General features: G+C 49.8%; 7 protein-coding genes and 1 long non-coding RNA gene across 27 annotated transcripts; 2 read left to right on the top strand and 6 right to left on the bottom strand.

Annotated features, from left to right (window-relative positions):
- The first annotated feature begins 688 nt into the window (after positions 1–688).
- On the top strand, positions 689–1,845 carry LOC122176054. Its single transcript, XR_006177617.1, has 2 exons — positions 689–1,404; positions 1,587–1,845. It is a non-coding gene; the product is annotated as an uncharacterized LOC122176054 (long non-coding RNA).
- Positions 1,846–21,200: 19,355 nt separating this feature from the next.
- On the bottom strand, positions 21,201–24,336 carry MRPL28 (mitochondrial ribosomal protein L28). The gene is made up of 5 exons (XM_042864148.1): positions 24,025–24,336; positions 23,787–23,939; positions 23,451–23,585; positions 22,705–22,791; positions 21,201–21,619 (listed from the first exon to the last, which is right to left on the bottom strand). Exons 1-5 carry the CDS (start codon positions 24,310–24,312, stop codon positions 21,527–21,529), a joined length of 756 nt encoding a protein of 251 aa, XP_042720082.1. The 5' UTR covers positions 24,313–24,336; the 3' UTR covers positions 21,201–21,526.
- A 183-nt stretch (positions 24,337–24,519) lies between these two features.
- On the bottom strand, positions 24,520–42,405 carry PGAP6 (post-glycosylphosphatidylinositol attachment to proteins 6). 4 transcript variants are annotated; one of them, XM_042864144.1, is made up of 14 exons: positions 39,799–42,182; positions 38,591–38,714; positions 37,298–37,479; positions 36,087–36,294; positions 35,863–35,996; positions 35,216–35,481; positions 33,949–34,247; positions 33,083–33,176; positions 32,062–32,185; positions 31,149–31,285; positions 29,498–29,676; positions 28,887–29,033; positions 28,309–28,425; positions 24,520–27,895 (listed from the first exon to the last, which is right to left on the bottom strand). In XM_042864144.1, the coding sequence occupies exons 2-14, from the start codon at positions 38,609–38,611 to the stop codon at positions 27,599–27,601; spliced, it is 2,205 nt and encodes a 734-aa protein (XP_042720078.1). In that variant the 5' UTR covers positions 38,612–38,714; positions 39,799–42,182; the 3' UTR covers positions 24,520–27,598. The 4 variants fall into 4 exon arrangements, with proteins under 4 accessions (XP_042720078.1, XP_042720081.1, XP_042720077.1 ...); XM_042864147.1 differs by lacking the exons at positions 38,591–38,714; positions 39,799–42,182 and adding an exon at positions 42,259–42,405; XM_042864143.1 differs by having other exon boundaries at positions 38,591–42,182.
- A 7,017-nt stretch (positions 42,406–49,422) lies between these two features.
- On the bottom strand, positions 49,423–50,267 carry LOC122176127 (hemoglobin subunit alpha-A). The gene is made up of 3 exons (XM_042864431.1): positions 50,115–50,267; positions 49,761–49,965; positions 49,423–49,649 (listed from the first exon to the last, which is right to left on the bottom strand). The coding sequence occupies exons 1-3, from the start codon at positions 50,207–50,209 to the stop codon at positions 49,521–49,523; spliced, it is 429 nt and encodes a 142-aa protein (XP_042720365.1). The 5' UTR covers positions 50,210–50,267; the 3' UTR covers positions 49,423–49,520.
- Positions 50,268–52,326: 2,059 nt separating this feature from the next.
- On the bottom strand, positions 52,327–53,299 carry LOC122176181 (hemoglobin subunit alpha-D). Its single transcript, XM_042864502.1, has 3 exons — positions 53,147–53,299; positions 52,803–53,007; positions 52,327–52,502 (listed from the first exon to the last, which is right to left on the bottom strand). Exons 1-3 carry the CDS (start codon positions 53,236–53,238, stop codon positions 52,374–52,376), a joined length of 426 nt encoding a protein of 141 aa, XP_042720436.1. The 5' UTR covers positions 53,239–53,299; the 3' UTR covers positions 52,327–52,373.
- A 1,982-nt stretch (positions 53,300–55,281) lies between these two features.
- Positions 55,282–56,870, bottom strand: LOC122175998 (hemoglobin subunit pi). The gene is made up of 3 exons (XM_042864106.1): positions 56,688–56,870; positions 55,853–56,057; positions 55,282–55,536 (listed from the first exon to the last, which is right to left on the bottom strand). Exons 1-3 carry the CDS (start codon positions 56,780–56,782, stop codon positions 55,408–55,410), a joined length of 429 nt encoding a protein of 142 aa, XP_042720040.1. The 5' UTR covers positions 56,783–56,870; the 3' UTR covers positions 55,282–55,407.
- Positions 56,871–61,414: 4,544 nt separating this feature from the next.
- On the top strand, positions 61,415–100,759 carry NPRL3 (NPR3 like, GATOR1 complex subunit). 10 transcript variants are annotated; one of them, XR_006177606.1, is made up of 15 exons: positions 61,416–61,567; positions 62,899–62,968; positions 67,475–67,513; positions 70,786–70,915; positions 73,933–74,007; positions 77,584–77,737; positions 78,543–78,624; positions 83,943–84,080; positions 84,496–84,652; positions 86,309–86,415; positions 87,290–87,419; positions 94,713–94,902; positions 96,033–96,225; positions 99,845–99,938; positions 100,038–100,123. XR_006177606.1 is itself a non-coding variant. In XM_042864169.1 (15 exons), the coding sequence occupies exons 1-14, from the start codon at positions 61,450–61,452 to the stop codon at positions 100,201–100,203; spliced, it is 1,749 nt and encodes a 582-aa protein (XP_042720103.1). In that variant the 5' UTR covers positions 61,417–61,449; the 3' UTR covers positions 100,204–100,216; positions 100,311–100,759. The 10 variants fall into 10 exon arrangements, 9 of the variants coding, with proteins under 9 accessions (XP_042720106.1, XP_042720103.1, XP_042720102.1 ...); XM_042864169.1 differs by lacking the exon at positions 99,845–99,938 and adding an exon at positions 100,311–100,759 and having other exon boundaries at positions 61,417–61,567; positions 100,038–100,216; XM_042864168.1 differs by lacking the exon at positions 99,845–99,938 and having other exon boundaries at positions 61,417–61,567; positions 100,038–100,759.
- Positions 100,760–102,891: 2,132 nt separating this feature from the next.
- Positions 102,892–116,038, bottom strand: MPG (N-methylpurine DNA glycosylase). 8 transcript variants are annotated; one of them, XM_042864178.1, is made up of 6 exons: positions 115,144–115,924; positions 113,562–113,681; positions 112,176–112,409; positions 110,285–110,510; positions 107,237–107,441; positions 102,892–103,412 (listed from the first exon to the last, which is right to left on the bottom strand). In XM_042864178.1, exons 4-6 carry the CDS (start codon positions 110,504–110,506, stop codon positions 103,018–103,020), a joined length of 822 nt encoding a protein of 273 aa, XP_042720112.1. In that variant the 5' UTR covers positions 110,507–110,510; positions 112,176–112,409; positions 113,562–113,681; positions 115,144–115,924; the 3' UTR covers positions 102,892–103,017. The 8 variants fall into 8 exon arrangements, with proteins under 8 accessions (XP_042720112.1, XP_042720116.1, XP_042720113.1 ...); XM_042864182.1 differs by lacking the exon at positions 112,176–112,409 and having other exon boundaries at positions 115,144–115,925; XM_042864179.1 differs by lacking the exon at positions 115,144–115,924 and having other exon boundaries at positions 113,562–115,135.
- Between the last annotated feature and the right edge of the window lie 2,596 nt (positions 116,039–118,634).

The following is a 118,634-nucleotide window of genomic DNA, read 5'->3' as shown; positions in this document are numbered from 1 at the left end:
GGGGCGGCGGGCGGGGCGGCACAAAGCGGGCGGCCCGGGATGCCCATGGCCGCGGTCGCTGGCTCTGGCGGCGACACGGAGAGCAGCGAGCCCCGCACCGCTCCGCCTGCGCCGCTGCCTCGCAGCGCCGGGGAGAGCGGCTCAGCCGCGCCCCCCGCGCCCCCGCCCGGTACTGCGGGCCCCGCCGCGCCGCCAGCCCGCGCCGAGCGGCCTCGGGGGCGGAGCGGTACCGGGCCCGGCCCGTGGGAGGCGCCGCGAGGGGCTCGTCCGGCGCCCGCTCTCGAGAGCCGTCGGGGGAGGCGGCCAGGGCCCGGCCGCTCGCCCGCCCGGACGCATGCCGGCTGCCCGGAACCCCTCCGCTCGCACGGGGCCGCCCCGGGCCCGGCCCCACCTCCTCGGGACCCGGCGCCATACCCCCGGCCCTGCCGGCCCTCCGTCTCCGCAGGGCGGGCCTGGCGGCGCACAAGTGCTTCGCGCACAACGCGGGCTGCGGCCCCGCGCAGCTCAGGGCGCGGCATCGGGCGGCCCGCGGCACCGGCGGGGACGAAGCGCGGCGCTCACGGAGCCCGGCCGGGCCTCTGGCGCTGCGCAGCTCGTGCCCCGTCAGGCGCGGTGCCGGGGGCTTCGCGGGGAGCGAGGCAGGAACGGAGACCTCAGGAGAGCCCCGCTGAGCGCTGCTTTGTTCAGAGCGGTTCCGGAGGTCGGAGAAGAGCGGAGAGCTGCCTCTTTTTTTTTTTTTTTCCCCTGCTCTATCTGGGCCAAATAAGCCCTAAGAGCTTCGCGGACATCCTGGGCAGGATGCAGCCCGGGAGATGCTCGCGCAGTGGAGAATTCCAGCGGTGTGGCACAAGGGGTGGCACGCAGCTCTGCTGAGAAAGGGCAGTGACCTCCGTGCTGGCTCCGTGGTGCTGCAGGCCCCGCTGCTCGGCCGTGGCAGTTATCTGAGCGCTGCCCCACAAATGTGGGGCAAGGGATGGAGGAGCTCGGATATAGCTGCTCAAACAGCGGCTCCGGCCTTGGCAAATAGCCGGTTTCAAAGAGCGGCTGCCTCCTGCTTCTCTGAGCTAAGCGGTTCTGCAGCAGAGAGAAATAAGGGAGCTCGCCAAGAGGTGGCGCTGCACGGGCTGAAATGGGGAAACAACATGGAGACCTGAGAGAGGGTCGGAGGCAGCGCGTCCTGCCCAGAGGCATCCGGATGGCTGCAGGAAGCTTCTGGCCAGGAGTGACGACCCGGTGACAGAGAGCGCAGTGCTGCCTGCGAGAGCTGGGTGACTGCAAAGAGATGAAGGGGATTAATGCACAAAGAGGCCAAGCAAGAGTAGTCCTACAAAGAAACACACAGCGAGCTTCTCCCATGGAAAGTGTGCACGATGAGAGCCCTGGACCAAGCATGCAGAGCCCTAGGTAGGACCCCAGAAGCTAAGCAGCAAACGAGTCGTAAGGCAGTCCTCTAGAAATCAGAAGTGACTCAGAAAAAATCACTAGTAGGGATTGGTTTCTGGTTTTTGACAGAACTAGCCTTTTATTGCATGTACCTGCGTGCTCAACATTTTCTGACATTTGTGCTTTGTTTTCGTGTGTTTCAGGGATCACTCTCAGAAAAGTACAGCATTTTTTAGCCTTCTGGAACGCACAGAAGTTCATCCCAGGCAGCGGCGCTCCCTTTCTGGCTCCAGCACAGAGCCGGCAGGATGGTGCGGGTCCTCGGGCTCTTTCATGCTAGTGATGCTGGAAGCTGATTTACATGTAACAGTGCAACACTGATCTCGGGCATAATAATAGAAAAGCTGATGTGGGATTCAGCTGGTAAAGAATTAAAGGATGGGAATATAATTAATGCAATCAGCTTGGCTTCTGGAAAATAGCTCTTGTCAAACTCTGATGTCATCCTTTGAGGAGATTACAAGTTTGGCTGATAAAGGTTATGGCATAGAAATAACAGACCTGGACTCTGTTCAGGCATGTGACTTAATCCATACAGTATTCTGATTAAAAATTAGCACAATACAACATCAAGAGGGACACCTTAAAGGGACTGGGAGCTGGCAAACCGACAGGCATCAATGGGGAATCCTTGCAGAATGGGAGCACGCTCAGTGGGTGTCCACAGGGTTTGATGTGAAGCCCAGTGCTATTCAGCATTTTCATCAATGGTCTAGAAATAGATTAAAAAGCCCTGCTGAGAAAAATGCAAGGGCTGTGGAAATGAGGGGGGCAGGAGACACGGACGAGGTCAAGACAGCTGCAGAAAACTTTATAAGCTGAATCCAGGCAAATAAAATGCGGTTGGATGTGAGCAGCTGCAAAGTGACACCTCCAAGGAGCAGAGAATACATACAGAGTGCTGCATCTCACGGCAACCTGCATCCTGCAGAGGATTGACTGGAAAGGAGCTTAGCTTGAGAGGAAGGAAAGCAGAGCAGGAGCAGCAGGGCCCTGGGAGTGCCATCTGGGAGCTGCAGCGAAGGGGTCGGGCCCTTGGCTGTGGGAACGGGGCAATGGAAGTAGCTGAGTGTTGTAGGTATGTAGCATGGCAAGCAAAAGCAGACACGTGCAGGATACCTGAGTGCAGCATCCACGTTTGGAAAAGGATGGTGAAAACTTACAAGAGTCAAAGCTGACGCCAGCTCTAGAGAAATTGCTTTGCCTGAGAAATGCAGCCTCCTCAGCTAGTTCAAAGGAGCCTGAGGGATGCCCTGATTATAGTGCTTAAGCAGCTTCGTGGGTGAGAGACTATCAGGTATTAGAGAGCTTTTCATCTCTCATAGAAAGGCCCAGAAAGAATTTGTGGCCCGAACGGAGTTAACATGAGAAACTGAAGCAACATCCCTCTGTGACATTGTTAGAAGAGATTCCCAGAGGCAAGGAGTGGGGAGAAGGGCTGGGATAACAGTTTGGGGTACAGTGGGATGCGCAGAGCTGAAGTGCATGGGCTCATGCATGTGCCAGGCCAGCACCCTCCTACCTGCAGCTCCTGCAGCAATGCCAGCCTTGCTAAGCACAGCCCAGCCACGGATGGCTCTGGCTCCTGAGGCTGCCCGAGGCACCGGCAGAAGCCACAGGAGCTTTCAATTGCAGCTTGGAGAAGAGGGGCCAGCCAGGCCCTTGGAGGCTGTGGCTGTGTGGCAGTTTGTCCAGCTTATAGCTGGGGAGGAGTGGCTCTCCCACTTGCTACCAAATGTTTAGCCATGGGCTCCTTTTCAGAAGTTCTACCCTGCTTCAGCACAAGCACGCAGTCTCCAATACAGACAGCAAACATTCTCCTCCCCATGTTTTCCTCAAATGCTCTCTTCCACTGCACCTAGATTCTTGCTACAGCCTTTGCAGCTGCTGTGCCTTTGGGAGAAAGTCTGCATGCTGCTGTCTGCGTGCACTACAGCATGATGATGAAGGCTTGATGGCACTCCAGCAGCCCAACAGGCAGAGAATTCCTCTCACTACAGGAACCCTGCTCCCTGTTACCAAGGGCAGACAGCAGGCAGTGCCTCTCACTGCTGGTCACAGTGCTGTGGTCATGCTATGGTGCAATCACAGCAAAGTCCTAATCCGGTTTCTTTCCTAATATCCTCCTCCCCAGGTCTCCTGGCTCGGCGGAGCTGTCTGGCTGTGCTGGCATTGTGCAGAGGGCTCATCGCAGGGAGACTCTGCTGAGGGAAGGGCTCTGCAGCCAGTCAAGGTGTTGCTTTTCTGAGAAATTCAGGAAGGAAATCTCTGCCCCCAGCTATTCATTGCTTCTCATCCACAGCAGGATCAGATCCTCAGTCTGCCTACAAGGCAGGTAAGATGTAGCCAGGCAGCCACCTCTCTTGCAAGCTGTAGAGGTGAATACCCTCCGGGCTCATGCCAAGCTCTCCCTCTTTCATTTCCTGTTTCTCAGAATAGTGAGAGCCATGGGCTCCCTCTGGAGTCACCTTGCTGCTTTTCACACATTGCTTCGCCCACACGAAGGAGCCCAGTCCCTAAGTTTTGCCTAAGGCCAACGTTACCAACTTCAGATTCACTTGTGGATATCAAATGAGCGAAAATCCAAACCGAGCGTCCCTGGCTACACAAGGGAGGAATCAGACTGCAGGATCTTCCAGAGCTTCCTTTGCTTCCCCTGTGTCTGAAAGGTAAAGGCCAACAAACCCAGGCAGATCATTTTCCCCTTCAGTCAGTTTTATAGCATTGTTCCTGCCTTATATTTCTGAAAAGTTACACCAGCTGAGGGGCTGCCTGTGTTCTGGTGTGTTGCTCAGCCTGAACAGACCTGGTTTAAGCCTGTAGGCAGCCCATGTCAAACGAGAGCGATGTCATGTGTTCCTCAGCTCCTGGTGTATATGTTAATTTCTACCTCAGAGAGCCACCAAATGCTAGACAATGTTGAAAGCTTTGCTGAAATCCCAGTAGAGGACATCTACTGGCTCCCCTTGCTCAGTGAGGCAGGTAAACTTGTCGTAAATGGACCTGAAGTTAAGTAAGCAGGACTTTTGCCTTGTGAACCCATGTTGGCTATGGCCAACAACTTCACTGTCTTTCACTCAGGGATCTGGGAATCCCAGGGTCTGTCATCAGAGTTAAAGACAGAAAAAAAGAAGGCATTCACTCTGTTTTATCAACATCCCTATTTGTGAGGTTGCTCATCAAGTAACAGACCAACATTTTCTCTGACCTCTTGCTGTTAACATACTTAAAACAGCTCCTTTTTGTGTCCCTCACTCTACTATCCAGCTCCAACTGTAATTCAGCTTTACCTGCACAAATTTTCTCCTCACAGCGGTAAACAGCACCTCTGTAGCCCTCCCACATCTGACCTTGCTTCCAGTGGCCTTGCACTTCCCTTTTCCATCTAAGCTCTACAAGATCCCTGCTCAGCCACGCCGTCTGCCCCACATACTTGACCTCCAAAATCCCTTCGTGCCTGTGCCAGGACGTGAGCTTCAGGGGGTTTGGGGAATCCCCTGGATGTTTGTATCAGCTGTGTGGTATTCCCAGTTAATGTCTGGGACCAGCTCCTGTGCCAATAAACCTGTGCTTGTGGAGCTTGGTTTAAATCTCACCTGCTGCCTGGCTTGCCCGAAGCATGGTGGGTCAGTAATGCTGATATTTGATGGTTGATGGCATGATAACATCCCATGTGCACTTCTAATAGCAGAGCCCTGCCACGGGTGGTGCAAGTGTGTGAGGGATGGTGTTCCTCCAGCGCTGGCATTTTTTGGGACAGAGTGCACTAGATGGTGCTGTTCAACCTTTGGCTGTAATTTAAAACGACCCTCGCAGGTCATTGCTGGTCCCAAATTTAGGTTTTATAGAAAGGCTTTTTCAGAACTGGGAACAAATAGAAATACCCTGAAACCGCTTGACAGACATCTAAGCCTAACAGCACTCTTCAAACAGCCTTCCTCCCCACCTGGGTCTGCCTCCCACCAACGTGCTAGCTGTGGAAATCTCAGGGAGCAGCTGCCCAGAGATGTGCTCAATATGGGAAACAGAATCAGCCACCACCGCTGTGCAAAGGGCTAACAGCCTCCTGGGGCTTCTCAGCCCTGTTTGGCTGTGTTGCAGTGGATGCCTGTGAGATGTGGTCAGGGCTGCTTGATGGAAAGGGCTGGGGGAGCCCTGGGCTCCCAGTAGAGATCCTTAAGGTTAGGGCTGAAAGCCCTGAGGGCCTTTTAGGTGACTGGAAAGCTTGAGAGACTGGGACACAGAGATCTTAAACGATCCCTACTGAAGGTGAGGAGCAGCTCTCCTGTGCTTACCTCACCCTCTACACACCTGAAGTCCATTCATTTAAGAGGCAGGAAACTGTTTGGCTACATAAACAGCAATGGAAAAGAGGGCTGCTGAGAAACAGGGTAAAAGGATGCAATAAATGGATGGGAGAGGACACTTTTGGCTCCTGGACCACTGACAAAGTGATACCTGCAGAGCAGGAGAGGGAAAACATGCTGGCAGTCAAGAAAGAAGTGTCAGCGTCATGGCACAGGGCATTGGAAGCGCTTGGCTGCTGGGCACTGCAGGCAGCTGGGTCACCTCAGAATGGGGGCCAGGCACAATGAAGACCCCAGCTGACAGAGAGGCATCTATAGCCCAGTGGTACTGCTGTGGTGTGGAAGACACCCAGAGCCACAGACACAGCTGGTGTGAGAGCAAAGGGTGAGGAGTGGGCCTGAGTACAACTGGGATGGGGTCTGGGAGGCAGCTCCTGCCCACTGGCACAGTGGGGATACCCAAGGCAGCTGTGCCAGGGTGGATGTGGGCTGTGAGCCCATCCCTAACAATGTCAGTTCCCCAAAGGCATCTGCAGTGCAGCAGGAACTGCTCTCTGTTTCTCACACCATGGCTTGCAGTGCAGGTTCTGCGGGGTGCCAGCGCATCCCACCTCGTTTCAATTCACTGCCCTGGGAGAGATGAACACACCCAAATTCCTCAGCTTGAATTTGCCTCCAGTGCTGGGCAAAAGGGGTGAAGCAGAGAAACACTTGTTCCAGCCCAGTCTGGCTCCCAGTTACAGAACTGGAGGCAAACCACTGACCGAATGAAATTCAAGACCGTATGCAGCAGCCACCTTTTCACAGACAGGGCTGGCACTCCCCAGACACAGCTTGTGTTGAGCTCTGCCTCCTTGTGATGCACTGGGTGAATGTTAGGGCCACCTCCATGCTGCCCTGGGATTGTCCCCTCTCTACCACCAGTCTGTCCTTCTGGATACTGCCTCCAAACAGCTTATGCCTTTTTGCTCCAATACTGCTTTATTATTATTGTTGTTTTATAAAGACCACACGTGAATCCACAGTCCCTAGCATTGGCTAAATAAGCTGCACAGAGGATCGGGAATCCAGAACTTCTCCTATCTGACCAGGGAGAGCACAGCAGCTCACTGGCAGCTGTCTCCTGCTTGCTCCTGCACCTCTGTAGTGAGAGCAATAACTAGTAACAGTAATGGCTAATAGCAGCTTTCCACCCATTTGGCATGGCCTGCCTGCCTATGGTTCCTTTGCCCTTGGCTGCACCAACACCCATTGGTTTGGATGTTTTTCTCCATGCCTCCCTGGACTAACTGCCTCAAGTAACTCCTGGGCTTTCCTTCTCATCTTTCTGCCCCAAAATCTCCCAGTTTCTGATCAGGTCTGACCACCTAGTCCATGTAAAGCAGGACATGGTATGTATTGGAAGTCGTTGTCTACAACAGTGACCATTACATCCCCTCAGCCTGCACTGGAAGGGGGTTGAGGGCAGCCATCAATAGGCTGACAGCTATTTCCGTCTCGCAGTGACAGTGCCCTGGGATAAGTGCACTTTCTTTTAGCAAAGTCATCTGTGGCTGATGAACTGTCCAACGGTGCCTTAGGCAAGCATAAAACCTGCAGCAGAAGCTATGGAATTGAAGCTACAAGTCAAAATTCAAGTCCTTGAATTGCAAACCTGAAAATTCAGCTAGAGACTCCCCCATTCTGATCTACACTGCCTCCTCACCTCTGGACAACGCAGCCACCCTTGGAGTCATTCTGCCATCTGGGTGCTGAGCCCTGCATGCCCAGAGTCCCCTGTGATGCCCATACAGGCAGGCAAGTGCAGGTGAAACCCAGCACCTCCAGATCTCACAGGGACGTTGCCTTGCTGTGGGATGGGGTGGGCACTAGGCTCCCAGGGTGCTGGACATTTGGGTACCAGTAGCCTCCTGTCTGTTGGGTTCTGCCAGGCTGGCTGGCAGCACTGCACTCAAACTCTGAGTCCTGAGCACACCAACAGGCATGGTCCGTGCAACACAGCTGGGACAAAGAAGAAAGTAACCGCCAGGATCTTGCAGCAGCAGTAGGACTGCTCCTAGGGGACTGAGGCTTATGGGGTGTGGGTGAGCCTCCCTTCAGGCATGTGCCATGCCACCAGCAAGGCCACACTCGGTAGTGCTTTTCATCACTGGTCAGTAAAGGGGGGCACCCCCAGGTGACATCCCAGTCTGACACAGCTTCCCACACCCACCTGTGGGATCCGTCTTGGGTCTGTGTCCCCAGGCCTGCCGCTCCATGCTCTGTGCTGCTGGGCTCTCTGCTCCTCTCGGGTGGCCGTGGATGGGATGCAGTCTCCATGTGTCCCAGCAGTGCTGCTCTGCAGAGAGAAAAGATGTCAGCTCGTCCCCTGCAGGTGCTGGGGCTACACAAGGTGATGGTCAGCAGGGAAGGATATTGAAATGGCAGCCTGGTGACTTGGCAGCACTGCTGTGCTGTGAGGGATACAAAAAAGCTGTGGCGCAGAGCCTGCTCGTAGGCAGCCTCAAGGCCAAGGATGCCAGGAGTGCCCCAGGGCTGGCCAGGAGGTTGGGATCCAGGAATGGTGTGGGATCTGTGCGCCCAGACTCCCCATCTGCTGTGAGCCGTGCTGTGATGGTCCTGTCTGTGCACAGGGACTCTGGTCGTGGTACGGTGGCACTACTGGTCACACAGAGCCAGAGAAGGGAGTGGTGGCTGTGGGGCACTCCTGTCCTTGATCCCCACACCCTGCTGTGCACCTGGGGCTCACCCACTTGCTGCAAGGCATTGCCTGCTGTCCCTTTGTGGCTGCTGCCTGCCTCCACAGCATGATGGGATGTGAGTGCACAGCAGTCACCATCCTCAGACAGGAGCGCAGAGCTCAGCTGACAGCTCCGTGATGCTGCACTGGGACAGGTGAGCCCTGCTGCCTACCCCTGCCAATTCAAGGTGTTTGAACCTGACACTCCTGTATCAGGTGTATCTTTTATCCATCCATCAATAATCCCAATCAGCTGGTCGGTGGTAAGGAAAAGCTGATGTCAAGAGCACTGCTGGAAATATTGGTTGCTCCACTCTTGTGGATGTGTTTCGCAATATTGTGAAAGATCTTAGGCTTAGATGTGGTCACTAGCCCAGCTGGCAAAAGCAAGCTCAGCACTCGGCGACGCCTTGATGTCTGTCCTACAGCCTGTGCCGACGTTCAGCCGGAATGCTTTCATACGATCCCGATCAGCAGCTCAGCCTGCAGTGTGAGTGCTTGAGCTCCTGGCTCACCCATCATGGAGGGTCAGCTCTCCTGCTCTTCTGAGCGAGCCAGCAAAAAGCTTTCAATGAGCAATGCTTACTGACCGTGTTTCAGCCCACATCTGGCCTGCGGTCGGTGATGCAAGTAGGATGCATACAATGTTTTTTTTTTAGTTTTTGCCTCCAGGATGGGGCCATCCAATGCATCTGCTTTGAGGAGGCTCTTCCCAGAGATAGAGAAGATGGTCAGTGAGCTCCTGATCATGAGTCCTGTAGCGGCCCACGGGTTTCTGTTCAGCTTTGAGAGGCACAGTGAGCTTTGTGAGGAAATCTCAGAATCACTCGTGCGCTCAGGACAGCTCTGGGAATCATTTCACCTGCACGCGCTCTGTGTGTTCATGACACAATCCAGATCTCAGTTTGGCATTGTCCTCTTCCAGGAAAGCTTCCAACCCATGAAGTTCCATTGGCAGTTGATGCTGGGGCTGGTTTACTCAGGTCCAAAGCAGCCAAACCTGGGCTGAGACAAGGAATCACATGGGGTGCTGCTGATGGAAACGCATTTTCTCCAGAGATAAGCGTGTCAGTCAAGGCTGACCCAAGCCCAATGGGGCAGGAAGGCTCAGCCCATTCTGTGGATGCTCCCTGTTATCCTCTTCTCAAGTGTTTATTAATGTTAATGCTGCAGCCCAGGAGCTCCTGCTCACGTGTTCAGGTAAGGGCATCTTTCTAGGAACACCACAGCAGCCAGCTGCAAATCTTGGGGTGCACCGGGTTGCCTCACCTCTCACAACATGCTTTTTAGTGGAGAGGAATCCAAAGAGCAGCGAACTGAGACCCCTGAGTGGAGAAACCATGCATGGAGGAAGCCAGGTCCTGCTGTAGGGGGTCTGCCAAAATCCACAGCACGTTTCCTTGCTGGCTGGCACAGGGTTGCTAGTTTTTGAGCACCAAACTCATTCTGCTCTCGGAAGAAGCAAGGAAAACTTGATCCTCACATCCACACCTCCCTCATTCAGGAGAGGATCATTCAGAATTTTATCACACTTTCTTAAGAAAATATATAGGCTTCTTCAGCCCCAGAGCAGCACCTGAGGTGGGATCTCCAGCACAGCAGCTTGGCAGAGGTAAAGCATGGCAGTCCTCACACAGCTGCTGAGATGAGCATCCATGGAGAGGCCCCAGCACCCTGTTCATCATCTCCCAACATAGCTCCCTGGAACAAGTGCTGATTCCCTCTGAAACAGATCCTGTATGCTGAGACCCCACAACCATGTCCATGCTGCCCCTTAATGCAAGAAGCACTGAGTTTTCAGCTGAGCTCCCAGGTTTCTGATCTAATGAGCTCTGCTCGTTAGGCTTCCCTACTAAGGGCCAGGTGGTGAAACCTCCTAGTCTCCTATCCTGCAGCCTGGAAAGCCTGGGTCAAAGGGCTACAGTGATCAACAGCAGCGTGAAGCTGCAAAGACGAGTGGCTGCTCCTTATTTCTCCCTCAGAGTGGTTTTGCTCACTGCTTCACACCTTTCAGACAGGGCAGAGTGAGTTCTGATTTGTATGGGATGTATTATGGGGGACAGGAGTTGATGGAGAAGGTGTTGGTTGCTCTGGCTCCTGTGATGGGTGCTGGCAGGGCTGTGCTGCAGAGGGTGGCATAGGGAACCTTGGGACCTTCATCAGATGCCACAGACGCTTCTTTGGCAGCAGGAAATCACAGCTTACATCAGAGGCTGGGAGTAGTGATAGAGCACTTCCTCCCTCCTCCTACATCCATGCTGGCCAATTTTAGGACTTCACATCAGCATGGGGCCTCTGAACCTCAAAAGCCACATTGGATGGGCTGTGGAGACCCCCAGGGACCCAGCACTGAGCTGGGACACTTCTGAATGCCATCATCCTCATGCTGCTGGAAGGTCCCCAAGACTGGCACCAGGAGAGGCTTTGTGCTGGCGGGCACCAGCTGAGGCCACTCCTCATGGATGGGATTCCATGCAGCAGGGGGAAGGTCGAGGTGCAGTGTGTGTCCAGGTGTCTCCGAGTGAACAAATGTGGAATGTCTCAGAGTCGTCGTGATACAGAGGTGGAAAAAATGCTCAGAAAGTAGTTCACTGGGAAAGGAAACACAGAGTGGTGGGGGGTTTCTGTCTCTGGAGGAGTTCAGGATCTGCTCTGAGGCCTAAGCTGAGCTGCTCCAGCACTGGATGTTGGTATGGGCTGCCCAGGCCCCTTCTGTCAGCATTTCTGTGTCAATCAGAGGTATCCAGTATCTTCTATCCTGTGCAGAACCCCATCCTGTTTTATTGCTACAGTTCCCTCCCCAAGCCTCAGCAGGCAGGTGAACTGTCTGACTGCTGCTGGAAACAGGTTTGTGATGCCTCTGCCACCCCACAAACCGTGCCCACCCCATGACAAAGGAGGACCAGAGCAGAGCAATCGAGGGCTGGGAGCAGTGGAGGAAGCAGAGCCTGAGCCCAGGGCGTCTGGGGGCAGGGAGGGCTGTGCAGCAGCGGCTGTGAACACACTGCAGCCTGCTGTGTCCCCTGCTGTGCACAGATGGAAGCATCAGGGCAAGTGCCCCATGGCTGTCAGTGACCTTTCTGCAGCACTGGGACTCGGGCTGACCTCATGACGCGGTGCTGCCTCCCAGCCCTGGGGCTCCTGTCCCCATCGGGACACTGCGGAAGCTGCTGTCCCTCCTGCTCTGCAGGGCTGGAGCCACCTTCCAGGTTCTGCCCCTCTGCAGCCATCTCACACCATCTGTGCTCGTGCCAACCATGTCCTCGACCTCACGCAGCCCTTCTGCTATGGTGGGAGCAGGCAGCAGCCTGATGGCCCACAGCCTTTGTGAGGTGCACTCCCCATCTTCTGGCAGAGGACACGTTCCCTGCTCTGGCTGTCCTGGGGCTGCTCTTACCAATATATCTCCTCTGCCACGGGTCCTGCAATGGAGACAAGCATTGTCTGGTGTGGAGACAGCTTCACACGCTGCAGGAGACAGGAGAGCCCAGGGCAGGCAAACGTGAGTGAATCAGGCCTCAGATTATGTTTCATCCTGACTCTTACAGTTACAATTGGCTGAAGCATGATGAAACGTGGTGGTGGGTACACAACACCAAACTTTGCAGACCTTGGGCTATGCATCTTCATGTGGCAGCAGCTTCCCCAGTGTGTGAGGACATAGTCTGTCTCTGTGCTTCACTCCACGTCCCTTCCTGGCAGCCCTGCACACCTTCCAGCCTTCCCGTGCTCAGTGCTTGCCATCAGCAGTGCTATGGTATTACTGATATCCCCAGTCCTGCAGGAAGGTGAGCTCTCCGCTCCCAAAGTGATGACACCTTCCAAGCAAAGCCCACATAGATCCCAGGGGACCAGGATTGCTGTTCTGGGGACAGTTGGCAGTGCCCAGCCAACACCTCCTGATGGCTCCTCTGCTCCCACAGCCTGTCCCCATGGGGACAGCACTCCACAGTCTGTCCTGGGGCACCGCTCCAGCTCTCTCTGTCCCCAGCACGTGGCAGAGGGGCTGGATGGGATATATGGGATTACAGACCTGCCTGCGTCACTGAAGTCCTGCATCCTCCCAGAAGGCACGGTGCTCCCCGTCCCATCCGCCTCCATCCCGGCACTCCGGGCACCTCAGGGTCCCATGCTCCCTGCCTGGTGCCTGGATGCATTTCCTCAGGCCCGGCCATTCCGTGCCCCTGTGCTGCCCAGGACACAGAGGGAGATGAAGGGTGCAGATCCCAGCAGGTCCGGGCTGTGGGGCTGCCTGGAGCCAGGAATGTCCCTGCCCTCTTTGTGCCTCGCCTGGTAAGCAATGCAGTGAAAATATCGGTCGGGTTCTTTGAAATGAAAATAAAACTGATAAAAGTCGGGCAAATCCTCTGCTCCGGCCCCTGCTGTGGGCCCGAGGAGTGTCTCTTTCTGGGAGCTGCCCAGCCAGCTCCCGGAGTTATAAATACATTATGTATGCCGGTGTTCGTCGGCCAGAGCCTTTTGTTGATGCTGAATATGTCCTAGCCAACAAAAGTGGACTGGATTAGCCACAGTGGATTAAAAGATTTTCTTCTTAGAGTTTACCTAATAATATAACAATTGACATAGAAGGTCTCTTTGAAACATACACGACTCTGTTATTTTACCATCTGTGAGTTTGCTTTCCATGAATATGATGGGGCGCCTGCCTGCTGGTGGTGCTGGTGCTGGGAATGCTGCCCAGAGCTGAATGTGTCACCGACAACAGAAATCAGCCCTTATCTGAGGGGAGGCAGCGGGAAGAGAAAGTCGTGCAACTTCTGTCCACCTCCCTTTGTCCTCGGCCCTTCTGCCCACGGCCAACAAGGCAGCGAGATGCCGCAACTTTGGGAGAAAAAGAGACCCAACGGAGAAGACCCGAGGCCAGGACGGCCCCACGGAGCCAGCGCCCTGAGCCGCGAGCTGATCTGCAATTCGAGGTGTCCCGAGAGGTTCCGACTGGAATAAGCTCATTTATTACTACGAAATTTTGGAAGGGGGCTGCTTGAGTTTAGGGACTCTCTCTCCATCCCCGGTGCTGCGGGTGGTGGAGTTCGCCCATCTCCATTCCAGTCGCTGGGAGCCGGGGCGGCGTTCGGCTCTGCCCGACATCACGCTTGCAGCATCCATTGCAAGATGGGTCACGCAGCGGCAGCAGCGACACTGGAAACATGGAGGGCAGCAGCAGCAGGGGAGGAAGGCTCCCCCAGCATCCTGCAGCTCCGCTCGCCCCTCCGCCACCGCCACAACAGCCACCGCACGCCCTGCGCCCGGCCCTTGGGCTTTGATCTTATAAAGGGGCTCCATTTACAAGTCTTTAATAGCAGCCTTTGGAAATATCCGTCCTCAGAAGTCTCGAGTAATGAGATTTGGAGACTATGATCAATTTAGGCACCGCTCTTTCTCGCTCTCGCTTTTTCTCTTTTTTTCCCCCCTTTTCTTGCAAACACTCTTCTCGAGCCGCGCTGACTTTGTGTGCGATTGTCGCACCATCCAAGACCTGGGGGGGCCGTGTGGGAGGCAGGAATATGGGGCTTGCGTCTCCCAGCTGGGGGCCTTTGATGAAGCTGCTTTGCGAAATTTGATTTGAAAGGCCTACGATCACAATTTGGGGAGAATGGTGGAGCGTTTTTCCGCACGGATCTCTTTGTCTCTCGCCCGAAGGGGGTTTCATTGTGGGTTTTGGGGCTGGGGCGAGGGGGTCGGTGGTGGCCGCGGGTGGGGTGGGGCGGCGGGGGCCGTGGCGAAGGAGAACAATGAGCGGGGAGATGGGGAGCGTTGGGATTTCTCACCTGCCTGCCCCGCTGCGTCGCGCGCCGCCTGGGTTTTCGCAGTCCGCCATGACAGGAGCAGCCGCCCTGCTTGCTGTCCGGAGCACTTTCCAACACTCTTGAACCTATTTCCCTTTCTTGGCAACTGTGTGGCTGGAAGATGGGAATCTTTACTTTATATTGCAGCTTTGGCTTCTCAGCCTGATTGGCTGCGGCCAGGACCAAATGATGGTCCTTCCAATCCTATTGTAACTATGGCAACCAGCCCCTTTAGGCACCACCGATTTACTTATAATTGCTGGGTAAATAGTCAAGACAGGCCGCTTTCATCCTGCATGGAAAGATTTATCTTCTTTCTCTCTCCCCTCTTTTTTTTCCTTTTTCTTTTTTTTTTTTTTTCCTTTTTTTCTGGAGGAAGCCCTGAAGAGCAGCAACACTTAAGCAAAACTCTTTGAACGCTGTTGCAGACAGCGCTGCCTCCCCCGGGCCAGCCGCTCCCCACCAGCTGCACAATGACTCCACGCGGGGCCGCCCGGCACCATGCTGCAGCCCTCATCATCATCATCATCGTTGTCCTCCTCAGTGCTGGGTTCTCCCAGGCACAGCCAACCTTCAGACGGCTCTGTCCAGGTGGGGAAGCAATGGGGAGTGCTGGGAATGGGGACATGGCTGGGAACAGGGCTGCACTGAGCCGAAGTGCTGCCAACCTTGTACTGGGCTGCTTGAAGTTCTGCCCTTGGCCCGGCCGTGCTATCAGTGCCAGGCGCTGAGGCCAAGTATGGAATCATTCAGGTTGGAAAAGACCACTAAGGTCACCAAATCCAACCCCAACCCACCCCCCTATGCCCGCTGCCCTCATCTTTCCGTGCCACATCCCCACAGTTCAGGAACGCCTCCATGGACGATGACCCCATCACTCCTGTGCAGCAGTGCCACTGCAGCACTGCTCTTTCTGAGCAGGAACATTTCCTAACACCCAACCTGAACTGCCCAGGCACAGCTTGAAGCCAACACCTCTCGTCCTATCACTGTTACCCAGAAGCAGAGGCTGACTCTCACCTCGCCACAGCCTCTTTTCAGTTGTGGAGGGCAATGAGGTCTCCCTGAGCCTCCTCTTCTCCAGACTGAAGAGCCCCAGCTCACCCATCTGCTCCCCATTAGACTTGTGTTTCAGACCCCTCACAGCTCCAGGGCCCCTCTCTGGACACACACTCAGAGTCTTTCTTGCAGTGAGGGAAACTGAACCACACTCGACACTTGAGGTGTGGCCTCACCAGCACCAAGTACACAGGGACCATCACCTCGCTGTCCTGCTGGCTGCACTGTTTCTAGCACAGAAACCCTTTTTGCTCCTGGAGGGTGTTTGATGGTGATAGGCAGAGCAATACACAATGCAATCAGCTGCAGAGGTGCCTTGCTGCCAGCCCCACGCATGTGGCCGACCAGGCCCATGGGAGCAGGATTGGTGCTCGTGGCTGTTGGGTCCCGCAGGCAGCGTCCAATGAGCCACCAGCACCAATCCTGCTCCCAGGAACTGGAACACAGCCACAGGCCTGTCCCTGCCACCCAGGGATACGTGCTTCAGCCAAAGGACAGCAAGCCAGCACCTGGCATAGCACCAGGATGCCTGCACAGACCTCACAGTGTCATCCTGCCTGCAGTGCTCAGCACTGGCAGCTGCACAGAGCTCCATGAAAACAGAAGAAAAAGGGGGGTAGGGAGAATGTGACAGCTGGGTGGACTGCGGGCACAAAGGGAGCTGCAGGGAGAGAAACCACACCTCATGGCACCCTCTGTGGAGAGGAGCAGTGCAGTGGGATTGCAGCCGTGGGGCCATGCCGATCTGCAGGGATGGTCTGGCACTGCAGAACTGTACAAAACACCGCTCCCTTGCTCTTCCATGTGTCCTCCAGGCCTTGTAGGCACATGGGATGATGCCGGCATATGGGATGCAGGGAAGAAGAGAGAATCGGCTCACTGAGAATCAAAAAGGAAAGCTACATGGTCAGATGGGGAGAGTGTTTGTAGCGGTGGGTCATCCCCCTCGTCCTGCTCAGCCCCACTGCAGGGCCAGGCAGGTGGCCCTGAGCTGCCCCATGGTGTGGCCCCACTCCCTTCCCAACTCTGTGCTGCTGCAAGGACACAGAGTGTGACATCGACACACAGTGACAAACGAGGGTGAAAGGACGTGGGGCAAAGAGTGAGAGCTCAAAGCTCCCCAGCCCTGTGCACCCGCTGCCCAGAACCGCCTGGTGGACACAGCATCCCTTTTCCCTTTTATCTCCTGCAGGGAGATCTCGGAAACAGCAGGGCACTGTGTCAGACACCTGTCCCTGCAGGTGAGAAGAAATGCTACTGGGAACAGAATCTGTGGACACCTGTGTAAATATTATCAAAGCATTATCCTTGTGGGGAAGGCCAGATGATGTGTAAAGGGAAGTCTGCCTCCTGGAGCAGCCAGCCTGGAAGGTGTCAGCAGCGAGGGAGGAAAGCGTGGTGCATGAGGTACAGCTGTGCTGGCTGGAGACAGCGTTGTCACCAAAAGCTTTGAGGGGCATGGAATGGGGTTTTGGTTGTACCGCTGTGTGGCTGGAGGCAGCACACAGGGAGCACACAGGACGCTTCATAGGACCATCCTGAAGAATCAGGAGACTGTGGGCTCATTTTTGGAACGTGAATGCACAGGCTCATCAGCAGACTCAGGACAGACACTGCTGTGCCCTCGTCTCCAGCTGTTCTGAGTACCACCAGGGCTCAGGCAGAGGCTGTGGCTGCCACATGGTGCCAGGGGGACCCCCCCCAGGTTCCAGATCTGTCCCTGTGCCATATCACACCTCTCAGCATTGCTGCATGGGCTCAGGATGACACCAGCAGAGCGCACACCACTCTGGTGCCTGGGCATTACAGGGTGCTTGGCAGAAGGGCACAGAGCCCTCAGAGATGTGGGACTGAGCAGCAGCACCGACCTGGAGATGGGCTCTCCCTGCCTCCCCCCAGCCCAACCGAGAGCCATCCCAGATCTGCTACAAGCACACAGAGTGAGCAAGAGGTGCTTTCGAGGAGCACAACCCAAAGGATGAACAACACTGATGACCAACATGGTCTATTTCTAAACTGCCCCCAAGCCGTGGGCAGCCTCACCGAGAACAGATCCCTGGAGAAGAACCCTAAAGGGAAGACCAGCAGCCGAGCAGCCCTGCAGCGCTGGCCACAGACCGGCAAGGAGAGCACTCATGCCACCACTACTTCTGGCCCCGTCTGCAGCTGCAGCGTGGAGCAGGCACTGCTGCACAGCTCAGCTGGTGCCGGTGAGTCGGGCACACCGTCCTGCTGCTCGCGGGGAGCCCAGCCGTGCGGGGGAGATGAAAGGCAGGCATTGACGTCAGGGCTCTCACCACCCACACGCGGACAAACAGGAGGCTGTTGGTACAGCCAGGCAGGCTCTGCTTACACAAACACGCCGGCCAGCTGCACGCAGGATGCTGCTGGCCCCAGTTCAGCGTGCAGCTCAGCTCCAGCAGGGCCAAGGGGAGCCGCTCAGAGCAACGAGCAGCACGCAGATCCCACTGCTGCAGCCCCAGCTCAGTGCCTGCTCGCTGCATGGCCACAGGTGGCTTAGAGCAAAGCGTGGGCACCAGCTGAAGGCTGGATGCCATGCATGGCTGCAGGTACCAATACCATGCACCTCTGCTCTGCACACGATGAGCATCCTCGGTCGGTTCCCATGGTAACTCCTGGCTCAGAGCCGCCAGAGCTCCGCCTGCACGCAGCCACCACCAGCCCCGCTGCGCCTCCTCATGCTGCTGTGCTCCCCAGCAGGGTCTTACCACACTCTGCCCCTTCTCTCCCCCCATCCCCAGCTGCTAGCACTGCTGCCATGGGAGGCACCTCCCAGCCCCCCGGACATCCCTATGAGGACCCACCGCTTCTCCTCATCACGTAGAGCTGCTTCAGGAAACAAAGCACAGAAGCAGCCCAGCACAAGCTGGAGGTAACGAGGGCAGGGCCAGGAGTGCTCAGCCCCAGTGCCTGGTGCATGCTGCTGCGCTGGATGCTTTCCTCTGCTGCTCTGAACATTAGGCAGCCTTTGGAAAATGGCTTATGCCTCAAAATGTGATACATTAAAGACAGGAGGCAGATGCTCTACCTGCCTGTCTGTGCATTTGTATGCTCTCAGGGGTTGTATCCAACAGCTCAGGTTGGGGTTCAGAAGCTCCAGCAAACAGAGCCAGGAGAGCAATGGAGGTACTGCTGTCTTTCAAGAGCTGAAGCTTGCGCTGATGAACAGTGCAGGGCAAGGAAGAGAGTGCTGGTGAGGAGGAGCTGCCACAGGAGCCGTCAGGATGGGCAGGAGTTCATCAAAGCAGAGTAATGCATATGAGGAACAATCCACACAGCAGAGCTGCTCTCTCAGGAGGGACAGAGCGCTGCTTTGCAGCCCAGCACAGCCATAGCCACGTAGCAGAGCAGCACCAGCTCTACTATGGGGTGAGGATGCGCTGTCACAAAATGGCTGCCAGCCCCTCACACTGACCACAGGCCTCTCACTGACACACTGGGCTCTGCCAACCCTGGCCCTGTCAGCAGCACTGCGGGAAGAGCCCAGGGTGCAGGAGCTGCATCTTCCTGGTGCTTTCCATCCCTCTGCTGCCTCTGCCTGGGACCACCAGCCCCAGGGCAATGGGTCCCACAGGGCCCACAGTGAGGGGACACCTCAAGGCACCCTGCGGGCCAAGCACGAGCTCCCTAAAGCCATCTTCTGTGCTTTAACTGGACTGAAACAGCACCACCTTAAGTGTTGCCATGGCAATGGCTGCCTAGAGAAGACATGTGATGGAGGTGCACATAGAATGGCAGAGCACGCTGAAGTGAAAGGACTCACGGCCAGGTCCCAGGGCTGCCCCACAGCCCTCCTGTCCCACCTCATGCCCTCCACACAGCAGCCACAAGTGGAGGCAGCCATCCCTCACCTCGAGTCCTGGGCCGGGGCAGCCAGGAGCCAGCAGGAAGCTGCTCTGTGATGGAGAGCTGCAGGGTCCAGTACTGGGCACAGCCTGGCCCCACAGCCTGCAGCTGCAGCACTGGAGCACTGCTCGCACTGGCCCAGCTGTCACCACTGCCCCTGGTGACCTAAAACACGGTTGGCAGTTCCATTGTGCCAACCTGCAGCTGATCCCCGCGAGGCGGCGGTTTTGCATGTTGAGCTACTTCCATGCACATATGGGAGGAAGAGGGAGCATAGAAGGAGCTTTGAGCAGGGTGGTGGCTTTCCATGCCCCAGAGGAGCAGAGCTATCAGACTCCTTCTCCCCCTGCCCTAAGTGGGCTTTCCCCCTCCATCCAGCACAGCAGCTGGCCTTTGTGCTTCATTTCTGACTCCTCCTCAAGCTCGTGGCTGCTTTACAGGGAGCTTCACAAGGTGGATTAACTCCTAGGAGTGGAATCACGGAAAAAATGAGGCTGGAGGGACCTCTGGAGGTCTTCAGCCCATCCTCCTGCTCCAAGCAGAGCTGGCTGCAGCACTAGAACAGGTTTCTCAGGGCCTGGCGCTGTTGTTCTGAACATCTCAGACTTGGAGATGCTGCTGTCTCTCCACCTCTGTCCCACCAACACAAAACTGCTGCTTTTGTTAGAGCTCCCAAAGCATTACTTACCGTTTGAGCACAGATGGGTCTGTTGAGAATTTACAAGTAAAATACTCATTAATTTAAATGGCTCAGCTGGTGGAGGAATGCAGCCTTAACCTCAAGCAAGTTCTCAGATCAGTGGCTATGATTTGCTAGGAACCACAAGTGAGAGAGACAAAAATTCAAACGTGGTTTCAAAGCACCAGCCCTTGCTTGGGAAGGCAAAAGTGCAAAGCCTGGGCTCCTTGCTAGCTGAAGAATGCAGAATCCATTCAGCCATCACAACTGAGGCAGGATGATGCATGCCTCCAATCTCTCACCCACAGAACAGCTCCTAATGCATTTGTGCAGAGCTGGCGTTAGTCCTGCCCCAGTGGGACAGGAGCTCTCTCCTACATCTGGCTGAAAGCTCCCATTACACCTGCTTCCTTCCTCCTTCCTAAGATGGCAAATCCTGCAGAACATGCATGCCTGATGAGAGGTGCTGAGGAACAGTCACCTCCAACGACAGTGCTGGCAGCACTGCAGCTGGGGACACCATGCGGCCAAAGCTCTCCTTTAAGGAATATGGGCGCCACAGGACTGCAAGATCACTTTTTGTACCTAAAACCCAGGCTCAGGTAAGAAAGAGCTGATATCTGCCCCGCCAGCCATCCCAAACACCCCCCCACCAACACAGAGCAGGGCTGAGACGCCAGGATGCAGCAGAGCCAACTACACGGCCACGGAACCAGCATGTTCCAGGGACAGAGCCACTGGCAGCAGCTTTGCTCACAGCTGCATTAAAATGCATGAGCTGCGCAGCCCTAATGATGAGCAGAGCTGTCAACGAAGAACTTGTCCCAGCTAATTATCTCTAATGAGGGCAGAGTGTCAGGGTCCCTGGAGGAGCTGGGCAGCAGCTTCCCGCTCGGCTCAGTTGCAAGAGAGGGAGAAGTTAAGCAAATGTCATTGTGTTGGCCTAGCTAAGAAATCATTAATTAGGCAAATGTGACCTTCTGTGCAAGTTTGTTCTTGGGAACCTGGACTTGCCAGAGCTGGGACGTGCAAGCAGGCTGGAAACACCCCAGCTTCTGCCACCCAAGCTGTCCCCTGCAGTGCTGAGCCTCCTGCTCAAACGCAGTGCAGCCAGGGCCTGCATAGCCATGCCACACTCATCTGTTGGTTTGGATACAGGCTGAGATGGATCCAACTCAATTCCAGGTCGTCCTTTCAGGGCACAATCTTCTCTCCTCTGCAGAACAGAACTGGGGACTGATCTAAGATGCACCACAGCTACATCCTGCAGTCCCTGCCACACACTAATGACCAGTGAATATCAGAGAAAAGTTTACTGATATTCTCAAGACGCATAACATTTCATTTTATACCAGGATCAAACTAAACAGCAATCAACTACTTGCACAGGCAGAACCACCACATCAAGTCAGTCTTACAAAAATGCTTTTAGAGACCAGAGGACAGAAAACCTTCCCTCAGCCAACAAGGACAACTCCTCAGTGGAATTCAGGCTGCTGTAATCAGATGTTGATAACTGCAACATGCTCCCTGGCATGCTCATTGCATTGCCTCTTCCACACGTGTGGCTCACACAGAAGGCTCTTAGAACCCTGCAGCTTCATCTGTAGCAGGGAGTTCTGCTCTATGCATTTCTTTCCTTCTCCTTCTCAAGTGCCTGTTCTTTCAGTTGGTTGACGAGCTCCTCAGCATATACCTTGAAGAGTGGGACGGGGTCCTGCAACAAAGAGGAGATTAAGCTACTCTGAAAGCCTGAGAAGCAGCTGGTCTAAGATGAATGCCAGGAAGGTGCCCAACTGCACCAACCCTACTTTCACACATGTGCTAGCAAACTGTGCATTGCTTATCCAGTCTGCAGCCTGACAAGGGCAACAGAAAGGGAAGTACCATTTATAGGAGCAGGAAGAAAGAACACCCACAGTACTTCATCTGCGATCTCTGATGTTGGTGAGATTCATGAATGCCTCATTCAAGACAAGGCCTTTTTCCCTGCATGCAGTTGGGTCCAGGGAGCCAGTGCTGTAGGAGTGCTGATGGTTACAACCAGTGCAAGATGGGCTGGGTTTGTTCAGTACATGAACAAAGCAACTCGCTATGCTACTCCTCTACCTACAACAGCTGTTCAGCTCTGTAAAGTGGCCTCAAAGATCACAGGCACCTGTGTGGGACATTCCTCAGCTTTTCTAGTTTTGCCCATCCATGCGAATCAGCAGCAGCTCCCAGGGGCCCCTTTCCTTCTCAAACCACCTGCCTCCCTTCTGTTACCCCAGGTCAGGGCTGCTCTGAAGCATGTCAAAAGAACACGCTCTTTGAAGAAGCTGGAGCCCTACACATTGCAGGGCCCAGCACCCTCAGCAGGAGCAAACAGGTCTTGGGGAAATGTCACCAAGAGACCCCAGCCCAGGGAGGCCCACAGCCTCAGCAGCAATCTGGTGTGCTCTCCTTGACATGTTGCTTCTAACAGAGCTGCTGTCACCAAAGGTCACAAAACCGAGTCAGCCCTGAACATGCATCCAAGCTGTATTACGGAATAGAGCCAAAGGCAAAGATGTTTGCGTTGACAGGAAGAGAATCATCCCCACTAAACATCCATCCCCTGACTGGAGGATAAGATCTTGCAAAGGATTTGAACACCATCTTTTGAGCTCCCAGATTTAACTGGGCTCAAACAGCTGCTCAGGAATTTTGGAGTGCTACTTCTTTGACAAGAAGCTCTCAGGATGCTCAGATCAACTGCATGTGCAGCCCAATGCAGCTAAGATACCTCTGTGCTTGCAGAACAGCACTGCCTCAGAAACTCACCTTTTTTTCTAGCAGCCTCTGCTTTTCTATTGCTTCTTCTAAACTCAAGCCAACCCATTCAGCTTCCTCTTCTGGAATCACAAATTCCTGCAATAAAAACGAATGGTAGAGTGTCTTCCAGGTGAGTAACATGCAAATCCCCTCCAGGCCCACTCACACAAATGACCCAGTAGGAACGTTACCACAGATAAGCCTGAAACACTGTTCCCCTGCTCATTCCACTTCCTGCAGCCAAAGCCCTCTTCCCTTTTCTTCTTTTCCCTTTGCAAGCAAATACATCATCATGTGAACTGCTCTGCTTCTCTTCTGAACAGTTCTGTAACTGCTTCTCAGCACAATCCTACAGACTGTGGAAACCAGTGCTGTTTCTATGCCAGTGCCCATCATCATACAAAGTGAAACAATGGCACCCAGGCAGACAGGGATCCCTGCCAAATTCCTGCCTGCTGTAGGCAGTGTGTGCTCCTACCAGCGCTTAGTGCTGGTTCACACCAAAAAGAGATGTTTGTCTTGCTAACTGGTCAGTAAGAAGACTACAACAACCCACAGCGAGATAAGAAACAGATGGCAAAGATGTTTAGATCTTCTGCAGCCATGCTTATCACCCTGAACAGAGAAGAATGAGCTCGTTTGCACTGCAACACAGTGAACAACACAGCACCAGTGGGGATAAGCAGGAGACATCGCTGCAGCACCAGAACAGGGACTGCAAGCTGCAGAGCCAGGACCACAGGCCCAATACACACCCGGTACTTGTCATAAATCGCCTCCCTCTTGGCCGGGTCATCAGGATGCAGCTTGGGATCCCTCCGTGCCAGTCGCAGCAGCATCGTTCGCTTCAAATCCATCCCCAACTTCGAGCACATATCTGCTTTTGGGGTCTGGGGAGAGAAAATAAATTACACTGACAGGCACAGCACAGGAGCTACAGAACACACAAGCGTGTCAGAGCCGGCTGTGTGCCTGCAGGTCCCCAGGACAGACACACGGGAGAGGAGTCCCTCAGCCACCCCCAGAGCCCAGCAGGTGCAGCTCTCGGTCCAGGGGCACAGAGGGCAGTCAGGGCCGACACGGGGTCTTGCCTTCAGGATGTAGAAGTCGAAGCCGTAGGCCTGGTCGATGAGGTCCAGCGTGCGCATGGTGACGGTGATGGTGAGCTTGGCGTCCAGGATCTCGCTGTAAAACTGCCGCTCGAACAGCTGCGGCTTCCAGATCTTCGGCACCCGCGCGGAGAGCTGCGGACAGGCAGGCAAGTGGTCAGAGCCGAGCCGAGCCGAGCCCAGCGGGCAGCCCGAGGGCGGGGAGGAAGGGCGGCCTCACCTTATCATTGTTCGCGTAGCGGAAGCCGCGGATCCAGCCCTCGCCGCCCCACAGCCCCTCGTCAGCGGCGCGCGGCAGGAACACGGGCACCGGCACGTCCTGCACGCGCTCCCGCTCCCCGGTGCGCGGGTTCCTCCGGTACCGCACGCCCAGCGGCCGCCAGTGCACGGGCGTGGGCTGCGTGTCGTCGTTCAGCTGCGCCAGGTAGTGCGCGGGCAGCCGCGCGCAGATCCCTTCCTGCAGCCGCAGCTTCGGCCACAGCCGCGGCGGGACCTTGTGCAGCGGCATCGCCGCTACCTTCCGCTTCCGGTCCCAGCGGCACTCGCGATCGGAAGTGGAGGGTGGGGCGGCTTTCCATTGGCTGGCGGGACGGCGCTGAGAGGGACGGGCCGACGGTGGCTGGCGAGGGTCGATCCGCGACCGCGTTCGTACGCCGTTCCTCCCACCCCCTCCAGTACTCAGACGCCCCGCACACAGTAAGAGCGGGATTCCAGCTTGCCCTCAAATACCATTACGTTTATTAAATTATAAAATCAGAAGCTTTAAAATTTACCGTATAAAATAATCACAAGTATGAACAGCGAAGGAAGAAAAAAAACCCCAAAAAACAAAAACCACAAAACCAACAACCCAAAAAAACCGACATCGGATTTCCTCCGACTTGACCCGAAATAAAGAAGGTAAAAGCCCTCCCGGCCAACGCGGCTCCAGCTCCGCACGCAGCGCGGTGCCGCACCACGGGCTGGAGGATTATTGCTTCAGTCGGGCGGCGCAGCACGGCCGGGCGCGAGGCTGCGGGCACCCGGTGCGCACGGGGCGTGGACGGAACGCGCAGGGAAGGGGACCGGAGCCTTGTGTGTGTTCGTGAAACACAGTGGGATGGGGGGTGGCCCTGAGCACCTGCAGGCAGGCGCTGCGGAAGGCTGCATCGCCGCAGTCGCCGCACGGCTGAGGTTGGAGGCACCGCGGGGTCGCTCTGGCACAGCGCTGCCCCAGCAGAGCCGCCCAGAGCAGGGCGCAGCTCCAAGGAGGAGACCCCGCAGCCTCTGGGCAGCCTGCGCCAGGGCTCCGGCACCGCACGGCGCGGCAGCGCTGCCCGCTGGGCGGGGATAACTGCTGTGCTCCGGGTTGTGCCCAGAGCCGTCGCTGAGAGGAGCCCGGCTGCGTCCTCTTTGTGCCCCCTCTTCGGGTAGTTATGGGCAGGGATGAGATCCCCTGAGCCTGCCCCAGCTGCACAGCCCAGCTCTCATCCTCTCCTCCTAGGAGAGGTGCTGCAGTCCTTTCGGCCTCTTGGTGGCTTGTCACTGGACTCTCTCCAGTACACCCAGAGCTCTGTTGCACTGGGAGACCCAGAACTGGATGCCACACTCCAGGCACAACCTCATCAATGCTGAGCAGAGGGCAATGATCGTTTCTCTGCACCTGCTGGTGCTACTCGCCTGATGAAGCCAAGAACTGTCAGCTTTCTTAGTGGCATGGACGCACTGCTGACTGCTGTTCAACCCCCTGTCCACCAGGACCCCCAGGGGCCTTTCCAGCTGGGCACCCCCAGCATGTGCTGGTGCCTGGGGCTGTTCCTTCCCTGGTGCAAAGGCAGAGGCTGGATTAACAGGCAGATTAATTAGGCGAAGACTGGATTAATTGCAAGAAGTTAAAGTGCAGAGCTGAGCAGAATGCTGGCTGCTATTGAAAGCAAAGAAATAAATGTTTCCTATGAACTTGGGAGTGTTATCCTTTGTTACTAGCTCTTTCCTTCCCAAAGGATAGCTGGCTTTGCAGATCAGTTCTGAGCAGTACGCACACCAGACAGGAGCAATGCAGTGTGAACCTTCACCTTCCCCAATTAGAAAGATTAAATACCACACATGTGGTGTTTGATCCCAGAGTGGGAGGATATGCACCAATTACTGGGGCCACAGGTGTCTGGAAATTAGTCAGCTTGCAGAGAGCCAGACCACAGGCTGCAACAAAAACACACAGCATCTTCACTATCTTAACTCTAGCATAGAAAGGAGTCCTAATGTGCAGTCCTAAGCTGTTCTCCCTCAGCCATCCTCCATGGCTGGAATAAACAGGCAGGGAACCATGTATTTGAGCCCTTATCTATGTAATAAGGATGGGCAAAGACTACTTTCCTAATTGCCAATTCTGTTTCTGGTCTTGCTTTCTTACATCTGAGTGCCCTCCAGTAAGGCTAAGGTGAGACAGATGAACCCAAAGTGACTAAAGCTACCTTGGGAGTTCATGGAGGTGGCCCTTGGAAGGACTGAGACACTGCCAATGGCCTGAGAGCACCTGTGGCTGCAGCACTCTCAGCCTCTCAGCCCAACTGGCTGAGCTCAGGGGTGGCACAGCTCCAACGTGATGCTGTGTGCGAGCACAGGAAAGGTTCTGAGTGCAGCCCACATTCAAAGCACATGTTAACAAACCTGCCATAAGACCATACTGTGCTCAGATGACTGCAGGACTGAAGCATGCTTTCAAACTGGAGCTGCTCTAGACCCTGAGTTCCAGCTCAGCACAGTTTGACCCCAACACAGATACAGAGTGAACTCTTGCTGTCCAAAGGTGCAGGAACTGGGAGTAGTGTAACTATTTTAACTTGCAAGTGAAGTGCCACAGCCCACCACCAACCACGCTGAGTCCTGAGAGACACTGCCACCTCTGTTAGCTGGGCAGAGCTGCTGCACCCACAAAAGAAAGGAAGACAGTAAATGCCTGAACATGAAGAGAGGAAGGGGAACTGTAGTGTAGCCTAGCTCCTTCCAGATGTACTAAAAGGGACAAAAAAACCCTCAGACTAAACTTGCACTGCTATGTGTTTCACAGTTCTGAGGCAGACGCTTCTGATGCTCTTGCATATGCCCACAATTTTTTCACATTTTTGGCAAGTCTGATCCTGAAGTTAGGGCCCAAGTTCAGGTCTTGTTCATCCCCTCCAGAATCAGGACTAGGTAAGAGCAGCATCACCTGAGGGGCACCATCTAGAGAGGGGCTCTAGACTCACATAGCATACAGCAACCAAGGACCCAGGGCATGCTGAGATCAGCTCCCTCCCTTTTAGCACCAAGAGCACTCAAAAGCATCTACCTCTAGGTCAGGGGCAGAAGAATTCTGTTCTTCTCTTGACAAAGCAAATTTTGATTGCAGGATAGCAGGGGAAATCTCTGTCCCACAGACCTCTGCTAAGAGAGTGAATGCAGGGAAGAGTCCTGCAGCCTCTGGCTCCAGGGCAGCACGGGCTGAACCCAAGCCTTATTGATACAGTAGAGAGGGAAGATGGGTTGGCAATTTCCCCCAGGGCCATGGGGGAGGTGGTGGGCAGGCTACTCCTTGATTTGGAACCACGAAGAGCCTGCCCCATCCCAGCAGAAAAGCGGAGGGGGCCTCAAACCTGCCTTCACAAGACAAGCCCACCGTCTTCATCTTTAAATCCAGTCTAGATATCTGTGCTGCCCCAGACAGTGAACGAGCACGTAAGATAGGCCAGTGCGCTACAGAGGGGCAGCCCAGGCTGGCCTGGCAAAGAGCAACCTTACCAGCCCTTCACCTCTGGGACATGGAGCCAAGCAGTTCAGGTGACAGCATAGAGCTCCTCACGGTCATTCTGGCAGATCTGGTAGCGACATGTGAGCTTCTGTGACCAGGCCCAGGGCTTCTTATGCTTGTCCCGAGGTGGAAGCAGGAAAGCAACACTGCCAGCCACCAGCACGTGCCAGATGCTGTGAGTGTAGTAATAGTTCTCATTGGTTTCCATGAACGCATATACTGAGATGGCGATGAAAGCCAAGGTGATCCCTGGGAGGAGGTAGAAAACCCATCGCTTCCACGAGGAGGGGTAGCAGTGCCTGCGCTTCACTCCGTGGTAAACCTGGAGGTGTGAAAGCACAGAAGGGTTTCATAGCAAGAGATACAGCTCTGGAAAAATTCAGTCTCCCTCCATCTTGGGCTCATGTGCAAGACCCCACATCCAGATGTGGCACCAAAACCCAGCAGGCAGAGGGCAATGCTGATACCACAGTTCCTATCCAGGGCATAGGCAACAACCAACCATTCTGACATGACACTCTGGCCACCAGTGCAATCTGAAGTGGAGCTGTAGCTGCAGGGACCCATAAGCAGGGGATACTGGAAGGATGGGAGGTAAATTCCTTGTCCTGCACTCTGTTCATTAGGGTGTTTCAAGAAAATCAGGTCTGTGTTTGATGGGTTGGCATTTTCTCTGCCACCGTTTTCTCTGGAGGGGATCAAAGGGCAGCAGGTTATCTGGCTGTCATTACTTACCCATGCTGAGATCATGATGATGAGGGCAAACAGGCAGGGACCCATCATGTTCCACACCCCTCTGCGATCCAGCTGCAGGGACATGGCGATTAGCAGTGACCCCAGGACAAAAAGAACCTATGAATGAGAGAACACCACTAACATCAGCAGCTTATCCTCTGCCGCTGCACGGCTGGCCATGCCAAAGCCCTAAGACAGGGAGAATTTTACTGCCTGGTTGGCCCAGTCCTGCGTGCATGCACGATTCAGGAGCACTGCCTTTAGAAGGAGAAACTAGAGGATCCACAAATCTTTCACCTCAGCCCCTTCAGGGCCCAGTACCTACAAACAAGCATTCAGGTTCACAACACAAGGTCCTAGGATAAAACAACACTGGGTTAAAAATTAGAGTGGCATTGGATCACAGTCTTGTTACCTAGACGGGCTACCTAGGGAACCTAGCAAGCAGCAGAGGAGCTGCAGGAGCTGCTGCAGTGCTGTGTTACCGAAGTGCTGCCACAAGAGGGCACAGCATGGCCACCTGCGGCCGCGCCTGGCCCTGCAGCGCAAGAGTACCCACAATGAAATCCTGCACTCACGTATTTCAGAATTTTCTTCACCCGGGACATGCACAGAATCGTCACCCAGATGGACACCACAGAGCCCAAGAAGTCACAGTACTGCAGTGTGTCGTAGTCCATAATGCACATCACTGCGATGCCTGGCTGGTCACACGCATGGTAGAACTGGAAGAAAAGCAAAGGCTAACATGAATCCAGCACCACCACACGGCTTTATGTAAAGAAGCAGAAGAATGGTAGCCAGGATCCCACCTGGCAGCATCCCCAGGAAGCTCCACTAAACCAGCACAGCATTGCAGAAGGCAGCTGGAGAGCAGCCATCAATCCGTACCCTCCCAGCGTTGTGCTGGGTTCCCACTTCAGTTCCCTGGAGTCTACTCCTACATGGGAGCACCTGCAGCGTGGGTGGAACAACCCAGTGCCAATAACTCTTCATCCAAGCTCTGAAGGGGCGGGACACGACCATGGAGGTGCATGTCCAACGATCCTAGAAGGATCTTGTGGAGCTCCAGGATGGACTGCTCCACCAAAGCCTTCAGTCCGACGCAGCAAGCATTAGACTCAATGCTCCCCAAATTCCTGATGCTAAGGGGGAACTGGCAGAGGGCCTGAGACAAGTTAATCCCTACCGTGGAGAAGAACATGGTGTAGGTGTAGACAGAGGCCTCCACCAGGTAGTACCGATAAACAGCAACCGCTATGGCTGGCAGGAACATGAGGTTACTCAGCGTGAGCAGGAGGGTGGCCAGGTTCTGTGCACCAACAGACTGGGCCTTGGTATCGTCTGTGCAGCTCCACCCGCTCCAACCTGCAGAGCAGAGAGGCCTGTGTGGATCTTGGATCTCATGCCCCACCCCGTACTCCTGCAGAATGCAGCAGGAGCCTGGAAGACCTCAAAAGAAGGTGTTCTCACCCCAGAAATACCCCGAGCCTTGTCTCCACTACCCTAGAAGGCGATACATCAGGAGGAGGAAGGACAAACAGCTGTGCCCCTCTGGGAGCCCATCAGACACCCAGCATCTGGGGCAGCTCGCAGACAGACTGCTGTTTCACTGAGGACCCCAACAGTGTTTACACTAAGCAGCTGACTTGTTTGGATGTTTGCAATTGCTGTCTACCGTGCTCTGCTGCAGCAGCCCTGCTTGCTAATATGCTCAGTTAGCCACTTTAATTTTTTTAATTTTCTTTTTATTCAAGATTAGGATGCCCATGCCCTCCTTTTGGAGAAAGGTCACTCACAGGGCAACCTGGGCACATGCAGGCACTCCGCAGTCATCAAGAAGAGCGAAGAGTAGAATCCATCCCATCACAGTGCCACGAGAAACAAACCCAGCAGCTCTGTCCCCTTCCCCCTGCTGTCCCTGCAGAGCCCACAGGAGGCTGCTCTCTTTCAGTTTATTTCTGGGTCATGAAAATTCAGCTGGGGCATTTTGCTCCAAGTGATTCAGCAGAAAGCTGTCCTCAGCCTGATTCCTCACTTCCCCTGGGGTGCTGTATGCTTCCCAGAACATGGCACGCTTTGAGGAAATTAGGATGTCATTCTCTGTCACAATCCAAGCCTAGCAGCAGAACTGCAGAAGACAGCAAGGGCGTCCTGGATCACGTCCAAAGCAACAGTGAACCACGTTTCACCTTGCCCTTCTGCTAAGAACAGATACAAGGATCCATCCAGGCACAGAACAGCTATCATCTTCCCTTAGCTAGTGACTCCTGCCCAGTTCTCTCATCTCATTATAATTAGCAGCTGACACAAATGTGCCTCCTCCAGGGGCACCTCTGAGCATAAGGGTTGGCTTGCATCGTGGCTCTTGGCATGAGACAGAGCACCACAGCAAATCACAGAGATTGCCAGCCTGTCTCATCACATCCTGTACCAGGACACTACGTAATAAACTGCCCTGAGAGACGTAGGCTCTGATGCTGACACTTTCAGGCAGCCCTGCCAGCATCCTGATCTCTTTGGGGATGCTCAGAAGCACCTCTCAAGGCCATTGGGGACTCAAAGCTGGAAGTAAAACTATCATTCAGCTGAAAGTTGTCTTCAGCCTGATTTACTGTTCCCCATGTGGTGCTTCCCAGAATCTGACACTCCTCAGGGAAATCAGGACACTGCCCATAGAGGGCATCACTGGTTCAGAGGGCACTTTGGGCAGGCACTGTGATTCCACGTTGTTTGTGACAGCTGTGACAGTCCTGGCTCTGCTATTTAAACAACAACATGGAAGAATGTGGCCTTCCCTTGGGGGAAGATAGCAAGGCCTCATAGGAAAGTGCACTCACCAGCTTTACAGCTGCAGCCAGCATAGAGGTAGCCGTGTCTTCTCAGGAGGCTGCACTGTCCATACGGCCCACAGTCATTGAAGCAGGGGGTGAGGTATGCTATCACAGTCACTTTGGCTTCTGCGGTGTTACATTCACTGCAATGAAAACAGGCTGTTGGTACCCTGGCCATTCTGGGCACCCTTGTGCCACAGGAATACTCTGCTTGAGGGGTTCTGAAAGTTCCTGGTCTCACTGTGCCCTGCCATCAGGCTGCTCCAACTCACATGAGCTCTCTCTTATTTCAGCAGAGGGACCCTCACACCACAGCCAGCTGTGGATCTGCTTCATCGCTCCCAAGAGGAGAGGCTCCTTCTCTACTCAGACTGCCAACCCATGTACAGGCAGGCCTCAACTCTTCCACAGACTGCTATAACAGTCTCAGATTCTCATGACCGGCCCTCAGACCCATCAATTTCCAGCATCATTGTACAGAGCATGCTTGGCTTCTTACACAGATGAATCACAGGAACACAAAATGCTTGACTATGAGAGCAACTGCATGCATTTCAAAGACCCCTTGAGGAAGTAACAGCATTCTGATTTACAACACTGCTCTCTCCAACTTATCACCTCAACACGCATCTGGGAAAGCTCATCCAAGCAGACTCTGCCACCCACATGCAGTCAGCGTGAGACACAGCAGGTCACACCAGACAAGCTGCTTGAGGGCTTATCAGAGAGCAGCACTGTCACTTACCTCTCTCCTTCCTCTCTGTAGCCACTGCTTTACTGCTACCACATGTATTGAGCCTGCAGCAGAAGGCAGGACAGTGGGAGGCATTTCGTTTTGTTTATGTGAGACAAGGGCAGCAAGACCAGGAGGTACAGTGCTTTGCCTCAGCCTCAAGGCTGGATAACACACCAGACTCACCTCTGGCCCTTCGGGCAGATGAGCTGTAAGGAAAGGAACCAGTCATCTGTCTGTGGGTACAGGACAATCAGCATTGCTTCCGCAGAGGACGTGCTCAGACTCAGAGGGTAGCCCTGGAAGAAAGCTTGAAGAGAAGAGAGTGCTGTGATATGCCAGAACTTGGGGAGAAGGGCCAGCAGCAATCCTCAGCTGAGACCAGCTGCACAGAAATCTGATATTCCTACTGCTCCTTACTCCCATCCTCCCAGGACACTGGGGTGTTGAAAGAACCTGCCTGGACAGCACAAGGCACATGGAACAGCCTGTTTGCTTTCCTCTGGGGAGGCCTCATTGTGGCCTTCCAATATTTGAAAGGAGCATATGAACAGGAGGGAGAATGGCTGCTTACATGGGTGGACAGTGATAGGACAAGGGGAAATGGTTTTAAACCGAGACAGGGGAGGTTTAGGGTAGATATTAGGAGGAAGTTTTCCACATGGAGGGTGGTGACACACTGGAACAGGTTGCCCAAGGAGGCTGTGGATGCCCCATCCCTGGAGGCATTCAAGGCCAGGCTGGATGTGGCTTTGGGCAGCCTGGTCTGCTGGTTGGCGACCTGCACACAGCAGGGGGTTGGAGTTGGATGAGCATTGTGGTTCTTTCCAACACAGGGCATTCTATGATATGATTCTATGATTCTAGTTCTCCAATGCAGTGTTCAGCTTCTCTGCATACCAGCAAGGTCCTGACTAGCCCCAAACCTGCTAAGAAGGCTGCAAGAGACTCAGTTGCTAACCACAGTTATGGTATAATTGATGAAGCCTGGCTCCTGGTTCCAGACTAGCATCTGCACCCTTATACTTCAGGGCATTTGCCAGAACTGAGTGATGACGGCCTTAGGAGGGCTTGGACCAAAATAATCTGCCTCAAAACATCACACAAAGGATTTGAGTCAGTTAGCACCTCCTAAAAGCAAAGGTCTTAAAGCTTAGTCCTGAGATTCTGTAGCTGAGCTCGTGGTGATTGTCAGTGGCTCTCATACCTGTGCTGCAGTTCTGCGTGGTATTGAGAGACAGCACCGGCGAAGCAGCACTCACACATGCAACCACAGTGGCATTGGCCTGGCTCAGCGACGTCTGTGCAAACAGAAAAATACCCCAATCAGAGCACCTCAGTGCCACCCCCACAACCTATTGATCTCTCATGCTGCTCACAATCTATGGGAGCAGCAGATGATAGTAAAACCTGCTGATCAAAGCCATCCGTCAATTCCCCAGCTCTTTCTGGGCCAACCTGCGTTCACCTCTCCCTGCCCTGTCACTGCATTGTATTTTTTTGCTGAAAGGTACAGAGAAAATGTTTCCCAGGGAGACTGCATGGCTGGAAATGCCTCCCAGATGGAATATTTACACCAGCACATCACTTCAGCACAAATTCACGGTGGTAGAAATAGGAGGCAGATGGACATCAGGGCTGAGCTGTGCTCCAGCTCTCAGGAGGGCATTAACTAGCCTTTGCAACAAGCTTCCTGCACACGCTTTCAGAGAACTAATTTCTAAGTGCCAACAAAGGAGTCTGTGAATCAGTGACTCAGATAGGAAATCCCTGGGTTTCCCTATCAGTCTGCTCTCCTGGCAGCAACACTCAAGGCTTCCACGGAGGAGATGAAAAGCAGCTGCATCTCCATTTCCTCCACCACCACGTTCCAGTGAGGTGGGGTATTTGAATTGGAACTGGCAAGCAGTAAACAATGTAAATATCAAAAACAGGACAAGAGTGCTTTGCAACATCAAGAAAGAAAGGAAAATAGTCTCTCTGGTACCTACAACCTCTCGAATTTACCCAGGAGCTGGAAGAGGGACAAGGACTGCAAAAGAGAAGACAATCACACGAAGAAGCCTACTGCACCTTGTTAAGCAGGAGATTCACCACAAGGGAACCCCCGCTATCCATGCCACTGTTCAAGTTGAGAAGGAGGAGGGTTGGGGAGATGGAGTACACGGCTACGCTGGGACCATTCAACAGCCTGTACCGCACAGACACCACGTCCAGGTCCTCACGAACAACAGGCTGACTTTGGAGGCAGAAGCCCCTCTGCTCAGAAGTGTTGCGCAAAGCCATTCCTGTAGATGCAGTGGGACTCCCAGCCTGGCTCTGGTTTAGGCTGCTGAAGTTAAGGAATGAACTGGTACTTCCCGGTCTACAATCTGTTAAGCAGAAAAAGGAAGAGGAATCAGCACAGTCAGGACTAGCACCTCAATAGGGCCCCAGTAACTTCAGACCTTCATGTTATAGCACACACTGTGGGGTATTTCAGCTGGTTCAAGCACTTCAGAATTTGCTACAGACCCAGAAAGGCACCATCTTTGCCAGGGAGACCCTAGAATCCAAATGTGGGACACTGACAAAAGCCAGACAAACGGTACAGCGGGTGACAATATTCTGGAGCTGCTGAGAAACAGCTGGGAAGCAGAGGAACTAGAGAAGGGATAATAGATGCCATCATAACACATCAGTGTACCCAGCAGACAGGGAATATTCACTAGGCATTGACTGAGCACAGCATTTCACTGTCCCAAAACCAGAGGCTGCAAAAAAGGCTCTAGTTGTTTCTCAGCCCTGGGCACGCAAGGCTAGGCGAAAGAGATAAGCTAACTCAATACCAGCTACAGGCACAAAACACCAAGTTACAGTGACTGGAGCCAAACACGACAATTAGATTTCACTGCTGGAGCCTACCCGTAGTTCCCAGAGACTCTAATGCCCCTCTCACACCTCAGCTGCCAGTGCCAGGCCCTAGTCAAAGAATTCTTTAAAAAATGCATCTAGCTGCTGAGCTCCAAGGTTCCAACCCTCAAACTGGGATCACTGTCATGTTACAGGACAACACAAAGGTGCCTATGACAGCCACAGGACCTTGTGACCTCCAGAGGCACGTGGAATTGTGACATGCCATTACAACCCAAATTACCCTAAGTAAACCTCCATGAGATGGATTTCTGTCTGAAGCCTGTTTGTGGCCAATAAACAGTCAACACACCAATGGAGGCTAGTGTAATTTCGAGCAGATGCACTCCCTGCCAGATTTTAAACTAGACACTGCTTTCTCAAGCATAACAGACACAAAATTCTCTCTAGTCTCTCCCCCACGTAGCTAGAGGAAATGGAAGCTCACCTGTGAAAGAAGCCAGCATCTCCAGTGACACACTGGCATTGGCAGTACCAAGACTCTCCACCATGATCTGCAACCACTTCTCCCAAGGGAGTGAATCCAGGCTTACACTGCAGTTCACATTCCCTGTGCAAGTGATGATCCTCTGGAAGGACTGTGGCAGTGTGATGGAGCCCAGCACTACCCGCACAGCGCATGCTTTCCGCTCACTTGTCACGCAGCTTCGAAGCTCAAACCACATTCTGGCAGTGTACTTGGGAACAAAAACCCTGCAGGAAGAGGAACCAGCAACTTGCACAATTTGTACTCTGAACAAAGGGCAGCCACAGCCCACCACAGAGTCCCAGTGGCTTTGTGACTAGAACTAGAATGCCCTGATTTGCACTGAATATCATTCTGAGGACAGGGGTCTCTAGGAGCTAACAAATTCCCATAGCCAAATCTTTAAGTCCACCTGCAAAGAGTCAGAGAAGGGCCCCCACGTGCGGTGCCCATATGGACCTCATCACCCTGCCACATGGAGCTGGTTAAAGGGCCTCGAGTTCCAATCCAGAATGGAAACAACAGTGGCTTACCCTAAGCAGCACCAGTGAGAAATCTGATCCTCCCACCTACAGCCCCAAGTGTTTCCAGCCGCTGCTCTCACTCACTTGACATGCAGTGGCTTAGCAGGTGAGACGATGGTTTGTGGCATGGCAACACCAGGCTCCAGAACAGGCATATCAGTGAGTCTAAGCACAAACATATCTGCCTGAAACATATAGGTGCATGGAGTGGAGAAACCCTGCAGGAGGGGAGAGCAGACCAGTCAGATGTGGCAAGACACACTGGACAGAGTATGCTGGCTGTATAAGATGTTCATCAGAGCCCTTACCTTCACTTCAATTCTGCCAGCGGCCTCAGGGAGATGTGCAGCAATGAACCAGTCTCCTGCAGCAGGGGTAGTGATGTTCACAAAGGTGGTGTTTTGCACAGTGCTGCTCAGAGTGATGCTGATGTTATAGGAGGGACGGACGGTTGCGTTTGCAGGAAAATGAGTGCCCAGTGGATTAATGACAGGAGGGGCTCCATAGCGAAAGTGCCTTCAAGAGAAACCAGAATCCAAATAAATGAAGGGATGTAAATACACACGCAAGATACACTGGAATACGAACTCATGAATAGACACCCAGGTTGGCCTGAGATCAGAGAGGGTGCAGGCTAGAAATAGCCCACATTTTAAGTGGAGCACAGAGCCATCATCTTCATTCAGTGAGGACTGGCTGGCATTACCTTATCTTGGACTTATTCAGAGATTGATTTAACTCGGCTGCTTATTAAGATAAGGATTTACATCATTCCATCAAGCCTGAAAGCACATTTCCGTAACACTTACTTAGGTTAAGCCCCCATACAAAACTGCTTTTTCTTTTTTTTTTTTTTTTTAAATAACCATCAGCAAATTCCCTGTATAGCCAGCTAGGCTAAACCGTCAATTAAGAGCTTTCTTTTTATAGCTAAGATCTGCATCTTCCCTATTTCCTCTCCTAAGGAGGGCAGACAGATTAAAACACACTCACCAAGGAAGATCTTTGTGACTGACTTCAGAACACAAGTGCTTTTGCTTTCAAGATAAGTATCTCAAAATTGGAAATACCAGAAAAGTAGGCAGCTATGTAATACAGGAGGCTTTTATTTAACCTTTCTGGGATGCACAAAGCACAACTGCTTTGGATCCTCTCAAGCCCTCTGCAGTTCTGCCACATCCTCTGGTAACATGCACAGGATCCAACAGGTACAGAAAGGTCCAGGAACACCTTTGTTTCTGAAGAGCAACAACAGCCTCACTGTGAAGCTCTCTCCAGTGTTTCTAAGGGCTCTCTAAGACACTGCATTTGATAGCTCCTTGATCCACTGGTAACATGAAATGCTCCAACAGGTTAAAAACCACAGATGCAGTGCTAGTATAACATTAAGAAATGATGCTTGCTCCAACTGGTGAACGAATTCACAGCCTCCTGCGAACAAACAACTCTAATCGTGAGTGACAAGGACAAAGGAAAGATAAGAAAGACTGCATGTGCACACACTGGTGAGGGGACATACATACACTGTGACCTCCATGCTGGTGCACTCAGGTTCTTTCCCCCTGGATGCCTGCAGGAGCCAGCGAAGCAGCACGGTATCTTCTGGCACGTGGAAGTGGAAGACCTTGGCGTTCCCATACCAGCTGTAGAAGGACAGCCTCTGTGCACTCTGTGAGAAATACTCAGAGACGAACAGGGAGCCTGAAAGGGAGAGAGCACAGCAGCTGCTGGGGTGGCTGGGAGCGGGCTGCACTGCTACAGACACCCATGGGAGCACACAAGAATTCTAAGGCCACTGGAGAGGAGCCCTTGTGTCCTTGATTTCTCAGCTCAGTTCCAATAGACATTCACTTGGTGATTTACTGAGGTCCCAAGGAATGAGATGTGACCGAGTAGCAACAGCTGCACAGATCCACTGCAAAACTGTCACTTACAGCCAGAGAGCACTAGAAGAGCCTTAGCCAGCTCCACAAAACATGGTGTAAAGATGACAGCAAGAGCTGTGTCTGGATCTGTTTCTGCTGAGCACTTGCGCTCACTGGCTAAGACATGTTCTGTACAACACACTGTCTCCCTGTACCACGCACTACAATGAAAATCCACTCACTGCAAACACAACTTTGCTCTCAAAGATAAACCTTACAGACATTCCTACCTAGAAACAAGGCTGCCGGAATAGCGACAGCAGCCCCAGCGTAAGGACTGTTGGGCTTGTTCAGCCTGGAGAAGAGAAGGCTGCAGGGTGACCTCATTGCAGCCTATCAATACCTGAAGGGAACCTACACCCAGGAGGGGAGTAAACTCTTCAAAAGGGCTGACAACAGCAGGACTAGGGGAAATGGATCCAAGTTGAAGGAGGGAAGATTTAGGTTGGATGTTAGGGGGAAGTTCTTTACTAGGAGAGTGGTTAGGCCCTGGAACGGGCTGCCCAGGGAGGTTGTGGATGCCCCGTCCTTGGACGTGTTTAAGGCCAGGTTGGACGGGGTCCTGGGCAACCTGATCTGAATGTGTATGTTTGGTGGCCCTGCTAGGCAGGGGGGTTGGAACTACATGATCCTTGGGGTCCCTTCCAACCTGGGTGATTCTGTGATTCTGTGACTGTGCAAAAGGACAACAGTGAAAAGCGCCGTAGGACTAACTAGAGCCTTCATCCATCCCTCTGCCCAGGTATGCCTACAGATCGCTCCCAGGCTGCAGATCACTCCACACACAGAACTACACTGCTGTCACTGTCAGCAAGAAATCAACCAGACCACAATCAGGGATAGAGAAGAAACGTAATATCAGGATTGGGTACAGGGCAAAACCGTACTAGGAATGGAGCCAAGGTCATTTTGTCCGCCAGCAAATGAGGTTCTTCCCAGTCAGCAAGGTGAAGAATTTGCCTTCATATCTCTACCCAGCCCTCCCCGATGCTCCTTGTCTACTCTGGAATTCTGTGAAATGGAGAGAAACTGTGGTAGCTCTCAGACTCAGAAGAACCATTTGATCAGAAAATAAAGCAGCAAGTGTTGTGTAGCTTGTCTTCAGCTCATGCTGCTCAGGGTCATGTGGAAACACGCAGGACACAGCTGAGTTTCAGTGAAGTGCCAGAAAAAGTGGAAAAAAGCACTCCTCAGGCAAGAGCAGAACCTTGGGTTGTACTTCGTGCCAAGAGGAAACTAATCCAAGCAGGAAATACGATTCATGCCCCAGAGCAGGATGCATGCTGACCTGAACACACGGCACTGCAAAGAGACAGGAATAGTCATAATGGGTTTAATTTCTTGGCAAATTACCAAGCTAAAGCCTCCAGGCACATTGCAATCCCAACTGAGAAAGGAGGAAACAGGAAAGCAAGAAATACCAGCCACACAGCTTTCACTGCTGTCAAAGAATAAGTCAACAGGAGGATTTACTCTCCAAGGAAAAGGGTGCTAGCAGAACACCACAGCCACTGGCTGCCCCAGCTGATGTCCTGCATCAGAGCCCACCCAGGGCCACACGAGGGTACCTGAGTGAGCTGCACCCCAGCACAGGGCAGCACAAACTCCTCACAGAGCAAAGCACAGCACACGGGCAGTCCTTGCAGGGTTAGGTCACTCTCTGGGCCAGTAAAGAGCAGATATCACTGAAGGGACCCTTCAAGCAAATGCAGATGTGATGCCAGTGCAGTGTATGGGCTCCTACAGACAAGAAGGAGGCAGGAAATCAGCTGTGCTCTCCTACAAACCCTGTCTTATTTCATGCATAGGAACTACAGAAGAGAGAAGCCTTTAATCAGCAGCTTTTTTGCACCCAGTGGCACTCTGCATACACACAGCATATTCATTTCTGGATGTCCATGGTGACATTTGGGTGCCAGCACAAGCCAAGGGTAGACAAAGAGAGCAGTAAAGCCTGGACAGCCGTGGTCCTGCCCAAAGGTCACACTGGACAGCCTGATCGGGGATGAACTGTTCTGCCAGCACCCAATAAAACCTGCTTCAGCTCTCCAGACACGCTCTGCATGGCCAACAGCACCCATCAGCAGCTCCTCACCTTCAAAGGGCCATAGAAGCAGAAGAATAACTTATGAGGCTTTTTAGAGAGGAGTAGAGGGCTGGCAGGCTGCAAAATGAAGAAGTCAAACGTGGGTCATATTAAGGATGGGTCAGTTATACTCACTGAGGTGAGCAGCAGTTACAGCCCAAGGGAATGGCACAGACCCAGGCACAGCATGTGACAGCTGACAAGGTGAACACCTGAGCCTGCAGCGTGGGCAAAGTTCAAAGGCACAGCTCTGCTTGGAGAGAACCTACCAGTGCTCCACTCACAGGCTTTGCTATGCTGGGCATCCAGGAAACAAGATGAATTGATTCCCGCTTCACCCTCAGCCTGGGTTGAGAAGGAAATGCTACACGCAGATAAAACAGATTATTAGTAGAGAAAAGCCAGAAAGACAGGTCATGTGCAAGTGAGGCATGTGCTCCCGCTCCCTGTTTGCATTGAGCATGCATTCGAATATTGCTGTGCTCTGTATGTGCCTGTTTCTGCCCTGTTCTGCACACTCTTCAGAAGCACAGCAACACCTGGGGAGTCAGACCTGACGGTCCAGAAATGCTCGCAGCTCTTTGAACTGAACAAGGCAGTTGTGAAACCCCTGTGGGAAAGGATGGAAACAACATAATCTGACACTGAACAACAGCTTCCTTCTAAAAGTTTCAAACAGATGATGCAAAAAGCAGAAAAGATTTTAAGAAAACAAACAAAACATGAGGAGAATCACAGATGCACAGAAATTCTTTGAATTTCTGAATAAAGAACCACCTGCGACAGCTTGGATTTGTTCATCCAAAGATTATCTCACTCTACTTCCAGACATGTTAACTGCTGGTTTCAGAGCTCCCCATGAAAAGGACAAGGTCCCAGTTTCAGAGCAGATGCAAGCATCTCTGGGGCTTTAGAAGAGCCAGCACTTCACAAGCCAGCAGGCTCAACCCTGCGCAGAGCTTAGGTCAAGCAGCAGTTCTAAAGGGACATAGAGTGCAAGAAAACCCTCAGTACAGCGACACAAACTGTACTCAGCTACATCAATCTGCCTCAAGACAAGAGATGGCTGTGGCAGGTTTTTTCATGCTGTTTATAACGTAACCCATGTCAAAACCCCATCTTTATCTATCCCAGGACTCTTTACTCCTCTCAGGAGGACCAGATCCTTAACAGCTCTCAGACCCAATGTGGCATTCCCCTGATCTGGCAGGATGACGCGGAGAAGAACCCAATATCACACCTTGAAGACAGGGGAGGTTCCTGAGGGCAGGGAACCCACCGAGCAGGATGCCAGAGCAGGGCTGGCCTGGGGCAAAGCAACATCTCACCCTGGCGCCAGCAGCTCCCCGAGCAGGCTATTTGAAGCACAGCATGATAACCACTCTCAGCAGCTGATAACCACAGTTACATACACCTACCTCCACATCAGGGTGAAGAGAGCAAACAACCACACTTCTCCAGCACCACAATCAGCTGCTGGCTCTCCACAGGACAAGGCACAGCCCTTGAGAAGCACAGGTACCCAGCAGAGCCCCTGCCATGCACACAGCGGGAGCCCCGGGCTCACTGCCCCGAAGAGCAGCCCTTGCACCTCCAAAACCACTGCACCTGCTTCCAGCCCACTCGGAGCACGCTTCTGCCCATCCACCCCAACACATCACCTGTGAAACAGAATAACCACCACACACAGAGGGGAAAAAAGAGTCATAGGATGGCTTGGGTTGGAGAGGACCTTGAAGGATCATCTAGTTCCAACCCCCGTGCTATGGGCTGGCTGCCCCTCACCAGAGCAGGCTGTGCAGGGACCAGTGCCTGGTCCTCCGTGCATCCCAGATGGTGCACCCACAGCTGTCTGGACAGCAGTGCCAGGGCCTCAGCACCTCTGAGTGAAGAATTTCTTCCTAAAATCTCACCTAAATCTCTGCTCTTTCAGTTTAAAGCCATTCTCCTATCACTATCAAGCCACGTAAAGTCAGTCCCTCTCTTGCTTACAAGCTCTCCTCAAGCACTGGGAGGCCACACTGAGGTTTCCCTGCAGCCTTCTCACCTCTGGGCAGAACAAACCCAGCTCTCAGCCTGCCTCCATAGGAGAGATGCTGCAGCCCTTCGATCCACCCAGGCTTGATCCCCAGTGTCTCCAGGAGGAACCAGCCTGGCCCAGAAGGTGCACAGCACTGCTCTGCTGAGCACAGACGACAGTTCATAGAGCATAAAGCTCAGCAGCTCCCAGCAGCTCCCGGCTCCGAGCTCAGGGATCTCAGCAGCCCTCACACTGTACTCCACACAGCTTTCTGCCCACTGTGAAGTAAGGCTCGGCCCTGCCGGACCTTCAGCGTGCCTCCGAGGCCCATCCATCACACACATCCCAGCCCTGTCCCGCTGCCGTGCACAGCCCGGGCTTCATCCTGCCCCAAGTGCCACACGCAGACCGCGTCCCGGAGCACCAGCGGGGCTCCCGGACCTCCTTGCCGCGGTGCCCCAATTAAACTTCGCCCCCTCCTCGTGCCACGATGCGGCCGCAGAGGGATGCGAGGCTCCATGGCCGGCGGCCTCGGGCTGGAGGCAGCGCGGCGGGGACCCAAACCGACCTTCGTGGCCGCGATCCGGGACAGGCATCGCCGACCCCGCGTCTCCCGGACGGACGGCTCCGGCCGGCCCCCCCAGCCCGCACTTACCGGCGCCGGTGCGGTTGCCGCGCCCCGCGGGCAGCGCCAGGAGCTGCAGCAGCGGCAGCAGCAGGCGCAGCGCCGGGCCGGCTCCCCGCGCCATGGCCGCCCGCCGCCCGCCCCACAGCGCCATCGCCGCCGCCGCCGCCGCCGCCGCCTCCCGCTTCCGCTGCCGCCGCCCCGCCCCGCTCCGCCCCCGGGACGGCCGGAGCTCAGCCGGTGCGCGATGTTTCGCCGGCGGCTGGGAGGTCCGGGCCGTCAGGGAGCGCCGGGATGAATCAGGGAGCGGCCCTCGTGGTGGGACGGCGCTCGGGATGATGAGCTTTGGGGAGTCCTGGAGCCCTGACTGCGCGCCAGGGCCCGCGGATAACCCGGGGAACCCACGGACGCAGAGCTCACGCGGTCCTGGCGCGTCCCCCCGGCACCCTGGCGGCTCCCGAGACCCCAGGAGGGTGACGTGGGACGGGCTCACAGCCTCGGCATTGCTCCGAGCCTCTCCCGGAGTCCTCGAATGCTGCCCGCTCCCTGGTGCGGCCGCACGCGGGCCCGATGCTGGCTCACCTCCGGCCGCCCTCCCTGCGCTGCCCGGGGCTCGCAGCGGCTGCTCGCTGACCCTGCCCTGCTTCTCTGCACCGGGAACGGCAAAGCTGGGCAAACAAAGGACTCGCAGCTCGCCAACATCTTCGGGTGCTGGGACGTGGCAAACGGCCCCCCCACCCTGTGACAGCTCTGCCTCTGTACCTCAGAGCCCCTGCAGTGACACCGGGAGGTACACACCACTCACAGTAATTGTTGCCCCAGCCGCTGTGTGCGCAGGGAACGGGCTGCTGACCTCTTGCCAGTAACCTGTGTGTACCAAGGCTGAAAAAATCCCCTTTCCCCACAGGCTCACCCTGGCTCAATCGCACCTCAGAGCCTGTGTGCTCCTGAGGTCAGCGGCATCTTTTGTAGCCCATCCTGCATAGAGGAATTGTCCTATTGTCACAAGTAGGGTTGGCCTTCAAAGCAAGGACACGATCTCACTTTTGTTCTGCCTCAAAGAGAACGTCAAGAATTCCAAGAATGTTTTTTTTGTTTAATGAACCAACAGAAATTCTTTATCTTCCTTGTTTACCATTAAAACCCCTGCAAATCTCATGCATGGGCTACATCTGCAGTTTGCTAATTGGTGTGGGTAAGAGTCTACTGGGGGTTTCACTGGAGTTTGTGATGATTTTTGCCGTGTTTTTCCCAGGCAGATAACCCAGCAGCAGTGATACCTGTGCTGCAAACATCCCTGTCTGAAGGTATGATCTGGAAAAATAAGTAATGGTGACCTGTCCAAATTCAATCCATGGAGCTTTAACAATGCTGACCCATGAATTTTGGTAAATACACTTCTACTATTAAAAAAAAGACACTCAGCTGTTGAAGGAGGCATAAAATCTTCCTGACTAAGCAGCTGCACATTTTGTTGTAGTGCTTTCCATAAATCCATTGCTGGGCTCCTCCTGGCCATAAGCAGAGAGCACAGAGCTGGCACAGCCTGCTCCCGTAGCCCTGTTTGTCTGGTTCTGGTACAAACAGTCAAAAAAGCAGAGCTGGGTGGGAAACCCTATTCTCCATCCCCCTCCAGCTACAGCCTGGCTGTGTTATGTCTGCCTTGCAGCTCGTTGCCTAAGTGAAATCACAGTGACACAGGATCTAGAAAGGAAGATTATAATGAAGAGCTGCATCTCAGGAACACGGATCAAAAACCTGAGAGCTGTATACTTCAACTCAGGATGGAAATATCAGACTTTGTTCCTTCATTACAGGAGAGTGGTGAAAGGCTTTCCATTGTAGTGTATGGTTAATGTGATCCAGCAGTGTCTCAGGTCTTTCTTCATTCACCAAATTCATTGCAGGTTTGCCTTTCTTGTTCTGCCCTGGGAGCCCCACCTGTGGCTGGCCAGGCACTGGTTGGCTCCTCGCATGGCTGTGCAGTTCTGGCCTCTAAATCTATGGACACAGTGCATGCAGGGAGAGTCCTAAGGTCAACTGAGAGTCTGAGAGCAAGTGAGATGGACACGGGGCGGCTGCAGTATGATGATGGTCTGGGAAGACCGAGGTTTGTCAGGAGAGGGCACAGAAAGGGCCTACTTTACTCAGTCATAAGGGCAATGTGGATCTGGTGCTCACTGGATTCTGCAGTACTGGAATTAGAGGCCATCGATGAGTCCAGTAGATTGGTTTGAAACAGATAAAAGGGACTTCATGTGAGGCAGGGAGGGAGAATGAACTTCTGGAACCTGCTGCCACAGGAGGCTGTAGAAACAAATGGGGTCAGCAGGTTTATAAAGGGATGAGCAAATTCATGAACAACAGGTCAACAAACAGATGCTGAAGGCAACGTGCAGGAACTTATTCTCTGAAATCATTTACTACTGCTGCAGGTGTTGGAGGAGCACAACCTAAAATGGCGAGGCTTCTGTGCTCTCCCCAGTGCCATCTCCTATTGCTGAGCACAGCACTGAGTGAGATGATCCAACCATCAGATCCAGCAGAGCTTATGTTCTCTGTGTCAACATCCCTAAGCACATTCAGATCATCTCAGGTGGCTGGTGTGTGGTAGGAAGATAGGCGACTGGCAGGAAGAAGTGTCTGCATTTCCATTCCATATTGAGAATCGGATCAATCCTTAGTGGACAACGTCCAGCAGGCCTGACACAAAAGGTTTCTTCATTGAAAAGGGTTACTGGTGGTACAGTCACAGTGGAAACCTGGCTGGATCTGATGACCAAAACACACATGGTCAGCCACACAAACAAAGTGGGGAAAAACTGTGAGGGAGCTGTGGTAAACTTCTGCTGTTCGGTTGATGAATGGCTCCCATGCAGCAGTGACAGCCTGGAGAAGGAATTTGTGGCCAATGTCAAACTACTGCAGGTCTGCTCTACCTCCTGTCAGCTGTAAAACGCAAGGCCTGGGTTCTGCCATGGGTATCTCCAGCAGCAAGGGGTTCAGCATGCTTCATGCCTTCTTGGTCAAAGGGAACTCACGGAATGGGATTTGGACAGGTCAGCTTGGAGGGTGATGAGCAAAAAGTTTTCCTAAGATATTGTTTATGGCATTAAACTTTTTGTGATGGCAACAAAGCACAGACAGTGTTTAAGTTCTGATAAGGCTTATTTTTATCATCCCTGTTCTCTCTACAGACTCATGCAGCTGATGCTTGATGTGGCTGCTCCACTGGGAGCAGTCTCTGCTTTCAGGAAAGGAAGGAGAGAAAATACTTTAAGTCCTCCATCAAAACTGACATTATGGTGAAGGAATACTGAGCACACAGGGACATGACAAAAGACCAAGACGAAAAATCACAAGGGTCTTAAAGCCCAAAAAGAAAATATCCCCTGAGGAAGGTGTTGACGCAGCAGGGACAGGAAAAGTACTCACAGAAGAGAGAAAATAGAGTCAGCCTTCACTAAAATGTCATTTTTTATAAGGGACTTAACACTTAAGGAAGGTAGATAGGTCCTGAAAAGAGTGGATTAAAGTATAGTGCAATCATTTCAGTGTTTCCAGACTGCCTGAAAAAAATTCCCCTTTACCTCAGCGACTGATTGAAGCCATTTCACTCCATCAGAATCTTTGAGAAATGGTGGAGGGTGATGGCGTTGCAGAATAAGACAATAAGGTCTATTCTTATTAGCAGGGCAAAAAGTGGAAACCAGGGAACTATAAGGCAGTCAACTTCAATTCACAACTAACAGTGGGACATTTAATCGAAGTAAGAGATGAGTAATAAGCGTTGCTACTGCCAAGAATGAATCATTTCAGATGAGTCTGTTTTCCTTCTGTGACAGATTCCAGTTCTTGGTTCAACATCATTATTCACTGTTCCTTCATCAATAACTTATGTGTTGTAATAGAGAATACACTTATTAAAATCTCGGATGGGTCTGAGCTGGAAGGGCTGTGAGCAACCCAAAGCATTGGGTTAAAAATGGTTTGGATGTATCAGTGAGAGCAGTTGAATATGGAAAGGCTGACATTTAGGAAGGAAAAACTGTCCAAACCTAAGGCAAACAAGCTGCTTAGACAGGATTTTTTCAGCAAAAGACCTATAGGTTGCTATTTTTTTTTGCTATCGGCCTGCTGAATGCCAGTGTCAGATGAAAACACAGAAGAACCTTTCGTAAACATGTGATGTTCTCCCTCATCTCTCTAGCAAGAAGATCTCTCAACTGGTATATTGCAGTTGGCTTTCAGGAAGAAAATTCTGTGTTTTCCCACTGCTTCTTTGCTAACTGAGGAAGTACATTTTGAATGGGAAATTCTTGCTAAACTCCTCTAAGATGCTTGCCTTCTTCCACAAGTACATATCACTGTGTCCCTTTCCAGGAAGCACTCTCTCCATTGCCAGCTGTATCCTGGGCTGCATCAGGGGGGTGGGGGTGGCAGCAGGACGGGGAGGGGACTGTCCCCTTCTCCTCTGCCCTCTGAGCCCCCACTGCAGTGCTGCATCCTCGGGCCCAGCGCAGGAAGGATATGGAGATGTTGGAGTGTGACCAGAGGAGACCATGAGGATGGGGCTGGAGCACCTCTGCTGTGAAGAAGGGTTGACAGAGCTGACTTGTTCACCCTGGAGAAGGGTCCAGCGAGATCTCATTGCTGCCTTCCAGTACATAAAGGGAGCAGATGAACAGAAGAGAGATCGACTTTTTACACAGGTAGATAGTGATAGGACAAGAGGGAATGGTTTTAAACTAAACGAGGAGAGATTTAGGTGAGATGTGAGGAGGAAATCTTTCACTTAGAGGGCGGTGAGGCTCTGGCACTGCTGCTCGGAGCTGTGAGTGCCTGATCCCTGGATGTGCCCAAGGCCATGGAGGGTCCCTGGGCAGCCTGAGCTAGTGGGGGCAGCCAGCCCACAGCAGGGTGGAGCTGGGGGCTCTAAGGTTCCTTCCAACCCAACCATTCTGTGATTCTATGATTCTGTGATTTCTGACTGTAGGAAGAGGGTGAGGAGCCTGTTCCTACACCATGCCCAGACTGCACACCTGCCAGCTGGCAGTGCAGACCCTCCTGCTCCTTAGTCAACATGGGGTTCCATGCACCCCTCCAAGCCAGCATCAGCACCCCAAGGAGCTTGGGACCCGATGAAAGCCCATCCTGGCCAAGGCTGGGGGCTCCAATTCAAAGCTGAGCTGTCTGGCTGGCTCTGATAAAGGCAACACGGCTTGAGGCCTCCATCTTGTGGCAGCAGGGACAAGTAGCTGGGACAAAACACACAGCTGTTTGCAGCACAGTGTTTTTTAGCCAGACAGCCAAGACGCTGCTCGCTGCCTCCTCCAAAATACTGCCCCTGCTGAGTCCTACCTGAGGTCACAACAAGGTGTGAGAGCAACTGGAGGCAGAGGTCTGGCAGAGGCAGCAGGGACAACAGCCAAACCTGGCACACATCATCCGCCTGCACTGCTCCTGACACTTTTCTATTAATGCACACACACATGGATATGCTCCATGTGTGCTTCCCACTGCTTGCTCCAGCTCCAGGCTGGAGAACATGCATTCCTTTACATGCAGCTTTGCCCCACTTGTGCAAGCACTGCCTTTGCCACGCTCCAGACTGCAAGGATCCCCTGCAGCAGGGTTTGAAGCAGCCAGATCAATGCAGGATTTGGCACTGGCTCTTACCAGTGCTTGACAAACCAGTTCCCAGTGCCATGTATGCCCTGCCTGCACTGTGCCTCTGCTCCCTGTTCTCCCTGTTCTCCCCAGGAGCAGAGGCTCTCTGCTGTGGAGGGCAATGCCCATAGATGTGTCTGGATGGTGTGAGGTAGAAGGGAAAATTGGAGCATGGCCTTGTGGAGTTGTGGCACCTGAAGCTGTTGCTTTGTAGGAGGAATCTTTGAGGGCTGGAGGCTCTCTGAAGTCACCTGTGGTCCCTGATGGTCACTGGAGACTGTAGAACTGGGGCAAGTGTCCATCCTTCCATCTAGACCCATTTGTGTGGTACGTGTGACAAGGAATGAGGGGACCTGTGGTAACCCCAGTCTGGCTTCATGCTGTGTTTTGCTGTGCTTGCCACCCTGGGGCTTTCTCAAACCTCCATCTCTGCACTGAGATCCCTGGCAGGGACAAGCTGCAGTTACTCAGCACCTGGCAGGTTTTACCCCCCCGAGGCTATCTTCTGTCCATGTCCCTCACCACACCCGTGGGCTGGAGGAGAGCCCATGCAGCTCTTTATCAGCCACCTGCAGACCCCACTGGCTATGGCCGTCCCCAGCCCTGCTGCTGGCTGTGATAAGAGCCAGGGCCCGCACACAGCACCCAGCACCGCTTCACCACCTGCCCTGATGAGGCTCACAGCCCAAAGAGCAGGAACTGAGCCCCAGGTACTGATGGTTCTTGTTGGAGTCTTCCCCAGCCTGTCTGCCTACTCGGTGCGCCCTGGGACCCCCACAAGTGGCATGTAGCAAGGTGTTAGGAGATGGAAGCAGAGAAGTCCTATGAGGGCCACAGTCCGTAGGCACACACAGAAAGCTGCCCCAGTGCAGAAGGTCCTCGGCATGTCCTTTCTATGTCACCACACAGACAGTGACAGATGCAGGGAACTGTTCCCCACCACCTCCTGCAAGCCCTTGGAGAATGAGATCTGTTTCCCTACGGTTTGGGCTTTGTGGGGTAAGGAGTGCATGGGATCCCAGCGTGGGTATGTGGCTTAGCTGGGGAGCTCAGGATGGGCTGGAGACCTCAAGAATCACTCTCCATAAAGCTTCCCCATCCACTTGCACCTGTAAGAGCTCTACTCATGCCTACAGACAGCAGAAACACATCTGTCTTCTGGGCACACCACTCAAACACCACCAAACACCACCACCTGAGCCCATATTCTCTGCACATCCACCTGGCCCGGGGGCTCCCAATTCAGCTGCATGGAGTCCCAGAGCAGATCCCTCCCGCTCCCTCCCCACAGGCAGCAACGAGAGCAGGACACCAGGGCTGGAGCACAAATGCAACAGATTTTATTTCATCTCATTTGGCTGCTCGCTGTTGGAAGGCTGGCGATGGGTTGGCCCCAGCTCTAGCTGCCACGCTGTCTTAACGGTACTTGGCAGTCAGCACGCTGCCCACAGCGCACAAGAACTTGTCCAGGGAAGCATGGACCTCTGGGGTCAGGGCAGCAGGGTGGTGGATGGCCACCACCACCAGGAAGCATTGTCCCAGGAGCTGCAAGGCAAAAGGAGAAGGTGAGCGAGAGGGTGAGGCAAAGGGTGGCTGCATGGCCCAAGAGAGGGCTGGGGTGGGGGCAGGGTGGGTCAGCCCTTCCCAGATACTTACTTTGAAGTTGACAGGGTCCACGCGCAGCTTCTGGGCATGGAGGTCGCTGAGCTTGGAGAGAGTGCCTGCGATGTCATCAATATGGTTGGCAGCCTCGATCAGGGCACCCACTACCTTCTTGCCGTGCCCCTTGATCTGAGCAGAGCCGTGTGACAGATCAAAGTGGGGGAAGTAGGTCTTGGTCGGGGGGTAGGTGGTGAACATCCTGTGGAGCACAGTGAGTCAGGGCCAGCAGGGCAGAAAGGGAGGGGGACAGGTTAGACAGGGAGGGATAGGACACGGACAAATGAGGACAGGAAGAGGATCAGCGACAGATGGGAGAGAGGCAGCCGGAGGACAGAGAAGTACACCTACCTCTCCAGGGTCTCGGCGCCATACTCATCAGCATGGCTGCCGATTTTGGAGAAGATGCCCTTGACGTTGTTCTTGTCAGCAGCGGACAGCACCATGGTTGCACCTCCGCGTTGGCAGCCCCCAGCACGGGTGCTCCTCCAGTCTGCTGTCAGCCTTATATGCTGTGTTGGTCACTGCCCGCCCCCCAGCCCGCCCCATAGATTCTGGACCCCAGCCAGGCAGGGCTGCTGCCCTGCCCCACCCACGATACTGCACAGGCTGGGGGGGGGTTGGATCCTGGCACGAACTTGGGCTCGGTGTTAGGGTTGGGGCAATGTGATGTTGGCATGATCTGGATTTAGGGTTAGGATTAGGGTTAGTGTCTGCATCAGCATGGGTTGAGGTTAGGGTCTGCCATGGAGCGGGTGGAGCAGTCGGTCTCCAGTACCCTGGCATGGAGTTAGGGCTGAGGTGCCTACGAGGGGTCCCTGAGGAGGCCAGAAAGGATGTGTTCTGCTCAGGAGGAGCAGGCAGAGTGAAGGGGACAGAAATATGGGGGCTGCAGGCTCAGGAGCACTGTGGAAGTCTGTGCCTCAAGGAGCTGCTCCTGTGATGCAGACTGACCTCTCCAGCACAGCCCTTGCATGCATGCAAACTGCCCCAGTACATGCACTGTCCCTACACACACCACTCTGCAATGTAGCCCCTACACACACACCACCACTCTTTCTCACTGCACCTTCTGCTCATTTCTCCTGCACTCCTCACACCAGTGCACCCCAATGCATCCTCATGTCTTTCTCCCTGACCGCAGTTTGCATCCCTTTGCAAACAGACCCCAGAGCTCCCTTTGTCCCAGCCCTTGCTGCTATGGGGGCTTGGGGTGACCCTGACTGCTGGAAATGGGGCACTCAGAAGAGCTACAGGGTCAGATCCTGATGCAGGCACTGTCCTGCAGCCACAGGAGCTCGCAACAGGGGAAGAGGGGAATGTATGGCCATAACGACCCCCGGTGAGCTCTGCATGTCGCAAATGATGAAGATGAGGAGGAAGGTGAGGAGGGTGAGGAAGATAAGGAGGGCTGGGAAGGTGAAAAAGGTTGCAGCGGTTCCAATAGGTTTGAGAGCTGGCATGGGGGGGGGACAGTTTACACCCGTTTCCTCTATTTCCAGCGGTTCTTATCATTTGTGTTTGGGGGAGATTAGCTTGGCCTGGCACCATATCAGAGCACAGGAGGAGGGGAAGAGTGGAGGAGGGGGACTGCTCTTCTGGGAAGCAGAAGGAGGGGAGGCTGTGTGTTTGCTGCCCATGCACACGTCAGTGGGGCAAACTGCAAAGGCAGAAGAGCTCCTCCAACTGAGGGCACAGGAATAACTGGGTGGAAGTGAACACAGATGTGCTGAGATGTAGGTAGTGCTTTGAAGTATGGAGGAAAAGCACTGCATTTGGAAGTGTGCTCACAGGAACGGGGTATAGCTTTGGTACTCCCTATCAAAGCAGGTGCTGATTTCCTGGTGCAGCTTCCCTTAATCCTCACAAACCCCAATTTTCTCCACTGGTCACAATGCAGAGCAAACCCAGGGCTAGTTTACTATCTTATGACCCACCATCTCCTTCAGGTCTAAAGCCAGTGATGTAAAAGCAGCAGCCTTGTATTGGACTACAGCTCTGCCTGTGACATTTCCAGCCTCTCCAGATGGCACGGGAAAAGCAGGCACCCAGGGCACAAGTGGAGGGGCTCTTCCCAGGCAATTGCTAGAGAGTTGTGGCTTAGGGGCTATGAATTGTGTTTGTACTTCATAGTTCACAGTAGATTTTTTTCACTCAGTGAACTCGTCTAGTTGCCCACAAAATTCATGCAGGCATTAAGCTCCCACAGCATTCCCAGTGAAGTCCTGAACAGCCATGGTGATAGAGCCAGGAGAGGTCAATCCTTCCCCTATGGAAAATTGTTCAAGGTGTTCAAAGAAACAAATTTGGCTTCACCCACCCCAAGCAGGTTTGCAGACATGGGAAGGTGCAGGCTGAGCTCCGTCCACAGAGTCCTGCTACCAGCTTCAGGATCACGTTTAACCAAGCAGGCCCCATGCCAGACCTGGAGGAAGGAGCTTCCTTCCTCCCTCCCTCCCTCCCTCCCTCCCTCCCTCAGGGTGCAGGGAAGCACTGAGTGTACCCCAGCCCACCCTGGACCCCTATGCCCTTTCCCCAGCCCCAGCACACATGGACACAGTGCTGCAGCAATGGTGTCTTTATTGAAGACTTGAAGTTGCAGACGATGGTTCATCTGTACTTCTCAGCCAGCACAGCAGACACGGCAGACAGGAACTTGTCGAAGGCAGCATGCACCTCTGGGGTGTAGTCTTTGCCCAAGTGTGCAGCCAGCACCACCTGGATGCACTGCGACAACAACTGCAAGGCAAACAGAGGCTCAGTACCCTTGCTCTGGATGGAGGGCTCTCAGCCCCAGTCTGTCTCCCATCCTGGCCCTGCCACCACCCCTGGCCTCCAGCTCCTGGCTCCCAGGATCCCAGCTCCCAGGAAACTCATCACACTCAGACCTCAAGACCCCAAGGCTCCAGGACTCCTGACTCAAGGACTGCCTGATCGCAGGACCCCTTTACCCCAGGACCTCCTGGTCCCAAGACCTCCAAGATCCCAAGACCCCTGACCGCAGCACCCCAGGACCCCCAGACCCAAGCCTCTGCTCACCTTGAAGTTGACGGGGTCAACACGCAGGTTGTAGGCATGCAGATTGCTAAGCTCAGACATGGCCTGGCTGAGGTTGTCCATGTTCTTCACGGCGTTGCCCAGGGCACCCAAAACCTTCTTGCCATGGCCACGGATCTGGTCAGAGCCGGACGAAAGGTCGAAGTGAGGGAAGTAGGTCTTGGTCTGGGGATAGGCGGTGAACATCCTGCCGGAACGAGGCTGGTCATTCTGCTGCCCCGCAGCTCCCCCTGGCCCAGCCCGCACACCCCAGGATCTGGTCCGCACCCCTTGGCTCCCCCTCCCCCATTCCCACCCCACCAGGTGCTCCTGGGCCTGGCTCGCACCTAAGTAGAGCCTCAGCTCCGAATTCCTCCTGGTGAGAAGCGGCCTTCTCCCAGGCCTGCTGGATGAGCTTCTTGTCCTCGGCAGTCAGCATGGTGGCAGCTGGTGGGGTGGGCTGGTGGCTGATGGCAGTGCGTGGTGGAGGAGTCTGAGGGCCGACCTCTTATAGCTCCCTGCACACCCGCCCCAGCCTTATCTTATCCACACGGCGGGGCCGGGGCTGTGCAGCGCTGGGAGCAGGGAGCGGCGGTGCTTCGGGGGGCCCTGACGCCCACAGAGGGGGCCCTGAGGGGGCCCTGCTGCCCTGCCCTGTCCTACCCTGCCCTGCCCTGCTCTGCCAGCTGGGTTGGCCCTCTGCACTTCATGCAGAGGGGATCCCAGGCAGCCCCTCGCCAGGCTGGGGGAAGGCATGCATCAGGGCTGCACCCTGTAGTTGGCAGCTACTGTCCTGTGGATGCTGCAACCTCGGCCTTGTGCTGCTTGGCGCTCCTGTCAGCATGCACCCTTCTTCCCTCGCCCAGAGCCTGCGTGGCTTCTTGTTCCCCAGGCCATGCTATCCTCCAGCCTCTGACATCCAGCCCTCTCCACAGAGCCCCAGGGCCTGTTCCCCTCCCATGCCACCTTTGTGCTCCCATCATCTGTCTGCAGCAGCCTAGAGAAACCTGGGTGAGGAAGAACCTCCTTTCTTGGCACCTGGTCTTTCCAAAGTCCGTACCTGCTTGCTCATCATCCTTGCCTTGTTCCCATCCCACTGTGTGCTCCTGCCGCTCTCCCACAGGACATCCCATAGGGCATGCAGCGGTTGGGGACTGTCATATCCTTCATTGAGCCTCTGCATGAAATCACTGATACAAATCTGGGCTTAGGGATGTACCCCACGCTGACCTACAATGTAAATTGTTGATCTAAACGTTCAGGTTACCCAGAGACACACAAAGATAGGATGCTTTAAAAACTTACTGCTCACAGAAGGTGCCCTGGTCAACATCAGCAGATTTAGAGCAGCTCAGTGGTTTAAAAGTTCTGCATCTTATCTCTGTTCTCCTTGCCCAAATACAGTGCTTATGTTTGGTGAACAAGATGAGCACTGCAGCTTGTAGTGCCAGTTCATGCTCATTTGCTTAGGGCTTTGCGCACATCTTTTCATGTCAAAAATCTTCTGAGACCTGCATGAGCAGTGAGTGAACTGAGCAGGGAGCTCAGTAAATGAAGCTGGAATCACTCTGCCCTTAGACACAGACCCATCCAGGTGCACTGGGTGATATCACAGTTATTCACCTGCCCACAACACATGGATCACTCAGGTGGAGAACACACCAACAAACAAAGGAGGGGCTTCTGAATTTCAAGCTGCTCTAACACTCCAGGTGTTTTTTGTGTGTGTGAAGAGGTGACGTGTACCACTGTAAAGTCTTGGAAATACTTTGGAAGAGAAAGCAAGGATGAAAACAAAGAAATTCACATAGGTTTTATCAGCTGGGAGCTGGGGTATTGGCCGAGAGGCATGGAAGGTCCATGCATTCCCGTGAGGGGAATGCCAAACACTGGGAATTTTGGTCCCTCAGATATCATCATTGATCTCCAGGGGCCATCAGTCTTCCCAAATTTCAACAGCAAGCAAAGTTCCCGATACAAATATAGGAAATGTCAAGCTGAGGGGAAGGTGTCTTTACCAAACAGGTGGGACTAAGCAGGTGTGATTGCCTAAGGTGTTCACCTTGCCCAGACCCATTGGAGAAGAGCACGCACAGTCAATAAGCAGCACTGCCCTGTGCAAATCATGCCATTTGGCAATGCAGCTGTTGTTCAGAACAGGCTGTGCTGGATTTTGGAGAGTCTAAACAAGAAGCCTGGGTCCATTCATTATTCTAGCAAGGTAAAAGAATATTTCCTGATCAGCTTTACATTTGGTTGACATAGCTTCTGAATTGTGGGCAGTAATAGTCACAGGGCTCTATCCTGTTCTGGGCTTCTGCTCAGCAGTATGTTATTCTCATTATGTACATGAACTTACACAGCTTAGTATTTTTCCCTCTGTATTATGTAGTGATTTCCAAACACGGTGCCAAGACACTAAGGTGGGGGTGGAACATGAAAGATGAAAGCACAGAGACCAAAGATCACAGTTGAATTATTTATTGTAGTCTGCAGATGGCTGAGCCCCTGCATAGGGCAGTTGAGGGGACTGCATAGGAAGAATACCCAGAACTTGGCAGCTGCTGTGTGCCATCGGTGCACGTCCCTAACACAGTGTGGAAGCCATTTATCTGTACTTCTCAGTCAGAACAGAGGAAACGCTGGACAGGAACTTGTCCCATGCAGCATGAACTTCTGGGGTGAAATCACTGGGATAGCGGGCAGCCACAGAGCACAGGATACAGTGGGAAAGCAGCTGAAAGGGAAAAAAAAAAGGTGAAATCCATTGTAATCAGTAACAGATGCCAACCTAAGAGTCTGCAGCGTGCTCTGGAATGAAAAAAATACCCAACCAGGGTAATGTCCCAACGATGTCCCAGCCAGGTAACAGATTAAACTGGACCAGATGGTTTGCTAGAAAATCCAGTCTCAGGTTAAAAATCAGCTGGGGAACCAGCAGCAACATAAGGCTGTACCACATAGTCAGGGATCAAGCTCCCATTAGTTTAAATGACCAGTGGCCTCTAGTTCTGTGGCTGGTAATTTTCATCCCTGAAGGTGTGCCTGCTCACCTTGAAGTTCACTGGGTCCACCCTAAGGATGTAAGCATGCAGCTCGCTCAGTTTGGCCAAAGCACCTCTAATGTCATCGATGTTCTTCACAGCTTCCCCAATGGCATTCAGGACCTTGGAGCCATGACCACGAAGCTGAACTGAGCCTTGGCTGAGATCAAAGTGAGGGAAGTAGGTTTTTGTCTGAGGGTAGCTGGCAAAAAGCCTGGAGGAGAACGAGACAACAAAGTTCAGCAGTGGAAAAGGCATGTCTGATCTGGCAAAGCCTCAGGACAAGTGCACTGCAAAGCTGCAGAAGTACACTCCTTCAAACTGCAGTAAGCTGAATGAATGGTTGGTGTGAGTGGTGCTGGAGTCCCAGCAGGAATCTCACAATATTTCAGGCTGACTGTAAATAGCATTTAAATAACTTTGAACAACAACATCTAATAAATGTGGACAGCTGTTCTCTTAATGTCCATTACATGGCAACTTAGGTGATAAATCAGTTTAAGTTCATTTCCTAGTAGTGATAACCCTATTTCAGGACACCGAGTATGAATGACTTTGAATTCCTCTTTAGGGCTCCTAGCTATGAATTCTCAATTACTATAATAGGAAGCAAGCCCATAGATGGTAAAAATATATTTTTTTTGCTGTAAAATTTTGAAGCCATCAGAATTTAGTAGCACAGGTGTGATTCCAGAAAAAAAAATCATATTAAATAACATACAGCTCATCAAGCAATTCTCATCAATCCTAACACGACTGCATGAATCTCACTCATGCAGCACTGAAGCAAGATGCATCCTAACAGCAAAGTCCGAGGAAGCACCCTGTGCTGCAGGTGACTTACCTCTCCAGTGATTCTGCCCCAATGGCATCAATCTGGGCAGCCACCTTTGCCCAGATGGTGGTCACGGCAGCCTTCTCAGCTTGGGTCAGCGTCATTTTGCAGGAGAGTGCTGGTTCAGGCTCCCTTCAGTGAACACCCAGAGCAGGTTGTACTAAGTGCCCTCGCAGCCCTGGTTATAAAGAGGAAGAGAAGAGCAGGCCTTGGCGTCTGTCCGCACTCATTGGTCACTCCAAAGGCCCACCCATGGAGGTGGGAGACCCTTATCTCCCCCTGAAACAAAGCCCATTTCGGTAAGGGTCAGTGCACTGGCCTCCTGGTTTGCTGGTGTTATCAGCTTCTTGCTTCTTAGCACGTACTGGCCGCGTGGCATGAAAAAGTTGACTGGGCGCATATGAACAGAGAGATAGAGGTGGAACATTCTAGTGATGGAGGATCAGGACGTGCCTTTAAGTGGATTTTGAGCAAACTAAAAAGCTTGGATAGTAATTTGTATTTGTCACCTTGCTTCAAACAGATGTGCACACAAGACTGGGTCTTTCTGGGCCATACCTCCAATACACACGGCCACTACATGGCCCAGTATTGCACATTCAGTACTTCTAGCACTAGGTAGTGCTAAGGACAGCTGGGATGTGTGCAGTATGGCTCGGGGGGGAGTGAGACCCTGATTCTAAGGAAAACAGTGGAGATTTTGGCACATGTTCCAGCACTGTCAGGCATTTACCGGCCTCTTGTGAAGAGTTAGGGACTGACTCCACTACTGGCATTGCTGATTACAGCACCATTAGTCATGATTCACATGGATACAGGGAGAGACAGCTTATGAAATCAAGCATAGTACTGAAAAGAAGCATGTTTATGGGAGAAAGCCCAGTCAGATGTGCACAGTTCCTCACCATCCACAGATCTCAAGTTGCTGAGTGCTTCCTGAGACAGTTGATATTGATATTTCCCAGCAGTTTGTTTCCTTAATCTGTAATTCCCTCTGATACAGATCTGAGCTGCATCAGTAAACACCCCATACTGCATCTCTTTGATTTGCAGCTGTGTGATTCTTACAGCCAGTTATCCCTTGTGCCTTGAAATAGCCCTCAGCACATCAGACAGTGCTGGTGTGCACTGTGCTGCATGCTGGGCATGCACACAAAGCCCAGTCCTGTGCTAGAAGGTTTGTGTCTTCAGTGCATGGACACATGTGATGGGTGAAGGGACAAATGAGTAAAGGAAAGGCCAGCATGGCTCTGTAATCACAGCTAAGTGGGCAAAGTATCCAGGAAATACCCAGCTGGAGATGGTTGCTACCAATGCTTGGGGAATGTTGTGTCAGCACACGAAGCAGAAGTGAGTCCACCCCACTGAACCTCAGAAGCAGTGCACGGCAAGCTGGTGGCATGGGCAGGTGTCAGATTTTGTTCTTTGCCCAACCAGCTCTGCATCTTGTGCTGAGCAGGTTGACGTGTATAAGCCAGATTCCTTCTCCAGATGTGTTTGTGTTTCACAGCACTACCAGCGGCTGCATGCAATGTGCTCCAGATGTGGCTGCCCTGCTGACAGGACAGGCACTAAGCTCTTTATACAGGAAAATGCTGTATTCAGTTTACATAGCTTAAATGGATGGAGGTATTGAGAGAAGCTGTATTCATCATCTCTAATTGCATGCATTTAAAAGACATGTGCAGTGTTCCAAATAGGAAAATACTTTGAAAATAATGCTGTTGTTGTCTTCTTCTGAAAGCGCTACCTCCGACATCGCCCACTGCATGGCTGTGCTCCAAGCTCTGCTGACAGTGCTTGAGGGAAGTCCCCGTGACTCAGATATAGCCAGGCAGATGCCAGCAATACTACTTGCTATTTTGCTGCCAGCTGTTTAACCTGAACAGCGATCCTCCACGACTGGAGGATTAATGTCAAAGTAGGCATGAAGATCAGAGTGATGCCTGCACCGGAGGCTTGTTGGTTGTACATGAACTACAAGCACTGAAATCTTTATTGAATTTGGATTCTTTTTCCAAGAGTTGCTCCTCACTATCACAAAAGTCAGAGCAGCCCAAAGGTGACAGTGGTTTGCTAGGAGGGGCTCACTGCTTGCCTAGGGTCAGAGTTGTGCTGGGGACAGCTTCAGGGGCTCTTCAGAAAGGAGCCTGGTGGGAGTAGAGTGATTTGCAGCCATGTGCAGCAATGTGACATGGAGAGTGATGAGTTGTCCTCTCTCAGCCAAGTTCCTTGCCCCACTGTTCCAGCTGCCCACAGGGTGCTGAGCCTTGGAGCTCCTGGCCCACGCAACTCAAGGAATTGGACAACACAGCCACTGTTGTTCCTCTGGTTGCAGGATTGATACATCCTCTGGGAAGCTGCTTCAAATGTGTATCTCCCTCTCTTTCTGTTGCTTTTCATATTTAGGCTTCATAAACCTACAGCATGAGTACAGGCTATATATCTTTGTTATGAAGCTGTGAAATGTCTCCAGAGCCTTGGGAAGGAGCAGCAGGCTGAGCTGGCATGTAGTCCTGCTGCACAGCAGCCTGGCTTTGGGGCTGCCTGTCCTGCCACGTCCTGCTCCTGCAGGAACAAAGCATGGAGCAAACACGAAAAGTGTTTTTTTGCACTAATGTAGGTCTTCTTTTCATCCTACTCCCAAAGCAGGGTGTCAATTAAAGTCAACAACAGACCTGTTTGATCACTATAAGTGGGGTTATAATTTCCAGCTCATTAAATAAGCGGTTGTACCTCTATGAGATGGGGTAACTCCCCATGGGCGTCTGTTCTGCACCGTCGCCTCTCTCTCAAGGGAATTTCAGCAGGTAACAGTGGCACACACATCTGCTCTACTGAAGAATTTGGGTGCATTAGGCTTTGGAAATCTTAAAAGCAGAATCTTTATCCTGGCTTTATTCTTTCATTTCCTACTAGCACTCAAAGAGCTTGCAGCTTTCTAGAGCTTTGCTTTAACTCATCTCCAAGAGCTGGAAGTGCCAAATATGCCTGCACTTTTTTTATTGAAGAATATAAAGTTATGCTTGGAAGCAGACACACTGGGAAATTCTAACGTAGCTGCCCAGCACTGGAGCACAATGAATGCTCTGCTGTGATAACGTGACTGCTCTTTAATCGCTCACCAACAACTCTCTCCCCTCAATGACAGCTTCTCTTGCTTCAATTGTTATCACCTGCCTGGCAGAGAATGGCTGTGCAGATTAAGCCCTCGCTGCGGGTGCTCATCTCCCTTTCAGTCCCCAACCACCCATCTCTGCCTGAAGTCCAAGGGAAGAATCTCGCAGAGAAAAACCCAGAGTGGGGATATCTCAGAGCATTCAAATATCTAAATATTGCTATCAAATATGGACGAACTTATGTGAAAAACCTGGGCCATCCTCTGACATAATTGCTGATAGTTTTCTGATCTTAGCTGGACACACAATAAGACAAATGAGCCAAAAGAGCTGCCAGGGGAATACAGTTTGTGGCACTTGCAGCTGGCCAGCAGCTTGTAGTTCTGGAGCTGTAATAATTGAACGATTCAAAGTGACCAAAGGAGATCTCAAGACATGAAAATAGTGAAGGGGTGTGTGGGCACATGGGAAGAGGTGGGAATGAACCTTGAGGCACCATGGGCACTGGAGAGGTGTGAGGTGCCAGGAGCACTGTGCATATGTGAGGTGCTGGAAGGCACTGGTGGTGCCAGGCTGATCTGGCGCACTGTGCATGGGCATGTGAGGTATTGATCCGAACACTGGGCTGATGGAGGGAGCACTGCTGGGTAGCGTGAGGTGCTGGGCCGAGCTGTAAGCCCTTGGCTGAAGTGGGAGTGCTGAGTGGGGTGTGAGAGGTGCCGGGCTGAACAGGGGGCACAAGGGCTCAGACATCTTCTGACTCTAAGGATTCTATGATTCTATATTGGCTGTCTGGAGGCACTGGGCTCCAACTTGGCATGCTGGGGGTCTGAATGTGAGATGCTGTGCTGCGCTGGGGGCACAAGGGCTCCAGTGTGATGTGCTGGGCTGAATGGGGGGACACAGGGAAGAGAGCCTACAAACAGGAGGGGAATCAACTCTTAGAAAGGGTAGATAACAGCAGGACCAGGGGTTGAGGGAGGGAGGATTTAGGTTGAATGTCTTTACAGAGAGAGTGGTGAGGTGCTGGAACAGCTGCCCAGAGAGGCTGTGGATGCCCCGTCCATCCCTGGAGGTGTTCAGGGCCAGGTTGGATGGGGCCCTGGGCAGCCTGGGCTGGTAATGAATGTGGAGGTTGGTGGCCCTGCGTGTGGCAGGGGGTTGGAGATTCATGATCCTTGAGGTCCCTTCCAACCCTGGCCATTCTGTGATTGTGTGAAACGTGAGACGCTGAGCTGTTGTGAGGACAAGAGGCTCCAACTTGACGCGCTGTGCCGCACTGGGAGCTCGGGGCTCAGCTGTGAGGTGCCGGGCTGCACTTCAGGCACACGTCTGCACTGCGAGGTGCCGGGAGGGACAAAGGGCACAAGGCCGAGGGCAGCCGCCGGGCACCCCGAGGCCGTGCGGGCCGCGCTGCGGGCACGGCGCCGAGCTGCGAGGCACGGGGCCGCACCGAGGGCGCCGTAGCGGCGGCCCGGGCCCTGAGCGCGGGCCGCCCGGGAACTCCGCGCCTGCAGCTCCGCCCCGCCGATCAGCCGCGGCTCGGGGGAACCGGCGGCGGCGGAGGCGCGGAAGCGGAAGTCGCGCGGGCCGGGCCGCTTTCCTGCCGAGCCGCGTCGTTGCCCGCCCGGTGCTCGCTGCGGCGCGGCGGCATGGGCGAGAGCACCAGCCCCATCAGCGTTATCCTTGTGAGCTCGGGCAGCCGCGGCAACAAGCTGCTCTTCCGCTTCCCCTTCCAGCGCGGCGCCGAGCACCCCGCCGCCCAGGCCAGTAAGTGCGCGCCGGGCCCGGGGCCGCTCCGTGCCGCGGGGCCGCGATCCGGCCCGGTGCCGGCGGCCCCTCCACGGCCTCCCTCGGCTGGCGTGGCACCCCGCTGTCAGGCGCAGGGTTTGTGCTTGGATGGTCCGAGGGTCGGACCGCATCCGTGACGGTCCCCTCCTACTCGAGTTGCTCTATGAGTTCTGTCCGTTCCGCACAGCCCTGCCTTGGGTCAGCAGTGACGGATGTGGAGCTGTGCCCACGTGTGCGGCCAGCCCTGGCGTTGGTGTCCTGCGCTTTGCAGTGTGCTGCTGAAAAGCCAGAGTGGGTTTGGGAGGGCTTAGCGTGGTCAGTGCTGTGGGATTACAGCATCACGGCTTGCAAACCTAACCTGTCGCCGGGCAGCGTTACAATCAGGTTTCGGTTTCAGTGTGAGTGTGGTGCCTAGGAACATTTAACAGTTCGGGAGAACACACCAAAGTGAGCACGTGTTGGGTGAGCCCTGTGTGTGATCTGGGGCTATTAACCAGGGATGAGGTTGTTTCCCATGTTTTCCAGCTGCCATATGTCACAGAATCACAGTCATAGAATCATCTGAATTGGGATGGACTTTTAAAGGCCTTACGGTCCGACTCCCCCAAAATGAACAGGGACACCCACAGCTCCATCAGTGCTCAGCGTTCACCCAGCCTGACACTGTCTCCAGGAGCAGGGCACCCACCACCTCTCTGGGCAATCTGTGCCAGTGCTTCTCCGCCCTTATTGCAAAGAACTTCCTCGCATCCAATCTGAATCTGCCCTCTTTTAGTTTGAAACCATTTTCCCTTGTCCTGTCACACCAGTCCCTGTATCTCGTGTGAGATTTAATGCCCCTTTTTAGATTGTGAGTCATCTTTCACTGAGGAATAATTATTTTTTAACCCCATTTTGTCCTTATAAGTAAAATCCAAAAAGATTATTGCTATTTACTGTCTGCTTCCCTCCTGCCGCTCCCCAGCTTTTTGTTGGTAAGATTTGGATATGTGTCACTGCAGAGGAGGCTTCTGGAACATCACTACTGTCCTGAAACATGAGCAAGAATGTGGATAATTAATGAGATGAATTTTTGATTTTCGCTTCCTTGAATTGCAAAATGGCTCTGCTAACATGAATTGTTCCCTGGTACTTGGCAGGAAAGTTGTTTCTTTGAATGCTTTTGTTTTCTCTATGTCCCTTGAAAATGTAAGCTTCTTGCTTCCGTTTGTTAATGTGTCTGAGTGGGAGCTGCAAAAACAAAACCAAGACCTTACTGTACGCTTCAGGAGATTGCTCCCTGAGAAAGCTGTCTTTATTCTTTGCCTCAGATAAACCACGGAGTCGATATGCGGTGAATAGCTCTGGTGATACCTCAGAGGACCAAGATGGGGACTCCAGGTAGGGAGAAAACAATTCTCCTCGTCTGACTTTAAAGCTGAGGAGGAGCTGGCCTCCTTTTTTCTTACTGCTAGTTCAGCAGGCAAACACTTGTAGTGCACAGATGACCTGCAGAGGGATATTGTAATGCTGAGTTAGGAGAAAATCAGTGTTTGATAGTAAGAAATGTCTAATGCTGGTGAGTCTGCTGTATTCCGGGCAAAGTGTAGCTCGGGTCAGCTGTGCTTGTTAGAAAGCCTGTGGTACTCTTTCAGAGCCAGGAGCATTGATCCTTTGGCTAAATTCCACTTTTCTCCACCTACCTACCTGTAACTGACTCTCTTACACAGTTGCCTCATGTTCTTCCTCAGCTTAACAGTGATACAGAATTGCTGTGCACTGCTGAGTAACTAACTTTGTTTCCGGGGATGTAGCTGCTTGTGTATTCATGAAGTGAAATAGTGGCTCAGGAGGGCTCTGAGACTTAGAAACTGAGTTTTTCAGCTGCAGGAAATTAGAGAGTAACAAAAGCACCGAGCAGAGGTGGTGCGTTGTTCAGCATGCACATACATAGACGTGGACCCTCTAACTGGTGTTGGGAGAAAACCTGAAATCTGCTGTGTTCTGAATCTATCATTATCAGATAGGAGACAAACTTGGGCCACAGTTCAGTTGTAGACTTTTTTTTTTTTTTTTTTTTTTTTTTTTTGTGGCATGTCTTTTAATTTCAGGTATTAATGCTGGAGTAGTTGCTGCTGTTCTCTGATATAAGAATGAAGAAGTTGTCTTTTAAGCAAAAGGCAGTTTAGATGCCAACCTTGCAAAATGTAAGCTGGTTCTTAAGTGTGACTAAGAATAGTTTCACTAAAGTTACAGCCATCCCTGGCAGTAAGTTCATTAAGTTCGTACATTTTTCCAGGACTGGCACCTTAGGAAAACAGTATAACAGAGGTATACAGTATAACACATCTTGCTTGAGGTCATTTGTGTCTATTACATCTGGTATTTTTGAAACCTTCCATTGCAGCGTTCTGTCTTGTCTCCATGGAACACAGTGTGGTACAGTGCAGAACTGAAGCAAGACCAAAATGTGTTTCTTAAGTTTGATATCTTTGAATGGCAGTTCAGACTGTCCACAGGACAGTGCCAGGTGTGCAGCCTGGGAGCACTCAGTGAGTGTTTGGTGGTTGTGATAATTTGACAAATTGTGGTCAGATGAGACAACTGCTCGTAGTCCAGTATTTTACTGAAAGTAGTTTCAAGTACTGAATGGTTGAGTGTCCTGACGTGCAGTCTGCCTTAAACAAGGAGATGGTTTTATTGTAGCAGTGTGCAGGAATCAGGGGCCGAGGGCCAGCACTCAGGTCTCTTGGGTCAGGTATTAGCTATTAAGCTTCTAGGGAGCTGAGTTCCCTCAGCACAAAGTATCAGTTTTGTGGCACACCACCGAGTGGATGTGGGCCGTTCTGAAGCACCGAGTGAAAGAATACCAAGACAGAAATCCCCCTCTGCAGTGATGGCCTTCAGAAAAAGCAGTTTCTGTTTGTGCAGTCTTACACAGCAGTACACACACCGATCCATCCTGCACTGTCTGCACCTGATGGTTATTGAGGTTACTGGAGCTTTTAAGCTCTATATTTGTGTACCTGATGTTGAGGTGTTTGCCAACACAGGTCTGTTATCAGGACGTGCCTTGGTATCATCCCCTATGGATGCAGGTACGGGGGTGGTGGGAGCAGCATCTTGTTGCTCTGAAGTATTAGTGCTGCTCACACAGCTGTGTGTCTGCACTCAGAAATTCAAAGCGTCTTTCAAAACTGCATTTGTTTCAGTTTTGTTTATGAAAAAACCTCTATCCCGTATTCCCAGTGCTGTGAATGCACTGAAAAAGCTATCTTCTCTCACAGGAATGTAGAAGGGAAGCTTGCAGGTGCATTTAATGCAACAGCTAAATATCCTTCTCTTCAGCAGTACCTGCTAGTAGAAGAAATTACCAGTGCTCATTATAAGTACTGATAAGTCACATCAGGCAAGAAGAAGTTTATCTTTTCAGTAGACTTAATGACATAGGTAGAAATAATATTCCAGCACTAGGTGCACAAGTGCACCTTCCATCAGGAAGCTATAAAGTCTCTTCAGGGCTGTGCACAGCAGGTGGCTCAGGTATGCATGAGACAAGTGGAGGTGTAACAGAGTTGGGACTGTGCAGAAGAACAGATCCTGGGAGTGAGCAGAGGCAGAGGGGCAATGGCTGGGGAGAGAGGGAGATACCTGTGGCTTGTAGTCATTGTGAGTGGACAAGGAAAAGAAGGAGCTTAAATATTATATGCCATAAAACCAGTGTTGTCAGTGAGCCAGTGGGATTCTGGCTGAGAAGCTGTATGATTTTTTTTCCCCTGGGCTCCAGGTTATTTTATGTTTCTATTGAAGGCAGGGGAGTGACCAGGTTTGTGAGAGCCCCTCCTGTCTCCCCATAGCAGTTCTGTCCTGGTGCAGCACAGAGCTGCAGCAGCACTCTCCTTGGAGCAGCAGTCCTCAGATTCATCAGCATGAAGTCCCATCCACGTGCTGCTGGTTTCGATTATCTGATTGGAGTTGTCCCACGTGAAAGTCATTTGTAAATCACTGTGTTATTTCTGGAAGGCTGCTTCAAAGAATGGTTGGCAAAAAGATGCCTTTAAATCACCACGTATCGGTAGTAGCTATGAATGTTTTTTGGCAGCATGAATCGGGGTTTTGGAGAGGGCAGATGCTAAGCTGAGCGGATGGTGTGTGGCAAGTTTGATAATGTTCTCATGTTTAGTAACAAAGGCTATTTCAGATCTATCTAGTCACTGCAATAGTTTGTGTGAAGGTTGGACCCATCCTGCTTTATACTGGATGACTGCCTTCAATTCACTGGCAATCTAGGATCAAATATGTCCTAGAGAACATTCAATATCACTTTTTTTCTAAGCTGTTAGAAGCCAGAATGGTTACTTTTGAGCTGATCTCTTGTGGAGCAGTTGAGCTGTAAGTATTTCTTTGTGGCTCCAGAAAATTACGTCAGTTTAGGTGCCGTAATTCTCCATTTCCATCTTTGCATGCGTAACTGGATTTCTTGAATCCTTCAGACATGAATTTCCTGCTGTTCATTATGCTTTCTGTTACTTAAAGAGAATTGCAGCCTGTTCATGAAGTCCTACCTCCAAGTGACTGGTGTATATTGGCAATATGATTTCTGTTCCACAGAGTTGTAACTGCAGGTCTTTTGAATATAGATCTTTTATTCCTCTCAAAAACAAGTCAAGCAGCACAAGTGGTCGAGGTGTGTTGGGGGTGGCCATGCAACAGAGAGGTGCTCAGAACAATCTGTCACTGCTGAAACGAATGACCTGTCAGTGACTCTCCATGCTGGCCTCTTCTCATACTTCCCTAATTTACTGTCTTCAAAAACATCCTTCAGATTTGAGTGCTATCCCAATAATATACACCCTTCAGAGCTATTGGAGATGCTTGCTATTCTCTTTTTTTCCTCCCAAAAATGTGAAGTTGTGCATTAGCTCTGTTGAAGCCAGAAGATAAAGCTTTGTTAAATTGGTTTTAAATGTCTTTGTTTTGGTGTTTTTTTTGAGGGGATACAGTAGCACAAATTCTAATGCAGATGCACATAAAGAAACCTGTTGCACCGGACGTTGCATTTTTCAGTAGCATAACTGACTTAACCAAAGAGATGTAGTAAGCTTTGCAGCACTGATGTCATCAATTGGCTAAATACTTTTGTTACAGAAACCCAAGCTACTGAAACAAAGGATGTCCCTTTCTAACAAACAGTCGTTCTCCTGTGGTAATGTTTCTATATCCTCTGTTCCCCTTTCACTGGAACCTCAGTGTTCTCCTTGTTATTTGTTCTGAAAGCTTTCCTTTCTGTAAGCCTCTTCCTTTCCGGTCACCCATCCATCCCTTTCTGTAATATCACCCTCTTTGTATAGTTTGTCCTCTAGGGTTGTTCTACCTTCTCAACATGACCAGTGGAAATCAGCTCTCTCCTGCATTAAATAATTGTTGGAGGTTTCCATCTGATCTCCCCTTTCTACAGTGGGCAGCGTGAAGCTTTTAAAGCCTTTTAAACCACCGGCGAAGCTCTAGGAAACAAACCGACTTTTGGAGTCTGCTCTAAGTCAGAGTGGAACCTCTGCTGTTATTCTGTTATTGTTTATGTGTTTGTTTGTCTGTTTTAAGGTAAGCTTGAGTTTAATGAGTGCAGTTCTGTAAGTGCAGCAGGTTGTGGGAACACATTGCCATAGCACTGCTGAGAGAATTGAAATGGCACCAAGCTCAGCCTGCACCACATCCCAGCACCTCACCTACCATTCACTTGTGCCTCTTCTCAATACTTACCGTTTTCTTTACAGGAGTTTAACTCTTAATAGATCCCCCTGGTTTTTAACATTCTCTTTTTCTCTTTTTCTTTTTGTATTTTATGTACCTGCGTCGTTTATTTTGTTTATGTTTTTGTTTGTGTTTATGGCCATGTTCCCATTTCAGAGACCAATGTCCTCTAACCGATGAACAATTGGTTTCAGGGTAAGACCAAATGTTCTCAACAACCACCTCTGTCTAGAATGACTTTCTTTTCTCACCATCCTGTCAATGTGCTTTGTTTCTGGTTTCTACTTTACACCAAATGATGAGGCAATTATGTGCTAAATCACAGTGTCTATAGGAAACTATTGCTAACAGTTAATGCTAGGATAATTACAGAGGTCCTACTAACACTTCTGTGCTTTCTGCAGGGCAACCAGAATGAGTGTGTACTGTCCCTAATGTGAACTGAGGAAAGTTGTGATCCTCCAAGAGTGCAAAAGAATAGCCTTAGCTTTGTAGTTATTCCAGCAAGGAGCCCTGAAGCAAATTGCCTTCTGACAAGCAGTGACCGAAAAGTGCAGATGAGTGACTGAACTATTTATAATCTCACAGTAATTATGCAGAGCTCGTTGCAGAGCTGTTTTTGAGCAGCTGCTCCTTCCTGATGCCCTTCTAAGCTGAACTGACAAGTGCATTACAGCCCTTCCTGAACGTGCAGAGGGAAAATGGCTTGTCTCTGCCAAGGGCCCACAAGTATTAAAATACATTTCTAGTCCTTGTGTAGCATAAAGATGGTCACCTAGATAGTCAGCTCTCCCCCTGCCCTACCTCCAATACAAATTCTTTGTAATTTGAAAATTTTAAAGAATTTTTGGATTTCTGTGGCACCTTAAAAATAGTTATCCACCCCTGGGGAAACACTGAAGTTCTGTTTGAGATCCTTTCCCCCTCTTGTCTGCATGCTAAGGCAAAGGCGCTGTTGTTTCAGCTGTGTCAGTTCCAGAGGAGGTGCTGGTGGCAGCAGGCAGCCTGCATTGGCTGCTTTATTGTCTGAGATCAAGTGATGGCAGTGACATATCTGCTGTCCCTCAATCTCCCTGTCATCCAGTGGCCTGAGAAATGAGTAAATCACGTGCAGTGGTTTTGGGGGGTGAGAGGTAGGATCAAACAACCAAACCAATGAATCCAGGCTGTCAGACCAGGAAAACGTATGGAGTCCAGGTTGCTCTGGAGGTGCCATCAGGTGGAACCCCTGCAAGCCATCCAGAGGGTTGTACATATCCTGAGCATGTCACCTGGCTGCTGTTGGAGCATTCTCCCAGAAGGAGGTTCCAGCCAGCAAGAAGATAGGAAAAGGTTTACAAAATTAACCTTTCAATCTGCTGCTCCCTACCGAGCCAAATGCAAAGTCATGCTGATGGTGAATGTCAGTGTCATGAGCTCTCCTGTGGAAATGCTGAAGTTTTTGGCACCACAGTTCTGCATGAAAGCAACTGTTGCTGTAATTCCATGTTGAAGTTAAATCTTAACAGTGGTGTAAGTCATCACAATGAAGTTTGGTTTTCCAGCTCCCAAGATGTCCTTTGCTGAGGGAAGGAAGTGACTCATTTCTTACCAGCAAGCAGGCACTTCCCAGTTTGCCCTCCTGCTTCCACTTAACAAAGCAGACGGTCACTTTGATCTCTTGCTTTACAGTCTGCCTGGCTCCACGAAGAGCCTGTTGACTGACACAGCTGAGCAGGACAGAAAGAACAGGGGAAGCTCACTGCTGTCTCTGTGACTTTCCTATTTCAAATGTGATCACCAGGGACTGCCAAGCCAGGCCCAGTCTGAAGAAGCATTACCTTCTCTTTACAAACTCCATGTGTTGTTCAACCCACCCCAGTGCTGCGGCTGAGGGGCATTGGCTCAGTGCCCCAGCAGCCTGTGGCCAGTCTCCCCTTGTCTCTGCTAGCCCTCAGCAGTGCTGGGCATCCTGTTTGGAGCAGAGCGGCCAGAGGTTTGGAAGTTTGTATGGAGCTGCCCCTTCCACTAGCCAACCATGGTCGGGATGACTTTATTGTGCAAGCATCAGAGGCTTTCACATCTCAAAGGGCCCTGTGTTATCCTACACCTTCAGTGTGTGTAGGTCTAGTGAAGAAATAGCCCCTGAATCATATGCAGGTGGATACCCCAAAAGACTTTTGTGTATATTTGTCCCTGTAATGCACTGTAACTCACTCAGAGAAAACCAGGAATGTGGTACATTGACTGCTTCTGTGGGCACTGAGGGCCTGCTTGTGGCCGGGAGATAAGGTGGCTGTGGAACACACCCGTGTCTGCCCTTTTCTCTGAGTGATACTGTGTTATCTGGGGTACCTGCGTGGTGGAGGGGGTGGTCAGACAGGGGAACACATCGTGAATGTAAATAAAGAAACTGAAATAAATATTGCCATGATTAAAATAGCTGGTCTCTTCAAAAGCTGGCTCGATATCCATTTGGTAAAATGGGAGTCTCAGAGACATCAGACAAGGAAAGAACATTGCTAATATCAAACCTCTCACCGCTCCCATCCTGCAATCATGAGCTGCCCCTGGCAGCTCAAGGAGGTCCCCTTTCCTAGGGATTTGAGCTCTGCTGTCTCAGGGGATGCCCTGAGGAAAAGGAGCATTTTGAAAGACCGGGCCAATATTGTAAAGTCATCAGAAAGTGGCTGCAGAATCCTTCCCTGTCACATAGCAGTTCTGACCCAGTTTTGCACCTGTGGATGTATTTCATTTGGCAGACTCCTTGTAGATACTTGCCTTCCTATTTCGTGGCTGTGTTCTTCCCACCACAATTCTGGAGCAGCGCAGTCCCACTGCAGCGAGGTGGGCACCAATGAGGACTCACTGCCATGACTTTGTCTTGGTTCAGTGCAGCACATGAGCCTGGGTGATGCCATGCAGCTCTCAGAAGGGTGCTGCTGGGCGTTTGGCTGCAGCCTGAGATCTGCTAAGTGAAGTAACTTTCATGAGGTTAGATTTGAATAGGAGGGACAAGCGTAGAATATTTATTTCTCTTATTTGAATCAGCTCTGTCTTGCCTTCCCCTCTGTCACAGTGGGTGGCTTAAAGGTCTTTGTGGTGCTTGAGTGACAGGCTGTTTTGGTATGTAGTTGCTTAGTAAGTTCATTAACCTGCAGCTAAATCCAGGCAATGGCTAACTCAAGCTGTTTTTTATATTTAAACAAACTGCATCTAATCTTTCCAATGTATTTTGCTGAGCATGTACTTAAATAAGCATGACCCTGCAGCCTTTGTCTTGAATGCTTCCTGTTTGATAATTGCGATGATCTGAGAGATATAATTAAGGGATTCTTAATTTTCCATAATTGGGGTTTGCAGGTACAGTAATTTGGACACAATTTACAATATTAAAAAAACTCACGAATTAAATGAATCTGCTTGGAGGAACATTCCAGTGGTGTGCTTGTTGAAAACTGTAGTAACTTCTCTTTCTGCTCTTCAAGGTTTTCAGATGTCATCCTGGCAACAATTTTGGCTACAAAGTCAGATATGTGTGGCAAGAAGTTTGAACTGAAGATTGATAATGTTCGCTTTGTTGGCCACCCTACGTTGCTTCAGCATGCCCTTGGGCAGGTATGGTAAGAGAGCTGCTTGCAGGCATGCTTTTTTTTCCAGTTGTGTATCTTAGTTAGGGGACTTAAAATTCAGAACGGATATGTTTTCTTTTGATCCTGCTTCTTCCTGATTTCTGATTCTTCACAGTGCTTGGAGCTGTCTGTATGTATTTCCAGGTAACCACAGCGAGTGGCAAACTGAGGAAGCTGTGTCAGTAGTTCCCAGAAAAGCCCATCTGGTTACTTAAGAAAAGCAGTGTGGATAAAGAGAAGTAGTAATGAACAGTCCACCCCAAAATCCATGTTTCTTATGATGCCAGTTGTTGCACGGTAGGGTTTTTGCACCTCCAATTAGCATGGCAGTAAGAAAAAAACAACCGAACAAAACAAAACCCTCACAGATGTTAGAAAGAGGTCTAAAATTTTCACATGGACAAATTTAGGCTGCTGTTTGTATTGAGACCTTGATCTGTGGCCTGTGTTTTATCCGATTGGAATGAAAGCAATTGCCACCCAGCTTATGGAAAAGGCCCTGCTTAACTCTAGGAAAGAATTTGCGTGGTTCTATATAGAAAATAATCCCTTTCCCATTCTTTCATCCTGACAGACCATGAAAATGAAGTAGGCCTGGTAATTTCTGAATACAACACTAATCTGTATCACTGAACTGCTTTCATCTCATTTTTCATCAAATTTACAAAACTGTTTGGTTTTTCAGGCAAAGATCTGCTTGCCAATTCTGTCATCCTTTCTATCTATAATTAGAGGTGCAAACAGATTGTTGGCAACTGCTGCTTGATATTTAGAGGATCGGATTGCTGTAGGACTGCTTTCATCCAAGTAAGAAGCTGGCATCAAGCATCAAAAGCTGCTGGTGTTCCACTTCCGAAACTCATTCGTGAGCCTACAGGAAATGTGACTGAATATCACTGAGGCTCAACCCTCAAATGTTTAAGATGCTTTGGAAGACAAAATTCAAGTGCCCCCAAGCTGTGCAAGTACTTCAGAAAGCCTAGTCTGTGCTTAGAACAACAGTGCCCACTTACCCTAGGGCACCAAAAGTGCTGGTGGGAGAAAGCTAGTTGGTCAGGTGTTGGGAAGCTGAAGCAGGTTTGCAAGGTAATTCGTGTTTTGCCATTCATGGTTCTAGCTCAGACACATACAGCAAATAGCAACAGAGAGACAAGGTGTTACCTTGTGTTATTGTCAAAGAAACTCCCATCTCAGTGTGTATGAGGCTTTGTGAAATGATGGAGGAAAGGACTAAGGAAGGGAGGAGAGAAGAGGGGGATGCTCTGGATCTTTTGCATTGCTGTCTGGGCAATCCCGCACAGGCAGCACCCCCCCCAAGATGGGACACAGAGGTGTGGATCTGACTGCTGTGGTCAGGGTCTGTCACCAACCCCACAGGAGGCGAGAGATGAACCAGGCCCAGGGCCTGGAGCCAGGAGCAAGGGGAGATGGAGCCGGAGGCAGGGCTGGAGGATGGGGCTGGTGGGGTCTTGGTGGGGTCCATCCAGGAAACAAGCTACCCACAGCACAGCTCCAATCCTTGGACAATCCCTTGGACAGGGATCGAAGGCCCCAGACTGAGCCTTAGCATGGCTCCTGGGCCATAGGCTGAAGTGGGGACCCAAGTGGTGCTGGTCAATGATGCTGAGACCTTTTGGTGCCCTCGGGGCCCTGACAGCAATGGCCTGCTCTCTCACAGTACTAGATTCATTTATTTTGCCAGTGTTGTCCGAAAGGCACAGCTTTCTAAATGTGGTGTGGTGAATCTGAATGAAAGTGAAAAGTCCTATTTGCAGTTGTTCACCACATGTTACACATTCTCTCTGCTTTGTAGCCACTTTTATCATAATTGCATGAAATTTCACTTCATTTTCAGTTTGTCTAAATGAAATTGCATCTGGGTAAATAAACAACATGACAGCGTGCAGGAAACACCTTCTTGTTGCTTCTAGTAGAATCTTTTTCTTGGGTGTGTTCTTATCACCCTAGCAGGCACTTTCTAGTTTCCAGAATGTTCTGAACGTGGCAGCCATCTTTGCTGCTTCACTTGGGATAAATCAGGGACCCTTTGGCAATTGGCAACGCTGGATTGTTTCTTTCTTTTCCCATGGTGCAGAAGCAGTGGCTGGAGTAACCTGACAGTCTCTGGTTTGAATTCCTTTGGTGTTCATACCACAGTCAGTTACTGCACAGGACAGCTCAGCAAATTCTTCCTCAGATGAGATTCAGAAACTACAAAAGCACCAGTATTTAATTATAGGTGTCAGACTGCCTTTTATGTAGTGATGTTCTGAATTCTTCAAATTCTTTCACCATTTTCTATTCCATTTTAGTATTTGATTCTTTTTTTCTTGCACAAGAGGTGAGGTGAAAATTAGCTCAATTCCAGCTGATGTTAATTGTGATGGTTTCTTTGATTTTAAGGAAGAATCAGACCCTGCACATAAATGCTTCTAAATCTTTATTGAAGTTCACAAGACATCCTAGAACCTGTAGCTTGAGAACAAATGGACACAGCAAGGTGATTTGGAATTGGGGCAGTTCTAGAGCATAGTTGTTCGGGTGAAAGCAGTAGCTTTAATCATGATGCAGTCCAAATGGGGGCTTTGGGGGATTTTTAGAAAGAGAGAAATAGATGTGGATGGGGCTGAGGAGTTTTCTGTGCTAACAGTATATGACAATTGTGCTGAGGAAAGTTGCTGGGTAGGTCCCCAGTGGTACTAAGATGCAATACAGGACACCTGTAAGACTGCTGCACACTCCTATTGTTCTGACCAAAACGCTTTATCAGCTTCTTGGAAAATGTAGAACAACTGTGACACTTCAAAAAATGACATGGTTTTATTTTTTGCAAGTCATTTCTGATGTTCTAATTCAATTTGTCTGTCCTCTCAGCAAACTGTTACTTGACTGATTTAGGCTTTTCTTTTCTTTTTTTTTCTTTTTTATTTTTTTTTTCTCTCTTATTTCTCCCTTCATTACTGGTTCCAAAGCACACAAGCCTATGGAATTCTTCTTTTTCAGGTATCCAAAACAGATCCTTCACCAAAGAGGGAGATGCCCACTATGATCCTCTTCAATGTCGTGTTTGCCCTAAGGGTAAGGACTGTCCCTTGTCACTGGGGAGTGGGATGCACCTCAGCTGTGTAACAGAGTGCAGCAGGCTCGTGTTCCACTGGTCTCTTTTGAAATATTTGGTGTCTGATTTCACTTGGAGATTTTCACTTCAAACAACAAAACTAAACAGTATAGAATATCACACTGAGAAGTGGGAAACTTTTTCAGCCCGGTGCTCTATATAGCTCAAGCACAGTTATTCTCTTCAGGACATACTGTAGAGCTGTTTTTTTCTTTGTTTTATTTTAAATAGCCACAGGGTAGAGGCTTGCAAGATATCACTTTGCAAATTATATATGGCCTCTGTTGCAAATCTTGCTCGTGTCTTGTCATTTGTGATTTGTGAAATGGTGACCTGCTGTGATTTTTCTAACAGTGCCATTGAATCCTGTCCAAGCTAGCTGTGTGGAAAGGCAGCCTGTGTCTTCCTGTGCTGTGTGCCAGATGCTGTTTTCTGTTTTCCTTCTGCCCAGAATAAGCCCAGATCCATTGTAGTGCACTAGCATTTTGCTGGGCCTTTGTGGCTCCGTGCAACTTTGACCTTGGTGTCCAATTCTGCTCCAGAATCAGAGCAGCAGCACGCACAGACAGTGGCACTTGTGGCCAGCCTTGTGAGTGACGGCCTTGCCATGGCTTTGGTTAGCTGAAGCTTGCTCAGTGCAGAGCCATTAGAAATCTGCTCTGTGCACTCTAGAGCCATCACACCTTACTGGAAAGGTTTACTAGCTTGGATTCAGAGCTGGATGGGGGGCAGCTCCATGTGCTGTGCAGTGCTCTGGGTTCTGGGAAGGTGTATCGCTTGGGCCGGGAGTTATGTGGGCTGGATCAGAAGGAATGGGTTTAAGTCCTTGGACCTGTTTTGCCAGTTGGTTTTTTTTTCCCATTATGTGGAGCATTCCACATATTAGGATTATGTGGAATTAATTAGGCTCTTGACTTTGTCAAACGATGTAAATTATGTAGTTGCATCCTGTGTCCCCCCCCCCCTTTTTCCCTCTTTCTTCTCATAGTGCTTTGAGTGAGGCCACGTTCCTGCTGTAGTGGTCTTGCAGTTTCACCTAAAACTGGTCTGTGGATGAAGGTGCTCTTGATTTGATGCCTGAAGAATTTTCTTGGCAGTCCTTGTGTGTTTGGACAAAAGCTGTTCCTTTTTATAACCCTGATGCTTTTCTTGAAATGATATGTCAGAACAATCCTGTTTTGTGCCCATAGTCATGCTGTGTGATGCACTGTGCGTTGCCTCCAGGCCTCTTTTACAATTCAGTGGGAGGTGTTTGGAAGCTGCCACTTCTTAGGCATGAGATCTCTGTAAAAGAAGGAACATGCCAGGGAGCAGCTGGCTGTAGCATTCTGATTGAAGTGAAGGAACATGTGAGGAATAAATGAATTTTAATGCTAAACAAAAAGCTGGAGAAGTTATGTTTTCGTTTTTTCTCCTCAGATCTAATCTATTGATAAGAAGTTAGGATCCGTGTCAAGAGATCCTGACTTGGCTAATTTGATAGCATAAAACTACAGAAATTTCATTATGTTCACGCATTGTTTGATTTCTGAGCTCTGGCTCTTTGCAGCCCACATATTACATCATGGAGCCATCATACTATTTCTGTGCCTTGTATACGTGTGAAGGAACATTTTTTAAATGAGAGCTGGAATAACTGTCTTTCTAGAGATGGTTGATTTTGGCTTGACCACGACTTTGGATACGGTGTCATGATTTAAAAGCCTCCAATTACCTGGCTGTGAAGTACTTGTAGTACTTTTCTTACCGCTGGCTTTCCAGTGGTGACTAACATATGCATACCCACAGTCCAAGTGGCTTTTCCTCAGTGAAAGAACAAGGCTTCACAAGTGACAGTTATGCCAGCAAGTTATGCCAGTCTGAATCAAGCAAGAAGTTGTTCCTCAAGTTCTGCTGAGGATCCAGTGTTGTGCCGTGGGATATTGTTAGGTTTAGGAGGTGCTAAGTTTGAATAGAAGCTGATTTCGTATTTCACACACTGACAGACATTGGCTTCAAAAGTCTTGATCTTCTAGTAAAGCATCCTGCTTTGATTGTAAGTAGGTAACTGGGCATGCAGACACTTTTGCATGTTGAGGAAGCAGGAGTGCTGCAAACAATGCTGCTTCACTCACAGCATTGCCAGGGCTTGGTGAGGTGTTTATTTAGAATCTGGTTTAGTGATTCTAGGGAAAACTTGCTTTTTTGTTGGCAGAGTGAGGATACTGATGTAGTTTAATGCGGCAGTGAATGGTATTTGCCAAATAAGACACTCATACTTCGTAGAGAACTGTCAAGTTTTTGGAAAGTGCTGTGCGTAAAGCAAGTGGAAATTTGTGCACTGCAAAGTGTGGGTGGAGGTATTCTGAGATAAAGAGGAGAGTCCATCTGCAGCAGGCAGACAGCAGGCAAAGTCCCAGAAGCTATAATCAGCACCCGTCCTGCTGTGTTAAGCTTCAGGGCTACAACGTGTCGTGACTCAGCAACAACAGCAGAATTCAGAAGTGTTGACTCATGGTTTGCTAGTTTACGTGCCAAGTTATCACTTGCTAGAACTGTAAATTCCTCTGAATATCTTAACAAACATGAGGCAGCTGTGTGCTGTGCACTCCCTGACTAGAGCCACCAAGTCCTCCCTTGTCAGCTGCCCTTATGTGATAGATTTTTCCAGCACAAAGGGGACTGGCACAAATGTAATGTTTGTAACGAGCCGTATTCGTGAAACGCTTTGGAATGTAAACCCACATTCATTCTGGTTCGGATCAAAGTGTTGATCATGCGTTGGTGCTTCTAATAAAATTAGCATTTGTCTTGTGAGGAGTAAGAGAGTCGCAGTATAAATGGTGTTGAAGGCACTGCTGTCCCTGCGCTCCCAGTGAGCTGAATGTCATGATGTTTAGGACAAGGGGGGAGGGTTTTAAACTATGGGAGATTTAGATTGGATGTCAGGGGGAAACTGTTCACCAAGAGAGTGATGAAGTGCTGGAACAGGCTGCCCAGAGGGGCCCTGGAGATAGCCCTGGAGGTGTTCAGGCCAGGTTGAGCGGGGCCCTGGGCAGCCTGTTGTAGCACATGGTTTAGAGGTTAGCAGACCTGCCTGTGGCGCAGGGATTGAAACTTGATCATCCTTGAGGTCCCTTTCCAACCCATTCTGTGATTCCTCCTTTTCAATTCCGTTTGTGTTCCTCCTTTTCAAACAACTTGATATTTTCTTCCCAGATGTGTACAATTGAGTTCTTTGCTTTCTCTGATAGCAAAAGGCCCAGAAACAACTGGAAAAAATAAAACAGCTTTGAGTCACATACTCCAAGCGCTGCGTTAATTTGTTGTGTAAGGAAAAGCTTAGAAATCCCTCATCCTGCTCTTCCTTACCTGTGGATATCTCTGACAGCTTTTTTGCTCTCGGAGAAAATTCCTTTTTTTGCCTGTTGCCAAAGGCTGACCGTGGTATCTGCTGAAGATGATTACTTTGATTGCTTCTGATTACTTACCCATCACTTTAGTTCCATAAATGTGATTGTGGCTGACTGACCGACCAGTTTCTGTGTTGCCTGCAGGCCAATGCAGATCCATCAGTGATAAACTGCCTACACAACCTTTCCCGCCGGATCGCCATCGTCCTGCAGCACGAGGAGCGCCGCTGCCAATACCTGACCAGGGAGGCCAAACTCATCTTAGCTATTCAGGATGAAGTGTCTGCCATGTCAGAAAGTGAGTACTGAGCTTAGATTGGACAGGAATATGTTTGTCAGGAGTACTTTTTCAGAAAAGTGCTGATGGAGCCTTTTGTGGCTGGGATCAGGATGTGCTCGTTTTGGTGCTCCTTAGCATTCTGACAGCTTTTGATTGCATTTTGCCCCATCCAAGATCACAATTCCTGTGCAGAGATGTCAGCTTTAAAAGTGAAGTAGTTTGGCTGCTTTCTCTGCTATCTGAGTTCAGAGCAATCACTGGAGAGTGTGCACTGAATGTTTGAATTTGCCTGTCAGACTGAGATGGAAGAACTCGTGTGGTGCAGCTTTATTCAACCTAGAGCAAGCCTGGCACGTGCTAATGCTGTGTCCCAGGTCACCAGACGTCTTGTGTAGAAATTTTACCTGTTCACACGGCCAACAGATTGTGTTACAGCATTTTTATTGACCATGCTTTATAGCAATTAACTAAAATAATAAGCACAGTCAGGGTGAACTGACTGCCCCGTCTGATGCACCGTCTTGCTGCAAGTGTTGAAAACTAGAGTTAGTATGTATAAAACCAAAACCATTTAATATCGTTGCTTGTCAAGTTCACAAATATGTGTGTTTAACTGAGTTGAGCATCAGAAGAAGCTGACATTAATTCACTTTATTATCTTGACATTTAACTTGGATTATCATAAAAGCTTTGAAATAGAAGTGTAAATCAAGAAGGTAGGGATTCCGTGCCTATGGTGCTGGTTTGTGCCTAGAGGGGGAAGGGGAAATTCTCTCTACTTTTAAGTTAGTTATTTGCTTTCTTGTTTTGAAATGTTCCATAGCTACAGAAGGGCCACAGTCACCTTTTCATCACATCCTGCCCAAGTGCAAACTGGCCAGAGATCTCAAAGAGACTTATGACAGGTAAGTAGCATTTTCTTCGTAGCTTGTAGCACACTGCTTCTCACTGAAACCTCCTGGCCCTGTTCCTTGGGCAGTTATCCATCTCCTCATGTTGCTGATTCACTGAAATCTGTTTTCAGACCAGGCAGAATGGTGTGAAGGCTTGCTGTCAGGTGAAATGGTTGCAGAATTGCTCTCCTAATCATCACCATGGTGTCTCTTTGGGTATTTTATGTTTCTTAACAGTTGGTGGTCTGTTGCAGCTTTAAGAATTATTTTCCTCTTCAGAATAGAGGCACGTAATGACAAACAAATTGTAGAATTGGAAAGTGTCAAATTATGAATATCTTATCTCTGTAGAAGTGCTCAAAACCAACAGGTAAGGGAAAAACGCTACATCAGGCACTGATGGCAGTGCCAGATACTGCCTTGCCTGCATTTGTCTGCACTGTGCATGTCTAGACATAGAATTTGGATTAGACTGTGAGACTTTCAGCAGAATGGAAAGTACAACATGCTGCTTCTTGACTGGATTAAAGGCTCTGGCGAGGATTTCAAAGAAGTGTGGATGAAAGGTTGGATTTCAGCAGGAGCTGGGCACCTAGCTCCTCCAGCGTCCTCCTCCAGCAGCATGTCAGTGCTGACTCCTCATGCTGAGCAGACAGTTTCATTCAGGAAATGCACCTGGGGAAATAAGGACAGAGAACAGAAGGGTTTGGTGGGCAGAGAGATGTGCCCCTTGATGTGGGTGTTTGTCTGGGCTGAGGCAAACTGCTGTTAAGTTCCTTCTTTGACTTTAGAGCACTGATCTCAGAGCAACTCTTCCCTGGGATGCAGTTTCCCTTATACAGAGGGAAGACACTGAGAACCTAAATAATTAAATGATAATAAAGCTTTTAATAAGATGTTTTTACACTGTGTTCAAGAACTCTGACTTTCAGTGTGTTTGTTTACTGTTCAGTGCAACTCTCCCAACATCTGTACTAAATGTTAGCATAGGGCACTCTTTGTGTAGCCTGTTGTTCTTACCTGAAATTTTTCACCTACTTCTTACTTTGTTCTGTTCCTCTCAGGCTGTGTGCTGGTGACTAGGCAATTCCTTATCTTGTTTCCAAACATTTTAGTGACACAGTGACATCTTGTGGCACGTAGCTGTGACTGTAGGAGCACACAGGCCCAAGCTCGTGGGGTGTATTACTGCTGCCCTTCCACAAAACAAGGAGCATGGCAAAGCACACATTGGTGCTGGCTCCCAGAGGTAATATAAAGCAATCTCTCTCATGTAGACAGTGTGGGAGGGAGAGAGAGGATGTGCAGCATATTTTGACTCTGCTTTGCACAGCATTGTCATGAGCAAACCTAAGAAATAAGCTGTTAGTAAAAGTAAGAAATGACTTTGCATTTGAGTGCAAAGCTCTGTTTAAGAGCAGTCAGCGGTGTTGCTGGATGGTGTTCTTGGAATTCCAGACAAAGGGCCACTTGAATTACCCCAGTTGCTCCAGAAATGCTGCCTAGCCCTTGCTTTCCTGTAGATGGTGCTGAGGTAATTCAGGCAAGATCCAACACATCTCTTAGTAAGGTGGTTTATGCAGAACCACAAGTGTGTGAATCTTTTTGTAATTCAGCATGTCCTCTGCATTTGGAATGAAACACCCATAGTTTGTAAGGCAGCAAGCAATTCCAGGTCATCTGGACTGTAGCACTACTGCTGTAGGAACCGAGTGTTATTAAAGTGGGAATTTAGAGGTAGTCAGCATGACTTCCTGGGACCTTTTGACTCCTAAGGGCTAAAACCAGAATGTTTCTCTTCAGTCAGTTCAGAAAACTGATTTGGGGATCTTTTTTCATTTTCCTCCTCCCACACTCCAGCACTGCAATAGAGCAAGGAGCAATGGCTCCAGACCAACAGTTGCCATTGCTAGCACCTCCAGTGACCTCTTGTATAGTGTGAGCTTCTTTCAGGCCAGTGTTCATTTTAAGGAATAAAGACTGCTTTCACTAAGTTTATCTACAGGTGCAGATAATTTAGTTGGTTAGCTGATGATAGCTAACTGCTCATCTGGTTTCAGCAAATTTCTACTAGCTTTATATCAGAAAAAAAGTGAAAAGGGAGGATTGGCTTTTTTTGTTTTATTTCTTTGTTCTTAATACACAAAGTGCCTTCATACATTTTTAGCTAGTGGGATTAGAACTGCTCAGTGGATCTAGTCCATCCTACCTTGAGAAGGGGAATAATAAATTATGATATGGGGATGTGTATGGATGTATGTAAGATATGAATGAGCTGCAGTTAGTTGACCAAAGGACAGTGAGTGCATCCTTTACACCGAAGTGTAAAACCATTTCAGAGCTCCAAACAGTCACAACTTCTAGCAAAAACAAACTCAGATGTGAGTTCACTGCAACTAGCAGAAGTGTTATTAAATTCTGATGTAAATGGGATAAACATAAAATACTCTGTGTGTCTGTAGGAATTCATAAATGTGAGGTGAAATATTCTGTTGGTAGTTGTGCAGAGAAGGCTGGAATCATGCAGAATACTGGGAAACTTTGGATTCCCACTTTGGGGCGGTGGCTTCTGGGCAGAGCATAAGAATAGGGCAAAGGAGCATCCAATATTGCCCAGCTTCCTGCAGCTGGCAGCTCTGGAGGTGCTTTCTGTATATTCCAGAGCCTTCAGCTGATCTCACTTCCCGAATTCAGTCCTCTCTCCTGCGAGCCAAAGTAAATATTTAATGACCGCAGCATCCTCTGATAAGGGGCTCCATGGCTGCTCTGGTTCTTTCTGTTTCTTTCTGAACTTTGCTCCTCCTGCTCTCATTAGCCATCTCCCAGGGCTCGCTGTTACTGCTGAATGCTGGTAAACTGCTGGATAAAACAGCAGATGAAGTTCAGGAGGGACAGATGTACAGTAATGCACGTGAGGCAAACAGCCTTCAGGTATTTATGGCACTGCTGGGATCCCCTGAGGCTCCTCCAGCAGAGCAGCCCCAGCTCTCAGGACTCAACGCCAGTCTGCTTGCTGTGACTGTATTTCGTGCTTCACAAATCCTTGCATATACTGTGGTGTAACTGCTTGCCTGTGACTGGCCGGGTGCAGTCCCATCCGTTGTTGCTGGGGGTCACTGCTTATTCTCAGCCAGATTATTAGAGTTAAATTGTTTTCTGCTCAAGGGGGGAGGAGTGGAGGAGAAACCATTATAGAAAGCTATAATGAGGGCTTGGGATTGAATGCAAATGTGGAAAAATGAAATTAAATTCGAGATCAGAACTCAAAATCTGTTTTTCTCCTTGTCTTTAATTTTAAACTATTGTTGTATAATGCACTGCAGACAAAATTATGCTGTGGAGAGGGTAATTATATAATTAAAGCTTCTGAAATCGTGCACATGGGCCAGAGGATGAAAGGAGCCAACTGCACTTTTTTTCTGTTTTCTGAACATTCAACTTCGCTGTGAAAATATCCCTGCAAGTGCTTCATGCTGTCGCTGTTTGGTCGCCCACTTTAACAGCCCTGTTTGCTTTCATGTCCTCTCTTAATCACTCATGGATTTTTTGTCACGTTTTCTCTTGTGAGTGCCTGGTGTGAATGGGTGAATTCTGCTTCAGGTTGCCCTTTCTGTGCATGTATTTAAGATAATCCATCTTTCCCTGTCAGCTATGTACATCTGGTGGGATAAGCAGCGCTAATGGACTTGCAGCATTTAATGCAAGAGAAAGAGAAGTGAAAGAAGAGAAAGGGAAGTGTTTGCCCAAGCTTTGCCTCAGGGCCCGGAGCTCTGAGCAGGTGGGAGATGGCAGCACCAGGAGAGCAGGCTCATCTCTTCAGTGCATTCTTAAGAAGAGGAAGACATGTGCAGTGCTTATTCTTTTTGCACCTTGACAAATAAATACCTCTCAGCGTTCAGTGCAGGATTTGAGAACAAAACCACAGCCACTGCTTTGCAGAGCATTGTCTACAGTGAGGTTTTACCTCATGAAAGGGCAGGATGGGATCATATTGATGCTCTCACACTGGTGTGCTTTGGTGGCCGGTTCTGCTAGCAGCATGAGCTGCTGATGCTTTTGTTTCAAAGCTGAATTTCCATCTCTCTTTGAGCTCTATCTACAACCAGATGAGGTTAAAAAGGAGCATGTTAGTTTGTGTCTGGAAGCTGAGCAGTAGGTAGAAGTGTTTAAGCCACCTCATAGGGAGTGTCCAGGACGTGTATTCACACTGCCTGTTCCTGGAGTGTTTTGTGCAGAGAGGAAATTCTCATGTTTTCTTGACACAGAAGTCCTATTGCTAATCTCAACACAATTTTGCTTCAAATTTAGTTGGGAATTTTCAGAGTGCAAACTTCAAAATATTGTCTTGTTTAGAAAAAAAACAAACATCTTTTACAACAAACTCTAAAACCAGAGGATGTTTGGAAGGAGCCAGATGTTTCTGTCTGAGAACACGGCCTGTTAAGTTCTACATGTATGACAGACCTACATGCACACTCCTTGTGACTGACCCCAGGCTGTGTGTCCTTAGGGGCTGATGCTGGGCTGGCTGGCCTTGCTTCTCAGGATGAGGTGTGAGTTCATACAGTTTTCCCTGAGCTCTGATACACATCTTGGAGGACAGCAGCCTGGAAGCACGCTGAGAAATTCAGCTCTCCAGCACAAAGTTGGCTGTTGTTTAGGATTGATTTGCAAGTTCATGTTTGTTCCTCACTCCCCACAGAAGGAATGATGCTCAGCTTTGCCTCCTCTCCCTTGCTCAGTCCTCTACCAAAGCTGACCCCGGGCATGTTCTCATGTTGGCAGGCTGGGAGCATTATAAAGATTTGTAAGATGTTGCTAGCTTAGTGACTTGTCCTCTTCCCCACCTGTGCTCATTTTCCAATAGCTGTAGGTACCTATCTGGGTGTGCTTCATTTCTTGCTTAGATTCAGAGACTTCTGTTTCCATTCCTCTGAAATGCTTCTGACTCAATTCCATTCATCACTGAAGTATCTGGAACTGTCACAACCCAAAGTGAGCCCTGTGTGTGTGTGTTCTATTGTAAGGGTCTCACATAGACCTTCAAGAAACTGTTCTCTCGTGAGATACTGCTGCAGTGTTAATAGCAGGGGCAGCTGCAGATCAGTGGGAAGAAGGTTGCCCCAAAGCCTCGTAGGGCGCAGTGCTCTGCGAGTACAAGGCAGGGGAGGCCTCACAGCTAGAAGCCAGCTTGGCCTCAGCCAGCCTGGGGGTGGACACTCACTCCTTTCTTGTCCTGATGTGACTCATGTGCAGAAGTGAATCTGGACCACTGTTTTAATTTGCAATACACTATAAATGCTGTATGTGGTTTTTTCTTCCTATTGTAGCCTCTGTACAACAGGAGTGGTCCGGTTACATATCAACAACTGGCTGGAAGTGAGCTTCTGCCTGCCTCATAAAATCCATTATGTTGCAACAAATTTTATTCCCCCTGAGGCGATTGAGAGAAGCCTGAAATCTATCAGGTAAGAGCAAGTCCTCCAGACTGTCCATTTCAATCTGTTGACTCAGGACTAATCTTTCTTGTATAGGAGAGAGAGCCTGGGCCCCTTGATATCTAATTTTTTGCTCTCTGTGTTTACAGCTTTATATCTGCAAAAGTAACCAGCTCCTGCTTTTTTTTTCTCTTCTATTTCATTCTATATTTCAGTAAGTTCAGCCTGCATTAAATCCAGTTATATGGCTCTCTCTCCCCTCTTAATGGGGAACATCTTATCTTGTAAAATAAAAATAGGCTTACTCTAAATCTGCTTACAGCAGAAGGACGTTAAGAGGTTCATTTTGCCAGTAGATTGACGGGGTATCCCAATCTGGGAATAACTACACCTTCAGGAAAAGTTGCAGTTTACTCTACAAATGTATTCCCTTCTTTTTCTGCAGGCCTTACCATGCCTTATTGCTTCTAAATGATGAGAAGTCATTGCTTAATGAGCTCCCCTTGGACTGCTCTCCTGCCCTGGTGAGAGTAATTAAAACTACCTCTGCTGTGAAGAATTTGCAGCAGCTGGCTCAGGATGCTGACTTGGCATTGCTGCAGGTATGGGGAACTGTAAGCAGTAGTTGAGATTCTTTTAATTCATGAGACTTTTCTTTCTGGTGCCAGTGTGTTTCTGTGGTATATGAGATGCCAGTTTTTTTCCGTGTGAACAGAACTCTTGAGCCTTAGAGTGTGAGGCAGACCGGAGAGACAAAGGTCAGTGGTGCAGTAACTGTGCGTCCACGTCTGAATCACTAATTGCTGTGGGGTGGTGGGGCAGCCTGGAGGTCCCTAACCCACACCATGGCTCAGAGCAAGTCTGTGAAAGCAGGCTGCTTGGGAGTATGTCTGAATTCTGAATAGTTCCAGTGATGGAGATCCCACACCCCCTCTGGGCCCTGGTCCAGCATTGCACCAGCATTTGAGTGAAAAACTTTTCTTCATATCCAATGGGAATTTCCTGTGTTCCACCTTGTGACTGATACTTCTTGTCCAGTCTTTGTGCTCCACTGATAAGAACATCTCTGCCTTTTCTGTGCCTTCCCATTAGGTAGCTAAGAGCAAAACAAACCTGGAACAAATAGCACTGCTGACTTATTCCACAGTGGTCTGTCATGGCTCTAACATGCTGTTGTTGTCTGTGTGCAAATGAAGGCATCCAAAGTGCTTACAGTTGCCGTGGCCAAATAGGTGGCTGGACCTGCTTGGCCAAAGTGCATCTCTGCAGTTCTCTGCCCAAGGGCAGAAGATAGCCAAGGTGCAGCTTCTTACCTGATGGCTGCCTTAAGCATGTGTAAGGTCACTTGGCCACTTAGCACTGGAGCAGCACAGTTATGTGGCCCTTTGCTTGTCAGGCCTGGTGCTTGTGCTGGGACTGCAGTGGGGAGAGCTATTCAGCCTTGCTAAGGACAGGTTCAGACCCAGGCATGTGTCTTGTGCTCAGTGTGACAAAGGAGAGCATGGCTTGTCATCTCAGGTGTTCTGGGTCACGAGTCCAGGCCCTCTCTTGTCCTGTTTTGTAATAAGATGTGCAGGTTTACTTACGGTGGTTGTGGTTTTACTTGGCATTCTACAGTTGTGGGATGAACTTTGGAAATTCCCTGCTCATCTGTGGTTCTGTTCTCCACAAAAAAGCAAAGTTAAATACATCTAATGATATGGGCTGGATTTTACGTCTCCTAGATGCCACTTATGTGGCTCCTCCAGAGCCTGTAACAACCACTGACCTTTTAAAACGTATTAAAATGCGTTGTGTAACTCATTACTGAAATATCTCCAAGCGTTTAAAAGACCGTTTTGTTTCCTTTATGTTTGTGTCATGGTGGAGGCCAATTCACTTTATTTTTCATACATAAACTGAAGTGCATTCTGTGCATAAACAAAAATAGGTTGTCGGTGCATAAAATGCAACTAAACGTCTGTTAATACAGTTTGAAGGAATTCCTTAAAAACAGGAAATACTGAGTTCCTCAGAAATGTGATGCAAATCTCTGGAAATTAATAACCTTGTCAAAGCTTTTTGAAGTGCCATGTGTTATATTAAAGCCCAAACGCTCTCTGAAGGCAGCGTGAGAGGACGGAATGTTGCGCTTTCATTTCAGTTCCAGCAAGACTTTGCAGCCATCTGATGTGATGTTTCTGTCACCGTATGTAAGTGTTGCCAAGGGTCTGAGGTTTTTTTTGCTCTCCTGATTTTTCCATGTTCCCTCAATGCAGGTTTTCCAGCTTGCTGCACATCTCGTTTACTGGGGAAAAGCAATTATTATTTATCCGCTGTGTGAGAACAATGTCTACATGCTTTCACCAAATGCCAGTGTCTGCCTGTAAGTAGAAGGAAGATGAATGGCAGTGAGAAGTGCAGAGACCCCTTCCTTCCCTGTGTTACTGGATGCAGCACGGGGCAGCTCTGTGTGCACCAAGTTGTTGCAGTTGTGCAGAGTGCAAACCATTCCCTGTGCTTGAAATTACAAAGCCATGTAGGAGCTTGGTGCAGGGAGCAACATCAAAGCATCAATATGCTTCTGCAGCAACGTGGACTTGGAAACAATATTTACACTGTGATGCTCCTTCTATTGAGATGTTTATAGAATTTGTGTTGGAACTCTGCTGTAGGAAAATAATTTTAGGTCAAAACTTATGGGGTGGAGGTATAAAAATAGGGCTGAAACAGACCTGGAGGTCACTCAGGAGCAGCTGTGCCTCTCATATATGGGAGTGCTGTTCTTGAAGACAGTTTTCCTAATATTTAACTTGCTTCTCCCACACTTGTAATCAATCATCAGTACTGCTTTTCTTGTTCTGCTCAGGCAGGGAGAGCAGTCCCATCTGCAGCTGCATGTTGTGTGTTTGAAGGTGTGCTGACATGCTGCCCATCCCCACTCTGGTAGTCTCTCAGCTGTACAGTCCCTGCTCTTTGATCACAGACAGCTCAGGTTTACAATTTTGTAGTTTTTATTTGTGTCTTTTGGATTTCCTCAACACCTTGAATAATACAGTGAAGCTGAATGCAGTGCCAGGATGAAAATGCATACACTGCTTGGTTACTTAAAGCAAGAAGCAACATGCCATGAATTACCCTTAATGTGTTTCTAGATGTTTCATTTGGGAATTCCCACTTCTGTAATACTGAAGTGGATAAATATTATCCTGACCAGCAATATCAAACTAACTGATTCCTGCTCTACCTCTCTTTTGCAGTTACTCTCCATTGGCAGATGCATTTTCCTGTCAGTTCCGGGGCCACAATCTGCCATCAATGCTCTCCAAGTTCTCCCTCCCAGTGTCACTCTCAGAGTTCAAGAACCCCCTCGTGCCTCCCGTGCAGGAGGTGAGATGGGGGAGAGTGCAGGAGCCGTTGGGCACTGGGTCACTGCCCTGCCAATGAGGACTGGGTTTGCTTCTGGTTAGGAACTTGCTCTTGTAGAATTCACCTCTTAATACATTTCCAAACGTAATTTGTTGTTTCATATTCACGTACCAAAAGGCTGTGGGGACTGTCATGGGGAAGCCATGTGGATGATTTGTGTTAGGAAAGCACATTCCTGAAAGAAAAATCAGAATTCTTCTTTTCTTGGAGTGATGCAGTAGGGACTGCTGTAGTCTGCCACCGTTAGTAGGGCAGAAGCTCATGGTTTGATGAAGATCATGGTTTGCAGCCTTTCTGGGAACCAGTGAAATGTAAGAAAGGGCTCAGGAACATAACAAACATAACGCCTTCTGATGCTGCTACATTCCCAGGTGAAGAAAATGAGACCCCTGAGCACAGCTTACTGTGGCAAAGGGAGCCTGGGTAGATTTCGCTGGGGTGCCTCCAAATGCTGCTAGCCTTTGTGCTTTGATGACTTGCTGTGTTTATATGAAATTAGTCACAATTCAAACACCTAGAAGATTAACATCAATTAAGCACACAGACACAATTACGAGAGAAGAATTTGTTGTAATTACAGGCTGGCAGAGATTATGATCAGAGATAATTATTTATGAAGCTTCTAATCCCAGTAGTATGTACTGGTCAGCTGCCATCTTTGGAGGTGGGGGAGAGCAGTGCCTGCTGTTCTGGCAGCATTTTGCTGTATTACAGACAAATCTGTGTCTGGAAAATGGAAGCATTAATTCTGTTGTAGCTGCAGTAGATTTGGGAGGCATTCTTACTCTCAGTAGCCCATTTAAGATTAATGACTTGCTCTAGTATTTTTCCATTGACACTTCTGGTTGTTCTCAGTTGTCTTTGTTTAAAACACATAACAAACGTCTGCCACATGCTGCTGCAGCCATGGGGAAAGCCCTGAAACAGCAAGGTGTGCCTACGTTTGCCAGAGCTGTTGGAGTGCTGAAATGGCTCTTTTGGAATGAGTGTCTTCAGGTTGGTGCTCACCTGCCTGGTGGGGCTCTGAAGGTCAACAGCACGAGAGGTTTTCCTCAGCCCTGTGGTGTGAGTCCACACACTGAGGATGAGGATGGTGCTGAGAAAAGGGGAAGTGAGTCTCTGTGCTTGCAGAACACTTGGGACTGCTGTGGCAAGGTGTGGAGACCATCACGTGCCTTGGGCTGCTGTGAGACATGGTTAGTTTCTTTCCCATGAAGGCAAGCATGCTGGTTCTTGGAGGAATACGGTCTGGAAAGAGCTTTTAGGTGGTTTTATATCATACATTCATGCAAAAAAAGTACCTTCCTCTGCTTTGATTTACCTATGCAGTATTGTTTTATTATGAAACAGCCTTTTTTAAAGGCTGGTTCCTAATGAGATGAATCTAACCCCTGTGCAGGAGTGGTCAGGCTCCAATTGTAGTTAACTGTAATTAACAGAGATCTAGTCGATAGAGTGATTAATCTGATGAAATGTGGGTGTTTTGTTTTTTGTTTTTTTTCTGCTGTGCAGCAATAAAATGTGCTGCACTCTGAACTGTAAATACTGTCAAATTATGTTTGCTTTGCCTTTGAAAAAAATGAACAAAGTTTGGATCTTTCACTGTAATTTTACTCTCTGTACGTAGGAGTGGATGTTTTTTGTTTTCTTTTGTCCTGTTTTTCAAAAAAGCTTTGAAGAATTTGACTGGTGGCCATGCCTTGTGCCACTCATGGTGCTGACTGCTGCCTGTGGTTCTGAAGGTCAGTGCAGTGGGAAGGGCTGTATTGTCTGCAGAAGCTGTTGAGGTCTCATGGCACCCATCCCATTGGATTGTTGTCTTTAGATTGGCTTCCTTCCTTCTGCAGTGCCCTTCTGGATGAGCATCTGTCTGTCAGGTAGGGGAGGTGTCCAGGCAGTGGCCTCCATTAGCACTGCCTGTGCTCTCAGCCATGTCCTGAGCACGAGACAGTAGCTTTCTTGGAGCCAGTCTTCTCGATCTCTTTTCTTGCCTGGGATGACAAGCTGTACATTGCAGTTGAGCTCTGCCATGGTTTTATGTCTGTCATCCGTGGTCTTGTGCTCATATTTGCGAAGTTGTTGGTCTTCGTGTAGAGATCTCTAAGCCAGCTTCCCTTTTTCTGTTACATCTGCCCTGCTTGGATAGCAGCATTGCACCAAGCCTGTGACTGCAGCTTAGCTGGTCTAATGAAAGCTTGGTGCTGCTGAGAGGGGGAAGGGGCCCTCTTTTCCCTTTCCACTCAGTATGTGCACATGCCTTCCTCCTTTCCCTCTTCCCTTTGTGCTGGAGCTCTGGCTCCTGTCCAGCTCGATTCTATTCATGTAACTCATTTCAGCCACTCTAGTTCTTTGCCAGGTTAGCAGGTGGAATTCACTCAGGGGAGGATCTGCAGCTCCAGGGCCGGTGCTGAACGAGGGAGGCACTTCTGCAGCTGGGGATGAGAGTGAGGAAAGCAGATGTGACTTCTCTTTTTTCACAGTGGTGAGTTGCCTGTTAGCAGCACTGAGAAGTGTTACATGGACTTCCAGCAAGCCCCCCACCTGGGACTGTGTCCTGACCAGCAGCCCATGTATCTCATACTGCTGGTACTGGATCTCATGAGCTGACATGGCAGGGGAAACTCATAATCCCTCGTAGTGTTTTTTTCTGGAATAAAAGCAATTTGCATCTCCTCTATCCTGACCCCAAGAAGGCTGTCTTTCTTCTGCTGCCCATGACTCTGGGCTCTTATCCCAGCCTCTCCTCTCCCTCGTGTGGCACAGCATTGGTGATTGCACAGCAGATTGCACAGCAGATTGCACAGAATGGAGTTCTGTGGTTGGGAACAAATCTGGAATGGTTTTGCTGGAATGGTGTTCCAGGTCTGGCTGGGTTGGAGTTAGCTTTCCCCACAGCAGTCCATATGGTGATGTGCTTTGCATTTGTAGCTAGAACAGCATTGGTATCACGTATTTTTGTTATTGGGAAGAATTTGGCTGCACATCTGTGTAGTCTGTGGGCAGTGTTAGCTGCCTGGCCCTGCCATTGTCTTGATCAAGAAGGTTTGAGGTTACGTACAGAAGCAAAGGGTCTCAGCAAGCAGGTTATAAAACTTGTGGCACTCACCTTCCTGTTTAGGGTCACTCTGTTTTCTCCTGCCGTAGAACAAAGTGATTTCTAAAGACTATGACAAGCTTTGCTGCTGAGAATCTGGCCCTCCAATTTGCACAGGATTGCTTGTAGAATTACCAGCTTCTTGTTCCCTTCCTTGCTGATAAGCCATGATTACTTTTATCCTTATAGCAGCATTAGTTAAAAGAATCAGGGAGCTCTGAGCTTTGAGCTTAGGTCCATTTTCAGCTTATCTAAGACTGCAGATTTCACTGAAGGTATAATTCAAATTCCCTTTTCAAAAATGGATCTGAATATAGTCTAAACCAGGCAGTACGTTTGTGGATGCTCTTCCTTAAAAGAGGTGAGTGACAGGGAGGCACCGTGTGCACAGATTGCATACAGAATAAATGGTTCAGTTTTTATGAAGAATACGTGTTCCTGTGTGTACAGAACACCCTGCATGGCAGCCTGGCCCCGTGCCTTTTTGGGGGATATTCTTGCAGTGTGTGGCAGAGCAGCACTGCTCAGGTCACTGTATGCACTTCAGAGTGCAGCAATCGCTGCTTGAATATACAGGTGTCACCACCATGCAAGGAGCATTGCTGAAGGGAACTGTGGGCAGTGTGTGTGTGGCTGTGCAAGCACTCAGAAGCACAACAGCTGGTGCTGTAGCATTAGATGCAGAGGGGATCTCTCCACCCCTCAGGCAGGAGTGTACTCGTGTGAATTCGACATCCCATTTTGTCCCTGCATCCCCTTTGCTGCAGCAGCTCGCTGTCACAGTGCATATGCTTATTGTAGCTAACTAACTCTTCCTTCATGGGGCTGGGGTAACTGTGGCCAAAAAACAGGTGGGAAAGTACAACGGCAGCCAGTGAACACAAAACAAATGCTTTTTCAGCTTTGATTTCCTAAGTCTGGCCACAGTGCTGGAGTAAGGCTGCAGCAGATGAGGCCTTTGCTGTACATGGAAAACGTGCTGTGCTTTGTGTAGCAGCACAGTGGAAAATAGTGCGTGCCAGAGGATGGGAGTGGGAGGAGAGCTGCATGCAAATGCTGAGTGGATGTCTGGAAGGTGTTAAGAGTCACAGGAGCTTTTGGTGGCAGAAGTATGGAAGTAAGATTCGGGTTTGTGTATAAAATCAGGGTTTCTCATGTGGCAAGTTTAAAAATAGGGTGTTCCAAGTCTAAATAGAGAGAACAGTTAAGTTGATTTGGTGGAATTCAGAGCTGTCACATAATGATTAACGTGGCAATATTACACAATAATATTCTGCATCAATAGGGGCTGTCTGTGCAAAACAGGGAGAACTTTTAATAGCTTTAGTTTTTGGTAAAATGGAGTATTTTGAATGATAAAAGAGCTCAGTGTGTTTCAACACGTACCCCAGTGGAGGTGCTGTGTTACTGACCCAAAGCACTGCCGTTCTCAAGGCAGACTGTGGACAGTGTGTGTCTCATCTACAGCTCAGCTGGAGGAGAGGCACTCGTCCTTCAGCAGGAAAGTGAGCCGTGCTTTAACTAAGAGTGCATCTTCACGCAGAGAGAAACACCAGGCTGAGATCTGAGTGATTCCATGCTGCTGTTCTCTCTTCCCTTTCCTGAACATGTTGCCAGTTGTAGAATTATAGAATCACAGAATGGCCTGGGTTTAAAAGAACCTCAGTGATCATCTTGTTTCAACCCCCCTGCTATGTGCAGGGTCACTAACCACCAGACCAGGCTGCCCAGAGCCACATCCAGCCTGGATCCAGTCCCCATTTTCTGGGCATTTAGCTTTTTAGGCCTGGGAAAGAAACAGCTTTAAAGAATCTTTGTAAGAAATGCACTTTATTCAACACACACTGAACAGTTTTACAGAAGCTCCCCTTGACTCCCAGAGGGACAAAAACAACGAGTGCTGGATCCTGCCCCTTCAGGACAGGGGCTCTCCCTGCCCAGATGAGCTGACATAAGAGTGCCCATCTTCTCTGCTTTGGTCAGTAAGCATAAAGCAGTGTATGGTTGGCAGTGCCCTGCGCTGTGTCATGCATCACAACGTGTGCTGCTGTGCCACTGCAGGGGTGAGGAATGGGGTGGCTGAGCTGTTCCAGTGGGAAAGTCCCATTGGTGCCTGATGGGAGCCCCTCTGCCCAGACTGGAGAGAGGCAGCATGGGGAGAGGGAGGGGGGTGGATGAAATTGAGTGTTGAATTGAACAGTGAAATGGGTCTCCTTTTGTATTTCCATTTCGGCCTCGCAGGGCTGTGGCTTCCTGCAGTGCTGATGTCTCATGGGGCAGCTGTGGGGTGGAGCATGCCCTGCCCTGCAGAGTTACTCTCAGCTCTTTTTGGCTTCAAGAAAGAGACCAGCAAGTCGAATGGACTGAGCCCAAGTGTGGAGATAAACCAACAGACAGCAATGCAGGTGGTATGGGGAAACCTGCCCTCCTACACACCTGTCTGAGAGGTCCATCAAAGCTCGAGAGAAGCAGATGGAGCATGGTTGTAAATTCTGTTTGTGTCCAGAAGAACGGGCAGCAGACTGCATTAGCAAAGCTGTCTCCTTGAATTGCAGTGATTTGTCCCATGAAGTGTCAGACCCCTTTTGATTTGTTGTGACACCAGCTGGTGGGACGTCACCGCATGCCAGCAGGTCAGAAATTTACATGAAACATATGGGGCATCTTCTCCTGCATCTGGAAGGTTTCGAGCACTCGGCCTCGTCTTTCCTCCAGGCTGATTTCAGATGTTAGCAGAATGATATGCAAACGTCCTTGTTATCTCGTGCCAACTTTCCTGTGCTGTACGTTCTCTTTTAAATGTAGAAAATGAATTATACCTTTTCTGGAAAATAAGTGTCTGAAGGTGATCCCAGATTTAAGATTAAAATCCGTTTGGCTCAGAAAGTAGTAATCCCTGGAAAGGGGTGTGGGCTTATCTGCAGGCAGGAGATGTTTCTTTTGTGATTCGACAGCAAAGGAGAAATTGAAAATTAAATGACTTATGGAAAAAGGAAAATGATGTGGGCTGATGAACTTCAGTTTGGGGCTTTTATTGAGATTTGGCTGTTCTCCTGATGATTAATGCAGTGGAGCTAAAGCTTCCTTCTCTGCCTGAGCTCATTCTGCGTGTCTCTCACCAAAACAGCACTGGTTGCTATGAAATCCCCAAACAGCTTTTGTCAGTGATTCAGTGTGTTCAGAGCTGTTAGCTACGGGAAGGGTTGCCTGCACTGAAATGAAAAGGCTTTTTGTGCAGAAATTCAGACACGATGATGGCTTTTGAATGCTCCTCTGAAACTCCTGAAGAGAGGCCATGCCAAGAACCTACAGATGCCTCTCCCTCATCCCACCCTGTGCTTTCAGCATCACTTTTGGGGCCCTGTGAAGTTGTTCAGCAATATAGAGGTGTTCTGCATGTTGGTTTGAGTCTCATCTCTTGCCACTCTCAGTCTTGCCCATCCATACCATGGAAAGCGAGGTGCCTTCGGCCTGCCCTCATATGGCAGAGAGGTGTTGAGCAAATGGGTGACAGTATATCACAGTAGATCAGGCCCTGTCCCTCCTCCCTGCCTTCTTCCTGTTTTCCTGGGAGAACCTGGGCTTTAATGTGACTGCTTTGGGTGAACCCTGTGGGGATTTCTGACTGTCATGGGCCCCCAAACTGATCCCAGTGCCTTGGCCATTGAGATGTGCACCTGGGTGATTCGTTTCTTATCTCTTCCATCTCTGGAAAGGACGATTATCCCTTATTTATTCCTTCTGAACTGTTTTGTTGGAAGGGGACCAAACATGTGGGTTTGCATGACTGCAGTGTGAAGTGTGGCTGTGTTCATACGGCTGGCATCGTGTGCTGAGGGCTCTGCTGAAACACAGTGGGTGCTGAAGCTCTTCTTGGCTGCAGGGTTGGTTGGTGTGAGGACGCTGGCTGAGTTGGTTAGTGCTGCATAAAGATGTGTTGGTCATTAAAGGTCTGATTACAGGCAAAGCATCCGTGGAGGCTTTGGTGTGATGGACATGTGTGCTTGGTCACCTTCTTGTGATGGGAAGCACAAAATAATGGTTCAGAGAACATGAGAAACCGTTCTGAGTCTTGGAAAGCATTTCTCCTTGTGATTTCTTAGGCTCTGAGCATTGCTTTTTCTCTCATGGAGCTCAATCCCTCATTTCTCACTCTGCAGACTCAGCTCATTCAAATGGTGATATGGATGCTCCAACACCGACTCCTCATTCAGCTCCACACCTACGTCTGTCTGATGGTGCCCCCAAACGAGGAGGAATTCCGTGCCCAGGATGAAGACATGCCCTTCACCGCCAGAGTTGGAGGCCGAAGTTTAAGCACCCCCAATGCTCTTAGCTTTGGTTCTCCAAGTACGAGCCAACTTTGCTCTGCTGTTCATACTGCAGCCTGCTTCTAGCCCTCCTTTTAGCAGTGCCGAGGGTGACAGGTCGTAGCATTAAGATAGCTTGTTGTTACTGGGGTGCTTGCTAACCAGCCCCTGTTCAACGTAGAGCTGGGCATTGGTGGATGTCTGAAGTGCTTCAAGTAGTTCTTTGTAATTTGCTGAGATCTCATTTGGTCATGTCAAAAATTTTAGTATTTATTGGAGGCGCTTCAGTGTGTTTCAGACAGGGAACTTCCTACTTCCTTGCAGTAACTAAAGAGTAACAGCAGTGGTCCTCTGCCTGCACTGCTGTTGCTGCATGGATTCTGGTTAGCAGGAGAGGAATAGCATTGTGAGGATGTGCTATAAGCAGAATTTGTTTCTGTGGGCCGCAGAGCTGCCCTAAGGAAGTGCAGGGCTGTCAGTCTCACAAATGGCTGATTTCTCTTTCCCTGGGCTCTTTAATCTCCTCAGTGCCGTTCATCAGGGTGATTCCAGGAAAGCACATTTTCAAGAGGGCATATGAGATACAATGCTGAAACCCCAGGATGTGGTTATGTCATGCTGTTCTGAGCAGTGTTCTCAGAATGCCAAACAACACTGAGGTTGGATAGTGGGAGAGATTCTCTGTGCAACCTGCAGCTTTACGCAGCTCGTGAATGAGGGCAGAACTCTTGGAACATGAGTCTGATAAGTCTGCGATCTGCTTGTTTTGGCTCACTCACAAGAGGATATTGCTTCTTGGCCTTGCTTTCTGCATGCTTCCATCTTCTGTGTTGTTAGGCTTTTTGTGTTACCACTTCATGGTGTTCCAGCAGAGCTGGCTGGGAATTTTCTCTTCAAATATTTTATGGACTGTTTATAGTCTTCAGAAGTAGAGTTTTCCACATCAATTGATGGTGTTGTTGAAACACTTTACTTTCCCATTGAGAAAATCCCTACATTGTCATATCACAAATTGCAGTTACATGTAGTGTTTCCAGACCCACTTTCTTGGTCCTACAAATCTGAGGGGACTGTTTGGAAAGCCTGCATGGATATGGCCTGAAATGATAATCTGTACTTCATTATGCTGAGCAACATAGAAATTCTGTGTCTCTTCTTTTCCCCTGGTAGCTAGCAGTGATGACATGACTCTGACAAGTCCCAGCATGGATAATTCCAGTGCTGAGTTGATACCTGGCGGGGACTCACCCCTGAATAAAAGGATGACAGAGAATCTCCTGGCAAGCTTGTTGGAACACGAGCGGGAAGCTATTCTCAATGTCCCTGCTGCCCAAAACCCAGAAGATCTTCGCATGTTTGCAAGGTAGGAAATGGGGAATGCAGAGGGTGACCTTTTTTCCCTATCCTTGCTGTTTTATGGGCAGATGGGTGTGGGCTCTTATCAAATACCATTAGCTTGGGATTTTGGAAGATAAATCATTTTGATTTTGTTTCATGTACCTATTTCATACACACACAGCACTTTTGAACAAAAACTAATGTATGTGTCACAAGAACACTTGTTAACAGAGTTCTGCATGGTGAAGGAGCATCAGGACATCTGGTCAGACAAGAGGGCCTTCACTTTTTGCCTTCCAGTTTTGCTGTGTTCACACAGGTAGACATAACTGCCTAGCTTGAGAACATAATTCTAAGCATCCAAAGCAAAGACCTAGTCGTGCTGGTGCTGTCATTTTGTGTCTGTTAGTATTCCCAAGACAGCTGTTATTTATTTTAAGGTTTGTAAACTACATACAAATAGGAGACAAAGGAAAAAAGCACCAGAGGTAAGTCAGCCTCAGCCTTTCCACAGAACAGCCTGCAAAGACTTCCAAGCCTGTTTAGCTGAGAGCTGCTCGTGTGAGTGGGTTATTTAGCTCTGTAGCTTAAAGTCTTGTTCAAATTTCAACACTTAAAATAAGCAAGATGTGGCTCTGCACGTTGTGAAAAGCAGAACGACTTCCCAACAGCTGGGAAAAAAGTGGGGGAATCTCTTTGCTAAGCATTTCAAAACACAGTGGCATCACTGGAACGCCTCTTTCACTGGCTGACGTACTCACAGAGCAGAAAACAACCAGGGGTGAGACCTGCAGCTTTCCTTGATCTTTACAAATGCAGGTGGAATCCCCTGCAGCCTGCTCTGCTCCTCCTGGTTTGCAGCTCAGCTCAGGTGTTTGTGCAGAGCTCTGCGCTGCTGCTGGGTAGACGTCTCCTCCACCTTCTGTAAACTGTTCAGAGGATATTCTCTGCTTGAGTGGCAACACTTTGGACCACTTGAGAACTTTGAAATGTTTTTCTTCATTACTGGAGAAGTGGTTACAAAACCTATGAAAAAGGGAAGGAAAAAAGAAAAAATCATACCCGGTGTTATTTTAAATAAACTCTGTGGGGACACCAGGCTGGTTTAATGGACCGCAGATTGTTAATTATCCTGGAGAGAGGAAAGGATCTCATGATTGCTTCCCCGTCACCTCTTCATCTGGGTGAAACAGCAGCGTGAAAGCTTTTGAATTGCAGATGCCAAAAATGACTTCAGCTTCTTCAGCAAATTGGCTCAGTAAGCAGGCAGCTGCCATAATGATGTTTGCTTTGCAGATTGCCCATGCACCAGGTTCTTTAGCAGAGCCATCCCAGGCATCTGCAGCCTGAATTTCCATTCCGCTGTAGATTGAATTGATGACTGTAACTTACTCTTAAGTCAACAGTGAGGAAGAGAGAAGGTAGAATAAACAAAGCAGCCCTGCGGGTAGGATGCTGGAGTGTAAAAATAGGAATGGTAATGCAAGATGCTCTGGTTGCTTGTGACTTTATGAGGCAGTGTAACTTGGTGGTTCTCTATGTACTTTCTCTCGTGTTGTGCTGTGAACCATCTGAAGTGTCTGGGTAAACCTGTGGCTCTTAATGAGAGTGTAAATAATTGCAGAGAAGCTGCTGCAGTGAATGAGCTGATCCTCCTCATTACCCCAGCAAAGGTTACTGCATCAGCTCTGCTTTCTGCTTCGTCTTCAGGAGCAGCACCTAATGAGGGCTGTGCTATGGCAAATAGCTGTGCTGGATCAGCTGCCTCCCTGAACAAATTCCTGCTATAAATGCGTAGTTAGTGCACTAAATACACTGTAACTGACCTTCCAAGTATAGTTTTGTGTGCACAAAGGGATGGTCTATTTTCAGCAAGGCAGTAAAGTTCAGCCTGATACATTTTTGCGTGCCTATGCCTCTGAACTCCTGGTATTCATTAAACAGATGGCACAGAAGGGACTTGTGTCTGTCCATTGCTATGCACAGCAGTGTTTGCAAGCAGAAACCTTAAGGGGGAAATGAGGAAAATGGGAGCTTGGCTCCAGCGTTGGCTGCATTAACCCTCACAGCGTTGAACCAGAATTCAAAGCCAAGATGTTTCCATAGCTGCTGCTGGAAGAGGGGGACACATCTTTCCAGAATCAACTTGAGAAAGCCACAGGTTCTTTTTGAACCAGATCTTCAGTTATGAGCACAAAGTGTTCCTCACTGCACGTCAACCAGTGCTTTTGTAGACAGGTTGAGGCCTCACTCGTGGCTTCTCTCCCGAGCCATGGGCATAGAGCCACTCTGAGGATTTTCTTTATTGCTCTTAGCTTGAGAAACAGGAGTCCTTTGCTCCATGGAGGAATATTCAGAGGTGACATCAAGCTGTGGACAGTTGTGCTCCATCTTCAAGCAGTGCTGGTGGAAGAGAAGGTCTCTTTGGCCAGACAAGCTAATTTTATTTGAATGACTAAGGTGAAATAGTTGCTTTTGTTGTTGTTTTTTTTTTGATGTGAAGTAGTTTAGGGAACTGCTGTACCACCACACTGCTGATCACAGAGCAGCTCTTGTAAGTCAGAGAAGGGAGAACAGTGCTGAGCAATGGAAAGGAGTCATCTTCCATCACTGCATCTGAATCTGGAGGCACCCATCTGTCAGCAGATGTATTTGTGCAGCTTCAGAAGTCCCAAAAGAAATTGCTGCCCTAAAAACTTCCATCTTATGCCTTGTTTGGGTCCCATAAATATTCACTGCCCAACAAGGTGAAAAAAAGGCTGAAGAAGTTCTCCAGTGCTGGCAGCAGTCCGGCTGGAGCAGTAGCCTGGGCTGGGCTCTGGGGTGTCTTCCAGCAGCATTTTTGTGTTCTTTAATATCCTCTCTAGCTTTTATTGGAATGGAAACTATTTCATCATCACCCGCTACAAATCCAGACTCTTTCTGAATGTAGGGTGGATGTACTTACTGGAAAACCCCTCCATGGTCCGTGTGACTGCTGAAAACCAGGCTGTGATCATTTGCACAGATGGTTGTGCCAGGGAACAGTGACCTGAGCAGCTTCGTAGAGCAAAGAGAGCACCGTGCTTTTCAAATCTCCTTTAAAGTCACTTATTGAGCAGTGATGCAAAGTAGGAGAGGAAGGGCCGGGGCTTCTGTCTGTGTGACAGGTCGGTGCCCACCAAGGGGATGGCTGTACTGACCAGAGGGGACTGGGGGATTTCAGTAGTCATCATGGCTCGAGCTTAGAGTCAGTGTTTAGGATTTCTTTTGGGCCTCTGTTATGCCCAGAGCTTCCCTGGGGCGCCTGTGCCTAAAATTTCCATCTCCCTGCTGCAGCCTCTCCCCCCACCCCCAGACTCATCCAACTTCAGGGCCTGCCTGCCAATACCAACCATGTAATGGACTGCTGTGGGCAAAAATATCCTTTTAGCTTTAACTCTTCTTTTAGAATTATTGACAATCTCAGCAAATGCCGCAGGCTAAGAGACCTTGTGGTACCTTTGCAAGACCCCAGGGTTGTGTTTTCTTGTTACCAATCAGGCCAGCATGGGAGCAGGGCATCCATCCAGAGAGCTGCTGTGAAGCCAAGTGAGCGTGATGGGAATTGGGTACTTCAGGAGATGAGAATTTGGTGGGTAATGGTCCCTGTGCTGCTTTTCCAGGGGAATTCTGTGTGCGAGGCACGGCTGAGCTATGAGCAGATTTCATTCATTTCACTTTGCACCTAAATGAAGGACACAACCCGAATGCCTTCAGGTTGGTGTCCAATTGGAGAGGAGCACGAGGGTGACAGTACCAGTTCTTGCTGTATGCAATTGCTTTTGGCCCACGCCTGCCTTGCTCTCCTTCCTGCAGGCTGCTTCACTACTTCAGAGGCCGACACCACTTGGAGGAGATCATGTACAACGAGAACATGCGGCGCTCGCAGCTGCTGATGCTGTTCGACAAGTTCCGCAGTGTGCTGGTGGTCACCAGCCACGAGGACCCGGTCATTTCGGTTTTTCAGTCCCTCTTGAAATGACTGCTAGTGGAAACTGCCGCGCTCTTGATATTCTGCAAGATGCCTAAAAGAGATGAGTCCAGTTCCTTCTCAGCACACGGTGTACAGCAGGCTCTCTGCTGCTGTGCCTCCATTTCACACCTCCCCGTGCGACAGCTCAGTTCTGTGTGAGGGGCTGTGTGCTCCTTCCCAGCCTGGATTTGTGCCGTGCCACACTCACAGCACAGGAGCTGCTGTCTCGCAGACCTTCCCTGGGACTGCTCCTTCGTTGGGGCTGTTGAGATGGGTGAGAGTGGTCCATGACTTTTACTGGAGTGTTACTGACGTGTGGGTGGATGCTTCGCACCAGAGCTGCTTTCCCTGCTCTCCACCACCACTGAGCAGTGGGTGTTGCTCATGAGCAGCCTGTCCTCACTGCTTGGCCTCTGCTTAAGGGCAGAGTGAAGTTGGCCTGGCTCTTAGGGGAATGATCCTGGGTACTGAGGAATTAATTCTGTCTGACCACTGTTATCCAGAAGCAATGGGGACATAAATAGGAATGCAAAGCATCACAAGTAAACAGCTTTGTGAATGAAAATGATTTACTTGCCTTGTTACAGCTTTCCTCTCCCCAGGACCCTTATTTCAGAATGTCTGTAGGGGCACTGCTGTCACCAGGCAGCCCATTTGTTAGCTGATCTGCAGGTCTGTTTTAAATTGTGATGGGAGGAATTTGGTTGGCTCTGAGGAGGACTGAACCTGGCTGGCTGTGCTGCAGGTGCAGCATTGTATCAGTTCCCCAAAGCTGCAGATTAATGGCAGTCACGCTTGCCCCTCTGGGGCCTGTTTTGCTGCTCTGTCCCACTGTGGTTGCAGGGAAGCAGATTAGGGAGCTGGCCTGCACTAAAGCTGTCCGGATGAAGAACAAGGTACAGGGATGTACATGGCTCTGCTTCCTGATCTGGTCCAGCAATCTTCATTCAGCTATGCCAAGGCTACAACAATAGGCAGCAGCACAGACAGCTGACACTCTTTCTGGCTGCATCATGAACTTAAGCCAGCTGTGATGGTGGAACAGGGCTGGGCTGCCTAGCCAAAGCAGCTGCACTGGCAATTGCTGCTCTGTTCAGGAAGGGAAGACCAAGAGAGAGCCCAGGGTGTCTGCACAGCTCTGTACCCGAGGAGGGTGGGGAGAACTTCCATGGTGCTGGTGGCTTCCAGGGGTGTGTGGTGTGTGAACACAGTCAGGTTCCTCATTTAGACTTTCCCTTATTACACACACAAGTTGGAGCTTTTTCCCAGAGCTGCAGAACTGTGAGTGGAGCTTCACTTGCTCACACAACTAGAGGTGAAAATGTGAGCACTGAACAACTTACCTGCAAGGAACAGCACAGGGCCTGCAGTGCACTGGATACCTGATGGCAGCTACTTCAGCACAGTCCCTTCTGTGAGCCTTCCCTGCAACTGCAAGCAGGGATGTTACAGAAGAACAACAGTGATGTCTGAGCTGGTCAGCACAACACCGACCCACCCAGTCCCCAGCAGCTGCATCTGAAGGTGAGTTAATGAGCCACACATGGCACAGTCTGTTCAGAAGGGGGGGGTCAGGGGGTTTGAAAATTTGAGTTTTTTCTTGCACAAGAATCCCAAATGAGGAGAGAAATCGCTGTCTGGAATGGGCAGGACAGCTGCCTGCTGGTTGTCACCCAGCTGTGAAAAGACAAAGCTTATCCAGGGGCTGCTTGGGGCACAGCACAGTGGTGCCACCAGTGTGGCAGTGGATTATTTGTGCAAGATGTGGCTTGGTGCAGCACAGCACAGGTAAGGCAGGGAGCACCTGTCTGTGGAGAAGCGTGCAGCTAACTTGAGATCCAAGCAACTGTTTGGCCTAGTTGCAGGGCTTGGTGCCACACGTGCAAGGCAAACTGCCAGCATGGCTGCAATTCTATGGATTCTCCCCTGAATCCTATTTTTTCCCTCCCTCTGTACTTCATGGCAGGCTGCAGCTCTGCAGAAAGAGCTGTGAGGCAGAGATCTCAGCATTGGTTCTTTCTCTGTGTTCAGGCTCCCACACTCGTAAACTCTGAACTGGTCTCAAAAGCAGCTGGAAAAAATAAACAAAGCAAAAAACTCACTGGATTTTATAGAATAGTGTAGGTTGGTCAGGGTCTCTAGAGATCTTCTGTCCAAATTCTGCTCAGAGAAAATGTTACATGAGGTCAATCAGGAGCTTGTATGGTGGTCTGATTGCTCCCAGTTCCAGCATTTGACCACCCTCATGGTGAAACAGTTTTCCATGTAGCTAATGAGAATTTCCTGTTTTCTAGCTTGTGCCCATTACATCTCATCCTGTCCCTGTGTACCTCTGACAAAACTCTGGCTCTGCCTTCTCTGCACCCTCCCACTAGGCAGCTGTAGTCAGCAGCAGGATTCTTTCTCCTCCTCATCTCCAGACTGATCAAAACCAGCTCTCTCAGTTTCTGACAGCCCTACTGCCACCCACTCTTTTGGCATTCCACTGAAGAAACCAAGTCTTCTGGCCTCTCCTGGGAACCAGCACAAAGAGGAGCAACACAGCAGGTCAAAGCGGTGAGCTTTCACTAGTCATCCACCTTACCAGAGCCTGGATCCATTCACAAGAGAGAAAGTGGCTTTCAGTGCTCAAATCCAACCTCAGTTCTGGCTGGAAGATTCACTCTAGTCTGCCCCATGAATAAAATTCCACCTTGCTGCAATAAAGTTATGTTTATTGTTAAAAACCTCCAAGCTGCCCTTGCTGCTGCCCCAACACGGCTTGAGGCTCTCCAAAAGAGCACACAGCTCAAGTCCTGGTTGGTGGCACACTTGCAAGATTCATCAGCTGCAAGAGATGGGTTCCATTGCTGCCATCTCTCGCTCCATTTTCTTGTCTACAACACTCACAAATTTGTTTCCTCTTAAATAAAACCTGAGAGGTTTCTGTGACCATTCCCCTCTGTTCCCAATACCAATCCTGGTTGTGGCTACCACGTCCTGCTCCCTGGGCAGCTCCTGTCCAGGTACCATCCAGATTGCCGCGTCTTGAGTCAGGTCCCTTTGGTCAAAAGCCTTATCAATCCCAAATGCTTGGCAGAGCTTGGAGGGCCCATTACACAGCTGCCAGTCCTTCAGTGGCTTTGCAGGTCCTTTCCTTGAAGTGCTGCGCAGCTCCCTCATCACATCCAAACCCTGGAGAGGCTCCAGAGAGCGGAGTAAGACTGCAGCCCCTTCCCCTGTGCAGAAAAAGAGGCACGTGTTAGTACAGGTTTGTTTGGAAGGAATATCTCAGCAGAAGCACTTCAGTTGCATTCCCTGCCCCTGGCAGAGCAGGGAGTTGCCTGCAGCATCTGTGCTTCCCTCAGACTGCTAAGCCGTGGTCAGTGCACTCCTTCCCCTATGCTGAATGTCCAGCATCCCACAGCTCTGTGTACTTGATTCACCTCACCCAGCCCCACTTCCTGATGTTCCTAGGCCAAGCTGCAGCTCCAAGGCTTGCCAGAGGGCAAGAGGTTTTTCTTATATCACCACGATGTTGAGGAATAAATACACATATGGTTCAGTTTTGGCGTAACTATCCAAAACTGCTCCCAAACCCAGTGGATTTATAATAAACTCTGATGATAAGGTCTCCAGCCAGCAAATGAGAGGAGAAAGAAGTCGAGATGCTGCCAACAGAACGAGGCAGAGCTGGACTGGAGGAGGGTTTCTGGCATGAAACTGTGGGGGCCGCTCTGAAGGAGCCCTGGGTGGAAGCATTACTGATCCAAGCGACGGGCTGAGGTGTGGGTGTGACAAACACGGCCTTGGGTGATACAGAGGAGCGAGGTCAGCGTCCTCGTGCCAGGGAAGCTCTTGTGAGATGGGTGCTGGGGTAGCAGGAGGCTGCACAGCCCTGGGAGCATCGCTTCAGCAGAGACAGCCCCACCTGTGACAAGAAGTGAAGAAAACTCCTACTTTCTTCTCCAATGTGATTCATCACCCTGCCAGGAAGGAGCCTAGGAACTTATGGCCCTCCACAGCCACTGTGACCAGCTGCTCCCCCTCATTTTGGTGAGGGCGAAGCAACGAGGCAGCTCTGAGCAGAGAAAATCCCCTGCAAGGAGGATTTCCAGCCCAAGTGGGACAGAAATACTTCTCCAGTATTTTCCATCAGAAAGCGGGGAATGTCTTCTTCTGACCCTGAGTGGGAGAGGTGAGGGCCTGGCAATGCAGCCTGTGTGCTGCCCCACACAGTGCTTGTTGTGCGGGGCTGCCCACGGCATTCCTCCCCTCCGCCTCAGCACTGGGGATGCTGCTCTGCAAGGACTTCCTTTCCCTCTCCAGCCGCAAACATCTGGAGCTGTGCTCAAGCCTGGCGAAGGCTGTTGTAGCCCAGCAGATCCCCAGGGACCCGCAATTCCCCAAAATAGATTCCCTCTCCTATTTTGTGAAGTGCCACAACAAGCCGCTCTCAGCTCACAAACTGAAAGCCCGATCTCTTGCTGTTGCCAGGTGTGCCTCCTGCTTTGCACTGCTCAGAGCCCCCCTGCCCTCTGCACAGCTCCGTGAAGCAAACACTTCCAACAGCTGTCCACAATCTGTTTGCAGGCACTCCCTTTGCTAAGGAAGGGGATGAGGCTAATCTGGCAGCCAAAAGCTGCTACAGTGATTTAGAGCTCAAAGGTCATTTTAGATTTTTAAGAACATCCTCCACGTCCTAGTTCTGCTTTTCATCCATGCACACAGAAATATCCTTCACGTTGGGATGCTCTCACCAACTGTGAGATTCTGAGGAACTGCTAATTACACTCCTTGCCCTCATCCATCACAAATGCAAGTAGAAACTGCGGGCACTTGAATTCAAGTGTCCTTGTGAGCTGATGTGAATAAAGGCACATGCTGAGAGCAGCTGCAGTGCTCCCAGACCCCCACACAGCAGGAGCAGGGTACCTGGCATTTGTCTCTGGCTGCTCTGTGAGCATTTCCACTGGAAAGCTTTCCAACTCTTTCTAGCTGTGTGCAGAACAGATGAGAGTTAGAGCAAGACGGCCAGGGGAAGACAGGAGCTCAGGGATGCCACAGTGAGCTACTGCTTTCTCTGCCCACCTCCTCCAGAGGTGGACATTTGGGACCGCTTGAGGGTGCTTGCACATCAGTTTTCTTTAACCACTAACCAGTAGCTGCATCCTTCTGGCTCACCTCCTGCCTGCCAGGGTGCTGCAGCCTTCTCTGTGCAGCCTTCTCTGTGCAGCCTTCTCTGTGCGGCCTTCTCTGTGCAGCCTGCCCAGCTTGCTCCCAGGGCTACCTGCCTTCAGCACTGCCTGACACAGACACTGCTGCTGCCATGCCATTGGCAGCAGTGCCCATCCTGTGCTCCAGCCCAGAAGCACCACACATTGCCCTCCCACGCCTTGCAGAGTCGCTCCATGTAAGGAGCAGATTTAGAGCTAAAAGCTGGGATCTGACAACAAGAAAGAGGCTGGTTCTGTCCTTGGGCAGTCAGGAATCACAGAACGATAAGGAAGTCCCACACCCGCGCTGCGCTGCTCGCTTCTCCTTCCCTGGACTGAGTCCAGCTCTCACTCTTGGAAACAGCTCTTGGCCGCTGGAGAGAAGAAAATTTTCTCCTCTCTCCACCCATCTGACTCACTGCTCCCAAAACACTTCCTTCAAAGTCCCGGTCTGGGATCCCCGCTGTGTGACCCCACGCCTGGGTACAGAAGCACCGGGATCCCCATTTTACAAGAGATTACTTCAGGTCTGGCAGCAAAATGCTCACATTGGCAAAATCCTGACAAACAAACCACAGCAAAGTCAAAGAGAAGCTCGACCAGCAATTGCTGCCTTCCTGAAGCAAGGGAAGCCCAGTGTGTCTCTCAGCTCTTGGGAAGTGTCTCTGTGCTAAGATGATCCTGCTGCCAGCACCAAGATGCGCTGTGGGATCCACGTGCACTGAGACATTGGGTAGATTTTGCTATCATTTAGGATTTCTCCTTGAAGCAATGTAGAGACACACAGCATGGCTACCAGCAGCAAGAGGAAGGCCCCTTCCAGTAAAATCCCATAGGACCCAGCTTTACCTCAACGATGTACACAAAGATCCCCCCTTCTTCCCTTTATTATTTGCCAGTATTTCAAATGCTGAGAGCCCCGTTTTGAACAAAGAATCATTCTGCTTTCATTATCTGAACAGCTTTGGCAGAGACATGGTAATGCAGTTCCCATGTGTTCATCCATCAGACTCCAGACTTCCACTTAGGAAGACAGGCTCTTTCCCCACACTATTACCTGGCACTGTTTTTCTGCTTGGCTACCTTCCAAAGGCCAAAACCAGAGGGCTAATGGTCATCATCACAACACATTCTGCTGTGGAATATACAATATGCTGTATCTTGGAAATGGAGGAAAAGAGTTTTTTGAGATTTTTCAAACAAAATCAGTGTTTAAGGAACACATACTGCAGCTTCAAGGTACGTAATTACATTCCTTTTCTGAGGCAAAAACTATCATCTGTAAGGAAAACAACACCTGCTTGTTAAAAGGAGAATCATTTGATTAAAGATTGGTTATATTATCATGAGAGCAATAAAGGAGGATTGCAGATCCTGTCACAGCCTGCTTTTGAGATTTTCTTTTTTAGTTTTTCTTGAAGATAAAGCAAAGCAGCTAAAAAGCTTCTGTAGCAACTCAGATATTAATGCTCAGACATCTTAGACCTTTTTGTTTTCCTTGGCATTTAGTTTCTGGGGATAAAGGCAGGAGACAGAAAACTTTCTTCTCCTGACAGTGAACACCAAGATTTAGACTTTCACTAGACTGCAAGTTTCTTTTCACACCACCACCCTGAAGAAATAAAGTGCACTGCATCACACAGATAAGGCATCGGCTCAGGTCATCCAAACTGAAAGCACCATCCTGTAAAGATTCCCATCCAGTCCTTCATCTTTATTTCTGCATCTGAACAGCTCAAGGAACTCACAGCTGGGACCAAAATCCCAGCTGGCCGTGTAGCCAGAGATGGCCCTGCTCACAGTGTTTGAAGCTGACACATAGGCACTGTGCTTTGGCCTCAACTCACCTTGGCTGGAAACGTTCACGCAGAAATAAATCCCATAGATCTGGTACACGTACAGAGTGCCTGGTTTCATGAACATGGCTGCGTTCCGTTGAGTTTGCTTCCCACCTTTTGAGTGAGAAGCCTCATCTTCCCCACCAAGATAAGCTTCTGTTTCAACAATCCTCCCCCAGAGCTCCCTGCCGTCGGGAAGTTTGCGAACTAGAATCTGGAACAGGTCAGAGGGCATCAGTTAGCAACAGCCCCTGTGCCAAGTAAGCAGAGCACAAGGCTTCTTGAGGCAAAGTCATCAGAAAAAGGGCCCTTAGGGCAGTGCCCGCTCTCCTCTCACTCTCTGAATGCAGTCTGTAAGCTGGCATGAACGATTCCAATTTCAACTGTCTGGACCACATCCCAGTACACCAAGTTTCTACCTATCGTTCACCCAGCAAAATGCTTGGGGTGCAAAGCTGTGGCAGTATCGTACAGAATTAATTTATGACCACATGTACAACAAAGCAGCAATCTGCACAGCCCACAGAACTGCTTCTGTGGTTCTTTTCTGCATTCTCACCCCAAACCACCAGGACAGCAACTGCAGTGATTGGACAGACCCTTGGGGGTGTTTCAAAAAGTCCTGGCACCTAACTCTAGAGATAACCATAACTGAAACATCAGTGCTGCTTCTGTGTTTTCTGCACTGTGTAGAGGAGCAGGGCAGGAGAGCTGGTAACTGGCCTGGGGCAGGAAAAGCAGGTCTTTGTCACTGCAGCGTGCTCCTCCTCGCTGCCAGCTCCTTAAAACCAAGTAGATGAGGAAAGGAAAAATAAACAGCCACAACTCTGAAAAGATTCTCCTGAAGAAGATAAAACAATGAGTGAACTCCTTACAAAGCTGCAATTCCTGCCTCTCATGCTTTCCTCACAGTATTTCCCAATTAATTGAAAACATCAGTATTTTATTGTTGTGAAAAACAATGACTTCAGAAAAGTACTGGTGCATGTGAATGCTCCAAAAGCACACCCATGTGGCCAAACTGCTCTCTCAGTACAATGAGAAGCAGTGGTAAGGTTAGTTTTAAGGGTATGCAGGCATTTCCCTGCCTCTTCTGACAACATATCTGCAGCTGAAACAGTTAAATGCAGTAAGTAATACTAGTGCAGAAAGCACCTCCAAGATCTGGCAGAACAAAGATAACAAAACACTGAATTATTGTTATTATAACTGCAGTTATATGAGAACAAGAGCACAGATTGGGTCACAGGAGGACCTAAGTTATACTTCAAAGAAAATGTTACAGTGACATTGAATTTGCCTGGTTTGTAATTCTAGGCCTAAAGAGGAAAAGGATCGAATTAGGAGTAAAGTATTATCTGCCTATTTAACATCTGAGGATGTTAAAGACATTGAGACACCAAAAAATGCATTAGTGGGCAGCTTCAGGTGTCTTCATACACAGCAAGCAAATCTCACAGTGCGATGGGACACGGACTGTATCTTCCAGACACCAAAAAGTGCTTTGCAGAGTCAGTCATCAGGGACCCCCCAAGAGAAAACAAAGCTCACAAACTGATCCAAACTCTTCGCCAAAGACTCAGCACTGAAAAACAACTTTGTGTCATGACCATGAAGCCTAAAATTCAGGATCCTTACACAAGTATTAAGGTCCAAAAATAATCTGTTACAGTGTTGCTTATCAGCAAAAAGGGAAACTACATAAAACAAGGAAGCTTGTTAAGAACTTAAAAGAGACAGCCAGAAGTCAAAGCAGGAAAGGCAAACTTCTAGCAGGATGTCTATAAGGAGAGAAAATACATTTGATGTATAAGAGAGAGGTTGAGAAAGACCAAAAATAAACACAGCAGGAGCAAAGCAGAGCAAAGGTGTCCATTACACGCAAGACAATATCCTTCAGAAGTAAAACCAATGGTAGACACAGAGATACAGCCCAAAACAAAGTTACTGCAACAAATTCCTGAAGTATCTAAAGCAAAGAGAGCCCAGGAAGTTTCTTCACCCTACAAGTAATAAAAATATAAAGAGGACTCAGCAAAGGTAAGATCACAGCACTGGTACTAAAAACACATTTTGCAATTGTGTTTACAAGGTTCCCAGACTCAAAACTGTTTACAGGGACAACACTGGAGGAACTCTGAAATGAAAAGAGAGTTTTTTGAAGGACTCGCTGAGCAGAAGAGACACAGTTTAGCTCCCCTCCTCCCAGAGGCAGGGTCCAAAGATTCCTCAGCATTTCTGCATTGGGAAAAGGGAGGAGGTCCTTTCATGAACAGGTGATGACTTAAAACCTCAGGAACTGAAGGTAGAAAGAACAGGTTTCACAGTGAACAGGGTTTAACTGCAGAGCTGTGGAGTCCCAGAGGCCTCCATGCCAGGGCCTGGGCTGCCTCACATATTTCTGTTCATAATGTGGGAGAGGTGAGCACCAGCTCTACTGGTAAGCCTGAATTATTCAGAACTGCAAAAATAAAAGGAGGCAGATGGAGCTTTTAGAGCATACAAGGCAGCATAAAGGAAAGTATCAAGCAGGCTGCTGCACTGCCAGGTGAGAATAAAGTATGTCAGTACACCACGACAGGGGATATCAGTCAAAAAAGGCCAAGGACCTGCTATTAGCATCATGAGGTAATCAAATGGAGGGAGAGGAGGAAATGATGCTGGCTGCACAGCATTACTTTCCAGTGGGAAAACCAGGAGCCAAAAACAAATATAGAAGTACCTGAAGGGAAAATAATTGGCCTTAAACAACCTTCAAACCACAAACAGCAAAGTGTGTTTCAGTAAGCCAGAAAAAAGGAGGAACTCCACAAAAAATAAACTAATTCTGAAGTGCAACAGTAAATTAAACCTAAACAATACCTCTGTGACTACATCCAAAATAGATTTAATCACTAGTCTTCAATTTAACAGAATTTTACAAGAAAAATAATGAGAACAGTACTCCTGAAATAGCAGAGCCCCGGAGGCAAACTGCAAAAAGAAAAAGATCATCCCTTTACATTAAATTATTATTGTACTGCAGCATATAGAGCTGGTGTCAGTGTTATGGCTTACCTGTCCCAGGAAGGATTTGGCCAGGCTGATACAGGGCTGGTTGAAGAAATCTGCTTCCAGTTGGGAAGATTGTTTTTTCTCTGTTACAAAATATTTGCTGCTTGTTGGAGAAGAGTTGCCATCAGGAGTCGTGGTGGGGCTCTTCAAGGCATCAGAAAGAGGGATGCTGGAGTTGCTTTGGAGGGCGCTTAATTGAGCCAACAGCTTTCTTTTCCTTGACATAGTGCTAGGAAATAAATGCAAACGTATTTGGAAATGTAAAGATTATTTTAAAGTAATTCATTTCCACGAATTCTTATTTTTAATACAAAGGCTCTGAAAGCTATTACTGATTACACAGTGCAGGCAAAGCACAGGAGCAGGTGACATTCAGCTGGATTTACGCCAGGCTAGGCAAATATTGGGCTCTACTGACATGCAAACAGAATACTGCAGTTTGAGCTTTCATCTTTTAAGGGCTTAAGATAACAATAAACTCTGGTCCACGTAGCAGTAAAAATATGTTTGCTAACTGTTAGGTTAGGAAACACAAAAGTAAAGGTAAACCTGTGTCATCTTCTTTCCACTGAGAACTTGAATAATCTATTAAGCAGACAAAATGAAAACACTTCTAAAAGTGCTGGTTCAAAAAGTTCACAGAAGTGACATATCAATCATTTTAAATAGTGATGTAATGGGTAAGAATCCAAATCCCCATGGGACGCAGAACACTGGAGCTGGGAGATGCCTGATTTACGGTCACTGTCAAGCTTGTCACACTGCAGAAATGAGTGCACTGAGATCTCCACAAAGCAAGGCTTCAGCTCACCTACCAAAGAGATGAAGAACAGTGTGTTCCAAACTACAGAACGTATCTGTGACAACTGCATAACCTGAAGTTGTTCTTCCAGGTTCGTCACCAATGTGCTGGCTTCAAAAAGTTGGTGTGTCTTTTTCTGTGCTGCAGTCCTTACTCTTGTCAAACCAGAACAAACTTGTTCTATAAAGCTCTTTGAAATGTCTGCTGGCTAACAGCACAGTGTGGAAGCTGGGGGTGATGGATTAGCACTGAGGCTGCAACCAGCTTTGGTTGGAGGTATTTTAGTGCAACATCTGCACTCTGTATTGCAATAATTCAGCCATGTCAGAGACTTGCCATAGAATTGCCAACTCCATGTCAGCTGTTCTGCTCTGCTCTATAGCTTTCACTTTGTGGCAACTCCTAAAAATGTCACTAGAAGCCACTTACCTCGCTCAGACTAAATTGCCTGATGGCCTTTGCAAATATGAGTCCTGTCTGGGAAGGAGGATGTGAACAGCACAAAGTTCAGGAAGGAAGGGACAAAAGAGGAACACTTCTCCATATCAGGCTAACTTCTAAAAAGTCAACCAAGTGAATGTTTCCTGCTAAAAACTGCTTCCAGGCTTCTCTGACAGCATTAACTGGAACTACATGAAGACATGCTGAAAACGTAACCCATCTGTGTGAGCATGAACTGCACTGGCAATTTGTGCTTTTATGGAGTGCAGCATCAGACACAGGACCTGAGCTGCCCGACACCTGCTGCCCTTGCAGTTAAGTTGTTCTTAGGGGATACGAGTGCTCTTACACAAACATCACACTGGCAGCCCAAGGGCACTTGTAATGTCATTGCTATAGGCTGATCCTACACAGACCTCAGCGTCTTCACCTCTCATTAGAGGCAGCAGTAGGATACTGCCTTCTAGTCATGAGAAATTCAGAGCCTACAACATGTGATTGCTTTAAAAGCAATAACAGAGTGAAGGGAATGCAATACTGTCTCAGAAATCCAGAAAAGCCCCAATGCATGCTTTGTGCTTGCCCATGCCACGATACAAGACATAAAACTATGCCTCAAAGCCTATCTGCTTTTTCTATGAAGGATGTTACCTGTATGTACAAATCCCTTCTTGCGTAGGAAGAAACACAGTGTAGGCATCAGTGCATTTCAAGTACCCAAGCCCTGTTCATTTGGGAAGTAAGAGACACCATCTCTTCACATGCAGGTCTGCAGACAAATCCCACGGCCTTGAGACTGTGTGCCCCCAAATAAGAACCAGCTGTGGATTCATTCCATTTTTACTAATTCTGCTGTAACCAAACCAGCTGCAAGTTGTGAAGCACCTGTGTGCACACATAAAGAAGCAGAGAAGTCAGAAGAGAAAGATTAAGAACTGAACAGCTCTGTGCAGTGCCTGAAGTGTTCAGGCCTGCTGGGCTATTCTCAGACAATTGTTTAGGGCCCCTGTAAGCCAGAATCAGAAACACTGAAACTGATGTAAAAATACAGTGTATGCAAGGCTACATTGCCACTTCTGGAGAAACAATTCCTTTACAATTCCCAGCTGTACAGATTTGTATATACAAATAGCACAGTGGGCAAAACCAAAGGACATTTCTTCCCGCATCCTGCTCTCATCACAGGTCAAAAGCAGAAGGCAAGGAAAGAATAGAAGGAACACACAGTACTTCTCCAAGCATCCTCCACATCTCTGGCCAGAGACCTTTGAAGCAAGCACAGCTCCATGTGCTTCATAACCACGAGCTCTATCCAGTGGTCCTCTGAACCAAGGTAACATCACCCAACCACACTGCAACAACCACCACTTACCTACACCCTGCTACACGTTCCCTTAAGGAGTTCTGGGCCTGCCTCTCACAAAATGCACTTTGGTTCTCCCTACTTCTCGTATTTGCAAGAGACGTGGTAAAGCATGCCTTGCCTTTACTGAAGAAGAATGCATCACAGAAGTAGTCATTGCAGCTCCAAAAACTCACTCGTTTTGTGTGTGAAATTAGGACTGCTCCCCGGCCACATGAATCAGTTTGCATTTACAATTCACCAGTCACCCTTCCTCTTCACCTCCTAAAATAATGTTAAACCAGCTGGAAACATTGTGACAGTCAGCACCCTGCCCCTTTTCCAGGTCACTGCAAAATGTTGCTCAGCACATCCTTGCACCACTCTAGAGGTGACCTCCACTCTGAAGGCTGCCTATTTACTCACACCCTCTCTCCTATCTTTGCACAGTGTTTAGGATGGGAATCATCTTATTGAGGCAGGAGTTGCTCACACTGAACCAGAGGGCTGCAGCCATTTCTCTGGAGAACAGTGTAAGAAGAGGCAGAAAAACCTTCCTGAAAGAAGGGTGCAGGCAGGGGTTGATAATGTAATCACAAATACTACATCAGTTTCTTCAGAGACAGACTTTGATAGTATTTGCAATCCCACTCATACCCCCAAAGGATGGTAAAATAAACAATGACTGTATACACCTTACTGACTGCTCTGTAGGTCTGGCAATGTCATTTCCTGCACACAATCCTTCCAGCTCCAGTCTGTGCTCCTACTGCCTGCTGGACATCTTGAGCTTTTCAGAGTGAAAAATAATCATCCTTTTGTGAAGACCAAAGAAGACACAAATTGAGAGAAAGCAATGAAACATCATGAAGAAAAAAAAATCCCTCATCAAAACTCCCCTTAATTTTGGCTGACTTTCTTAAGTCACTTTATTCTATCCTAATTCTTCCCCACCATTCTAGCAGTGTGACAAAGCTGCATGAAATGAAAGCACGCAAGTTAAGTATAATACTGGCAACGGATGTTAGTTAGCTCAGTCCCCAGAGACCCAAGTTAACCAAGCCATTATCAAGCAGCATTCAGTGAGGCCACAAACACTGACAGGCAGTTCCGTTTTCTGATGCACATCGACATCATGTGCAGCAAATGTCCTTTGGGAATGTCTGGCGAATCATCCAAAAACTCTGAGTAATTTTTTTTCCACTTACATGACGGCACTGAAAACACTCATGATTTGTAAAGTTCACTGAATGACCAAAGATGTCTTTCTCATTAATACATTGATAAAAAGGAAAACCTGTGACTGAAACCCTCAAACATCCAGATAATATCCAGAGATATTATACTTAAGGGCTTCTGTTGAAGCACAGCAACTGAAGGACCAGGAGGAAAGGCACAGAGCACAAAGATTTACCCACAGAAGCATCCTGGCGTTGCTCCCTGCATAAGCAAAGAAGCAGAAGGTGCTCATGGTTCCTCCTCAGCTCAAACCCACAGAGAGGATCAGCTGCATACCCAGTCCTACCTACAGAGGAGTAATATCTGAAGTCCTATGAGAAAGTTTTGACAGGTAGGGGTATGGGACAGATAATTTCCTCCAGATTTCAGGCCAGCTTAAAAAGTCTTAGTATTGAAGCCCTGCACAAACAGCCTGAACTCTCCAGCAAAACCAGATGCAGAAAATCAGTCATGAAACAAACTCAGTAACAGCCAAGATGCTGCTCTAAGAGATTCAACTGAGACACTGAATCACACATGCTATGAACTTGGGTCTGTGAGTGAGAAAGTGCCTTTCTTCTATTTTCAGGGGAAAGATTTCCTACATTTAGTGATTTGGGATTAATCTGTATGGTTACAGGGAGAATATTTGTCTGTGTTTTGCATTGTATTACCAGACACAGTCAAATAATTAAAGTAAGAAAACAAAATACTGACTCGAGGCTTTAATGGATGATGATGTGCAGAGACACACTTGTAAATGCAGGTTAAGATGAATAGCTGATGTCCACCACAATAGCAAGCACCTTCAGAACGCCAGAACGAAGCCTTCGGGCTCTACATCAACAAAGGATCTGAGGAGTGGGGACAATTTCCCTCACAGCTCTGGATCACATGCTGTATGTGAGCCTGCTACTGGTGAGACACAAAACTTCTGATAACACAGGAACAAAAGCTAACGCCTCTCCTATAACGAGACACTTCCAGGAAGCTATGAAATCACTGCTTACTGTAAAGGCTGTGAAAATCTGAGTCAAACATAGACACAAACCAGCTGACCTCAAACGCTTTCCCTTTCACATGGCAATCTTATTTAGAAGAGATTTTCAAAGCAGATCTTCCAGTCAGATGGCATTCCTGTACTTGGGCATCCCTCCTCCTGAACGGGTCCAAATCCTGTCACTTCTGTAGACCATACACACCTGCACAGTGGTTGAACTTCCAGCGTTCAGCTACAAGATCCCTCTTCTCTGAGATCTCTGCACCACCTGTCACTGACTCCACAGCCTTTCACCTAATGCACAGGCAGGCCAAAGGAAGCTCCCTGCAGAACAGGAGCAACGTGACAGGAAACCACAGTGCAGCCTTATTCAAACTGCATGTGTATACATTACTGCACAGCTGGTCAGGCCGCGTTCCGCCCAGCCCGAATGCATGCACACAGTGGGGACGGGTGATTGGAGATTCGTGACCCTTGAGGTCCCTTCCAACCCTGGCCATTCTGTGATTCTCAGCGTCCATTACAGCCTTTGCAACATCGCTGACTCACAGCACACAGAAAATAAGTTTTTAGAGGAGCGATGCTTGAGGACGCAGCCCCGTAACGTGGAAACAAACAGCACCGATAACTGCGCCGACAGCTGGGTGAGACCTCGCAGCCTTTTTGACGACAAACCCCGACACATTCGCCGTTCCTGACGGCACAAAAGAGCAGTCAGGGCCGCGCTGAGAACAGCCCAGAAGCGCACGGCTCTCACACCACAGGACGCGTTTATACTCCAACGCCCGGCCCGCCGACACCCGCTCGGCCCACCCGGGGCGCAGAGAGGACAAGGGCTCCCCGGGACGCCCCGCATCCCGCCAGGCCTCGCTGCGGCCTGCAGGCGGCCCAGCCGCGCCGCGCACGCACCTACCGGGCCGCGCTCCGCCGTTGGGCGCAGCCGGGCGGGGCGGGGCGGGCTGCGGCGGGGCGGGCTGCTGAGGGGAGCCGCCTCCTTTCGTACGGCTGGGCCTCGGACCGCGGCGGCCTGCGTGGAGGGGCGGCCGCGTATTGGCTTTCCTTGGCTCGTGAAGCGTTCTGTGCGTTTTTGGCTTTGCCTCATCATCGCCTCTGCAGCACGCTGCTCTCTCCTATGAATAAAGCTCAGGGCCACAGGCCGACTTTACAGAGGGCTCCCTGAACGAGTGCCTGGCCTGCAGGAGATTCTCGGCTTTTACCCAGATGAGCGCAGGCTCAAAACGCAGCTTTCCTCGTTGCGTTCTGGAGACACGCAGCTGGGGCTGTTGGTTCCTAAGTGATTCCTACAGTAAAATGTCCTAACGATACTTAGCACTGCGCCAGCTGTGCGGGGTGTGCAGGAGGCAGCCGTGCCAAGAAGCAGCATTTAGCATCATCTAATTCATAAACTTGCGGGTAGTTATCTCCCAGTATAGGAAGGAGGGAGTTGCTGGGTTGGTTTTTACTTGATTCACTTCCAACTGTTACTACATCCAAAGTCCTCCATGCAACACCCTGTGCTTGCTTTATTTTCTTCATGCTTTACTCATCAGTGGTCCAAGAAAGGGAAGAAAATTTATGGACGTTTTAATTGGAGATCTCTACAGCACTTTGTTTTGCTAAAATGGACGCAGATAAGCTCACAGTAGTTAGAATTCCTTGGGGAGATGTTATTGTCTGGCTGCACTTTGCTTCAGTCTAAAATCAGTTTCTTGTGCTATTAGCAAAGAAATCAGGACATGTGAAAAAAAAAAAAAAAGAAAAAAAAGTGTAAGCGGTGTTGACTGAGTTCTCCAGAATTCTGAGAATTCTCCAGAAGGGCTTTGTTAGCATCTTGGACCCCCTCACTCACATGGTTAACATCCAGCCTTAATGTCATGTTAATCTAAGAAGGAAGGCCAAGAATGTGTATGGAAAGGTGGACAGCCAATCATCAAATTGGCCTTTCAGCAAATCCTGAAAATTCAAGGCAAAACGAGGCAAGAATGAGAGATGTGGAAAGGACTTCCTGGGGTCAGAGCAGTTCAGCTCTGCAGACTTTCTCCTATGGGAATCTGTGGGACAGGCACTGTGAGGAATGCTGGCTTCTTTGATGGCAGATCTGTTTCATACCCAGAGGAAGTATTCCAAGCTTTTAGCACCTGAGGAATGTGAATCGTTCAAAGCTACAGTGTATACCGTGTTCTTCATTTGTCCAATAACTTCACTATTACGGAATCAACACCTAAAATAGCCTCCTGTAAAAGCTGATTAGTTTGGGAAGATTAAAGGGAAGATTAAAGTTTCCCCCTCTATTGGGCAAAAGCATTTTTTATGTTTTCCTTAAAAGAAATGGAGTCCACTGTTGGAAAATCTGGCTATTGGAGTCCTGGGCTCTGTGGCACACTGCATGTGTACAGTGCTTGCAAACTGGTTCCCCCCAGCTTCCAGGATGTGCAGACAGCAGATCAGCATGAAAGCAGAAGAAAGCTTAAGGGGCAGATGTCCAAATTTTTTCATCATGTAAGATGCCAAAACTTTCGTGATATTTGTGGAAATGGGATTTTGTGTTCAATTAGAAGGACACACGAAGTCAGTTCCCCACAGTGATGCTGACTGGTCACTTGCTGTGGCCACATAACTCTCACCAGGATTTGCAAGTCAGCTGCAAAATGTAATGGGCCACCTATTGGTGGATGAAGAAGTTCCAAGCAGCATAGGGATTTTATGACATCCACTCCTGGCCTCCCGTGACATCCAGTCTTGGTTGCTGCTGCCTCCTTCGCTTCAATTCCCAGTGTGTCTTGTTCAGAGCTATTCCCAGCCAGTGCGTTAGAGGTATGTACACATGGTCCTCAAATTAGTACCAGAGCTATCCGGCTACTGGGAGAAAGGCTCATAGCCACTTTGGTATCTCCCACACCCAAGCTGGGCCATGGATCAAATATCTAGTTCTGTGAACCAAGCCCATTCAACTTGTTATGTAAGCAGATGTGTATGCTTTATTCTAAATTTGGTGACATCCATGATGGATGCCATTCCACCCACTTTGTACTCGGAGTGCAAAGAATCCTAGCAAGTGCATTGCATGTAATGGGAAAACAGAATATTAACAGACCTCCTGGGAACCTCAGCTCTGGGCCAGAGAGGGAAGGCAAGTCTTATTTAGTAACATATTAATGGATTTTATTGGGTCTCTATTTTTGTTTTGGATGCAGGACATTTTGGTTCTCTGACATGACAGAAATGTTTTGCTTTACAGGATCACTCAATGCAGAGGAACAAATAGAAAAAAAACAAGCAGGCTGGTCTGCTGGGTTTTGGTGGTGTTGATGCGCCTGGGATCTCTCCCAGCTGCATGGGGCAGGACTGGTGGGAAGCTGGAGACAGAGACCAAAAGGTCTGCTGAACTGACTGGATGTTGGGAGACATGGGATGGAGCTGCCACAAGCCAGCAGCCAGGCTGTTCTAAAAACTGCATTTTCTTTTCTGAAGGTGTTAAAGATGGTTTATTCAGTGTTGCTTAAATCAGTAGAAGTCATACTGCATGCTTGACTTATAAATATAGTGGGAA

This window comes from Lagopus leucura, unplaced genomic scaffold, assembly GCF_019238085.1.
Source record: "Lagopus leucura isolate 7727_CA_CO unplaced genomic scaffold, USGS_WTPT01 Super-Scaffold_760, whole genome shotgun sequence".
Lineage (NCBI taxonomy): Eukaryota > Metazoa > Chordata > Aves > Galliformes > Phasianidae > Lagopus > Lagopus leucura.
This window is presented reverse-complemented; position numbering and strand designations above follow the sequence as displayed.

Coding starts and splice junctions, on each gene's coding strand:
- MRPL28 (XM_042864148.1), bottom strand. CDS start 24,312: ATGCCGCTGCACAAGGTCCCGCCGCGGCTGTGGCCGAAGCTGCGGCTG. Junction 23,940..24,024: donor GCTACGCGAACAATGATAAG/GTGAGGCCGCCC, acceptor GCCTGTCCGCAG/CTCTCCGCGCGGGTGCCGAA. Junction 22,792..23,450: donor CGATTTATGACAAGTACCGG/GTGTGTATTGGG, acceptor TTTTTATTGCAG/GAATTTGTGATTCCAGAAGA.
- PGAP6 (XM_042864147.1), bottom strand. CDS start 42,405: ATGCCTGTCCCGGATCGCGGCCACGAAGGTCGGTTTGGGTCCCCGCCG. Junction 36,295..37,297: donor GCATGGAGGTCACAGTGTAT/GTATGTCCCCTC, acceptor TTTCTCTTGAAG/GCACTTTCGCTATGGAGCCC. Junction 35,482..35,862: donor GCTAAGCCACTGCATGTCAA/GTGAGTGAGAGC, acceptor CTCTTCCTGCAG/GGTTTTTGTTCCCAAGTACA.
- LOC122176127 (XM_042864431.1), bottom strand. CDS start 50,209: ATGGTGCTGTCCGCTGCTGACAAGAACAACGTCAAGGGCATCTTCTCC. Junction 49,966..50,114: donor GGCGCCGAGACCCTGGAGAG/GTAGGTGTACTT, acceptor TGTGCTCCACAG/GATGTTCACCACCTACCCCC. Junction 49,650..49,760: donor TGGACCCTGTCAACTTCAAA/GTAAGTATCTGG, acceptor TTTGCCTTGCAG/CTCCTGGGACAATGCTTCCT.
- LOC122176181 (XM_042864502.1), bottom strand. CDS start 53,238: ATGCTGACTGCCGAGGACAAGAAGCTCATCCAGCAGGCCTGGGAGAAG. Junction 53,008..53,146: donor GGAGCTGAGGCTCTACTTAG/GTGCGAGCCAGG, acceptor TCGTTCCGGCAG/GATGTTCACCGCCTATCCCC. Junction 52,503..52,802: donor TTGACCCCGTCAACTTCAAG/GTGAGCAGAGGC, acceptor TTTGCCTTGCAG/TTGTTGTCGCAGTGCATCCA.
- LOC122175998 (XM_042864106.1), bottom strand. CDS start 56,782: ATGACGCTGACCCAAGCTGAGAAGGCTGCCGTGACCACCATCTGGGCA. Junction 56,058..56,687: donor GGGGCAGAATCACTGGAGAG/GTAAGTCACCTG, acceptor GTTCTCCTCCAG/GCTTTTTGCCAGCTACCCTC. Junction 55,537..55,852: donor TGGACCCAGTGAACTTCAAG/GTGAGCAGGCAC, acceptor TTTCCCTTTCAG/CTGCTTTCCCACTGTATCCT.
- NPRL3 (XM_042864169.1), top strand. CDS start 61,450: ATGGGCGAGAGCACCAGCCCCATCAGCGTTATCCTTGTGAGCTCGGGC. Junction 77,738..78,542: donor AGTGTCTGCCATGTCAGAAA/GTGAGTACTGAG, acceptor AATGTTCCATAG/CTACAGAAGGGCCACAGTCA. Junction 84,653..86,308: donor CTGACTTGGCATTGCTGCAG/GTATGGGGAACT, acceptor CCCTCAATGCAG/GTTTTCCAGCTTGCTGCACA.
- MPG (XM_042864184.1), bottom strand. CDS start 110,506: ATGTCAAGGAAAAGAAAGCTGTTGGCTCAATTAAGCGCCCTCCAAAGC. Junction 107,442..110,284: donor CCAAATCCTTCCTGGGACAG/GTAAGCCATAAC, acceptor GACCTGTTCCAG/ATTCTAGTTCGCAAACTTCC. Junction 103,413..107,236: donor CGTGAACGTTTCCAGCCAAG/GTGAGTTGAGGC, acceptor TTTTCTGCACAG/GGGAAGGGGCTGCAGTCTTA.